The 139111-nt window shown below is 54.3% G+C and overlaps 5 protein-coding genes across 22 annotated transcripts in view; 4 read left to right on the top strand and 1 right to left on the bottom strand.

The window, feature by feature from the left end:
• Positions 1 to 5659: 5659 nt before the first annotated feature.
• On the bottom strand, positions 5660 to 110724 carry Fam110a (family with sequence similarity 110 member A). 8 transcript variants are annotated; one of them, XM_070006960.1, is made up of 4 exons: positions 110609 to 110724; positions 75467 to 75551; positions 29339 to 29432; positions 5660 to 7140 (listed from the first exon to the last, which is right to left on the bottom strand). In XM_070006960.1, the coding sequence occupies exons 1-4, from the start codon at positions 110633 to 110635 to the stop codon at positions 6201 to 6203; spliced, it is 1146 nt and encodes a 381-aa protein (XP_069863061.1). In that variant the 5' UTR covers positions 110636 to 110724; the 3' UTR covers positions 5660 to 6200. The 8 variants fall into 8 exon arrangements, with proteins under 8 accessions (XP_069863061.1, XP_069863068.1, XP_069863062.1 ...); XM_070006967.1 differs by lacking the exons at positions 75467 to 75551; positions 110609 to 110724 and adding an exon at positions 36912 to 36931; XM_070006961.1 differs by lacking the exons at positions 75467 to 75551; positions 110609 to 110724 and adding an exon at positions 32823 to 32890.
• Slc52a3 (solute carrier family 52 member 3) lies at positions 16469 to 43122 on the top strand. Of its 11 annotated transcripts, none has more exons than XM_070006952.1 (7): positions 16469 to 16789; positions 33910 to 34041; positions 37198 to 37270; positions 38215 to 38819; positions 40205 to 40683; positions 41900 to 42023; positions 42323 to 43122. In XM_070006952.1, the coding sequence occupies exons 4-7, from the start codon at positions 38259 to 38261 to the stop codon at positions 42533 to 42535; spliced, it is 1377 nt and encodes a 458-aa protein (XP_069863053.1). In that variant the 5' UTR covers positions 16469 to 16789; positions 33910 to 34041; positions 37198 to 37270; positions 38215 to 38258; the 3' UTR covers positions 42536 to 43122. The 11 variants fall into 11 exon arrangements, with proteins under 11 accessions (XP_069863053.1, XP_069863055.1, XP_069863056.1 ...); XM_070006951.1 differs by lacking the exon at positions 16469 to 16789 and adding an exon at positions 30358 to 30419; XM_070006950.1 differs by lacking the exon at positions 16469 to 16789 and adding an exon at positions 30398 to 30419 and having other exon boundaries at positions 33492 to 34041.
• On the top strand, positions 91319 to 104389 carry Scrt2 (scratch family transcriptional repressor 2). The gene is made up of 2 exons (XM_070007762.1): positions 91319 to 91564; positions 103513 to 104389. Exons 1-2 carry the CDS (start codon positions 91432 to 91434, stop codon positions 104343 to 104345), a joined length of 966 nt encoding a protein of 321 aa, XP_069863863.1. The 5' UTR covers positions 91319 to 91431; the 3' UTR covers positions 104346 to 104389.
• Positions 110725 to 110871: 147 nt separating the features above from the next.
• On the top strand, positions 110872 to 115345 carry Srxn1 (sulfiredoxin 1). Its single transcript, XM_070006969.1, has 2 exons — positions 110872 to 111085; positions 113813 to 115345. The coding sequence occupies exons 1-2, from the start codon at positions 110873 to 110875 to the stop codon at positions 114014 to 114016; spliced, it is 417 nt and encodes a 138-aa protein (XP_069863070.1). The 5' UTR covers position 110872; the 3' UTR covers positions 114017 to 115345.
• A 19741-nt stretch (positions 115346 to 135086) lies between these two features.
• The window catches only part of Tcf15 (transcription factor 15), a 6249-nt gene continuing 2224 nt past the window's right edge, over positions 135087 to 139111 (top strand). Inside the window, exon 1 of the mRNA XM_070007763.1 lies at positions 135087 to 135657. Coding sequence (XP_069863864.1) covers positions 135148 to 135657 — 510 coding nt within the window. The 5' untranslated portion in view covers positions 135087 to 135147. The remainder of the gene's footprint in view (positions 135658 to 139111) is intronic.

Consider the following 139111-nt stretch of genomic DNA (forward strand, 5'->3'; position numbering starts at 1 on the left):
GGATGAACCCCAGGGTGGGGGGGGTGCACACGGAGGGAAAGGGGGGGCGGGAGGGACACCAGGGACATGGCTGGACAGCCCAGCCCAGCTGTCAAGTGACCTTGCTCCCAATGCAGTGCCAGGCTGGAAGGCTCCAGACAGGGCCCCCGGCTTTAGGGGAGAGACCTCCCTGGGCTATTTTCAAACCCCAGAAATCCAGGCCGAAGGTCCTGACTTTCCACTTCCCCCAGCCCAGGGTTAGCCCTTCCCTGCCTAGAGCCATACTAGAGATCACCACGCCTCAAGAGGAAAGCAAAAGCCATAGGGGAACTATCCATCGCTCTGGGTCACCCAGCTCGAGGGCCTGAACTCTGTCCCTCTACTCTCTGGGCCTTCCCACCATGCTCTCTCTCTCTCTCTCTCTCTCTCTCTCTCTCTCTCTCTCTCTCTCTCTCTCTCCTCCTCCTCCTCCCTTCATTCAGCAGATGTTTAGATGTTTGGGGAGTAGCTGTCTCCCCTCAGAGGCTGGGGGCATCACCCAGGGCAAAGCCAAGCCTCTGCCTACTGAAGCTGCATTCTCGTGGGAGACACAGAAAGTGGCCTCTTCACAGTCCAGTCCAGGAGGATGTGTCTTAGGAAGAGGAACCACCAGCAATAGGGAGGGAAACTGTCACATGCTCATGAGTCAGCTGTGGGGGTGGTCAGGGAAGGCCTCTCGGAGGAGGTCCAACCTGGGCAGACACCAGAATGAAGGAAAGAATGAATTGTGTGATATCTGCCACAGAATCAAAGGAAACAGCAAGTGCAAAGGCCCTGAGGTAGTAAGACATGGCTACAGCAGAGGTTGGAGGAATGACAGGGATTGAAGTCATGAGGCTTTGCCAAGCATCATTTGGCCATAGGGTTTTTGTTTGCCTGGCAGGATAGACCCTCACATTGTTCGAAGGCTCCTACCATTCTTCATGAATATCACTTTCTCCCTATTCCTATCATCTGTTCCTCCTGAGGCAGAACATGCTGTCTATCCAGAATCCTTCATCTCTAGTTCATCTTCTCTGGTTAATTCCTATGTATCCTTCACAGCTCAGCTCAAATTTTTGACTTCCAAGATTTGCTGGTCAGGTCAGCAGTTCCTCCTTCCAGCAAAGACACAGAATTTCTCATCCCCCATCCTCCTCCTCTTTTCCCCCTCCCTCGTCCCCTCTATGAACCCCTCAGGGATGGGGAGATCACTGCCATACATACACATACCACACCCAAGCCCAGGACATGTGGCAAGGCGCAATAGCAGAGTGACTAACTGATCTTCATTTTCCATGTCAGTGAATCTGGGCCCCAGGGGGGCCTGAGGTTCCCAGGAAAACGGAGAGGGGTGGGCTCCGCTGCTAGGCTTGCCTGTGAGAGCACCGTGGGCAGGAGCCTTCTGTCTGGCTACCACAGCCCCAGCTCCGGCACCGGCACAATGTTGGTGCTCATGATGCTTGTCTTACGAGGCACTCTCGAGATGCTGTTCATCAAAATGGCTCCACACGAAAGAGGGAAGGAGGCAGGCTCGTTCAGAAGCGCTTGAAGGGCTTCCAGAAGGAAACTGGAGCCTAGAAGCTCGCTGCTGTGTGATATAGCACCCTGGGGAAATCAAAGGTGTCAGAGAATCAAGAGAATTAGGGGCAGCTGAGGAGGCACCTGAGCAAATACGAAAGGAAAGCGAGCAGGAACAGGGGAAAAGCCAAGAGCTGCTGGAGACAGGAAAGGAACCCAAATATAAACACGTGACATGGCTTAGCAGGAAGCAGCATTTCCACAGCCATAAGACGAGCAATGCACATTTCAGGAAAACAATCGATTGCAAGTAGAAGGGGGTGAGTGAAAGCTAAGTCCTCCTCCATAAAAAGTGTCTGTAATCCTAGCTACTGAGACTGATTTCTGAGAATCACAGTTCAAAGCCAGCCCCGGCAGAAAAGTCTGTGAGATTCTTATCTCCAATAAATCACCAGAAAACCAGAAGTGGCTCAAACCGGTAGAGTGCTAGCCTTGAGCATAAGAGCTCAGGAACAGGGGCTGGGAAGGTGGCTTGGTGGTAGAGTGCTTGCTTGCCTTGCATGCATGAGGCCCTGAGTTCGATTCCTTAGCACCACATAACCAGGAAAAAAAGCCAGAAGTGGTGCTGTGGCTCAAGTGCTAGAGCGCTAGCCTTGAGCTGAAGAGCTGAGGGACAGCGCTCAGGCCCAGAGTTCAGGCCCATGACTGGACCCAAAAAAAAAAAAAAAAGAGCTCAGGAACAGCACCCAGGACCTGAGTTCAAGGCCCGGGATGGACCCAAGAAAAAGGCATTTGTCCACATGACAGGCTTGAACCCTACTGACAGCAACCAAAGTCTTCCACTCTTTCCTTCCAAAGAGGCAAAGACCGTCATGTGATGCCCGCCCAGGGGGTCCGGAGGGCAGGACTGCAAACAGATCCCGTCTGTCGCTGCCTACACCTTATGAGCACCAGGGAAGGCAAGCTACTTGGAAATCCGGCGGCAGACAACACTGAAAAAGTTGGAAGTGGTCTCCTTGGAGGAGTGAGGCTGGGAGGGCCAGGATGGGGTGAGAATACCCTTTCTAACTGTGCCATGTAATCTGGCACTAATATCCGAGGGGGTTCGGAACCAGCAGAGAAACACAAAGGGAACAGTCTCTGGGGACAGTGGGTGACGTTTCCTGTCCATACGGCCCACACTTGTCTAAACTCAGCAAACCAGACCTTCAAAGAGCCATCTGTACATTTTATCTCCACCAAGAAAAAAAAAAGAACTGTAAGCAAATACAGGACTCTAGCTAACGGCCCGCATGCTGACATCCCATGAAGGAGAGCAAGCTGATATTTGCAAACTTTCTTTGAGAAGGTTTTTTAAATTAAGCCAGGTCCTGGTGGCTCACTCCTGTAACCATAGCTCCACAGGAAGATAGGTGTTCAACGCCAGATAAGACTTTTTTCCCCCACTGGCCGTGGGGCTTGAACTCAGGACCTCATCACTGCCCCTGAGCCTCTTTGTGCTCAAGGCTAGTGCTCTACCACTTGAGCCATAGCACCACTTCCGGGTTTTGAGTGGTTGATTGGGATTAAAAGTCTCACAAGGACTTTTCTGCCTAGTCTCACTTCAAACCGCAATCCTCAGATCTCAGCTGCCTAAGTAGCTAGGATCATAGGCGAGAGCCACCAACGCCCGGCTGAAAAGTCCATGAGACATTTATCTCTAATTAGTAACCAGCAAAAAGTCAGACGTAATGACATGGCTCAAGTGGTAGGGTACCAGATTTGAATGGAAAAAGCCAAGTGAGAGTTCAAGCCCCAGTACTAGCACATATACACACACCCCGAAAAAAAGTTGCATTGATAAGACAAATAGGTTCCTTATACAATCAAGTATAGCAATATTAACAATTGTACATTGTGGGTAGATATATAATGATTTCCATTTGAAATTTTTCCTCATAAGACGCTGGGGGACCACTAAGTGAATGATTTGAAGGCCAATATTATACTGCTCAAACTCAGATCGGCCTGGATGGCCCACACACCCTCCTTTGTGCCTGGCTGGTTGGCAACTGCCACCATGCCTTTGTGTTCCCACTGCACCCTGGGACCCTAGAGTGTGGGGACCCATGATGCCCTAACTCCTCACCTCTGTCCCCCTCTCCCTCCCCCCCAGGATGTCTGGCAGAATGGGATGTCCTCCCCCGGGCCCCTCCATACCTCAGTAACAGAACTATCTCACCAGGGACATCCCCTGCAGCTGTATTCTGTCCTCTTGCAGGGGGTAAACTGAGGTGAGGCAGAGCCTGGCTCGCCTGGGGACTAGGCAGCCAGGGTGCTTGCTCCCAGCCCATGTATGTATAATTAGCCAGTGGGAAATAGATGGGGGAGCAGATCTCATCTGCCTAATTAGGGGCTCAGCAGCTGGGACCAGGTTGGCCTGAGGAGCCAGCGGGAGAGCAGCAAGCCCCCGAGAAGGGGCAGCAGCTGCCGGCCCTGAGGGGGGCTGCCCATGGAGGCTCACACCCACTCCACATGGAGGGGAACAATGGAGGAGCTGTGTCTGCAGATTGGAGGCTGACAGGGGGAGGGGCTGGCTGGGAGGCTCCAGACTCTGGAAGGGGTGGGGTGGGGGCTCTCAGGGCCCGGCAGCACCTGTTGGAGAAATCAAGGCTCAAGTCTGGCACCATCGCCCCTTCCAATAATCCCTCCTAGGGTCCCCTTCACCCCCACTGGTTGACTCAGCTCTGCTCTGGGGCAGGGCCTTGTATTGCAGGACAGGGGACGTGCTCTCCGCTTCTCTGCCCCAAGTGAAGGCAGGGACGAGGTGTGCTTGCCACGGGCACGCAGCAAGTGCTGCACAGTAGAATAATCAGAAGGAATGGGTCCATGGAGAAGTGGGAAGCCCAGGCCTTCTTGCAGACCTGCTAGACAGCACCCCTGTCTCTCTAAAGGTCCCCTTCAGATTTGGTGAGGGGTGACCCAGCACCAACACCTCTCCCAGGAACTAGAAGTTCCCCTGCCAGCCCTGGGACCTGAACACCAATTTCTCCACATTGTAAAATGCAGCCAGGTCATCCAACTTCCAGGCTGCCTGGGGTTTGCAGGTCACAGTGAGGAAAGAGCCCAGAGAGCTGGCCTTGGACAACACAAAGGCTCCACCACGCGGAGCTGGCCTGGCTGTCCACCCTGACCCTCACTCCTGCAGTACGGAGACCCAGGAGGCCTGGCTCCTGTCCTGTCAGAACTGCTGGACATCTTTGGACATCCGGGCCTCTTGTGCCTCAGTCTCTTCGCTGTACCCAGAGGGAGTAGAGCCCATGCTCATGCAGCAACCACATTTTTCTTTATCCAATCTCCCCGTTTTTGCTCAGACTCAGGCCAGATCCCCGGGACCGGTTGTGAACAGACAACTGGGCTGTTTGTCAACAGCGGAAATCAACTCTTTCTGCCTAAAATAAAACATGAGCCCTGTCACCGGGGCCCCCTATCGCTTCCTGTTTCTGAAAGTTGCAGCTGAAGGAGGCTGCCTGGGTGAGGAAGCACCACCGGCCTCCCCACTCCCATGGGGGGAGGGGAGCCGGCAAGGCCGCCCTGGATGGTCACCCGCGAGTACTAGGTCTGGTTGTCCTGGCAGCCAAGGGCAGTGTACCTACAAGGTACTAACTAACCTGGGAAACAACTAGAAGGGGATAAGCCCTCCAAGCTCAGTACCAGTGCCCTATCCTTATGCCCCTTTCCCCCAGAACATCACCAGGGATCCAGGACCCAAGCCTGTGACACCTGGCTCTCCATGGAGGCCAGGAGGGAGACTGGCTTGTCCACGGCCACCCACCCTACGCTGCTCACCTACAGCCCCACTTCCTTCCCCAACTCCCGCCTCCAGCTCTCACTATGGCCTGGGTGCCTTCTCTGAGCTTCCTGACCACCAAGGCTGGGGAGGGCCTGGGCATCCCTGCCAGCCTCTCTATGCCCCTTTCCCAGCTCTGTCCCCTTCTGCCATGCAGCTGACCCATCTCCTCTGCGATGAGGGAGGGATGGCTGGCCATTCAACCCCTTGCCCATACCTTGGGGTGAATAAGTACCAAGTTCTGAAGACTCTACCCCACGACTTTTAGAGACTTATCCTTTGTGAACACAGAAGAGTCTGAAGGCTCAGCCCTTGAGAAACAAACAATTGTGTTTATTAACAAGGAAGAGAAATCAGAGCAGCACAGTCTCCTAACCAGTCCCTCCTGTAGTCTACCCACCTAGCCCATCTGCCAAAGACTGTAGACAAATGCTCTCCTCCCTGCCCCCATCCAGGATGAGCTCCCAGGAAGTCGGGGCCGTCAGCAGAGGCCAAGGAAGGAAGGAGGAAACGGAGCTCCTTGGCCAGACAGGCTTGGCAAGTTGTTTGGCCCCTTACTCTCAATGGGGAGGGCTCAACACCCCAAATCCGGCCCCAGTAGAGGAACCAAGCAGGTGTATACTCCCTTCAGAAACCTTGCTCGTGGGGAGGGGAGGCCCAGGCCAAGGCCACTGGGGGCAGGGTGGGAACCTCGTCAGAGGTCGCCGGCCAGGGTCTGAGGTTGCGCCTCCACGCGGGGTTCACACCAGGGAGCTGCCTCCGGTCTGCCCAGAGACAGGAAGTGGATGCAGAAGTCCAGGGCCCAAATGCCCGCCACGCTCTGTCCTGCGCGGATCCCGGCCCCCGTGGGGGCCTACCCCTCCGCGGCCGGGGTCTCGCGGGCCTGCCGGAGGCCGTACAGCCACTTGATCACGCGGGCATTCCTCTCGATCACCGACACGCCGTAGGGGACGCGATCCCGGGCGCGCTCCTCCACCGTGGCCGAGCTGCGGCGGGAGCATCCCCCCTCGGAGCTGCCGGGCCCGGCACTGGGCCCCGCCAGGGACACGATGTCCGAGCTGGCCCGCGCCAGGTGCGCCACCCCCAGGCCCCGGGCCTCCTCGGGGTCCAGGCCGCAGTAGTTAAAAAAGCGCTCGAGGTCGGCAGCCGCCCTGGAGAAGCGCTCGCTCAGGTCCGACTTGGAGCGCTGCAGCCCCGGCGGCCGGCCGGGGCTGGAGGCGGCGGTGGTCCCGGGCGACGGGCAGGGCTGGGCAGGTGAGGCGGCGGGCAGGGGGCGCACGTCCACGCGGCGCACGGCAGCCGTGCTGGGCGGGGGGCGCGGAGGCGTGGCTGGGGGCGCCGGGGCGGCTCCCTCCGCCCGCCCGGGGGTCCGGCTGCCCTCCCCCGCGCACACGGGGCTGTCACACAGGTCGATGAGGTTGCTGAGGATGTCCAGGTCCAGCTGCGGCCGGCGGCAGGGGCCGGGCAGCGCTCGGCGGCTCGGCGTGAGCACTGTGCGGCGAGTCCCGGGACTAAAGAGCGGCTGCTTGGACAGCAGGGGCTGCACGGGCTCCTGGCGGGTGTTGGCCACGTGCAGGCTCTTGACGTACTTGGCCTTGTCGGCCTCCAGGCGCTCCACCGCGCTGGGCTTCCGGGCTCCGCCGTCCACCGGCCTCCGTAGCAGGTAGCCCGGAACCTTGGGCCGCAAGCGGAAAGGTAGGGCGGGCGCGGCTGGGGCTCCGGGGCTGAGCGTGTCCACAGGCATGGCTGTCACATACCCCGAGGGCTTCGGTCCGGAGGAAAGCAGGCAACCTCTGCGGGGAAGGGAAGGAACCAGGCTGAGCGCAGACAGACAAAGGCTCAAGCGGAGCCGGTGAGGGGCTGAGAAACCGGCCCTATATAAGGGAGCGGCCACGCCCCCGCACCACAGGGAACCAATCAACAGGTAGACGGCCGCTGCTGACGGGTGTGACCACACCCACTCCCCTTCCCCCCGCCCATCCAGGGATGGGGATCAACCAGGCCCAGCGCCGGCAGAAAAAGTAAAAAGACGCTGGAGAAGAAAGACCAGGCAGCGCTGATTTTAAGGGGAACAGAGCAGCGCCCAGACTCCGTGCCGAGGACGGCCAGCTCCACCTCGGCGTCTCCCCAGAAGCCATTTTGCAGATGGGAAAACTGAGGAAACCAGAGCTGGGGGAAATCACCCAACAAGCTGCAAAGGAAATGGGGGTGCAGGTGGTCAAGAGACCCAGGAGGAGGGGACTCCAGCCCGACACCCCACCTGGACTGCCCACAGAAGCCTGGCACCACCTCCACTCCTCACCCACCCGGGCAGGAAGCCGCTAGGTGCCATCCACCTGCCTGGACATGCCAGGCCCTGGGCATAGAAGAAGAGCATGTACGAGCAGAAAATGCCCATCTCTGCCCCACCGGAGGCCAGACGCCGGTAGCTTCCAACACGGGATGCCAAGGTGAGGCCCACAGTGACCCATCTGAGCCCTGCTGCTCCAAGGAAGGTCGGAAGGGGCCAGGCCCACAGGGCTGGCTCTCAGGCCGGAGCTCTGCCTGCACATGCAAGTCTACAGGGATGCCCAAGCAGCACAGCTCAGGCATCCAGGCAACCCTGGGCATGTTTCCAAGGAAGGCCCAAGGCTGAGGACCCCAGCCCCTTAGCTCCCTGGGAAACAAAGGTCCCAAACCTCATCTGGGCAACAGAGAAAGAGGAGTGCTTAAAGCACCCCAAGAGGACTTACTGTTCAGGACGCCTGGACCTGTACTGCCTGGATTAAATAGCCACTACCTACCTGACTCTTCAGCCTTCCTAAGACTCAAAGAGACAGCACCTCACACCTCTAATCCTCACTGCTCAGAGGCAGGGATCTGAGGATTGTAGTTAAAAGCCAACCTGGGCAGGAAACTCCATGAGACTCTTACTTCTAATTAATCATCAAAAAGCCAGAGTGGAGGTATGGCTCAAGTAGTCGAGCACCAGACTTGAGTTAAAAAAAAAAAAAAAGCTAAGGGACAGCCCTGAGTTCAAATCCCAGTGTCACACATACAGCCAGGTCCTGAATCACACCAGCTCCCACCTCCATGATGACAGGAGGGCCAGTCTGTTTTGTTCACTGTGGCTCTTAGTACCTGCTAGGTATTCCAATATTCACCGAGTTGAAATGGCTAGGGAGCCAGCCCTGAACCAGCAGAGCTATGGAGCAGAGGAGCAGCCTGTGGGTCAAGGCCAAGGCTATGGGAGTAGTGTACCAGGAGGCTGGAGACCCAAAAATGAAAGGCTTCTTAGCTATGCACATAATCAGTAATAATTTGTACAATACTGCATTTACCAGGCAAATAAAACATGTCTGCAAAGGTACCTGTCCTCCTCCATGTTTCCTCCTTCCCCAGCTTGGAGGTGAGCAGCTATGGTGAACTGACCTGGGCCTTGGGGGCTGTTGGTTCACAGCTACTGCTGCTCCCAGGGTAGGGGGTATGGGTAGATAGGGGAGGCAGGCTCACCCAACACAGGTAGACCCCCCAGGAGACCTCAGGCAGGGAGTTCCTGTGAAGTAGCCAGACTGCACCCCACCCCCTCCACCCCCCACCCCCCAAACCAGTCCAACCCGTTGGTAGTGGCAGAGGCGGAGGCGGGTCCTTCCCCAGGCACCACAGGGAAAGAGGAGGAAGGTCACAGAAGCAGGGCCAGGGCAAAAGCCCCTTGAGCACCCTGCTCCAGTAGTCATTCCTGCCAGGGCCCCCTGGCCCCAGAGTCCCCTGGGGCAGGGAGGCTCAGAGACAGAAGCAGCCTGGCTCAGGGTCTCGGGTGCGCCCGCCCCCCCCCCCCCCCGCCTGCTGTGCACCTTGCACAAGCAGCTGCCACCTCTTTAACAGACTTGGTTTCCTTATCTGTGAAATAAAGTTAAAAATAGCCCTCCCTGTGCACGGTCGGTGGGGTCACCAGAAGCCTGGAGAGATCAAACAGGTCACCACACCTGAGGAGCCAGTGGGAGGGCAGCGCTCCACCAGCCTGGCTGATTTCCGAATCGCGCCTGTGACAACCCAGGTACGCAGATGCCATCCCAGGGTCCCTAGGCCCCTGTGACAGGGGCTGAACAGCAAAGTGACCTGCAGGAGCTCCACGCACAGGGGGCAACTGGCAGGCTGGTCTGTTCTCACTGGCCGGCACCCCACCCATGGACTTTCCAACACTGCCACCAACACTCTGAATGCCAACACCTTCTGCTACGCCTCGCCCCTCCCCACCACTGGCGCCCGCTTTAGCCTTAGGGGACCATGGAGGGGGACTCAAAACCTCAGCTTGGCTTCTACCATCTCTCACTCTGAGGCAAGCTGGGGAGTCCTAGGGATGGCAAGGGTACCAGGAGGGCTGTGTGACGGCCAGAGCCCCTGTCCGGCTCAGAGCCAGGGTTGACCTACGTTTCTAATGGTCCGTGTGGCCCAGTCATGGCCAAAGGCTAGAACTTACCAATTCCCTGCCATCCAGGGAGGGCATGGCACCCTGGCTGTCCCCTCATGTCTGGGCCAAGCGCCCCCCCCAGTCCTGGTCCCCACCAACTCCCCCCAGCACGTACCTACCTTGCTCCCCTTGCTCCCTGCTGCTGCGCTCCTCCAGCCCAGCCAACCTGGCTCAGGTAACCAAGTTTGCGCAACTTCCGGCAGCCTCAGGCAGGTGAACCCGCTGGCCTAAATGTCACTCCATAAGAGGGAGGAAGCCAGGAGGAAGCTGGAACGGGACCCTGGGTGCTAACCACTGGTCTGTAAAGGGGGTCCAATCAGCCCCAGGCCACCCCAGGAAGCTCTTCCGGGAGCCAGGCCAGCCCACTGCATGCGTGGCAGAGTCCCAGCACACACTCGGGACTGTGTCTATGTGAGGGACCTCCCAGTTAAGGGGAAATGAAGTCACTCCCCAAACTCCCCTGAGTCAGTGCCAGTGGTCTGTGCCCTGACGAATGGAAAGCCCAGGCTGGGGAAGGCTGAGTCACTTGCTCAAACTCACCAGGGAGACTGCAACCTGGGAACTTTCCCTCCAGACCACGCCTCCATGTCACCTCGCAAACCCTGGAGCAGGTGGCTGGCTTCTGTTGCGAATGAGGAGTGCCACCTTTGGGCCTGGACATGCCCTACCTGCAACAGCTTTGTGCAAACCTGAGACAGGGCGGTGAGGCTCCCTGGAGCTCTGAGGGCCAAGCACAGCACACTGAAACCTCATGGTGCCTTGCAGCCAGCCTGGCAGAAGGACCTGTACTCGCTCCCCACCCTCCACCAGCTGCTAGCCTCTGCCACTCAGGTGGGCGCCATGGACTAAGCCATCTTCCACTAGGATGCTGAGGCCAGGGAGAGATCATCACCCATACTTTAGTAAAATGGGAGGATTCGTCTCTTCTTCTATCTGCACCAGGCTCTGCTGTGCTCTCTCACGGACATATTAACAACTTACACCCTCATACCTGCTCTGTGTATTACCCCATTTTACAGTTCAAATGCTCTGTGCATTACCCCATTTTACAGATTAAAAAAACAACTGAGGGACAGAGGTCAGGTTTCCAACCTGAGGTCACACAGCCTGCAAATGGCAGAGCCAGGATTTGAACCCTGGCTTGGGTCCCGGGAGGGTTTCTAGTGTTAAGGCTTTGGCCATTGACCAGACAAGTCCCTCAGGAAACATCTAAAGTATCTACAGATCCTGCTTGGGCCCCAGAAAGAAGACATGTCTGGAAGCACACCTTGGCTGTGATGCTGAGCCTCTGTTTTCTCAGCTATAAAATAAGAGAGCAATGATCTCATAACCACTCTGCTTAACTCTTAGGATAAAACCCAGTCTTAGCAGGGCACCAGTGGCTCAGGCCTATAATCTAACTACTCAGGAGACTGAGATCTGAAGGTCTCAGCTCAAAGCCAGCCCAAGCAGGAAAGTCTGTGAGGCTCCCATCTCCAATTAAATACCAAAGGAAGTTGGAAGTAGAACTGTGGCTGAAGTGGTAGAGTGCTAGCCTTGGGCCCAAAACTCAGGGACCTGAGTTCAAGCCCAGTACCAACATTAAAAAAAAAAAAAAGCAGACAAACAAAAATCTAGCTGGCCCAGTAGGCCCTCTACCCTCGGGGGCCAGGTCCCTGCCCAAGCCTCCCTTCTCATGCATACACAGCCTCTCCCCGGCTCCAGTCACAAAGCCCTGTCTGCAGATACCCTGATGTGCAAAGGTCTGTCTTGCCCCAGGGTCTTTGCACCAACTGCTCTTTGCCGGTTTTTAGAATCACTTCAAATGCCAGCTCCTGAGTCCCACCAACCCCATCCCTTATCCTTTTGAGTTCTCTCTTCTCCTTCACATCTGTCCTGGAACTTCCTCTGCCCTCCATGTTTCCTTCTTCCAAGACAAACATGACAGGAAACATCACTGACCTGTGGCTAGAACAAGACACAGACCAGCCATGGAGATGCATTTAATAGTGGGGTTTTTGTTTCCTTTTGTCTTGTTTTCTGTGTTGATTCTGGGGCTTGAACTTAGGGCCTCATGTGCTTACCAGCTTTTTCTACTCATTTATGGCTCTACCTCCAGTTCTAGCTTTTTGCTGGTTAACAGGAACCAAGAGGCTCATAGCTTTGTCTGCCAAGGCTGACTTCAAACTTCAATCCCCAGTTCTCAGTTTCTCAGTAGCTAGGATTACAGGCATGAGCCACTGTGCCCAGCTGATTACTGTTCCGTTAATCCTACCTCAATTTAAAAGGGAGAAAAAGAGGGAGGGAGGGAGGGGACTCTTTATTCTGTAACAACAGTCTGTCCTAATCTTGATGATCAGCTGACTCCCTGGCTAGGGCTCTAACTGCCAGATTTCCCCTGTGTATAGTTACTATTTTCCCTTTGTAATTAATCGTTATCTTGGGAGGGGGGAAATAAAGGCCTGAGTCCCAGGGTACCAATTCCCCCAGCTCCCTCTTCCACCTAGCTGCTGGCACCAGGGCCCAATTGACTCCTCCTCTGGCCCCAAGCCCCCCACCCCTCAACCTGGGCTCTGCTGCTTCTAGCCCAGCCCAGTTCTTCCTTCAAAAACACCTATCCATCTCTGCGGGTACAGCTCACCTGCCCTCAATGCCTTTGCTCCACCCCTGCTTCCTCTGCAGGTGCAGCTGGATTCCAGAGTCAGCGTTCTGCACAGCAAACATCTCGAGGCCTCAGTTTCCCCAACTCTAAAACAACAAATCCCTCCCAGCATGAGGCCTGTGCAAGATAATTCCCACCAAAGTGTGACCGATGGAAACTGCTTTGCCAAGCAAGCTCTCCAGGGCCAGCTCCCAAAGAGGCCATCACCAGAAGGCTGGCCACAGTCCCCATGGGCTCCAAATCTAAGACAAGACAGTAAAGAGAGCAAAGTCACTGGAATAGACATTTCCCCATGATTTACAAAGGGAGCCAAGCATGGTGGTGCATGCCTGTAATCCCAGCACTCTGGGGGGTATGGTAGGAAGTGAGACATCGCCACATCCTCAGAAAGAAGATATACAAAGGTGAAATCAAAGCTGAATACCATGGCTCATACTGTAAACTTAGCTACTCAGGAGGCTGAGATCTGAGGATTGAGGTTCAAAGTCAGCTGGGGCAGGAAAGTCTATAACATTCTTTTCTCCAATGAGGCAAAAAAAAAAGTGGAAGTAGAGTTATGGCTCAAGTGGTAAAGTGCTAGCCTTGAGCACAAAAACAGCACCCAGGCCCTGAACTCAAGCTCCAGGCATGGTGTACACACACACACACACACACACACACACACACACACACACACACACACACGCACGCACGCGCGCGCGCGCGCACACACACACACACACACACACACACCTTAAGAGATGGAGCTCCAGCCTAGCAAGCAACACTGAGCACACACACACACACACACACACACACACACACACACACACACACACACACACACACACACACACACACACACACACACCCTCTCTCTCTCTCTCTCTCTCTCTCTCTCTTAAGAGATGGAGCTCCAGCCTAGCAAGTAACACTGAGCTTTTGAGCCAAAGGTCCAGAATTTATGACTATGACTGGAGGGTTTTGATTATGACTATGACTGGAGGGTTTTGAGAATCAATATTATTTGGCACATACATACATGCTCATGCTGAAGAAGCCAGGCTCCCTTAGTTCGTATCACATTTCTGCATGACCTCGTGCAAAGTCTTAGGTCCCTTTTATTTATTTTTGGTCGTCATAGGGCTTGAACTCTAGGCCTGGGCGCTGTCCCTCAGCTCTTCAGCTCAAGGCTAGCTCTCTACCACTTGAGCCACAGCACCACTTCCGGCTTTTTCTGCTTATGTGGTGCTGAGGAATCGAACCCAGGGCCTCATGCATGCAAGGCAAGCACTCTACCATTGAGCCACCTTCCCAGCCCCTTAGGTCCCTCTTGTACTGTTTCCCCTCTGGAAGATGGAAAGGATGTGGACGTAACTACCTTGCAGAATGGAGGGAATTCACGCACACTTATAAAGCACTTAGCCTTAAGTGCTCAAGGTGTGGAGTGATTTTTGCCCTGGTTCAGGGGTCAGAGGTGCAGTTTCTGGTGTTCATCACATCCTCCACCCACCCACCCCACCCCCTTCCTTCCACCTGCTTCTCTCAGTCCCCTCCTGGAAGCCAAGTCCAGACTTGGAGAGACAGAGAGGCCCTGGCCTGTCCCAGAGGAGGATCAGAAAGGCTCCAGCCAGCAGGGCAACCCCAGCTCCATTTCAACCAGCTGTCCAGGTCAGACACCCCGCTGGACAGCCTCCACGGCTGTGCCAGCCCAAGCTATTTCTGGAGTCTTCTCAACACTCATGTCTTGGCCTGCCCAAGAGTCAACCTGGCACAATCCTCAGGAAGGAGGTATGAGAAGGCTGTGGGAGGGGTGTGGGAGTGGATGCCTAGGGTACCAAGCTCCTGCCTGTGCGGCACACCGTATGCCCACCTCCACTAACTCGGTCTTCTAGCCTCGATTTATACCAGAGGTTGCAAAATGGGGACAAAGGGCCTTGCTGTGGAGACTGAATGCCAAGGGGGAGAGAGAGAGAAAGGCAAGGCCTTAGGCACACAGGAAGGGGAAAGGTGGGGCTTGAGAAGAACCCACAGCCATGCCCACTTCCTGACCTCCACTACCCTCTGCCTAGGCCTGAACTTACCAGTCCCGCCTAAAAATGTGAAGAAACACATCCAATGTCACACCACGTCAGCAACAGATCTCACAGACAGGACAGTGACCTCATGGTTGTATGCATATTTAGTCATTATGTATATTTAATCATTTTAAGTATATCTACTTAATGGGATTTTCAGTGAGGTAAACACATAGCTCAAAATTTTACAACTTTGGTCCAGGGCTAGAGGCTTACATCTTGTAATCCTAGCTAATCAAGGAATCTGAAATCTCAGAATCTCAGTCCAAAGCCAGCACAGGCCGAAAAGTCACTGAGACTCTTATCTCCAATTAACTAACAAGATAAGCAAGAAGTGGAGGTATATAGCTCAAGTGGTAGAGTGCCAGTCTTCAGTGAAAAAGCCAAGGGAGATCACAAGGGCCTGAGTTCAAGTCCCAGTACTGCCCTCCTCCCCCAGAAAGTCCGCATTGCACTAGTGGTAAGTCCCTCACTTGCCTCATCCCATTTGCCATGCATCACCTTCCAGCAGGGGAAGATGAAACTGGCTAATAAGTAAGCCATGTAGGACATGGATGGGACCAATGCCACAGAGAAAAACAAAACATGGTCAGTGGAGGCCAGGGTGAGTTCAAGTAATGAATGGAAAGATCTGTTTTTCTTTAAGTTCTTGGAGTCTTATCCCCAAAGGCTGGAGGCAGGGAATCCCCACTAGAGGTCAGAAATTCCCTTCTGAAGAGACTGCTGACAGGATTCTAGATGTCAAGAGGGAAGCCAGACCCCTGCATTGACAAGCCTGAGAATATGGCGATGGGGGCGGGGGGGGGGTGGTTAAATTCTCAGACCTCAATTCCTCCCCCTTCTCCTACATAATGCCAACAACTATAGTACCCTAAGGCAGGAGGGGAATCCCAGGAGGCAGAGGGCCCAGCCCAAATCAAATCTCCATCTGGGAGGGTCCTAACCCTACTCTCAACTCCAGGTCTTGGCTGACTAGCGACCTTGGCCCCTCTGCCCTACCCCAACCTGGGGCAGATTCCCAAGAGGCCAGCAGAGACGCTTAGGGTCAAAGAGTCTGTTCCCCGCCCCAATATAACCCAGCACTGTCGTCCCATCCGATTCCCCCCCCCCCATAAAGACCCTCTGAGAGAGCAGAACTGGAGTTCATGCCCGGTAGGCAAACGGTGTCTCGCGAACCCAGAGTCCAGCTCGGACACGTTCTGGGGGAAGGGAAGGCAGATGGGCATGAGACTCCCCAGGATGGAGACGCGGTGGTGGGGAGCGCAGGTGACCCACCCAGGGGCCCGCAGGCTCTGTCTCCACGACAGGGGGCTCAGGAAGTGCGCACCAGGGGTCCTGGTAGGCCGGGGGGGGGGGGGGAATCCGAGCCGCCAGGCCTAGAGGCTGCCAGGAAGCGCGGAGAGACTAGAGAGCGGATTCTCGGCGGGACCCCTGGAGCCCCCGTCCTCACCTGTGCCACGCGCGCAGGTGTCATGCGTGGACCCGGCAGGGCGGGGCGCTGAGCCCCCGAGCCCCGAGCCCACCCTAGCCCCCGCCCCGCGCGCTCACCTGGAGCCCGCGAAGGCGTGTCCCGACTCCTCCCGCGCAGGTGAGGGGCCGGCCGGCTGACAGCTCGGACCCCGGCCCGCAGGGGTCGCTCCCGCCGCGACCCGGGAGCCCGCCGCTCCGCCCCACCCCACCCCCCCACACACACTGGGGACCCCTCGGGAGTCTCTCCGGAGCCGCCCGTCGCACCGGAGCCGAGCAGGAGGTCCGGAGATCTGGGCCGCCCCCAGCGCGCGGAGGTCCCCGGGGCTCGGAGGAAAGGGAAGTGAGCTTTTCCTCCACCCCTCCACCGGAATGGTTCGCCCCGGACTTCCTGATTGGTTCCTCGTTTCCGTTCGAACGTCGCGCCGCGCGGTTGCCTAGCAACCGCGGAGCGTGAACTCCCCACCCCCCCAGTCCCGCCCCCTTCCGCCCAGCTGGCCCCAGGTTCTTCCGGCAGCTGGTCCCGGTGGCGCCTCCGGCGTCCTCCCGTGGCTCTACCTGGGACTTCCTGCGGGTCCCCCAGATGGCAGAGGTGCCAGGTGGGGGCCCTGCGCAGGTTCCTCGTCCCAACCGTGCCGCTAGGTCGCTTGGTGACCCCGGGCAAGCCCCTTCCTCTCCATTCTCCTAAGTGCGCGACGACTTAAGTTTTGAAACGGACCCGGGAAAACAACCGAAGACTGGAACGCGATTAACCTCTCCCGGTGTTATTCGCGGTAGCAAAATTATGGAAACAACTTCCGCGCTCATCAGACAGGGGCTGATTATCTGTAAGTCCTGGGAGGAGGTCACTTCACGGAGCGTTTTAGTAAGTTAGCTCTGGGCACAGCCCCACTGAGGCAGAATCGTGATTCCCCCCACTTTCTGATGAGGTTTATATCAGGCAGCCATGAACAACGATCCGTCAAATGAGAAAGATGGGAGAAACGCTAAGAAACCATTACGTTTCTTAAGATGTGTCTCTAGGCAACTATGTACAACAAATATATGTGTGTGTATGTATGTATGTGTATATATACACATAGCCACAAGTCTGTGTACATACAGATCATTATAATAACAGCTAATGTCTTTGTGCTTTTAGGAATGTGTGTGTGTGCGCGCGCGTGCGCGTGCACAGCTCGCAGGTGAATGAACACGTATCAGTACTGGGGCTTGAATTCAGGGTCTTGCACTCTCACTTGGCTTTTTCCACTCCAGGCTGATGCTGTACCAATTGAGCCACATCTCCACTTCCAGCTTTTTGGTGACCAACTAAAGGCAAGAGTCTAGGGGATTTGTCTGCCTGGGCTCACTTGGAACCTTGATCCTCAGATCACAGCCTCCACAGTACCTTGGATTATAGGCATGAGCCATCTGCACCTGCTTTTTTTATTTTTTTATTTTTTGCCAGTCCTGGAGCTTGAACTTAGGGCCTGGGCACTGTCCCTGAGCCTCTCTGTACTTAGGGCTAGTACTCTACCACTTGAGCCACAGCGCCACTTCCGACTTTTTCTATTTATGTGGTACTGAGGAATCAATCCCAGGGCTTCACGCACACTAGACAAGCATTCTACCACTAAGCCACATTCCCAGCCCATGCACCTGCTTTTGTGGAATCTAAATGTCCAACAGCTAAACATATTAAGGGGAGAAAAGGCTGTTTCTTTTTTTTCCCCTAGTTTTGGGACTTGAACTAAGGGCCTTCAGCTTGCTAGGCAGGTACTCTACCACTTGAACCACATCCCCAGTACCTCCCTCAATAAAAAATATTTTTTAGGGGAGGTAGAATAAGTTCCAAGGGCTGGGAATGTGGCTTAGTAGTAGAGTGCTTTCCTAGTATATATGAAGCCCTGAGTTCAATATCTCAGTACCACATAACAGAAAAAGCTGGAAGTAGTGCTGTGGCTCAAGTGGTAGAGCACTAGCCTTGAGCATAGAGAGGCTCAGGGACTGAGCCCAAGCCTGAGTTCAAGCCCCAGGACCAGCAAAGAACAAAACAAAACCAGAATAAATTAATCCCAAGGTCTCTGGCCACTTTCCTAGTTGTCCATCCCTGGATGTGCATTGGTCAGTTTGGAGCCAGCCTGTTTTCTGTTCCAGCTGGTGTCTTTCATTCTTTGACCGGCTCACCAATGATTGAACAGTTACTGGGTAGCCTTCCTGGAGCAGGCAAAAAAGGGAGCTAGTAATATATCAGTTACTCTGTATGGCTGTAACAGATTCAGAACAATAGCGTAAGGTCTTGGCTGTGCAGGTAAGAAGCAGCTGAGTGTCCTATCTGTATTAACTACCCAGCACTCTGCACCTACTAGTTCCTTGGAGTTCCTTGCTGAAAAGGGATATGGTACTGATTTTCCATCTGCTGTATGAGAGTCACTCCCATCCTTTCTTGCTGCCCGTGAGGAGCATTTGATCCTCGCAGTGAGAAAGAACCAGGGGATGCTGACCCTATAAGACGTGTAAACACTGAGTGGGTCTGGTCAGGATTTGTACTTGGTGATGTTTGTACAGCTAAGGGGAATTTCTTTTAAGAAATGGGACACAAAATTACACGAATTTGTGATGAAGATTTAGTTAGGGAAAAAACTATTAACACTGGACAAATTCCACAAACATTACAAAACGGGGCGGGGGGGGGGCGGGAAGAACAGCAGCATTAGTCATTTCCTGTGTAATACTTTTTTTTTCTGTCGGTCATGGGGCTTGAACTCAGCCCTGTGCACTGTCCCTGAGCTCTTTTGCTCAAGGCTAGGGCTCTGCTGCTTGCAACCTCTGCACCACTTCCGGTTTTCTGATGGCTAATTGGAGATAAGAGGCTTATGGACTTCCTGCCTGGGCTGGCTTCAAACTGGGATCCTCAAATCTCAACCTCCTGGGTTGCTAGGATTACAGACATGAGCTGATGTAATACTTTCTACAAACTAGTTTCTGGCTTTTGTGTTTATCTCCAACCTCCTGTCTGCTGCCTCCTACTGGTGGCTTGGGCACTAGGACTAGACATGTGCATGAGGTATTTCACCCAACCCAGCTGAAGCAGCTTAGGGTGGTCAGCAGGGATTTTTTTTTTAAAGCTATTTATATGGTGAGTTAGTAGTAATGTAATTATTCACAAAAGCGACTGGAAACAATATAAATATAGTCTACTACACTTTCAAAGTCCTCTTAAGCCAGTCTCCAGTATCACCTGACATAAAAAGTCAAACAGAGAGAGGGAGGGAGTGGTTTTTAACTGAGAGAAGTGAAAATATCTTACTTTAGCAGGTTTTACAGCAGCATGCACGTGACCCGTGATTGCTTGGCCAGACAGTCTTTTAGACCCCAGGGTCCCAGTCTTTAAAAGGGACTGACTACCACTGGGTTCATAGGATTCTTCTCTGAGAGGAGTGGTGTTAGTCAAGGTGTAGGATCTATTTGAGATATCTGATAAAGGTAGCCTGCCAGGTTTTGCTCTGTGGAGCTTAAAACAATCAAGACAAAAGGAAAAACCTGAGGCTCTTCCCTCACATTAAGATAAAACAGATCAAATGCTCGGCGTAGTTGCAGCATCTTGGATTAGGCCACAGGAAGGGAGATCACGTGGATTCTAGAACTCTTGAGTGTCTTGCCTTGCTAGCAGTGTGTTAGGGATGTTCTGTCTCTTCAGGAATTTGTAAGCACCTGCCGTCAGCTTGGAGCCCATCCAAGCATGGCCGGTCTTCCCTTCCTACACCCTGGGGTAGGAGGGGCTGCCCAATTGGAAGCTGTCATTAACTGTGCCTGGATTGGCAGGATGCTGGGCCATCCTGACCCAGCACTGGAGCAACAATAACACCTGGCCCCGACCGCGCCCTGGGACGGGCTGTGGGGTGTGGGTTGTGCCTCCCGAGAACCTGACCTTGGTCTTGTTGTCTCCGCTCAGTTCGAAACCAAGATGCAATCACATCTCCTGTCTCCCTGAACCTTGTGGATCCATAATTGTTTTGCTTCGTTTAATTGAAAGGTGGTTCTCTGTGTGTAAGTGCTTGCATCTGAATTTTTCTGAAACTGGGTCCCACAGTGGATACTGGGTTAACTGAGGGATGGGGTAGTGGGGGACAGCTTTTTAGCATGTGTATTTTATGTATCTGGGGTTTTGTTCCTTGAAAATGTATTATCTGTTTACAAAAACAGGTGTCTCACCCCCCATCATCCTAGCTACTCAGAAGGCTAGATCAAGGAGACCATGGTTCAAAGCCAGCACCAGGACTAAAGTCCACGACTCTATGTCTAAGTAGCATAAAGCTGGGCTGAAGGCACGGCTTGAGAGGTAGAGCACCCGCTAAGGAAGTAAAGCCAAGCATGTACAAGGCCAGTCTGGGTTTATCCCCCTGAACACCAGAGGCAAGAAGCGACCTGAGAGGCCCTGAAGAACAACATAGAATTCTAAATTTAAATGCTTTACAATAGTCTCTGCTCAGATCCAGAATTGTGCTTTAAGAAAGTGATCCTGAGCAGATAATGGAGAATCAGAAAACTTCAGAACAAGAATATTGATTACAAAAGGCTGGGAGATGGGAGCTCAGTGTGCACGGAAGGTAGCAAAAGGACAGAAGCAGAGCTCTGGCTCGAGTGGAAGAACATCAGTAAATAGGGGACAGCACCCAGGGCCTGAGTTCAAGCCCCAGGACAGGAATACACATTCATATATACACGCAGAGAATTTCCCTCTGTGCCTGTCCTGGGGCTTGAACTCAGGGCCTAGGTGCTTGTCCCTGAGTTCTTTTTGCTCAAGGCTAGCACTCTACCACTTTGAGCCACACACAGCACCACATCCAGTTTTCTGATAGTTAATTGGAGATAAGAGTCCCACAGACTCAAGTGGTAGAGCACTAGCCTTGAGCTAAAGAACTGAGGGACAGCGCCCAGGCCCAGAGTTCAGGCCCCATGACTGCAAAAAAAAAAAAAAAAAAAAAAAAGAGTCCCACAGACTTCCTGCCCTGGTTGGGTTTGAACCACAATCCTCAGATCTCAGCCTCTTGAATAGCTAGGATTACAAATGTGAGCCACTAGCACCAGGCAAATCTGTGTCTTTTCAAAATGAATTGTATATGCAGTACAATTTGTTAAGTACTCTTGGTTAGCCACAGCTCCAATGGAAAAAAAGCCATCCTCCCCAGAACTCCCCTCTGCCCTTGCAGGTGAGTCTCCTCTGCTCCTTGGTGGCCTTGGAGTGGCTTCTTTCTCTAGCTGCTGTTTCTGGATGGTGGGATAAATAGATGCACAGCAAACACTCCTCTGTTTGACTGCACCGGAGCAGAGCAAGCATTTAATGACTGTGTTACTCCCGCCCCATTGGCTTTCCAATTGTGACCTCTGTGACTGATTTTCTATTACAGAGCTGTCACGCATTCTTAAAATGAGATCCGTGATGGAGCATAAATTCCCCTTCTCAACCTCGAGTCACTCCCGGGCCTGGTGGATGGTAGACCAGGCAGCGATTGCAAAAGTGGGGTGTGAGCCACTCGCATTTGGGAAAATGATGCCTGACCCTTGGAGACACTGAGGCTCAGAAAGGGGAGGTGGCCTGATGGGAATACGTGGAGCAGGTGGAGCAGGTGGCCAGAGCAGGAGAGAACAGATGGTTCTGGAGGGAAGGGGAAGCTTGCATCTCCCCTAGGAGGAGGGGGAGGTTCGCCCATCCCCATCCTTCTGCCCTGTGCTAAGGAGAGGTCGGAGGTCAGAGGCTGGCCCCGACAGATGGCATTCTGCAAGAGGAAGGGGCATCCGAACCGTCAGGCTTCTTATGAAAGGAAATGACCTCCACTCTGTGGCCCCTCCCCAGCCCCAGATGGCAAGCCAGGCTGAAGGGGTGTGGGAAGGGGGGGTGGAGGCCCCCCTGAGTGGAAGGTCATGGTCTGGGGACAGAGAACAGAGCCTTTGTGGAAAATGAACAGCCGGGACCCACTACCTGAGAAAGAGCGAGAGAGCCGTGCAGGCCTTCCCAGCTTTCAACTTGACCCCTCCGCCTCCTGTGCTAATCAGATGCAAATGAGCCTGCCGGGGCTGAGCGTGCTGCCTCCCTCTCCTGCAGGTCTGCCCTGATACCCCAATCCCCTGGCCCAGTGATTTGGGGAGTACACACTAGCGTAGCCCATCCATCCCGCCTGGACCCTGAGTCAGAGCCTGTGTGCTCCAACGCTCACCCCACAGGCCCCCTGCCCATCCAGAACCTTCCCTCTCCTCCTAACCCCACCCACACCCCTGCAAGGGTTCCCTGCCTGCCCTCCCCCCTCTTCTTCCCTGCCTGCTCTTGCTTGCCACCCTCTTCACACTCTCCCCCCAGCCTCTAGGGTCCTCGCATGGGAGGCACACCTGGACTTGCTCATTCATTCATTCATTCATTCATTCATTTGGAGATCTGCACTCAGAGCATACAGCTTACCCTTCCACTATGCCCCCAGCACTCTTTCGCTTCAGTTCTTTTCCAGATAGTCTTTCCTTTTTTGCCCAGACAACCTCCTGAGTCTACTGCATATACTATACCTCCTGAGTAGCTGTGATCACAGGCATACAACAACCATGCCTGGCTTGTTGGTTGAGATGAGATCTCATGAATGTTTTACCTGGACCAGTCTCAAACTGTGATCCATCAGACGTCTGCCTCCTGAGATGACAGGCACGAGCCAACTTACCTGACCTACAACCCGGAATCATTTCCCATGCGTTTATGCTTGTCTCTTACACCCCTGGGTAAGTTTACAGGCTGGGAGGCCTTGTCTATGTCCCAGACCTAGAAACTGCCTGGCACACAATAGGTGCTCAGTAAAGGAAAGGGGAGAGGAGGATTAAGTGCCCAGGCTGAGACTTCCACACACACACAGACATACTAGAGTGAGAAATGCAGTAACAATCATTTGTTTCTTCACTGCAGTCCTGCTGAGTGCTGGACACTGCAGGGGACAGGGCAGGCTGCCCTCTGCTGTCCCTGTCCCCACGTGAGGGCAGGAGGTGGAGACAGAGAGGCCAGGGCCCAGCCTGCTTTGACCATAAAATCAGAAGCCAGGAAAGCACAGCCCCTATCCAGTGCACACCTTTTAGGAGCTCCCAGAACCTGCGGAAGCCCCAGGCTTCTCCCTGGCAAAGGGAAGGGGCCCCTTCCTGTCCCCCTGCACCCCTCCACCCCTGCAGGCCAATGCTTAAAAACACCAGCCCCGGGCTGGGAAGGTGGCTCAGTAGTAGAGCGCTTGCCTTGCATGCCTGAGGCCCTGGGTTCAATTCCTTAGTACCACGTAAGCAAAAAGAAAAAAGCCGGGAGTAGCACTGTGGCTCAAGTGGTAGAGCGCTAGCCTTGAGCTGAAGAGTTGAGGGACAGCGCCCAGGCCCAGAGTTCAGGCCCCACGACTGGACCAAAAAAAATAAAAATAAAAACACTAGCCCCAAACCAGAGAAGGCGGCTGGGAAGCTCATAGCATCAGTGAGAAAGGCAGATCCCTGCTGCTGCTGTCCGAGTGCCCGTGGTCTCTTCATAAAGATGACCAGCATCCACCGCCGGAAGTGCTTTCTATTAGACTGGAAGACCCTGCTTTTCTTCTCTCTTTTTTTTTTTTTGGGGGGGGCCTTGAACTCAGGGCCTGTGTGCTGTCCTGAGCTCTTCTGTTCAAGGCTAGTGTTCTACCACTTTGAGCCACAGAGCCACTTCCAGTTTTCTGAGGGTTAATTGGAAATAAGGAGTCTCATGGCCTTCCTTGCCCAGGCTGGCTTTGAACGGCGATCCTCGAATCTCAGCCTCCTTAGTAGCCAGGATTACAGGCGTGAGCCACGAGTGCCTGGCTCACCCTGGTTCTCATCCAGCTAGCCTCCTACACCAAAGCCTTGTCAGTTGTTAGATATAATTTGGGGCAATCAGGGAAAGCAGTTGCACATAGATATGACACAGTGCTCATATGGGGAACGTGGGCATATTCAAGGAACTGGACTTACATTTTTAGAGAGGCAGACTCAAGAATTTGGGGATATGTAGATTAAAATGCTTTAGAAGAAACTAGAACAAGCAAATGCAGCAAATGTGGGTGTAGGTTGGGTCGTTTGTTGTATTATCCTGTCTTCCTGTGTCCCACAGTGCCCCCAGTGTAATGGAGTCACTTAAAGAGAATATTACGAGGAAAATCAGCTGGGCACCAGGTCACTCACATCTGTAATCCTAGCTACTCAGGAGGCTGAGATCTGAAGGTTGAGGTTCAAAGCCAGCCTGGGCAGACAAATCCAAAATACTTATCTCTAAATCAGCAAAAACAAAGGCAAAATTGACATGTGGCTGAAGTGGTATAGTGCCAGCCTTGAGGAGAAAAGCTAATAAAGAGCAAGAGTCCGGGGCTGGGAAGGTGGCTCAGTGGTAGAGTGCTTGCCTTGCATGCATGAAGCCCTGGGTTCGATTCCTCAGCACCACATAAGCAGAAAAAGCTGGAAGTTGCGCTGTGGCTCAAGTGGTAGAGCACTAGCCTTGGGCTGAAGAGCTGAGGGACAGTGCCCAGGCCCAGAGTTCAGGCCCCACGACCAACAACAACAACAAAAAAAAACAGAAAGAGCAAGAGTCTTTGCCCAGAGTTCCGGCCCCACGACCAACAAAAAAAACAAAACAAAAAGAGCAAGAGTCCTTGAGTTAAGGCCCAGTTGTTGGGGGGGGGGGGGGGGGGGAGGGGAATGAATAATCTTTATCACATTGGCTATGGTCAACACTGTGAACAAAGAGTGAGGATAGAAGTCAGTGCTGTCCCCAGACGTGAGCGTGCGTGTGTCCCCGTGCATCTGTCCCTGTCTGAGGTCCTTCCCCAGGGACCCTAAGTGTCTAGCCCCTCTGGCCTGGCGCTGGAGGGCCTCTCTGTGGCCAGACCCTCCATCCGGAAGCATCTGCTGTAGCTCCCAGTTGAATGAGTTTGCAAGCCTGGCAGACCATGCCTCCTGGTGGTCAACTTTTATAATTGCAGGCCGTCTGGTTCCAGGCAGTAAAATGCAGAGCGAACTAGCTAGCTACCTTGGGGAGATTGAGCCTGACCTCAGATCTGTACACCACCCCAGCTCACGATCCAGCCTACCTTGCACACAGCCCAGATCTCAGCTCCCCAAATTACCCCAAGCTCAGCAGAAGGGGGTCCCTGCCCCAACAGAGTGAGTGATGGGCTTTCCCAGGCCGGCGTTTCCACTAGCCTTGTCCCCTGTCCCTGCGGGCCTAGAGGTGTCCACAGGAGCCCCTGACCCCCATGTACCCCTTCCAGTTCTTCCAGATCTGTGATCTGTGTCAGTTTCCCACCTTCAACCTTGGCCTGCCTTAGGCAACTTAGTGTCTCCTAGAGAACAAACCCAAGGTCAGGCTTGGGCTGAGTACAGCCCAGGGAGTTGTCACCTCCCCTGACCTGCAAGTTAGACCTTTGTTGATGGCACACAAAAGAGCACTGGCTATTGCTTTCATTTCTTTTTTAAGTACTTTTAATTTTAGGTTAAACAATTAATGGGGTTACAGCCTCCAGGACAATTAAAATAGCTTAGTGAAAGATTAAGTTCCCTTCCCCTCCCCTTTCCAGTCCCCCAGGGCTGTTGGATGTGTAAACACATACACACATCCCTAAGGAATGTATAGGATTTACTAGGACCCACATGCTTATTCTGTAATTGCTTTGCCAATTGCAATTGCTGTTCTAAGCCCCTCCCTTCATCTCCCCTCCCCTTCCCCCCTCCTCTCCTCTCTCCTCTTTGCTAGTACTGGTGTTTGAACTTACAGCATGGGCACTGTCCCTGGGCTTTTTTGATCAAGACTGTTGCTCTGCCATTTGAGCCACAGCTCAATTAATTAGAGAGAAGACTTTCTTGCCCAGACTGGCTTAGAACTGCAATCCTCAGATCTCAGCCTCCTGAGTAGCTAAAGATGTGAACCACTAGCCCCTGGCCTGTTCCGGTCCCTTGAGCTCAGTTCCTGGGTACAAGGATGTGCTGGCTGTGATGGGACTGCCGCATGCTACAAGTCCTTACCGGGAGCAGATGGGTCCTTCCCTGGCCTGGAGATCCCCTCAGGCCCCTCTCTCCTCCCTTCCCTTTCCCCTCCTCCTCTGCCACCTCGTGGAGCTCAGGCCCCTCATAGCTCCCTTGCAGAAGGGATGAGGCTGTCTGGTGCCTTAGAGAGGTTCCTCACAAGCCAGGGGTCAGTGGCTCACACCTGTAATCCTAGCTACTTCAGGAGGCTGAGATCTGAGGATCATGGTTCAAAGCCAGCCCAGACAGGAAAGTCTGTGAGACTATTATCTCCAAGAAACTACTCAAAAAAAGCCAGAGGTGGTGCTGTGGCTCAAGTGGTAGAGCTAGCCTGGAGCAAAAGAAGTTCAAGGACCACACCCTAGCCCTGAGTTCAAACAAGAAAGAAGGAAGGAAGGAAGGAAGGAAAAAGAAAGAAGGAAGGAAGAGGGGGAGAGAGAAGAGAGACGTTCCCTGCAGGCCTTGGGCTCCCCCCGCCTCCTGGTGGCTGCTCTCTGTAACTGCAGCAGTGCCTCCTGTCCCTGGTCCTTGCTTCCCTACTAAGGGGCTGGGGGGGGGGGGGCAGGGGAGGGACCGGACCCAGTTGATGTCTAAGGTGAAGCTTCCAGATGAAATGTGACTGCGGATTTGAGGGTGCCCTCTACGAATGTGCTGTTCTGTCTTGCCTGATTTCCTCCTTCCTTTCTTTCAGTTTTTGGACATACTGAGGTCTGAAATGAGGGCCTTGCTAGGCCAGTGCTCCGTCATTGAGTCACACATCCAGGCCTTTCAATTTTCCTTATTTTTCCAAATGGCGCCCCCCCCCTTTTCCCCAGGTCTTTCTGGACCTTGATCCTCCTTTCACACTTCCCCCACAGCTGGGATGACAGCTGTGAGCCAGCTTGTTATAGGTCAAGATAGGAGTCTCACAAGGGTTTTTGCCTGGGCTGGCTACCAACCATGACCCTCTTGATGCTTGCCTCCTGAATAGCTGGCATTCCAGGCATCTGGCCACTGGACGCGCAGCTAGTTTTCATTGTAAGGCAGATTTATGTTCTGTAGCTCGGGTTGGTCTGGTGCTCCGGAGTCTCCTGCCCCCACTTCCTGAGTGCTGGGACTACAAGTGCACAACACCACACCCCACTTAGCACATTGTTCTTGCTGGCAAACGATAAAAGCCCAGCAAGGAGAGTAGGCTAAGTTCACGCTGGCATCCGCATCATAGAACACCTCCAGCTGTAGGAAAGAGCCCCGCCTGTCCTCTGGGCCCACATCTGACCAGCTATTGTCCTCCCAGAGCTAGCCTGTAGACAGCTCCCTCCCTCCCCTGGGTCTGAAGTCTCCATCTGAACCATCTCCCTGTGTGGCTTGCTGGCTCCGCCCACTGTGCCCAACTCCCCCCCCCCCCCCCCCCATTGCAGGCCCCTCTCTTCTGGAGAGGTCCTATTCTAACACACTGAAAGTTTTCCTTGTTTATCATGTGTGATTTTCCATCTCCTGCTGCTACAGTAGCACTCTGTGGACAAAGACTTTGTCCTCTTCAGTGTGTCTCCAGTACCATCCCAAGGCCTGATGGAGAGCTGACACTGCATCAAAACTTGTTGGGTGAATCAAAATGAACAAATGAAACTGCAGAATGGGACTTTGTGTTGGGGTAGAGAGAGCTCAGAGATAGTAAATGAAAAAGGCAACTTGTGGGGTCCCATGTGCTGCCCCCAGCCCTTTGAGTAACTTAAGGTGAGACAGAATTGCTCCAGGCAGTTTGGCTCCATGGCCAAGCATCTGCCTTGTGTGCTGGAGGCCCTGGGTCCCATCCCCAGCACTGTGACAGAAGAAAAATAAAGCCTCCAAACCCCAAAACTCAAATAACAGAGATAATAAAACTTCCTGCAGATTTTTTTAAAAGCTGGGGGGGAGGAAGGAGGCTGAGCACAGCATTCCATACCTGTAATCCAGCTACTGGGTAAACAGAAGGCTGTCAGTCCAAGGCCAGCTGAGCAAAAGCTTACTTAAAGAACAACCTACGCCCCCCCACCCCGTCCCACACACACAAAATGACAGACTGGGGCCACGGCTCAAGTGGTAGAACACTTGGAGCCCTAAATCCAATCCCCAATACAGCAAATAAATAAGAACTAATTAATCCGTGAAAGAAAGGAAGTAGCACTACAACCCATCAGGACACCGCCTGCCATCTTCCCTGTACAGACATGAGCCTTAGCTTTAAACAGAGGGGCAAACGTACGCAGTCCCAGATGTGTTGGAAGGCAGCCAGGGCCAGCAGCAGAAGGCCTGGCAGTCCAGTGGCTCAGGATCGGTCATCTTAGCTACTCAGGAGGCTGAAGTCTAGAGGAGAGCAGTTCAAAGCCAGCCCAGGGCAGAACACTGTGTGAGTCTCCATTTCCAACAAACCAGCAAGATGCCAGGCTAGAGGCATGACTCAAGTGGTTGAGTGCTAGTGTGCGCAATGAGGGGAGGTAAGTGCAAGCCCCTGAGTACAAGTTCATACCAGCTAGAGAGAGAGAGAGAGAGAGAGAGAGAGGGAGGGAGGGCATCAGGGCTGTGATGCCCAGCTGTTATTGTATTTTTGGCTGATTTGCAGGCTCAGGTAAACAGCACTTTCCAACCACCCAAGAACCTGTCAAGGGATTAATGAAAGGCGTGGCTCCAGCCTAAGGTGCTCCACAGCTGTGAGAGCAACAGAGCTCGGACAGACCCCGCCCCCAGCAAGCCACGCCCTCAGGCCAGGGCCCGGTCAGGACGGCTCCCCGAGCTGCACCTGTGACTCAGGTCCTGGAGACAACTCAGCACTCCAAGTCCCTCAGCCACAGTGAAAACCGGCTGAGCAAAAGCCCAAGCCACTCTCCCCCCCCAGGTGACCGCTTTCAGCACACTGAAAGTGCATTTCTTTTTCTTTTCTTTTCTTTTCTTTTCTTTCTTTTTTTGTGGGTCGTGGGGGCTTGAACTCGGTGCCCAGGCGCTGTCCCTGAGCTCTTTTGCTCAAGGTTAGCACTGTACCACCTTGAACCACAGCACCACTTCCGGTTTTCTGGTGGCTAACTGGAGATAAGAGTTTCATGGACTTTCCAGCTAGGACTAGCTTTGAACCGCTATTGTTAGATCTCAGCCTCCTGAGTAGCTAGGATTACAGGCGTGAGCCACCAGTGTCTGGCCTTGAAAGTGGATTTCTTCCCTTTAAAAAAAAAAACAACCTTTCCTGTCAGTGGAAGTGGAGCTGTGACTCAAAAGTACAACACCAGCCTTGAGCAAAAGAGCTCAGGGACAGCCCCCAGGCCCAGAGTTCAAGCCCCACGACAGGAACAAGAAAAAAACAAACAAAAACTTTCCTGTTACTTTTACTACCTTTCAGGTCTTACCTGAACTCTCTCCCTCCACACCAGGACGCAGGTAGACAGGTGGGCTGACGGTCACACAACAAATACTTAGAGGGCGGGAGGAGTCCAGTTGTGCCTAGGAGAGGTGACAGATAAGAAAGACAGCGATGAAGGCTGAGATAGGACTTAAATATGAGGCGGGGCACCGGTGGTGGCGCATACCTGGAATCCCAGCTACTCAGGAGGCTGAGATCTGAGGACCAAAGTTCAAAGCCAGCCAGGGCAGCAAAGTCTACGAGATTTTTTTTTTTCTCCCATGAATCACCAAAATGCTGGAAGTGGAGCTGGGGGTCAAGTGGTGGGGCACTAGCCTTGAGCACAAAAACTCGGGGACAGCGCCCAGGCCCAGAGTTCAAGCTCCCGGGCTGGAGAAAACGCAAGCACACCCGCAGCCCTGGTTCAGATCTGCCACCGCGGCCGGGACAGCACAAGCCCTGGCCGGGGGAGGCGGGGGGCAAGCTCAGGCCCCAGAACTCGGGGTGACACCCTCATTTCCGTGCCCCCCCACATCGCCGCGGGCACACCCCAGGGCCCCGGGAGCCCTGCGTGAGCACCTTGGGCCAAGTCCTTCGCCTCTCTGGGCCTCAGTTTCCCCCTCAGGACGACTGGAAGATGGGGTGGGGTGCAGGCCGCCTCTGTTGGGGGGCTCAGCTCCGCCACCTCCCTCCTCTTGACCCCCCATCTCTGGGACTCAGTTTCCTCATCTGGAACAGGCGTCTCCGCGATGCCCCTCGTCCCCGCGGGGGTCTGGGGAGCGGGGCCGGGCCGGCGGGGAGCGGGGAGGCCGGGGAGGCCGGGGAGCGGGGAGGCCGGGAGGCCTGGGCGTGGAGAGGCCGGAGAGCGGGGAGGCCGGGGAGCGGGGAGGCCGGGGAGCGGGGAGGCCGGGGAGCGGGAAGGCCGGGCGTGGGGAAGCCGGGGCGCGGGGCCGGGCCGGAGGCCGGGCGTGGGGAGGCCGCGCCCCGCCCTGCCCCTCCCGCCGGCGGGGCGGGGACAGGTGCAGCCCGGGCGGGCGGCCGCGCGCGCCGCCGAGCCGGGGACCCGACGGGACGGCCGGGCCGGGACGGTAAGCGGGGCCGCGGGGCGCGGCCTTTCCCCTCCTTCCAGCGCCGGGTCAGGTCGCTCGCGGGAGGCCGCGGGATGGGCGGGAGGCGGGCCGGGGCCGGGGCGGTGCGGGGCCGCGGCGGTGCGGGGCCTCGGGGCGGCGCGGCCGGGCGGCAGGCGCCCGGGAGACCCCCCTCCCGCGCGGCCCGGCCCCACGGAAGGGAGCGCGGGGTCTGCGGGCCTGGCCGGGGCGGGGGCGCGCGGGGGAGGGAGGGCCGGCCGACCCCGCGGCGCGGGCTCCCGCCACACCCCACTCCCGGCCCCTCCGGGCCTCTCTCTCGGCCTCAGTTTCTCCTGTTTTCCTCTATTCTTCCAGCTTGCTTTCTATGAATTTCTGCTTCTTGCTTTTAGTTCTGTCTGTCTCTGTGTCTGTCTGTCTGTCTCTCACTGTCTCTCTGTGTCTTTCTCGTGTCTGTCTGTCTGTCTCTCACTGTCTCTCTGTGTCTTTCTCGTGTCTGTCTGTCTCTCACTGTCTCTCACGTCTTCCTCTCTCCGCTGTCTTATCTCCCGGCCTCTCCCACTCGGTGTCAGCCGTGGGCCTCCCTGCCTCCCTGCCTCCCTACCCTGCCTACAAAAGCCACCCTGTTCTCTGCTGCTCCCATGCTTGCCCCTCACCCGGCTGCCAGCCGGCTCTGCCGGGCCACCCTGGCCGGCCGACCCCATCACTGCTGCTGGGGCCAGTTCTGGGAGCAGCTGATCTCCCACACATACAGGGTGGGGGAGTGGAGGGAGGGGGACCCCGGTGGGGCCTAGGGGTGCAGGGCCTGTGGGGAGAATCTGGGGGGGGGGGCTCTGGGCGCCAGCCTCAGCACCACAAGAAATAAAAGTCAAATCACACCTGTAATCCCAGCTACTCAGGAGGCTGAGATCTGAGGGGCGGGAACCTCCAAGAGACTAGACCTTAGCTTCAATTATGCATCCAAAACTGAAGTGGCGCTGTGGCTCAAGCGCTAGAGCGCTAGCCTTGAACACAAAGAGGTTCCAGGACAGTGCCCAGGCCCTGGGTTCAAGCCCCACAACTGACAAAAACACAGGGCCGGCCTGACCCTCTGCTTTCTGGCATCTAGGAGGGCCCGGTCCCTCCATTTCTCAAATGCCGGGGAGGCTGTGGCAGGCGGAGGGCAGGGGAGAGCCTCTGACAGCCCCCCCACACGCTGGCACACACGCTGGCACACACTGGCACACACTGGCACACACTGGCACACTGGCACACACTGGCGCACACACTGGCACACACTGGCACACACGCTGGCACACACTGACGCACACACTGGCACACACTGGCACACACACACTGGCACACAGGCCACCTGCACCTAAGCTCAGCTCACAGCAGAGGAGGCTGCGTGACCTCAGGGGACCCCTCTCCTCCTCTGGGCGGTTTCCTCACCTGAGCCACGCTCCCAATGACTGCGAAGGCGACAGACAGCGTGGAGAAGGCAGCCCCGTGCCCAGTCACTGTCCCCCTCATCGTTTTGGCTTTTAGTGTTTTGCTTGTTTGCTGCTGGTCCCAGGACTTGCGCTCTGAGCCTTGGGTTTTGCTTGCTAGGCTTCCTTACTCTGGCTGGAGGCTGGCTTCAACCCCCAACCAATCCTCCAGATCTCAGCCTGGGAGTGGCTAGGGTGACAGGTGTGAGCCCAGCCGCGGCTGAGAGCCCCCCCCCACTCCCTGGCTCCTCCCCACAGCCAGAATGTTAAACATTAAGTGAGAGCCAGTCTCTGGGTGGAGGGGCCTTCGGGCCACAAGAGAGAGCAGCCAAGCTCTGGCCTGCAGGTCAGGGCAACTCTCTCTGCTCTCCAGTCTCTTCTCCCTCCCAAGGCCTAGCCGCTGTGACCTTCTAGCTGTTCTCAGGACATTTAGACCTGTTTCTGGAACACTGCCGCAAGGCCCCGCCCCAGGGCCTTTGCACTTGCTGTCTCCACCCTGGACCCTCTTTCTCCAGACACAGTTTCACACCTCCCCTTCCAGCCTCCCAGCTTTGCTTCTCTCTGAGCCCTTGGCCCTGGCTGATCATTTCCTATTTCTCTTAGTGACCACTCGCCTCACATTCCTGAGAGCAAGCAGGAGTTGTTCCCCAGCTCCTAGCTGGCAGCCAGTGAAAACAGAGGGAGTGGATGAAAGAGAACTCAAGGCCACTGCCCACAAGGCAGAAGATACAGATGCACACCCCATACCACCCGAGGGCCTGTGGTGCTGAGCTGTTCCTTAGCATTCTGAAACATCAGGGCCTTTGCACGTGCCGTCCCTTCCGCCAGGGGCATCCCCACACCCATCCCCTCCTCAGGCATGGCCACTCCCCACGGTGTCCCCAGCCTGGGAGGCCTTCAGAGGTGACTGGGGGCGGGGAAAGGGGCGTGGACTCACCGGGCATGACCCTGACCCCCAGAACAGAGACACTCAGCGACTCCCAGCTGGCCGTGGGGTCAGCACCCAGAGACCTGGCTGGGTTGGAAAGGGGGTTGGCGACGCTGGTCCCAGGACGCACCCTGGAAGTCCAGCGGGGTTCCCTCCAGCTGCAGTTGTCAATGTGTAACGGGACACCTGGCCCAGCTCCTGTTACTCCACAGCTTCCAGGTGGCCAGACAGCCATCTTCCACCGGCCAGTCTCCTTCAATTATTTACTTCCTCCTCCTGAGGAGGTGGGTCATTTATTGCCTCCTGAGCAGCTTGGCTGCTCCCTGCTGAGCTGAGCTGGTGCCTGTATCCTTCCGGCTGTTTAGAATAGAGAAACACCCACAGGACATGGCTCTGCTCCCCTTTCCTACTTCTGCCCCAATCCCACAGGAAGAGCTCCGCCCTCCCTCTCCCCATCCATCCCTCCCCTCCACCCATTTCCCTGGAAGACCTTTGCTCCTAAGTTTCCTCTTAAGATCTAAGGTGTGTCTAAACAGCTACTTTTGCTAGATTTTGGTTTTTGATCAAATCCTGGTTGGGAGAGGACCTGCCTTTCTAGGCCAGGCCATGGTGGATACCCGGACCATCCATTCGCTTTTGGGGTTCCATAGGCCTCCTGGAACATACATCTCTATACAGTTATCCAGGGGATTCACCGCCGCCAGGACGGGCCTAAGAATTGCACACTCAACAAGCCACCAAGAGAGTCTGGTCTCCATGCCTCGTAGGACACATGGGCTGCCCAAGTTCTGGTTGTCACACTTGATTTCCAGGTAGCAAAATGAAGGAAATGCAGAAGAACAGAACAAGGACAGTCCTTCCCTTCAGGAGGCCCACATTAAAGAAAGCCTGGAGATCATCGATGTCACGTGGGCACGTGGGCGTGTGTGGTCACGTTTTGAAAACGTTTTCCTGAGAAACTAGAAACCCTGCATTTTGAATGCCACCGCCTGACTTAGAGATGGCTCGGGTGGTTTCAAGCACTGAGTGAACCAAAATCATGCTCGCTTGCCCACCTGCCCACCTGGGCATTGGCCAACCAGTTTCCAATTTACAGATCCTGAGCTTCATCAAATCTTTGAGGAAGGAACACAAAACAAAACAAAACCTCCCAGCCTACCCAGCGCCAGGCTGCCAGGCCCAGGCCCCGCCTTTCATCCACGCTCTGGAGCAAAACCCCAAGCTTTTGGTGAGGGCTGGGAAGATTTCTTGGGTGGGATCTTGCAGGAAGCTTGGATGAAGGACATTGAGCTCCAGGCTGGGCCACAGCTGGAGCTGGAGCACACGGGGTGCCCAGGGAGTCGGCCTCTCTCCTCCGGTCCTTCGGCCGCCCAGGAGCCAGGCCTGGCAGATGCCCTTGGCAGCCAGCTCTGGGAGGGAGAAAACAGAGCTCAGCCGCCTGCTCTGGGAGGCGGTGGAGCAGGCTGGGAGCAGGTCTGACCACCTCCGTTCTGGGTCCCCAGGAAGATCTGTGTGTGGGACGTAGGAGAGGATGTGGCCAGGGTGTGGGAGGTGCTGTGGTGAGGCGTGGCCACCTGGACTCTCTCCTGAAGGTACCGGAAAAGGAGGGACCATCCGGGCATGGTCGTACACACCTGTAATCCCCAAGAAGCTGAGGCAGGAGGATCTCAAGTTCAAGGTCAGCCTGGGTTACTTAGGGAGATCTGGTCTCCAAAAATAAAAAACAAATTTAAAAAGGAAAAGGCAGGAGAGAGTCAAGCCTGCGGGACGAGCGCACAGGGACCCGTCCAGCATCACCTGGCACGGTCCTGGGCCTGGCTCCCTCTGTGTCAGGAAGAGCTTGGTGCGTGACTTGTCTCTCAGTGCTGGAGCCTGAGCCACACAGGACTCCAGCCAGAACCTCCTGGAGGGGGGAGATGTTTCCTGTTCTGGTTTTATTAATCATTGTGAGAAAAACCATCTTTTCTTTTTGCTGCTGCTGTTGGGTGTGGCACTTGAACTCAGGGCTTGGGCACTGTCCCTGAACTTTTTCACTCAAGGATAGCATGCTACACTTTGAGCCACAGCACCACTTCTGGTTTTCTGGTGGTTACTTGGAGAGAAGAGTCTCATGGACTTTCCTGCCCCAGCTGGCTTCAACCTCTGATCCTCACGTCTCAGCCTCCTGAGTAGCTGGGATTACAGGCGTGAGCCATGAGTGCCTTGGCTGTCTTTTCTTTCAACATGTGTTGCTTAAAAGTTCCTGCTTTGGGGGCTGGGAAGGTGGCTCAGTGGTAAAGTGCTTACCTTGCATGCCTGAGGCCCTGAGTTCGATTCCTCAGCACCACATTAAAAAAAGCCGGAAGTAGTGTTGTGGCTCAAGGGGTAGAACGCTAGCCTTGAGCTGAAGAGCTGAGGGACAGCGCCCAGGCCCAGAGTTCAGGCCCCACGACCAGACCCCCCCCCCAAAAAAAAAAAGTTCCTGCTTTGGGAGCTGGTAAGGTGGCTCAATGGTAGAGTGCTTGCTTTTGCATGCATGGGGCCCTGGGTTCAATTCCTCAGCACCATATAAGCAGAAAAAGCCAGAAGTGGTGCTGTGACTCAAGTGGTAGAGTACTCACCTTGAGCTGAAAAGCTGAGGAACAGAGTTCAGGCCCCAAAACCAGCAAAAAAAAAAAAAAAAGTTCTTGATTTGGCCTGGTGGCTTGGCCTTTGTTAAGGAAAAGAGGAACTGCCTTTATGAGAAAAATTTCTTGTAAAATGTGAAGATTTCTCTTAAAGTGGTTTATTTTCCAAGATGGAATTAGGACACACCTTAGACTGTTCAAGAAATAGCAGAGGGTGTGGGTATATTTGGGATTACTTGTAGACTGTTAATCTTATTTCAAAACACTATGTAAATACATTTTACCCCATTCAAACTAGCCAGTCACGAGCAGAGCTGAGCAGCTGGGCGGGGCCTGCGGCATTAGGAATAAATCCCTGAGCCGACTGCCTGTCCAGTGTGCTTGCTTACCAGATTTTCAGCTGATGGCGAGCCCTTCTGAGCAGAAGTGTATTTTGCCTTACTGGGACAATTATTTTCCTGTTATTGTGACTTTGATGGTTCTTGGAGAGCATATTTATAACAACGTAAACTTAATTTTCCTGTGAATTAGAAACAAACTGCCAAGACACCTGAGACTTGCCAACAATCAGCCAGCCCTCCCGCATGCACTGTGTGAGCCAGGGCTCAGTGCGAGCACCCTAGAGTGTCAGAGGGTGAGAAGAGCAAAGATGGCTGCCCACAACCAGCTGGCTGCCCAGCCAGCAATGGCAGGGCCAGTTCAGCCTGCAGAGCCACGATTCAAGCCCGACTATTTGGGAGAGCTGGTAGGAAGCAGCTCAGGTGGGCTGACACTGGTCCACGGGGCTGGAGTAGGTGGTCTCTGAAGGCCTGGCCCCTAGAGAATTCTGTAGTTTCATGAAGGGGAAAAATAAAAACATACTGAACTGGGCACCGGTGGCTCACACCTGTAATCCTAGCTACTCAGGAGGCTGAGATCTGAGGATCATGGTTCAAAGCCAGCCTAGGGCCAGAAACTCTGAGAGACTCTTATCTCTAATTAACCAACAAAAGACCAGAAGTAGAGCTGTGGCTCAAGTGATAAAGCACTAGTTTTGAGCAATAAAGCTCAGGGATAGGCCCCAGGCCCTGAGTTCAAGCCCCAGGGCCAGCACCAAAAACCAAAACAAACAAAAAAAACACACCAGATTGAAAATGTATTTCAAGTAATGAGGTCCCTGTAGTTAGGCAATATGTTCCTTGCTTCATAAATAAAAAGTGGGTTTTTTAAAGGTAAGACATACACTGAGGCCAGAAGACAAAGTGGCTCATGCCCAGCTATTCAGGAGGATCAGAGCTGAGGATCTTGGTCTGAAGCCAGCCTGGGCAGAAAAATCTGTGAGGCTCAATCTCCAATTACCAAGCAAAAAGCTGTGCTGAAGGCATGGTTCAAGTGGAAGAGCACCAGCTGTGAGCAAGCAATCCTAGCAAGGCCTTGAGTTCAAATTTCAGTACCATTACACACACACACACACACACACACACACACACACACACACACAGAGGTCACCAACCTCCCAGCAGGTCAAGGGTCCAGGTTGCTATAATGGAGAGTAGCTTCTTCCTCTGTCTTTCTCCATTGGCTTCTGTTCCCTTACAGTGGAGCCTGGAGACTGCTCCTTCTCAGCCAGAGATTAGCCGCTTTCCCCAGCCTGAGTCCTGTAATGGGGTACATAGTATTTCACAGTAGCTGAGCCCCTCTGCTCGCTCCTCCACTGTTGATAGCCACTTGGGTTGTTTCTTGTATTTTACTATTGCAATGATAATAAAATAATAATAACTTTATACATCAAATGGCAGGTAACCTTTGTCTTTGGGACAAACTTGTGATGAGAAATGACATCTTGGAGTCACTTTCCCATAGTGAAGAGAGGTATATGTGAAAATTTTATTTGTGCTTTTTCTTCTAAACTGTTTATATGCTGTTCTGCATACCAAACTGTTGGCCCACTTTTTACTGGGGTCTTTTGTTGTTGATTTATAAAATCGTGTGTGTGTGTGTGTGTGTGTGTATGTGTGTGTGTGTGTGTGTGTGTGTGTGTGTGTGCGCTCGTGTGCGTGTATGTGCACACACGTACACGCGCCCATGCGTGCGTGTGTACCAGTGCCAATATTTGAGGCTTGAACTCAGGGCCTGGGTGCTATGTCCCTATGAGTTTTTTCACTTGAAGTGATGTTCTACCATTTGAGCCATACCTCCACTTCCTGCTTTTTGGTGATTATTGGAGATAAGGGTCTTAAGGACTTTTCTACTGGGACTGGCTTCAAACTAAAATCCTCAGATCTCAGCTTCTTGAGTAGCTAGGATTACAAGTGTAATCTGTACCCAGACAAACTCCTTACAAATCAGGGAAATAAGCCTAGGGCTTGAACTCAAGGCAGGAGTATTATTCCTGAGCTTCTCTTGCTCAAGGATAGTGCTCTACTCCTTGAGCCACAGAGCCACTTCCGGCTTGAAAATAAGCCTGTTTGTCAGTGATTTACGCTGCAAATACCTCCCAGGTTGTCATTTCCATTTCTTGACTTTGCTGGTTGGGGGGGGACGGGGTTGGGGGGGGGTTGTTAGGTGCTTCCATGTTGGCTTTTGTGTGTTCTCCCAAGCGTGCGGTTCAGAGCACTGAGCTTTCCCTCTGCAGCCCCTGGATTGATGAGTCACACTTAGAAAGGTTAGTCACAGGCAAAGGAATGTATCCCCATTTTCTGCTAATAAAAAGCCAGTTGGCTCCTGGGAATAAAATCCCCTGGGCCCTATAGTCTCTTGATGGATGATTCACCTGAACTTTCTCCCCGATGTCCTTCCCCGCCATTCTCCTGCAGGCTGATCTGCACGACAGTGGCCCCCGGCCCGAGGCACACGCGCCATGGCCCTGCTGGTCCACCTGCTGGTCTGTGTCTTCGGGATGGGCTCCTGGGTGGCCATCAATGGGCTCTGGGTGGAGCTGCCTCTGCTGGTGACGGAGCTGCCTGAAGGCTGGCACCTGCCCTCCTACCTCACGGTGGTCATCCAGTTGGCCAACGTTGGGCCCCTCCTCGTCACGCTGCTGCACCGCTTCCGGCCCGGCTGCCTGTCCGAGGTACCCATCATCTTCGCGATCCTGGGCGTGGGGACCATCTCCTGCATCCTCTTCGCCTTCCTGTGGAACATGACATCCTGGGTGATGGGCGGCCGCCACAGCATCGCTTTCATCGTCCTCACCTTCTTCCTGGCCCTGGTGGACTGCACCTCCTCCGTCACCTTCTTGCCCTTCATGAGCCGCCTGCCTACCTACTACCTCACCACCTTCTTCGTGGGCGAAGGCTTCAGCGGCCTCCTGCCTGCGCTCGTGGCTCTCATCCAAGGCTCGGGTATCAGCACCTGTGTCAACGTCACCGCTGATGCCACCCTGAGTCCTGGGACCACTGGAGAGACTCGCATCACCCAGGTACCGGCAGGACCGGGGCCACTGTGCCTGATCCCAGACAACCTTTTATTTTGATGAGGCTACAGATCCGTGATGCACATAGATTAAGAACAGAAGGAAGGGGCTGGGAAGGTGGCTCAGTGGTAGAGTGCTTGCCTTGCATGCCTGAGGCCCTGGGTTCGATTCCTCAGCACCACATAAGCAAAAAGAAAAAAGCCAGAAGTGGCGTTGTGGCTCAAGTGGTAGAGCGCTAGCCTTGAGCTGAAGAGCTGAGGGACAGCGCCCAGGCCCAGAGTTCAGGCCCCACAACCGGACCCAAAAAAAAAGAATAGAAAGAAGTCGGGAGCTATGGCTCACCCCTGTAATCCTATTCAGGAGGCTGAGATCTGAGGACCAGGGTTCAAAGCGAGCCCAGGCAGGAAAAGTCCATGAGACTCTTATCTCCATTTAACCCCCAGAAAACCCGAAGTGGAGCTGTGGTTCAAAGGGGTGGAGCGCTAGCCTTGAGTAAAAAAGCTCAGGGATGGTACCCAAGCCTTGAGTTCAAGCCCCATGACCAACCAAAAAAAAAAAAAGTGACACATGCAAATTAAGAACAGAAACCCTGTTTTACTTAGGTAGGGACTCAAAAAGCCAAGAGATTGATTGGAGTTTAGCACCCTGAGCCACAGCAAGCTCCAGGGCCCTGGGCCTTCTCCCTGACGGGAGTGGATGTGTGGGAGATGAGTCGAGGTTGCCTGTTAGAAAGGGAAATAAAGCATCTCTGGTGGCTGGACGCCGGTGGCTCACGCCTGTCATCCTAGCTACTCAGGAGGCTGAGATCTGAGGATCAGGGTTCAAAGCCAGCCCGGGCAGGAAAGTCCTTGAGATTCCTCTCTCCAATAAACCACCAGAAAACTGGAAGTGGTGTTGTGGCTTAAGTGGTAGAGCGCTCCCCTCGAGCTGAAGAGCTGAGGGACAGCGCCCAGGCCCAGAGTTCAAGCCCTACAACCAACCAAAAAAAAAAAAAAAGAAAGAAAAGGAAAAGACTCTCTGGTGGTAAGGGCTGTCATGTTGCTCTCGCTGGTGCGGATGCCCTTCCTTCCTCACCGGCCGCTTCCCACTCACATGGGCATCTTTACAGAGCTGCCCCTCTCCTTATGGTGTCTCAGAATAACCCGTTTGAAATGACTGAGGGAGGCAGGAAGGCGGCCTGTCCTGGCTTCGTGCGGTGGGATTTAGGGCCATGAGCCCCGCGATGCACGGCATGAGGAGCACGGGTGCACGCCTAACGATGTTCCTCCCCCGCATGGCTGAGGGGCAGGCTTTGTTGGGGAATCTGCTACTCACCGATTGTGGCCCTGCGTCCCTGCCTTCCTCCTCCTCCCCAGGGACGGGACTGAGCCCTGCCTTGCTCTCTCCCCCAGGGCCCCGGCGGCCCCTCTCCGTCATTCCGCCTGGAGAGCCGCTACCTGCCGGCCCGCTTCTCGCCCCTGGTCTTCTTCCTGCTGCTGTCCTTCATGATGCTGTGCTGCCTCGTGGCTTTCCTCCTCCTGCAGCGGCAGCCCGGCGGCCGGCACGGCTCCATAGAGGACCTCCTGCAATCCCAGATCACCCTCCACTCCATCCGACCGCGAGAAGAGGTGGACTCGGGGTCTCCAGGCCCTGGAGACAGCAGCAAAGGCGGGGAGCCCCTGGAGCAGAAAGCAGCCCTCCTCCGCCCGGCCCAGCTGGCCTTCATCTACACCGTGGTGGCCTTCGTGAATGCGCTCACCAACGGCGTGTTGCCCTCCGTGCAGACTTACTCCTGCCTGCCCTACGGGCCCGTGGCCTACCACCTGGCTGCCACCCTCAGCTCCGTGGCCAGCCCTCTCGCCTGCTTCCTGTCCATATTCCTGCCGACCAGGTATCCTCGCTTGGCCCTAGGAACCCCAGGGAATGGGGGAACACTTCATTCCAGAACCCCGCACCCCAGGAGTCCCCCCCCCCCCCCCCCCCGCCATCCCCTGGTCTGGCTTCATGGGGGCTGGTTTGGGTATGTTTTCTCTGCCGAATGTGGTAGCACACACCTTCCATTCCAGTCACAAAGGAAGCTGTGGTAGGCAGATCAGGATCCCTTCCCCGCCACACCCCAGCAAACACATGAGGCCTGCTTGAAGAATAAGGCAAAAAAGAATTAGTGTGTGTCTGTGTCTATCTGTGTGTCTGTGTCTATCTGTGTGTGTGCGTGCACGCGTGCAGCTCCTACACCTTAAACTCAGAGCCTTCGCACTGTCCCTGAGCTTTTTTTTTTCTTTTTTCTTTTCAAGGCTGGTGCTCTACCACTTGAGCCACAGCTCCACTTCCAGCTTTTTTTTCCATCAGTCATGGGGCCTGAACTTTGGGTCTGGGTGCTGTCCCTCAGCTCTTCAGCTCAAGCCTGGCGCTCTACTGCTTGAACCACTGCACCACTTCCTTTTTTAAGAATTTTTCTTTAGGGGACTGGGAAGGTGGCTCAGTGGTAGAGCGCTTGCCTTGTATGCATGAGGCCCTGGGTTCAATTCCTCAGCACCACATAAGCAAAAAGAAAAAGGGGCTGGGAAGGTGGCTCAGTGGTAGAGTGCTTGCCTTGCATGCATGAGGCCCTGGGTTCAATTCCTCAGCACCACATAAACAAAAAGAAAAAAGCCGGAAGTGGCGCTGTGGCTTAAGTGGTAGAGCGCTAGCCTTGAGCTGAAGAGCTGAGGGACAGCGCCCAGGCCCAGAGTTCAGGCCCCATGACTGGACCCAAAAAAAAAAAAAAAAAAAAAAGAATTTTTCTTTAGTAGTTTATTAGCAACACGTCTCATGGACGTTCCTGTCCAGGCTGGCTTCAAACTGATCCTCAGATCTCAGCCTCCTGACTAGCTAGGACTGCAGGTGTGAGCCACCGGTGCCTGGCAACTGATTTTCTGGGAGGCTGGCTCCCACCACTGCCACCCTGACCCTCAGGCATCTGTCTGTCTGTCCCACTGTGGGCATGGCAGCCTGGGGTTTCCATAAGGCTGTAACCTTTAACCCCAGAGGGGTAGGCCATTCACAGTGCCCCAGGGGCAGAGGGGCTGCCCTGTCCCTCTGTCACTCCTCCATTCCACTGTTCCTAGGTCCCTGCTGACCTTGGGGGCCCTCACGCTGCTGGGCACCGGTTTTGGAGCCTACAACATGGCCATGGCTGTGCTGAGCCCCTGCCCGCTCCTGCAGGGCCACTGGGGAGGGGAAGTCCTCATCGTAAGTATCTCCTCCTGTGCTTTGCCTCTCCCCCCACCACCAGGGACCCCTCCTCCTACTGACCAAAGCCTTTGGAGACGCAGGCTCAGGGGAGGGAGGTGACAGGTCCCCACACTCCTCCACACGCCACCATCTGACCGTGAGAGAGGCAGCAGCGTCCCCAGCTTAGTGTGGGAGGACAGCCACCCAGCACTCCCGTGCCCGGGGAGGTGGGGGGGATCCCCGCAGCTCTGCGGGGTCTCCCTGATGCCGAGCCTCCCTCCTCTCTCTCTCTCTCTCTCTCTCTCATGGGCCCACAGGTGCTGTCCTGGGTCCTCTTCACCGCCTTTCTCAGCTACATCAAGGTGATGCTGGGCGTGATCCTGCGTGACCGGAGCCACAGCGCCCTCGTGTGGTGCGGGGCGGCGGTGCAGCTGGGCTCTCTGGTCGGGGCGCTGCTCATGTTCCCGCTGGTCAACGTGCTCAGACTCTTTGCCACCGCTGACTACTGCAGCCTGGACTGCACTGCCTAGGCCTGGGGTCAGGGGTGGGGGGAAGGTTGGCACTCCGAGGCACCGGCCTGCCCCCACCCCTGCCACCTGCAAGCTGGGACCCGGGGGTGGGAGGGGGGCACACAGCCCAGGGTCAGCAAGGGCCTCGAATTGCCAGACTCAACCCTCCCCTCTCCCCAGCGTAGCAGTGTCACCAGACCTGGGACTGACATCCCCCCACCCCCCACCCCAGCCCTAGCCTGCCTTGTCCTTGGACTTTTGAGACCTCTGATTTGAAGCCTCCAGTTGGAGGCAGGCTCACCGATGTTAGAGGGTTAAGAGCTGGGACCGTGAGAGCTGCCTCTGGCAAGCTGTGTGACCTCAGAGAAGCCCTTGACTTCTCTGTGCTGCTGCTTCCTTGTCCGTTAGCTGCACAGGGAGCATGTGGCCAGCCCCTCTCGGATGGCTCCCCAGGTGACAGCCGCAGCCAGAGAGGTTGAGGGGCGAAGGTGACCCCGCGCCTCTGCCCACCCAGGACCCTGGCACCCAGTTCCAGCCCCAGACAGACTCGCGGTCATAATGGGGGAGGGTCTTATTTTTTAAATAAAATTCTTTTTGCTTTTCCTCTGCATCGATCTTCAGTTTCCTGTTGAGGCTGAGCTCAGAACGGAACAGAACCAGGGAGTTCCTTCCTCCCTGCCTCCCATCCTCCCTTTCCTTCTTTGCTCCTTTCTTCTTCCCTCCCTCTCTCCCTCCACTTTGGGAGAATATCCACCACAGGCCTCCCGTGCCCTTGAGTTACCCTCCCCCCGAGTTACCCTCCCCCTCCCCCATCTGTCCAGTTTCAGTTTCCAGACCAGCCACAGACTGGGGGTATTCCTATAGCCAACCCAGCACCCAAGCACCCACGTAAGTGCCCGGAGCCATCCCTCAGCCAGTGTGGTTGCCTGTGGGTCCAGAGGCTGAGACCACCTGAGCCCAGGAGTTCAAGGCCAGCATGGGTAATGTCACACAGAGAGAGAAGAAAGGGAAGGAGTGAGCTAAGCTCGGTGGTACAAGCTTGTAATCCTAGCTACCAGGGAGGCAAAGACTGAGGGCCCAAACTGTGAGGCCAGCCCAGGCAAAAAGTTCAGGAGACTTCATCTCAACCCATGGCCTGTCAAGGTAGTGCACACCTGTCACCTCAGCAATGCACTAAAACACAAACAGGAGGATCATAGTCCAAGCAGACACAACATGAAATGAAAACTTGCCTCAAGAAATAACCAACACAAAAAGGCAGGGGCCTAGCAAGCACAAGGCCCTAAATTCAAATCCAAAAAGAAAAGAACCTCAGAGGCCAGGTGGAACAATGGTTCACACTTGTAATCCCAGCTGTTCAGGATCATAGTTTAAGGCAAAAGCCAAGACCTCATCTAAAAATCAAAGCACTGGCCGGGCGCTGATGGCTCACACCTGTAATCCTAGCTACTCAGGAGGCTGAGATCGGAGGATCGCGGTTCAAAACCAGCCTGGACAGGAAAGTCCATGTGGCTCTTATTTCTGATTAACCACCAGAAAACCCGAAGTAGTGCTGTGGCTCAAGTGGTGAGCACTAGCCTTGAGCTGAAAAGCTGAGGGACAGCGCCCAGGCCCAGAGTTCAAGCCCCATGACCAACAACAACAACAAAAAAAAAAAAAAAAAGGAAGAGAGGAGGAGGACAGAGGGGAGGAGGGAATGGAGGGAAGGAGGGAAGGAAGGAAGGAAGGAAGGGAGGGAGGGAGAGAGGGAGGGAGGAGAATCAGAGGCCAGGCTTGGTAGTAGGCATCTGGAATGGCAGCTATTCAGAAGGTGGGAGGGCTTTGTGGGCTTGTGAGTATTTGGGGGTGAACCTGAAGGGGACAGAAGCCCCTGTGCCAGGTGGGGGTGGGGGGAGGAAGGGGAGCGGGTAACACGGGCAGAAATGTGTCCGTGGCTCCTCTCCCCTGCAGGACTTGGGAGCCCCAGGGGACAGACAGGAAAGGGGCCGCAGTCCTGCAGCTGCTCTGGTCTTGTTCCTCAGGGCAGGGTCCCAGGAGCCTCCCTTGCCTTCTGAGACCCCCCCCCCTCCGTTTCCCACGTGGCACTGCTTGAGCAGGCTCTGCTCTGCCAGGAGCCCTGCGTCTGTCTGGGTTCGGCCTTGCCCTGGTCCCCTTTCCCGTGCCAGGCATCTCCCTCGGGCGGCAGATCTCAGGTCCCTGAAGGAGGCTAGGAGCTGAGCTGTTCACCCTGAATCCCTGCCCTTCCCGGGGCTCAGCCCAGCACCCCACCTTGAAGGTTCAATGGGGACACCCACGCCCTGGTTCCTGGAAGGCAGGAACAAGGTGCTTGGCAGACACAAAGGACTTTGTCAAGTGGCTCGAAGGTCGCTGGCCGCAGGGGTGGGCGCAGCCTAACCAGGTGAGGATCCCACAGGACGAGGCAGAGGGGGCAGAGGTCGGGGGTGGGAGGGGAGAGGGGCTCAGTGCCCAGCCTTGGCTGCCCGGGGCTGAAGGAAGCGTCGGGGTCCAAGCACAGGGAGTGAGGAGCCCGCGGGCGTGGAGGGCAGTGGCCGGTGATGGCTGGGGAGGGTCCGGCTTCTGTCACCAGCCTGACCAGCCCAGAGGGGTCCTCCCGGAGCCCGGACCAGCCCTGCACGCGCGGGTGCTGTGGGATGCTGGGCCCAGGAGACCTGCTCTCATTTCTTTTCTTTTTCTCCCTTTTCTTCCTTCCTTCCTTCCTTCCTTCCTTCCTTCCTTCCTTCCTTCCTTCCTTCCTTCCTTCCTTCCTTTTTTCCTTCCTTCCTTTGTTGTGAGGCTTGAACTCAGGGCCTGGGCACTGTTCTGAGCTCCTTCACTCAAGGCTAGTGCTCTACCACTTGAGCCACAGCGCCACTTCCGGTTTTCTGGTGGTTCATTGGCAGTAAGAGTCTCACAGACTTTCCTCCCGGCTGGCTTTGAACTGCGATCCTCAGATCTCAGCTTCCCAAGTAGCTGGGATTACAGGTGTGACTACTGGGCCCAGCCCCACTGTGCTATTTTGAGGCCGCTGCCCAGGAGCAGCACTAGAAAACCAAGGGCGCGGCGCTGTGGGAGGGCCCCTGTGCCTGGGTCGTTCTGTGGACATCGTGACAGCCGCCAGCCGCAAACTCCCACCCTGCGCGGCGGGTATGGAAGCAGAGGGTGGGGGGTGATCCAGCCAGGGTCCCCCAGGGTCCCCAGCTAAGTGGCTCCGGCTCCTGGCGTGCTAATGGGTAAATGCTGAGCTTGCACACGAGGCCCTGGGAAGCTGGAAGCATCAGGCCAGCAGACCGACGGACGGACAGACAGACGGACGGACGGACGGACGGACGGACGGACGGACGGACGGATGGAAGGGCCCTGCGGCTGCCGCGCTGCCGGGGCTTGCGGGCCAGCTTCTGCCCTGCCCACCGCTCTGAGGTCGGCTGTGGCAGCCATCGGCTCTTGGGCTTGAGAAGGCTGGGCAGGCCCCGCTTCCTGGGCCACCCTGGGCCGGGCGCTGCCCTCCCTGCAGGCCCTGGCTGCCACACACAGCTGCCCGATTTAATTCTCATCACTCCCCAGAAAAAGCCCAGCAGGGTCACACACATCTGTAATCCCAGCACTTGAGGCCAGGAAGGTTCCAGGCTAGCCTGGACTCCATAGAGAGACCCTGTCTCCAAGCACAGCCCGTGGCCTGGCTCAAGTAGCAGACAGTGCCAGGCCTGGTTTAAATTCCAGTACAAGGAGGGGGAGGGGAAGGGGGAGGAGGGGAGAGGAGGAGGGGGAGGGGAAGGGGGAGGAGGGGAGAGGAGGAGGGGGAGGGGAAGGGGGAGGAGGGGAGAGGAGGAGGGGGAGGAGAAGGAAACTAAGAAACAGAGGGGTTAGGTATCTTGCCTCGTTACCCAGCCAGTGAGTGGCACAAGACTTGCACCCAGGGCCACTTAAGCTGCGCATTGCCTGGTTTTCTGTGCCACAGATTATGAGTCTAGAAGGGTGTGGACTGCTCAAAGAAACCCTCATCCAAGGCTAGCACCAGATGGGGAAACTGAGTCACCAGATTAAAGCTCTACCGCCTTGAAAAGCTTAAGCCCTTTCTCCCATCATTCTCTCTCTCTCTCTCTCCCCCTCTCCCTCTCCCTCTCCCTCTCTCTCTCACACTCACACACACACACACACACACACACACACACACATCAGGGTGTGACTTAACTCAGAGTCGGACAGCATTGCTGCTTCAAGGGTGAGCAGCAGCGGGACTGGGCGTTGTGTCTTCTGGCTGGCTGGGCTTTGTGGCTCTGGGTGTGCAATGGAGCCTCTCCTGCGTCTCCCATGGATGACCACAAGACTGAAATCCAGGAGGCCGTGCGGCGAGCCCTGAGCGTGTGTGGCTGCCACTCTGGCTGGCCTAGCAATCCCTGGCCAAGCCCTGGGCGCTGGACCTGCCATGGGAGAGAAACCTGCTCGCGGAACCTGCGAGGGTCCCGGGCTGGGTCCGTGCCGGGCCCCAGGGGTCAAGCGGCTTACAGCTTGCTGTGATGCTGTGTCTCTCCTAGGCTTAGAGATTCTCCTGACTGCCACTGGGTCATGGCTGCCCGGAGTCTAACATCGATGTGATTCAGAATAACACCAGCAACTTCTGTGCCGTGTATAAACAGGAAGGAGGAAGTGCTCCTCTTCCCATTTCCCCTTTCCCCGCTGGCAGGAATACAGAGGTAAGGGCAGGATGGGGAGCAGCTGTCTTGGCCCATGAGGAGGACGATGCAGGTTGAGAACAACACAGCCATATTCGCACTCACAGGCTCACAGCCTCCCAGAGCCCACTGGAGAGATCAATCACAGCGCCAGCCTCCTTCATGCGGGGAGAGAAAACTGAGTTCAGGTGATTTTTTTTTCCTTCCTGGATACTTCTGAACTTTGATTTGGGGGGTGGGGAGTATTATTTTTCAAGTCGACAAAAATAAAGTCTAAAGAAAGGAAAGTTCCCATAAATAGAGCCTATTGTTTAACTCACCTGTGCTTGTTCAGGTGAGCCTCCAAAGGCTCTCCCCCCCCCCCCGTCTCTGTCTCTGTCTCTGTCTCTGTCTCTCTCTCTCTCTCTCACACACACACACATACTTAAGTTAGATTGATTGTGTGATTGTGTATGCCAGTATTGGAGCTTGAACTCAGGGCCTGGGCACTGTCTCTGAGCTTTTTCACGCAAGGCTAGCACTCTACCACTTTGAGCCACAGCGCCACTTCCAGTTTTCTGGTGGTTCATTGGAGATAAGAGTCTCACGGACTTTACTGTCCAGGCTGGCTTTGAACCGTGATCTTCAGATCTCAGCCTCCTGAATAGCTAGGATTACAGGCGTGAGCCATGCATGCCCAGCTTTACTTCGCTTTCACTTCTTGTGTTTTGATTTTAGAGTATGTTATCTTCTGCTGAATTAATGCAAGGAAAGGGCTTAGGACAGCGCTGGTCTTAAGAGCTTAATAAACGCTAGCTGTTTTATTAATGAACTGAAAGCAATCCTGTGTGCCCAGGAAGAGAGCAGCACCAGTGTGGACGGCCTGAGTGGGCACGGATGGGAGTGGGGTCAGACCCAGCGCTCAGAGACCCCCACAGCCCCGGGCAGGAACAGACTGAGAATCACGACACAGACCAGCCCTGCACTGACCCCTTTAAGCCCAGCCTGTTAGCTGCTGCGATGGGTCATGCAGAAAACCGCATGTCGCATGCTTCAGGTGACTCAAAGCAGTTTGTCAGAATGGTTCCATACATGATTGGGGATAGCAAGGTGCAAGCAGACCCCAGCCCCAGGACTCCAAGTCCAGTGCTCTGTCTTCTGCAATCTAAGCCTCTTTCCAAGGCCGCTGGGCCTCTCTGGGCAGAGGGGCAGGACAGGCCCCTGGGCTGTGTCTGGAGGTGAAAGGTGAGGTGGGTTCCAATCCCAGCTTTGCAGATGGCTCCGTGAGACCCCCATCCCCTCCTGTGTAAAAACACAGCCGCATGCACAACAGTCATTGGCGGTAATGCCACTTCACGCCAACAGGTGGCACTGTGGCCCAAGGAGCAGGAGAAAGGGGTTAAGGAATGGGGTGTCCCTGAAGGGGGATCTGCTGCGGGTCCTACAGGCTGGGAGGAGCACAGCGGTACACTCCAGAGGACGGGCCATGCCCCTGAGGCTCACACAGACTAATGTGATCCCACAGGACGGATGAGGCAGCCCAGAGAGGCAAAGCCACCTGCACTAGGTCACACAGCAGTGTGCAACACAGCTGGGACATGCTTTGGGCCTCCAATAATGTGACCGTTGTGTAATTCCGGCACGGCCTCCTGCCGCCTCAGCCGGTTCAGCCCTGTGCGGTCGGTCGGCATTCGCAGTTTCATCTCTCAGTACAGGGAAGGAGATGAAGACACAGAGAGAGGTTCATCCATTTGCCCAGGGCCACACAGCCAGAGTGAGAGCTGGGATTTCTCCTTAGAGCTGCTCTGTGCCCCTGTACTGGCCTGGCTCTCCAGACTAGACATAAAGGTGGCCAATGAGGTAAAGATTGGCAGGATTGACGTTCAAGGCCAACCAGGAGCAACAAGTACTCAAGAACCCATCTAAATCAATTAAAGAGAGAGAGAGAGAGAGAATAAAAACCACCCTAGGCATGGCCGCACGGGCCTGTCACCCCAGCCGCACTGGAAGCATACCTAGGAGGATCAAGGTCTAGTCGTGCCGGTTATGTGAGGCCCTACAGAAAAAAATAGCAAAAAGAAAAAGAGTTGGAGGTGTGGTGTAAGTGGCAGAGGAGAGCAAAGCAGAACAAAAGCCTATGCTACCCGTATTCCCCTGGGTCCCTCGGTGGCAAGTGGCAGAACTGGGGAGCAATGCAACAGACAGGCCCCAAGTTCGCTCTCCAAATCATCAAGACACTCGTGCTTCAGAGGAGGGCGGAGGGGTGGGCTGGGGGCTCTGCGAGTCATTCAGCGAAGGAGTTCACAGTGAGGGAGGTGAGGCACTTTTCCACCCAGGTGCCCGCTGGTGGCTCCCGCCTGTCATCCTAGCTAGCTACTCAGGAGGCTGAGATCTGAGGACCGAGGTTCGAAGCCAGCCCAGGCAGGAAAGTCTGTGAGACCTCCAATCAATCCCCAGAAAACCGGAAGTGGCGCTGTGGCTCAAGTGGAAGAGTGCTCACCTTGATTGAAAAAGCCCTGGAACACCGCCCAAGCCCTGAGTTCAAGCCCCAGGACAGATGAACAAAACCCAACAAAAGAACGGCTTTTGGATCTCAGGATTCCAGCTGCAGGATTCCGGAGGCTGGGCTGCAGAGAAGACGCCAGGCGGAGGCAGGGAAGGGACAGACGTGGGGATTCTTGTCTGATTCTTCTGCCCACAGAGCACTCACACCCGGCCCCCAGGGACAGGGCCTCTGTCCCCTTCATCGGTTCACCCCAGCTGATGCCCCCTCTTCCCAGTGGAGCCCCCCCCAGCTCCCCTCATTGTCTGAAGGGCTCAGATGGAAGGCAGCGCCTTAACCCCTTCCTGGCCTCTGTGCTTCCTCCTCTTGCAGCTGTTACTAAGGCCTGGCCCGGCTGGGAGAGGCCCCGGTATTAATCACAATCACAGGTCAGCATGTCAGCTGGGAGGCTGGCCTTCTCTGTCAGCTGCCAGCCGGCCCAGGCCAAGGGTCCCCCCACCCCCGTCAGCCACACAGTGGGCTCAGAGACTCCCCCATACACACCTCCTCCAAGACACACACAAGCGTCCTTCACCCCCAGCGCTGCTGAGACCACCACCTAGCACCTCCACCCCAGAGCCTCTGCCGACCCTTCCCCTGGGACGGGCCGCCTCTTCCCAAAGGCCCTGCTGCCCACCCTCCAATGTGACATGGCTCCCAGACACCACCCTCTCTCACCAACCTTGCTAATGTGTTTGGGCATTTTCTTTGCTTTTGTTTCTGTAGCCGCTTGAACTTGCCAGCCTGGCTTGCTGATCTGGCAGCTCTACCACTTGAGCCACACCTCCGGTCCTGCTTTTGTTGGGTGTTTTTGGAGATGCAATCTCCTGGACTTTTCTACCCAGGCTGGCTTTGAAGCTTAAAATCCTCCAGATCTCGATCTTCTAAGTAACCAGGATGGCACGTGTGAACCATCCGCATGGGGGCAAAGTGCTTTGTTTTGTGTTTCCAAAATACCTGTCGCTGTCTAGAGCCGTCTTGGATGCTAACTGGTTAGTGTGCAGTTTCCTAGGATCTTGGCCCCTCAGTGTCTCCAAGTTAGGTGACTTGCTAAGGTGTCTGGAGATGAGAGAGTACAAGTAAGGTGCTGGCTGGGCCTGGAGACACCTCCCAGCTTCCCCTTCGCCTGTCTGGCATATTCCTTGGCTTGGAGACCCATGGCTAAAGTCCCTGCCTCTGTGGTCACCGGGCCTCCAGGGCGTCGGTACGGTGTCCACATGCCCCCTTTCTCTAAGGATATCCATCATCACCCTGGGGCCCCGCCTTCCCTGGTACGACCTCATCTTCACTTGATTGCATCTGCCTGGAGCCCATTTCCAAATAAGGCTGCAGGCCCAGTGGCAGGGTTAGGAGCCTATCTTTGGGGGGAGATGGGAGCCCTCCCCAGTGCTGGCCTCTGGTCGCATGGTTAGACAGCAGGTGCTGTAGGCTCCCGCCATGGGATGTGTTCTCTCTACAGTCTTTGCTTAATGAAAAAGCAACACATTTAATCATGGCTTCTGCCTCGAGGCTCTGAGGCTCTAGAGGAAGAGAAGGCTGGCATCTGGAAGCCCAGCTCCCCGCTAAAGATGGCCGCTGCACCCCAATCCACAGCAAGCTCCAGGAATCAGAGTGGTCTGACTGACAGATAAGGAGAGGATCCCTGACTCCAACAGACTAGGGGGTGCTAGAGCCCCCCAGGAGCTGAGCTGAGGGGGAGGGCTGGGGGAGCAGCTGCGCACTCCAGCCTGCTCCGCTGGGGACAGCACCTCGGCCTAACTTCGTCCAGATGGCCATGCAGGGCCATTAGAAGAGTTTTGCCTTAATAGTAATTAACAAGCCAGGTGCTAGTGGCTCCTGCTTATAATCCTAGCTACTCGGGAGGTTGAGAACTGAGGATTGTGGTTCCAAGCAGCCTGAGCAGGAAAATCTGTGAGACTCTTATCTCCAATTAAATCACAGGAAAAAGCCAGAAGTAGAGCTCTGGCTCAAGTGGTAGAGTGCTGGCCTTGAGCAAAAGGAGCTCAGATACACTGTCTGGGCCCAGAGTTCAAGCCTCAGGACTGGCAAAAGTTAATTAATTATTTTTTAAAAAAGTAATTAACAAAGTGATGAATTACTTTATTTTGCAGAACTGGGGATGGACCTTGGCCTGGATTTGCTAATGGAGCACTACCACGCCTGGCCATGCCTCCTTTTGCTTTTAGTTTTGCAGATAGGCTCTTACACAGCTCCAGCTCAGACTGGAACTGTGATCCTCCTACCTCTACCTCCTGAGTAGCTGGGATTCCAAGTATGTGCCACCACGCTCAACAGATCTTTTCATCTTTAATTGGTTTGTTGTTATTTTGTCGGTCATAGGGCTTGAACTCAGGACCTGGGTGCTGTCCCTGAGCTTTTTCACTCAAGGCTAGCACTCTACCACTTTGAGTCTCAGTGCCACTTGTGGTTTTCTGATGGTTAATTGGCTGGCTCTGAAGGGAGATCCTCAGATCTCAGCTTCCTTGAGTAGCTAAGATTGCAGGTGTGAGCCACCAGGTACCCAACTTCTTTAATTAGCTTGTAATTGTGGGGTACATTCCCTCAGTTGAATCAACAGGTCTAACAGAATACAGAAGTATCTGTAAGTCCAGGGCCCAGGCGGCCCCAACAGCCACTGTCACCATCTCTTCCAGAGTGCATTTCCTTCCATTTAACACTCCTGCTGTCTGCACCTAACTCATTTAAACTAGGCTGAAGTTTATTTGTCATCAACACACAAATGATCACTCCCAGCACCCCGAAGAGCCAAGAAGTGCTGTCCCCCACTTCCTGAGCCTCTCCCGTGTGTAGGGAGGAGGCCCTGAATGCTTCTCAGCTCATATAGCTGACTCCTGACAGTTTTCCAGGGTCAGGTGCTCGGGGCCAGCTTGTTTTCTCTCCGTTTTGAGGTTGCTGCACGGCTGTACCGTTCACTGGTGGTTACCGCAGGCCAGTTCTGGACTACATGGATGCACAACTGCCTGGTCTTCATTCACTCACAGGTGCACACTGAATTGTTTCCAGTGGTTGGTGACTGCATATTCATCTTATGAACATCTGTATACAAGTTTTGGGGGGAACATATATCCAAAAGAAGTAAAATACACACACATAAATAAAATAGGCATGTGTGTGTGTGTGTGGCTTCTTTGGGTCAAAAACCCAGCAGTGCCCTTGCCAGATCGTGGAGGGATGTATAGATAACCTTGTGAGAAACTGCCAGACTTGCCCAAAGTGCATTATCCCGAATACAGATCACTGTGGGCGCATCAAGACTCCAAGCCAGGCCCCAGCGCCAGTGGACGACGCCCCGCAACCCCTGCTACTCAGGACACTGAGATCTGAGGATGGGGGTTCGAGGCTCGCCCGGGCAGAGAAGTCTGGGCCTCTTCTGTCCAATTAACCACCAATAAATAACTTAATCAAATAGATCCGGAGTGGAACTGTGGCTCCATTGGTGGGGGGCTAGGGCTGGCCCCGGGGGGCGATGGGGGGGGACGGTGGGGGGGCGAGGGCCGAAGGGGGGACGGTGCGTCCGCCAGGGGGCGCTGGCGCCCTGCGGCCCGGGGTGGGGGGGCGGAGGGGGAGGGGCGGAGGGGGCAGGGAGCCTGGGGGCAGGGGAGGGGGAGGGCATTGGGGGAGGGGAGCGGGGAGGGGAGCGGGGAGGGGAGGGGCCGCCCGCCCCCCCGCCCCCAGCCCCCGGGGAGCCGCCGCCCCGCCCGCGCCGCCGCAGATAATTAACTCCAGCCAATAAAACGCTGATTGCGGCGCCTTTGTGCGCGGCGCCCGGCATTGTCATGGAAAGCGGGGTCCCCTCCCTCCCGGGCCCCGGAGCCGGCCCCGAGCGGCCGCCGCGCCACCTGGACGGGACCGGGGGACCCCGAGCCGGCCTGCGCCCCGTCCATCTGCTCCGCCCGCGCCCCGCCGTCAGCTGCGGGCCCGCGGGGGCGGGGCGGCCCTCCCCCCCACGCCCCTCCGCTCACAGGCCTGCCCCCCACCTCCCGCAGCCTCCACCTCCGCCTTCCTCACCCCCTTCCCGCAACCTGTCGCTCCTGGGCCCACCTCCGCCCCACGCCTCCCCGCGCCCTTCCCTGGGAACACCGAGTCCTTAACGGACAGGCCTTGGGGAGATTGGACAGCACAGGTGTAAACTAAGTAGCCCCCCCCCCTTTTTGTCGGTCGTGGGGCCTGAACTCTGGGCCTGGGCGCTGTCCCTCAGCTCTTCAGCTCAAGGCTAGTGCTCTACCACCTGAGCCACAGTGCCACTTCTGGCTTTTTCTGCTTATGTGATGCTGAGGAATCGAACCCAGGGCTTCATGCATGCCAGGCAAGTACTCCACCACTGAGCCACCTTCCCAGCCCCCTTGCTTCACCCCTCCCTTGACCTTGGCCCTGGCTCTCCTGTGTCTGCAGACCATCCATGCTCTTGGCCTTCTGAAAGTAATGCTCACCCCTGCACCAGCAGTTAGACCTGGAGAGACGTCACTGAGTGCATCCTGCAACTCCCACGAGATGGAGAGCACTGCCCCCAGCTCTGCCCACCGGTGCCCACAGCAAGGGCCCTCGGCGGCCAGCATGCCCCCTCTCGGGGCTCTATTGTCCTCATCTCAAAAATAGGCCCAGGGCTGGGAAGGTGGCTCCGTAGTAGAGTGCTTGCCTTGCATTCTTGAGGCCCTGGGTTCAATTCCTCAGCACCACATAGCAGAAAAAGCAGAAAATGGCGGTGTGGCTCAAGTGGTAAAGCATTAGGCTTGAGCTGAAGAGCTGATGAGCTGAGGGGCAGCACCCAGGCTCAGAGTTCAGGCCCCACAACCGATTAAAAAAAAGGGGGGGCTGGGAAGGTGGCTCAGTGGTAGAGCGCTTGCCTTGCATGCATGAGGCCCTGGGTTCGATTCCTCAGCACTACATAAGGAAAAAGATAAAAAGCCGGAAGTGGCGCTGTGGCTCAAGCGGTATAGCACTAGCCTTGAGCTGAAGAGCTGAGGGACAGCGCCCAGGCCCAGAGTTCAGGCCCCACGACCGGACTCAAAAAATAAAATAAATTAAAAAACGCCCAGTAGCCAGGTGTGGGTGGCTCACACCTGTGATCCTCATTGCTCAGGAAGCTGAGATCTGAAGATCATGGTTTGAAGCCAGCCCAGGCAAAAACGTCCATGAGACTCTTAACTACTCAGAAAAAGCCAGAAGTACACTGTGGCTCATTAAATGATAGAGTGCTAGCTCTGAACACAAAGAGGCTCAGGGACAGTGCTCAGGCCCTGAGTTCAAGCCCCAAGATCGGCCAAAAAAAAAAGTCCCAGTAAGTATCCCTGCACTGAATTTCAAGAACAAGCAGCATTTATAGTGATGAGAATGAGAATAATGTTTGCAGGGCAGATGGGGGCGGTGTCAGTCTGCTGCTAAGCTGGAAAGGCTCCGTGGTTGGTTTGGTGGAGGGGGGGGGGACACGGGATGCATTTCAGAAGCCCCACTGGAGGGCTCCTCAGGGGTGCTGCTGTGCGCACTTGTGGGCGGGGATCCCTTGTTGAGGGGGCAGAGGAGGGCCAAGCCTGGATTCCAGGACAAGGTGAAGCCGCTGGAACCAGGTCTCTACAATGGTGAATACCTGGTTTAGCCTTGGCAGCAGCCCAAGAGAAAGGCTGGTGTGTGTGTGGGGGGCACCCGTTTTCTTTGCTCTCTCGCTTGTCTCTGGGCTTCAGGTCCCTCACCTGGAACTGGGAATGAAACGCAGCTCAGAGAACTCAGAGGTCCTAGATTATCACCTCATTCCTGCATGGGATGGGGGGGGGCAGCCGCCCCTGGCTTTCCTTCCCTTGGCCTGCTCTGCTCATCTCTGCAATGGGGCCAGCACCACTCTGACCACACTGGTGGCCCAGGGTGGCCCTGCCTGTGCCTGACCCTTGAGGGAACTTCTACTGTGTGCTGGGCCTGTGCCAGGCCCCAAAGAGCCCCAGCCAGGGTAGAAGAAATCATCTTCACACAGGAAGCCTAGACTAGACTATCCTGCCTCCCACAGCCATGCTGTGCTCCAGCCAGGGGCGAAGCAAGAACTGTGAATCAGAAGCACACACCCAGCACCCACAGGACCAGGTCTACCAGGTCAAGAAAGAGGCAGTCAGCCTCCCAAAGCACAGAGACATGAAGCAGCTGGCCCGGGTCACACAGCCAAGCAAAGCCAGAACTGGGGTTGGAACCCAGGCAGGCAGACAGCAGAAAAACTGAGCTACTAATCATGATACCTATGTGGATAATGTAAGGTCCGCTCCTGGATGGCTAGCACACTCCACCCTCCTCGCAGCAAAGTCTCCACCCAGTACCTGCGTTACCTAGGCAACTGGGACACCTGGAAGAGGTCACATCTGCATCCGCTGAGGTCACATCTGAATTTGATGTGGCCACACCTTTCTCCACCCATACCCTAGATAAGGCCTAGCCCAGGCCCAGACGCCCTCTCTCTGCTCTTTTCTAGCTCTTTCTCAGCTCTTTCCCAGCTCTCTTCTCTTTCCTAGCTTACTCTTTCCCACCTCTTTCCCAGATGCTCTTTTCTAGCTCTTTTTTCTTTCCCAGCTCTTTCTCTTTCCCAGATCTCCCAGTTCTCTTTCCCTAGGCCTTTCCCCACCGCATGGAGGACCAACATGGCCTGATGCCAGCCGGAACGATGAATAAACCTACCCCTTACCTGAATACCACGTGCTGTTCTTACTCACTACCTCTTTTTAAAAACCTAACAGATAACAACTACGAAGATACAGAGGTGGGAAAGGAGAGGCAAGAGAGAGGAAAGGCAGGGAGGAGACTGGGAGGCAGGGGAAGGGAAAAAGGAAGAAATGACAAAGGAAGGAGAGAGGAAACTCAGCTAAGATAGAAAAAAAATAGAGATTCTAACTACTCAGAAAATGCCAGAAGTGGAGGAGAGAGAAGGCACTGGCAGGCAGAAAGGAGGATGAAGCGGTCTTGAAGGAGGCAGGGAGACCCATTCTCGGGGCTGGGGAAGGGCAGCTGGCCTCTGCCCTGTCCTCTGCTTCCCCCCGGACTGCACACCAGGCTCGGGCCAGCTATAGGAATTTCCAAGGAAAGGGGCCTGAGGCCCAGCCACGCTCAGAGCCAGGGAGAGGAGGCTGTGGTGAAGAACGAGGGCTATGGGGCTCCTGCTGTCACCCTTGCAGGGGTGGGGGGTGGGGAGGGCTGTCATCTCTACTTGAAAGGAAGAAGCCCAAGTCAGAAAAGAGGTGTCCTGCTGGGCACCAGTAGTTCAGGTCTATAATCCTACCTACTCGGGAGACTGCGATCTGAGGATCATGGTTCAAAGCCAGCCCAGGCAGCAAAGTCCAAGAGACTCATCTCCAATTAACCACCAAGAAGCCAGAAGTAGAGCTGGGGTTTAAGTGGTAGAGTGCCAGCCTTGAGTGAAAAGAAAAAAATGCAGAGCACCTAGGCCCTGTGTTTGAACCCCAGGACTGGCACCAAGAAAAAAAAGGGAAGAGTTATTCTCCAACCTCAGAGCTCATGAGTCAGTCCCTGATGTAAAGCTGAGGACCGCAGCTCCAGAGCCTGGCTGGAGAAATCTCCCTACACGTGCAGACTCTTTCATTTACCCTTGTTCCCCACCTCCAGCCACAGCCTGGACACCAACAGCGGCCTCCTCGGTAGCAGCAGCTATCAGAGGCAGAGGCGAGGAAGAGACCAGGTCAAGGCCATGAACTCCCCGGCTTGACCCCGCCAGAGCACCACAGCAGTCAGTACGACCCACCACCTGCACCACAGGTAACACCTCTCTGTCAGACTTGGGGAGTGGGGGTGGGGGGTGGGAATCACTGAGATTTGGGGCTTCAAGGCTTGACTTGGGGAGGCCTGGAATCCCTTTGGGCTTACACCCAACTTATTCCTGCGTGCATCTGAGCTCTGCTGGAGGAGAGCCTTTGGTCTCAGCAGACTTTCAGTGGATGACTTGCGATGCTACAGAGCAGGCTAAGAGTTGGGAGAAGCCACTGCGACCACACAGGGCCTAACGGCCATATACAGCAGACAATTTATACGTGGCTGCACCGTTCCGGGCTGCATTCATCCCAAGGCTGGACTGAGGCTGCAGGCTGCAAATGGGTGGTCTCATCCCTCCACCCCCACCCCAGGGCCATTGCACAGCTTCCTGAGTGACGTCACAGCACCGCAGCTAGCCTCCCACGGCCACCAAACCCAGAGGCCAACGCCACCGAGTCCCACAGTTCATCTTATGACCTAGCCTTGGAAGTCACGCTCTGTTGTCCCAATTTAAAAAAAAAAAATACTCCCGATTACAAAGGTTGGTGTCATTAGAATTCAGCAAGGGTGTCAACATGAAGAAGAGACAGATCCAGGGCCACCGAGGTCACTGGGGTCACAGGAGGGACAGGGAGTGAGAGGAAAACCCACGGCATCCAAAGCTCTGCAAGTCACAGGTCTCCTGCAGAGCAGCCCTGCCCCACGCATGGGCACATGTGTCAGGTTTAAAACCTCACCCTGCCAGGCACCAGAGACTAACACCTGTCATCCTAGCTACTCAGGAGGCTGAGATCTGAAGATCACGGTTCAAAGCCAGCCTGGACAGGAATGTCCATGAGAGGTCTATCTCCAGTTAACCACCAAACACCAGAAGTGGAGCTGTAGTTCATAGTGGTCGAGTGCTAGCCTTGAGCGAAAGAGCTCAGGGACAGCACCTAGGCCCCAAGTTCAAGCCCATGATTGACACAATAAATAAATAAATGATTTTTTAAAATTAAACCTTCCCAGGCCAACCCTGCACATTCTGCCCAGGCTCTCTCCACACCTCCACGGTGTCTCACTGTTCCACACTCCCACTTTCTACCAGTTCCCTCCAGGTGATGTGCCTGCTCCGGCCTCCTCCAGTCCTTCATCTCTACCCTTCCGTGGTTCTCAAAGGCCCTTCTTCCTTGATCTCCCAAGCTGCCTCCTCCAGGAAGCCTCCCTGAGGCAGCCCACAGGTACTAGTCACTCCTCCGGTCCCCAGGGTCCCCTCCACAGCTGTACTGTGCCTGCCTCCCCCTACCCCACTGTGACCTGGGTTAGGGGACCCATACAGTCCCTCCTCCTGCAGCACCTACTGGGGTGCTGAGCACACAATGAGGGCTCATTACCCACCCAAACAATGAGCCCTTCAGGATGCAGACAGACACTGGGGTATGGCCAGTTCCCTCCCTGGGCCTCAGTGTCCCCACCTGTCACGTGCCAAGGATGCCTCTTCTAGTCCCAGATCTCTCTGCCTTTACTCCCCCTCCCCCACCCCCTGGAAGCATCAGGGGTCAGCGGCTTGAACTTGGCTTCCTTTCTGGAGTCTGAAGCAGGTAGGCAGTGGCCAAGGTCACATAGCGTCACACCTTCAGTGTAGGGGTGGCTGGTAAATGGTCACGATGGCTCACCAGGACAGGCAGGGACAGACGGGCCCTTCTGAGCCTGCTCTAGCAGCAGGCTATTCACCTACCTGCCCCTGGGCCAGCTCTCCATTTCACAGATGGGGAAGTTGAGGCCCAGAGAGGTGATATGACTCCCCCAAGGACGCAGTCACCAGGAACAGAATCAGCCTTTCCCCTGCAGCTTGCTTAGGGAGAGTCTCCCCAGAGTGAGCACAGGGTTTACTTCCCCCACCCCCAGATCCAGACCCAAAACGCTGACTGCACCTGGAACCCGCCCTCATCCCCACCCCCAGCCCCACCCCAGCCACCATGGCTCCACTGGTTCAGTGCTCTGGCTCCTGGTGGGTCTCCTCTGTTCCTCCTCCTTCCTACTTGAGACTGAGTCACTGGGCATAGCAAGGGAGGATGGTGACTGCTGAGAGACAGGACAGCAGGCAAGTCCTTAGAGGGTCCCAGTGTGCTGTGTGGGGACAGCTTTCAGATCCGCGTGCAGGGGGTGGACCTAAAAGGTTCCCTAACTTAGGGGAATGAAGAGGAGAGTCCAGGAGAAACAAGAAAGCAGAGTTTGTGGGACAAAACATTGAGAGAAGCGACATGTACAGAAAGAAAAGGTCCAGAGATTTTTGAGGTTGGTCCTCAGCCCTGATGGAGGCCTTGTATGACAAAACCACCCCCGGCTGAGGAACACAGGAAGAGACTGGAGAACAGTGCCCAGAACTCACGTCGGACTGAAACGGTGCCCAGCCGAGTCCTCATCCCTGAACACTGGGTAGAGCTCTCAATAGCAGGGAGTAAATTAGCCCTTCACAGAGCATGCTCTGCTCCCAATGTGCCAATCATAAAAGCAAGGCTGGAAAAGATCAAACTGTTTCTAAGTAATTTACTTGTATCTCAGAGAAAAGCTTGAGAAGATGTATAGCAACATAAAAATATACAACGTCCAAGAATTGGTCAAATTCACCATGCCTGGCGTCCAAAGAAGCATCCCAGAAGCAGGGAGACATGGCTCAACCAATTGAAACTAACACATAAGCAATGGACAAGAACATTAAATCAATTATTATCACTGCATTCTAGGACTATAGGCATAGCTCAAATGGTAGAATCCCTGCCTAGCAAAATAAGGCTCTGAGTTCAAAGCCCGGTACCACCAAAAGCCTTGTATTCTAGTTGTCTCTATGTTCTAAAGTTAGGGAGAAACATGCAAGATATAGAAAGATCCAGACCAACTTCTAAAAATGAAACTAAAACACTAAAACAGCAGGAAAAAATTATCCAAAACTAAGCACACAGAGGGAAAAAAGGTATATGACAATAACATTAATAAAAAAAAGTAGTGTGACTAATTTAATATCACAAAATTGATTTCAAAGCAAAAAAAAAAAACCAGAGACAGATAAGATCATCTTATAATGACAGAAGCCAATTAATCAAAGTGCATATAAAAAGTCTAAATGTTTATACCCCATAGCAGATTCAAAAATGCATGAAGAAAGTGTCAGATCTGCAAAAGGAAATAAATCCATAATTCTCTATCAAAATTTCACTTTAGTAGTTGAAAGAACAAGTAGGGGCCAGGTACAGTAGCTTAATACCTGTGCTGCAGGCAGGGAAGGAAGGAAGAAAAGAAGGAAGGAAGGGAGGGAGAAAGGGAGGGAGGGAGAGGAGGGAGGGAAGGGAAGGGAAGGGAAGGGGGAAAAGTATCACCTTAGTCCTGTGTTGAACATCAATTTTATTTTTATCTCCTTTGCTTCCTAGATCTTTCCTGCACACATTGTTTAAGCATAATATTTATTTTACTTTATGTGTAAAATGCCTGGAACAGTCTTTAGCACTTAGAAACTTTCAAAAAATACTTGTTAAGTAAAAATATGATTGATTTGTTGCAATTATTATGTAGGTCTGCCAAGTCATCTTTCTCCATTGTTTCTTTTTTTGTTTGTTTGGTGGGATTTTGTTTTGTCGGTCGTGGGGCTTGAACTCTGGGCTTGGGTGCTCTTCAGCTCAAGGCATGTGCTCTACCGTTTGAGCCACAGCACCACTTCCCATTTTCTGGTGGTTTATGGGAGATAGAAGTCTCCAGGATGTTCTTGCCCAGGCTGGCTTTGAACCCTGATCCTCAGATCTCAGCCTCCTGAGTGGCTAGGATTACAGGTGTGGAGCCACTGGCCCCAGCTCTCCATTGTTTCTTTTTTTTTCTTTTTTTTTTGGGGGGGGGGTCTGGTCGTGGGGCCTGAACTCTGGGCCTGGGTGCTGTCCCTCAGCTCTTCAGCTCAAGGCTAGGGCTCTACCACTTGAGCCACAGCACACTTCCGGCTTTTTTCTTTTTGCTTATGTGGTGCTGAGGAATTGAAACCAGTGCCTCGAGCATGCAAGGCAAGCGCTCTACCACTGAGCCACCTTCCCAGCCCCTCTCCATTGTTTCTTGAATGGGTTAAATCCAATACAAGCAGAGCCTTAGAATTCTAGCACCCCTATCATGGAAGGACCCCTATCATGGAAATCCAGAATGTTTGAGGAAGCAGCACTGGATGTTAAGCTTCTAGAAAGTCGGAAGGCTACAATGTTGGAATGACAGGATGTTTGGAGACAGAATGTAAGATTCAGGAGCCAGAGTTGGCTAGGAAGTGACCCCAGGTATGCATGGAGTGGGGTGTGGGGAGCAGACCAAATGGCACTGGTTTGTATTCCATCTCCTGGTTCTAGGCCTCCCTTAAATTTAGTATTCACAAGGAGGTGTACCCCCATAAACCCTAGACCCAGGGAAGACAGAGAGAGAGAGTTCTCCCTGACTTCCATAGCAGCAGAAATGAGAGTGGGGAAGGGGCGAAGGACAGAGGAGGGGGAGGGGAGGAAGCTCCATTTCTCCATTTTAATTCAGCTCTTGCTCTCCGGGCCCCTTCTGGACAGGACGGGCTCATGAGGCATTGTGGTCATGCAAGACTGGAGCTTGTCATTATCAACAGGGAACCACTCCAGGCCCCTCCTCCTCACAGCTGCAGGGTGCGAAGGGGGCCATCATTCCAAGGGCTGGGCTGGAAAGGCTAGGCTACACTACTGAGACCCCATGTCCCTGCACCCAGGACGGTGGCCTTCACTGCCCTGACAAAGGAACACTGCAGGTGGGGAGGGGAGGGGTCCTGCAAGGGGACCACCCACCTCACCAGTCATATTGTCTGTATCTACAGCTCTCAGCACCCACCCAGCTGCCTGCCACGCATCTCTTGTCTTGATTTCACTTGTCATCTTCCTTCCAAACTAAGAGCATGAGCCTGCCAGGTACCAAGGCTTCTGCATTGCCCACCATGTCCCCAGCACCTAAGAGGTCCTTCTGCGGTTTCCACACACAATAGACTTGGCAACCCTTGTGCTCTGGGACTGGATGGGTGACAGGTTGCCAGCCCTGTCGGCAAGACCCCCTCCCCACCACACACACACCCCAGCAGGAATGAAGGAACAGACACTCCCATCCCTCACCCACTGGAGCAGACACTCAAGGCCAAGTTAGACACAGGCTGCCACACCGCTGGAGTTAAGTGGAGACCAGACTCTAGGCCTCCACCTAGCACCATGGGTTTTCAGTCGCAAGGTGCCTGTGCAGGGAACAGGGCAGATAATTCCAGGAAACAGCACTGGTGAGCAGTAGCTAGCTTCCCAGCGCCAACATGTCCCAGCTCATCAGCACACACACACACACACACACACACACACACACACACACACACACACACACGCACGCACGCACACCACCCTAGGCACTGCGTGATTCCTGGCACCCCTCCCCGTGGGAACCCTCTCTGAGACACAGGCTCTCAGCATTACCTGGATCACAGGCTGCCTTTGGAGGGGGGGTTGGCAGCTGCTGGCAAAACCCCGGGAAATTCACAAAGAGGCGGGCGCTGAGTGTGTCAGGCGAATTCCCCGGGACCCTGCCCCCCCCACTCCAGCCAATAACCAGGCGTCGCACACCTGGAGTGCAGGGTGGGTGGCAGGGACCCCCTCCTTTTCTGGACCCTGCTGGGACATGTCCCCGCTCCCCTCCCCTCTCCTTCCCTCCCGTCCCGACGGCTCAAATTGCTGCTAGGCCTCGCGCTCTCCTCTTCTTAATTAGTGCGCGCTGCTGCTTAATTGGGCGGCCCCGCGCGCGTGTGTGCGCGTGTGTGCGCGCGCGCGCGCGCGTGTCTCTCGGGCGACGCGGAGGGGGTCACTTCTGACACATGGGGCGCCGGATGGAGGGGGGTTTTGCTGGCTTCCTGCCCGAGAGCAGGACCCCCTCCCCCAGCCCGGCCGCCGGGGATCGCGCAGCCCAGACAGATGGACGGAGCCCGAGGGGCGGGGGCGCGCCGACGGGGTGCGAGACGGCGCGGCCGGGCTCCCGGGCCTGACAAAGGCGGGGCGGCGCGGGCGCCTTATCAGCGCTCGCAGACCGGGCGGCCGGCCGGGCCCGCGGCCCGCGCTCGGCGCACAAAGGCCCCGGGCCGGCGGGGCGGCGGGGCGGCGGGGCGCGGGGCGCGGGGCGCGAAGATTAATTGCCCAATCAAGTTGTCGGCGCGGGCGGGGGCGGGGCCGCGGCCCCGGGGGACGCGGGGCGGCGCATAATGAAGTGTGCAAAAAGTTAATTTGCTCCGCGACTCGCTGCTCCTCACAATCAAAGGCGGGCGGCGGGGAGCGGGGAACGAGCAGGGCGCCCCCGCCCCGCCCAGCTTGCGATCCCGGGGCGAGGGGCGCGGGGGGGGGCGGGGAGGGGACCCCGCGGCGCCCGCAGGGTTGGGGGCCGCGGGCCGCGGGCGGGCGTGGCGTCCTGACCCCGCTTCCGCCCGCGGTGCGGCTCCCCGCGGCGGGCGCCCCTCTCCTCTCTGCTCCTCCCCAGGCGGGCGCCCCTGCCAGGTGCGGCTTCCCTCTCTAAAGGCCCCTCCCCTCCCCTCTCTTCCCTGGGCGCCCCTCCCTCCCTCGGCATCCCTCTCATCCTGTGGGTGCCCCTCTCCACCTCGGGGGGTCCCTCTCCCTGGGCGCCCCGCTGGGACACACAATGGCTGACAATGTGGGGCATGCGCTCTGCGTGGGGTGTTGTTCTGAGCGGCTGGGCTCCCTTGGGCCTGAGAGTGTCCGCTTTGCCCAGATCTCAGGGTTTTCAGAATGGGCTCCAAAGGTCACCTGGCTCTTTCTTAACTGACCCAAGGCTTTTAGATACAAAGCGGTAAAGTCGAAATACACAGGACCGGTGGGAAGGTGATATAGCATTTCATGGACTACAGTAATGAGGTACAGCACCATATCTGAGCTATTCCACAGGGAGAGCACTCCAGATCCCTGGATGGGAGTGTCTGGGCAGAGTGGATTTTGGGCAGAGTGGATTTGCCTTTGGCTCTTCTAGGAAGGAGAAGCCAGGATGCAGGTTGAGGAGCTTAAGAGTTGGGATTTCCCTGCAATCCAAAGGAGTGTCTACAAAAGCTGGGGAGGAAACCTGGATAGTTTCAAGGGATCCCTTTGAGCTAATCAACTATGAGACAAAGAATGGACAATTGGAGGGTCATGGACAGCGCCCCATACTCGAGCAAGCTCAGGCAAAAGCAGAAAGGTACAGAGGAAAAACTCACAGTCAGCTCTGGTCTTAGGGAATTGATAAAGTGAACACAAAAGTGTTAGCTAAGTCATAGGGGAAAAGAGCTTGGCAAGCTGTTTTTCGGAATAGAAAAAGATAGAAACAACTCATGTCTGTAATCCTAGCTACTCAGGAGGCTGAGATCCAGAGGACCATGACTCATAGCCAACCTAAGCTGGAAAGCCTAAGGAAGACTCCATCTCCAAAACAGCACAAAAAAAGCTGAGGCATGGTTCAAATGGTAGAGCACCATCCCATCAATTCCAAGATCCCCAGAGTGACCAAAATTAAAAGGGGTTACAGGGATTGGGGAAATAAACCTTGGGAGATTTACTTATTATAGCTGCTTTCCAGGAGCACGAGGCTCCCAGTAAAGTTGAGCCTGTCACTGGGCTGACGGAGAGCCCAGGGAGAGGCCCAAGGTGGCCTGCAACAGCAGCTGTGAGTGTCTTAAAGTCACTGCCCAGACTGTCATCTGCCATCCAGCTCTTCTTCATCAACAACACTCACCTCACAGGGTACTAGCAGTAAGAGCACAAACAAGCACAAAGCAGGTCACCTGGGACACAAGAAGCGTTTGCCTGCCCTAGGCAGACAATGGTGCCAGAGCAGCAGTGGCCACAGGAGCTCCAAGGAGATGCCAAGGCCTTCCCCAAAGTAGCTTCCAGACCAGACCAGTCACTCATCTCTAGCTCTGCCTGGTGACTCCTGAGTCCTGACTCCCTGCCCAGCCCTATTCCTGGGCCTGGGCTGGACCAGGGGACGGGCATGGGAGCCCTTGAGAATGACAGGAGCCAGGCTTTCAGGCAAAAAGGGATAGGGTTGCAGCCAAACTAAGATTTATGGGCCTGCTCATAATAATGAAAGAGAAAAAGAAAAAAAAAGGGAGGGGGGGGGAAACGCATGTTCGGCAATGCCCAGGGACCAGGACTGCTGCCCTATTACCAAAAATATCGTTGCTCTTGACTCTGCAAATTAGCATAAAACATGCTGTTTTGCATCAATTTGCATCTCATTTGCATGCTAATGACTTGACGCCACAATGCACCCAGTCCCCTAAGAGGCTTCTGGTCTTAGGTTTTCTCCTAGCCCCTGCCCTTGTCTTATACTGAGAAAACAGGGAAATCTGGGTTCTAAGCAAGGCTGAGAGGCTCACTCTTGGCTGCTCCCTCTCTGAGTCCTGATTTCCCTGTCTGTGAGCCGGAGGGAAGAACTGAGCAGGGATGTTTCAAATTATGCTCCAGTAGCCCCCTTGGGGGACGCAGGCACAGAGACAGGAGAGCAGGTGGGTCAGGAGCCCCCCTCTTCCATCCCCTCTGAACAGCTGGGACTCCAAGTAAAATTTCTCTTGAGCAATGCAGAGCATCTCTGCTAAAAACAAAGAGGAAAAAGTTTGCAAACAAACAGAATCGGGTTTCTCCATTGTAATGTTTTGTAAAGACCTGAATAATGCCAATCAGAGCTGGAACACATAAGCATTTACCATCAAGGACCAGCATGGCACTACACACAGGCAGAGCCCTCAGTTCTCACACAGCCCTGGAAATGAATGCTGTCATCATGCCCTCATTTTATAGACGAGGTAAACTAGGGCCTGCATGGTCAATAACTTCACTGAATTCTAACAACCACTGCATAATAGGGATTCAAATGCTGAGTATAGTAGCTTCAAGCTCTAGTCCTAGGTACTGGAGATTGTGCAAGCCAGCCCAGGCATAAAAATTTGACCTCATCTCTGGTGCCTGTACCAATGCTGTGTGCACATTATCCCATCCACCATGGGGGAAAGCACAATGGCCAGAAGCAGCAGCATTTTCCTGTCATCCCTGGAGACATGGGGAAGAACAAGGAGGGTTGCATCTCAGGCTGGCTTAGGCATAAAACTGAGATCTTACCTCAAAAACAACGAAGTGTAATGGAGGGACAAAGGGTGAACAAATGCTGCTATGGTACTCAGAAGACGATATGTTGAAAATCAACTATATTAGTTGTGGGTGGGAATGGGAGGGAAAAACAGAGAATGAAGGAGGAAGTGACATTGTCCAGAAAGAAGTGTACTCGTTACTTGACTTATGTAACTATGGTTCCTCTGTATATCACATTTATAATAACAATTAAAAAAATAAAAATAGTAAGAATAAGCTGGAAGCTAGTGGCCCATGACTGTAATCCTAGCTTCTCAAGAGCTGAGATCTGAGGATCACCATTAAAAGCCAGCCTGGCCTGGGCAGGAAAGTCAGAGAGATTCTTATCTCCAATTAACCATCAGAAAACTGTGGCTCAAAGTGGGAGAGCGCTAGCCTTGAGCAAAAGTTAGGGGACAGTACAAGCCTCGTGACTGATAAAAATATAAATAAATAAATAAATAAGAAAAGAAAAAATAAAGTAAGTCAGGCTCCAGTGGCTTATACTCGTAATCCTAGCTACTTAGGTGGCCGAGATCTGAGTATGTCTGTTACAAGTCAGAACTGGCAGGAAAATCCTTGGTATTCTTTTTTTTTTATTTTCAGTTGTAGGGCTTGAACTCTGGGCTTGGGTGCTGTCCCTCAGCTCTTCAGCTCAAGGCCAGTGCTCTACCTCTTGAGCCATAACGCCACTTCCAGTTTCCTGAGTGGTTTACTGGAGATAAGCGTTTCTTGGACTTTCCTTCCCAGGTTGGCTAGCTTTGAATCTTGATCCTTAGATCTCAGCCTCCTGAGTAGCTAGGATTACAGGTGTGAGCCACTGAAGCTCAGCAAATCCTTGGTATTCTTATCTCCAATTAACTAGCAAAAAGCCAGAAGTGGAAGTGTGGCTCAAGTGGTAGAGCTCTAACCTTGAGTAAAAAAGCCAAGCAAGAGCAAGAAGCAGTGAGTCCCGAGTTCTAGCCCCAGTAGCGCCCCCCACACACACACGAGTGAAGAAGGGCTGGAGGCATGGTTCAACTGCTAGAGTACCTGCCTAACATGCATGACACCTTGAGTTCAAACTCCAGTACTACCAAGAAAGAGCAAGAACAAGGAAGGAAGGGAGGAAGGGAGGGAGGGAGGGAGGGAAGAAGGGAGGGAAGGAGGTAAAGAGGTTAGATTCAAATCCAGACTGCCTGGGTTGCTACTTCTGTAAATCCAGGCAGTCTGACTCCAGAGTCCACACCACAAGTTTATCCAGTTCAGGAAACTGAGGCCCAGTGAAGGAAAGAGAATTTCTGAGCCTGGCAGCTGAACTGGCACCTGACCATCATGTTCTGCGCGGCTGTGTGCACCCCTCAGAGGCCTGGAGTTTCAGAGCTGGGGCCAGGAGCCTCGATGGGGGAGGGGCCTTTCTTGATGGCCCCTACCAGAGGGGGGGGTTGCCCTCCTCACCCACAGCCAGCCTCATCCCAGCTGGCGGACCTGAGGGAGCAGGCTGATGAGCCCTAAATCAGGGCAGCCGGCAGGCTGATGAGAGCACCAGGTGTACCCACCAGAGCCCACACACAATGTACCCGGCTGTGCAGGTGGACAGCCGAGGGGGGTCTCAGGGAGAGGGGGGCAGGGATGGGCCATGCCAGGCCAGCAGGTGCTTGCCCCCCATCCCTTGGGGGTCTGGCTGGGAAACCCCAGGTGCTTCCATTCAGTACTCTTCCTGCCCTCCCCCGGACTTCCCCCAGCCCTCCTCTCCTTCAACCTTCTCCCCCCTCACCCTGCTCCAGCCACCTGGGCTTTCCTCCTAACACCCCACGCTCAGTCCACCTCTCTGCCTTGGGACTTGCAGTGTACACACACATACACGTACACACACACATAACCCCCTTCCCACCCCCCACTCACAGTGTGACCCCTCAGTACCTAGGGTCTCTGAGCAGTAGACACCTCCCTGACCACGCAAGTTATATGAGCGCTACCCTTGGGCCATGACTTGCTGGACCTGCAGCTTCATTTTCACCCAGCTGTCATGGCCACCTGAACTTTGGCTCCTCATTTCATGCCTTGTCCAATGTCCCCTGCCTTAAACTCTCACTACAGCAGAGACAGACCTGCTCTGTGTCAACAAGACAGTGAGTAGGTCCTCTTTTTTTGTGTGGGTCAGTTGTGGGGCTTAGTCCCTGAGCTCTTTTTGCTCAAGGCTAGTGCTCTACCCCTTTGAACCACAGCTCCACTTCTGGTTTTGGAGTGGTAAATTGATGATAAAGAGTTTTGCAGGGACTTTTCTGCCTGGGCTGGCTTCAAACTGTGATCCTTATAGTTCAGCCTCTTGAGTAGCTTGGCATGAGCCACCAGTGCCTGGCTGTGAATATGTCTTAATACGGCAAGCACTAAGCTCAGCTCGTTCTGCAGATGAACTCATACCACCCATATCATGCTATCAATGTTTACTGATGAGGCCTCAGAGGCTCAGAGAGGCAGAGGTCTTGCTCAAGGCCACACAGCCAGGCAGAAGCCTAGCCGAGGTTTGAACCCAGGCTATGTGTGGTCAGAGCTGGTCTTTACTCTCTGAGACCAAGCTGGGCAATAGTCCAGCCTGCCAGGTGGAACAGGCTGTCCTGACTGTTTGGTGACAGACAGGGACGGCTTGTTCTGCTGGACAGGGAGCCAGGACCAGGAGGCTCGTCAGCTGCAGGCCCACAGCCACGAGCTGGGGGGGAGCTAGCCAAGACCTCCGTCTGGAGGGGTGAGGGAGGAGCCAGTGCCAGAGCCCAGAGAGCAGGACAGAGTCCTCTCCAGAGGCAGCAGAGTGCCCCCCTGATGGCTGTAGAGCCCTGGACACTGGAGCTAAGCCTGGGGATCATGACAGACCCCGACCGCTGCGCCCCAAGCGCCCAGCCAGCTTCTGAGGTCAGGAAGCCTCAGCCAGGAAGGGAGTGGAAGGGCGAGGGGTGGATTCTATACAGGGCCAGAAGAGGTTGGAGCGGGGACTGCACCCTGGGCTTCAGTTAACTCTGCCTGGTAACCCCTGTTTTTGGCTTTTCTCTGATTCTCTTCTACTCCCTTCCCTGACTTTCCTTTTTCCTTCTCTCCATCCCTCTTTCCTTCCCTCGCTCCCTCCTTCCCTCCCTCCCGCCTTCTTCCATTCTTTCTTCTGTACTCCCCTCCTCATTCCTCCCGCCTCCCCCTCTCTCTGTTCTTTCTTGTCTCCTCTTTGCACCCCTTCCCCACACACAGTCTCACAGCCAGGAGTTCCTGTGCCCCCCCAAAGGCAAGACCCTCAGCTCTGCCACGGATTTTACACAGAGGTGAACCTCCACTCCTCCACGGTCACCAAGCCAGTACTAACAGTGTCACCGGCCAGCCTCAACCTTCAGAAACTGGACGGAAAAGGCCTGTCTGTCCCCCAGACGCAGAAGGTGGCCCCCAACACTAGGGCTCCTGGGAGAGTCCCCATGGGTTCTCTGGGGATGGTGATGGGCACCGGTCTGGACTAATCACCGGCCCCTCTGAGCCGGGTTTTATATCTGGGGCAAGCTGCGGGGCTGAGAGGTGTGAGTGAACAGCACATGGCCATTGTCAGTGCTTCTGCCTCGCTCGGCCACTTGCTGGCACGAGGCCTCTGACCTTTCTCCCAGGTCTGTGGGACGGGGCCAACTCCCAGCTGATACTGGCGAGTGTGAGGGAGGGTGGACGGGCAGGCTGTCAGGGCCGGCCATGTGCCCAGAGAGAACCGTCTGTGCCACAGTTCCCTCCGCCATCCAGGTCCAGCCCACCGGCCGCATCCGGTGCCCCTGGCAGGCCAGGGCTGCGGGCAGGTCCTCACCTGCAGCTCCCTGCTGCCACGGAGTGGGCTGAGGTGGCCGCCCCTCCCCCCTCCTGGAAACAGAAGTCTCCAATATAAATGCAAATGCGCTGCGATTCTAGTCTGGGCTGGCAGCTCTGCCGGGCTGGGGACCCAAGCTGACACTGGCCCGGAGGAGATAAGGCACTTTGGGGCCTCCCATTCCACCCCCCTCCCATCCCGCCCTCTCTGCCTGGTCAATTTCACCAGGACACCAGGGAATCCAAGCCGCACTGCTTCCTGTCTTCTACCCTGTCCCCCAAAGCCTGCCTCACTGCAGTTAAGGAGAGGGGCAGACCCCTCGTGAAGGGTGAAGGCCGGGGGTACCCACAGGAGCAAAACTGGAAGCTTTGTTCAGATATGAGGAAGAAAGGACAACATGACCTAGTGAGTCTCATCTCTGAACTCCACCCCTCCATGCCCCCCCACCCCCACCCCCTCCACTAGGCTCTGATCACCACCAGCCCAGGAGTCCTTTGTGTGAGGTAGAAATAGGGGCTCAGCAGCAGCCAGTTCAGCCCAATTCTCACCCATCTTGTCTTTGGGACTTGGTTTCCTCTTGGAGAGGAGAATCACCTGGAGACCCCTGAGGTAGCAAGGCTCCCCTAAAGGCCAGGGACACAGCCTGGAGGGGTCAGGGCAGCACCACGGGTCATCTTGTTCTGCTCAAGTCTCTTAGCATCCCTCTGTTCCCGTGACCCGGATGCTTCACCTGCCACAGCCCAGGTTCAAATCCAGTATATCCCTGGCTCCATCCCTAACGTCACCTCCTAAAAGAAGCCCCCTCCCTGCCACGATTTCATCTGGAACAGCCCTGTTCCCTGCCTCCTGAGACCACAGCACATCCCCGCTGGCTTTTTCTCAGTGGTATTGACTGCTATGTGAATTTAGCTCATTCAGTTCTGCCTTCCTGTGGTTACTTTCTGGCTCCCTTTTCTCTTCCTGGAATTCAAGCTTCTGTAAGAACAGACGTCATGAATCACTAACTCCTGCCCTTGACCCTTTTCTGGGGATCATGACATATCTCTTCCCATCAGGCTGCTGTAAAAGTATACAAAGGAAGCCAGGCGCCCGCAACCTACTGGTAATCCTAACTACTTGGGAGGCTGAGATCTGAGGATTGTGGCTTGACGCCAGCTCAGGCAGGAAAGCCGATGAGATTCATATCTTCAATGAGGCACCAAAAAAGCCAGAAGTGGAGTGATAGCTCAAGTGGTAGAGTGCCAGCCTTGAGCAAAAAAAGCTCAGGGGCAGCTCCCAATCCCTGAATCCAAAGACAAAAAAAAAAAAAAAAAAAAAGGTATATAAATGATTCAGTGAAGTCTGGGAAGGTGGCTCAGTGGTAGGGTGCTTGCCTCACATGCATGAAGCCCTGGGTTCAATTCCTCAGCACCACATAAACAACAACAACAACAAAAAGCTGGAAGTGGCGCTGTGGCTCAAGTGGCAGAGCACTAGCCTTGAGCTGAAGAGCTGAGGGACAGCGCCCAGGCCCAGGGTTCAAGCCCCATGGCAGACCAAAAAAAAAAAGGATTCAGTGAAGTAGTCCACGTCCCTTAGCACAGGACCAGCCGAAGTAAGTGCTCAAGTAAAAAAATACTCATTGTTGCTACTGTCATTCTACAGGGGCTGTGAGCACCGAGACCAAGCCGCCAATGCCATCAGGTTTTGGGCTGAGCGAATACTTGCTCCATTCCATGAATAATGTTCCTTCCCTTTCTCTTTCATAGAAGAAGGATTTGGTGTTTGTCCTGTGAAGTTCTGATTGAAATCTGCCCTGAGTCCCGCCAGTCCTGGGCTTTCCTTGGTTGGGAGACTCCTTATTTCTGCTTCAGTCTCATTGTACCTTATAGACCAGTTCACATGGTTTATGTCCTCTAGGTTCAGTTTGGGTGGGTCAACTATATCTAGAAATTTACCCATTTCTAGTAGATTTTCCAGCTTGAGTACAGGTTTTTGAGGGGTTTTCCTTATGGTCCTTTAGATGTCTTTTGCATTTGTTGAATTTCTTTCCATCTTTAATTTCATTCATTGGAGTCTCTTCCTTCCTCCTCCTTTGAGTCACATTAGCTAAAGCCTAGAAGTCCCAACCAACCTCTACCGTGCCACTATGCCATGTTCTGCCACCCTGGACCTTCTGCCCCTTCCCACTCTCCAACTCCAGGGCAGCTGGAACTTTCTTGTTTGTTTTTTGTATGATTGTTTGCTTTGGGTTTGTTTTTCTCTAGTACTGGGCTTAGACTCAAGGCTTGGAAGTTGTCCCTTACTTAGCCTTTTCTGTTCAAGGCTAGTACTCTACCACTTCAGCTACACCACACTTCTGACTTTTTATTTTCAGTGGATAATTGGAGATAAGAGTCTCAGAGACTTCCTTGCCTGGGCTAGTTAGCTTCAAACCTTCATCCTCAGATCTCAACCTCTTGAGTAGCTGGGATTACAGGTCTGAGCACTGGTGCCTGGCTTGATGCCTGTCTCATGCTTCCATTTCCCCCTGGAAACTGATGAAGTGGTCTCCTAGCCCGGCATGCCTCTGAGTTGCTATGAGCATCCAAGGGCATGGTGAAGGAGGCCTCTGTGGAGTTGAAGCCTGTCAGCCCCACACTGTGGTTTCTGTGGCAGGAAGAGCTCTGCTGGCCCCTCCTTCAGAGGGAGTCGTGTGGAGAGGGATGCAGGTGAGGCAGCCTCCAGGAGCTGAAAGCCAATGAGGAAATTAGGACCTCAGTCTGACAACCTCAGAAAACAGATCTGTGGCCAACGAGAGTGAACCTGGAAGTGGGTTTTCCCACAGAGGCTTCTGATTCCAATCATGCCCAGTCAGCACCTTCATTCCCATCCTGAGTTCCCTGAGCGGGGACCCAGACCTGAGGCTTACACCACTGCCAGATAGATGGGTGCTGGATTAAATCACAAAGTTGCGGTAACTTGTTACATAACAGAAATTTACTAGTCCTGCCAAGCACGGCTCCACCCTGGGCCTTTTTCTGAATAGCTGATCCCTTCCTTTTACCCCAGGCTCTGCTCAAGTGTCCCCTTCTAGAAAGCCCTGCTCAGGCCACAGTGGTCAGACCAGCACTGCCCTGAGTATCCTATTCCCAGACATGGATTGGTCTATCTACCATTAGCCCATACCTGAGGTTACATAGTTAAAGCTTCCTCTTTAAAACACTCTTATTCTGAGATAAAGTTCACCTTAAAGAAGAGGTGCAAACACACACTGTACAACGAATTCTGCAAAAACCTTATCTTTCACCTTGACTCTCCAGCTGCTGACACCTAAATGCACCTGCATCATTTGTCTTTGTATGTAGACAGGTTCTTCCTGACACTTGAGAGGAAACTGCCAATCTGATTCCCTGTCACCCTAGAATGCCTCACTGTGTATTTTCTCCAAATAAGAACGTCCTCATTGCCAAATCAGAAAATCAATGGGGAATGTGACCACCAAGTAATCCTGGGACCCAAGCTTGGCAATGATTTCATGGTGCTGGGGACGTACTTCAGGACTCTGTAAATGTCCTGTCATCTGTGCCACGGTTTAGTTTCAGTATCCCATGGTGATGACTCTGAGACAGGGTCTGGCTATGTTTCTGCATGCTGGCCTCCAACATCTAGGCTCAATTGATGTTCCTGCCTCAGCCTCCTGAGTAGCTAGGACCACAGGTGTGCTCTACCATGTCCATTCATCCAATGATTCTTGCTAAAATCTTTACTGTCATACGTACAACCCTTCCTTCTACATTTACTAGAGAGCATTCTATTCTTCCATAAAGAAGGGCTTTCACTTCTTTCTTGCATGTGGATGAACAAAGACAGCCACGTATGCCAGTGTGGAACTTCCAGGCCTGAGTTGATTCAGTGAGTTATAATCTGTTTGTATCATCATTTTGATGATCCAATTGGGGTCCTGGGAGGCCTCCAGATGGACTCTTCTGCTCTTTTCTTACCCCCATCAGTACTAAGGTTTGAACTTAGGTCCTTGTGCATGCTTGGCTTACTCATACCTGGTACTGCTGTACCACTTGAGCCATGTCTCTAGTCTGGACTTTCTGGTAGTTATTATGAAGATGGAGTCTTCTGGGCTTTTTTTTTTGCTGGGGCTAGCTTCCAACTGCAATCTTCAGATCTCTGCCTCCTACGCAGCTAAGATTACAGGCATGAGCCAGCGGCATCAACTCCTCTGCTCGTTTGCATTTCTCAAGCATGTCACCAAGTCCTCTGCTCTTTTGCATTCTCAAGCATGTCATCACTTTACCACTGGACACGTGGGTGCCTCCTCCCTCCTGCAGCCCTCAAATCAGCCACTGACTACCCCAGGCCCTGCTGCCTCTCAGTGGAAGCGTTTAGTACAAAGGCGAGATGAAGGTGGTAGAGCAATCGGCTCACTCCTTCTTTCATGTGCAGAGCTGGGAGGGTGTGTATGTGCAGCACACACGGGCCCACATCTTGCTAAGACTGGAAGTCGCCCCAGTGACCCCCAAGGCTCCATTCTGATAGGAGGCTTGGTCCCTGGGAGGCTTTAGGAGGAGGTCCTGAGGTCAAGGGGGCATGGTCTGGTGAAGTATTCTCCTGAGGCCCCTTGAAGCAGGGGATGGAGGGGGGGAAGGGGTGTTCCTCTCTTCCTCCTCCCACCCTTCCATCCTCTCTTGCTCCCTGGTCAGGATGGACACTTGCTCTGTACTGGCCCCCACCTCCAAGCCAGTTGGGGCGACCAGATCTTGGACTTGGAAAATCCAAAACTGTGTACCAAGTAAACGTTCTTTTCTTCCTAAGCAGCCTGTACCAGGTATTTTGCCGCCGGGAGGGAAATCTGACCAGCACAGCTGGTGAGCATGTGAGGCTCGGAGGAGGGAGGTGACGAGGCTGAGGGCACACGGCTGTTCCAGTCCAACCCCAACTTCTCATCTACACGGGTCCAAGGCCCAAGTCCAACCTCACACTCCAGGGGTCACTCCCGCCGCTCCAGTTTTATGTATAACTCCCACTGCAGCCAGTGAATAACCTGGCTCTCATCCTCAATTTGTGTACCTGCTTGGTCAGCCTCAGCCTGCTGGAGCTCTGCTTCACTCAGCTGCCTCTGGTACTTGGTCCTCACCCACGTCTCCAGCAAACACTGGGAAGGAAAGGAGGAGAGGGGAAGCTGAGTATCTCCTGCTAGTTACTAATACTTTCACTTGGCACCGAAAACAAAATCTATAGAAACATACGGTGTTTCCAAGTCTGGCTCATTCCAGCCTACTCCTCTCTAATGGTGACATCTATTATTTGTTTTTTACACAGACCAGCTAACAAATCCTTTAAAGAATTTATCAGCATGTATTAGTTGTACAAGGGAGGTTTCATGGTGGTGTTTACATACATGTATACAATGTACCCCAATTTTTTTTATTCCTTTTCTTTTTGTATGGTCATAGGGTTTGAACTCTGGGCTTGGGCACTATCCCTGAGCTCTTTCGCTCAAGGCGAGCACTCTACCACTTGCAGCCACAGCTCTACTTCCAGTTTTCTGGTGTTTAATTGGAGATAAGAGACTCTCGGACTTTCTTGCCTAGTCTGGCTTTGAAGTGTGATCCTCAGAGCTCAATTTCCTGACTAGGATTACAGGTGTGAGCCACCAGTGAGCAGCTGCTGCTGCTTCTTTTAACAAACTCTTCCTACATTCCTTTCTCATTACATCTTGAAAACCCTTCCACAGTAGTTCATGGACTCACCTTTTTTTTTTTTTGGCTGATCCTGAGGCTGAACTCAGCGCCTGGACACTGTCCCTGAGCCTTTTTGTGCTTAAGGCTAATGTTGTACTACTTGAGCCAGAGTGCCACTTCCAGCTTTTACTATTTTTTTGGGGGGGGGGGTCCAGTCATGGGGCCTGAACTCTGGGCCTGAGCACTGTCCCTTAGTTCTTCAGCTCAAGGCTAGCACTCTACCACTTGAGCGACAGTGCCACTTCCGGCTTTTTTCTTTTTGCTTATGTGATGCTGAGGAATTGAACCCAGGGCCTCATACATGCGAGGCAAGTGCTCAACCACTGAACCACCTTCCCAGCCCGAGCTTTTACTTTTATTGGAGATAAGAGTTTCAGATTTTTTTGGTGCTCATGATGACAGGAAATTAGCACATTTGCAGATTATCCCACGGGGCTTCCATGCTGTGTTTTGTAAGAGAAATGTTTGAATTATGACTTGCCATGTTCTTAACAATAGTCTTGATTTTCTTTTAACAAATGCTATCATGAGCGAGAAAATTTCTAGCACTCTAATGGCAAATTAATTGAGAATGTAAGAAAAATCCATGCTGTATGAGGCAAATAAAACTTGTTTATTAACCCTGAAGAAAAAAAAAAGAGTCAGATTTTTCTGGCCTTGAACCACAATCCTCAGTTCTCAGCCTACTGAGTAGCTAGGAACTACAGGTGTGAGCCACTTGCACCTGGCTTGGATTCACCTTTTTGATGACAATATACTATCCCTTTCCTATATACTCCACAACTTTACTTTGTCCATTTATGTATAAGTCATTTAAATTGTTTCTAAGATTTTGCTAGGCAAAGAAGACTGCAGTTATACGCTTTGCAAGTATTCATGTGTGTGCAAACCTACCTCTGGAATAAATGGTCAGAGTGGGATAGTCGATGTGATTTTTTTGGGGGGGAGTGTCAGACATGGGGCTTGAACTCTGGGCCTGAGCACTATCAGTGAGTTCTTTTTTTTTTTTTTTGGTCAGTGGTGGGGCTTGAACTCTGGGCCTGGGTGCTTTGAGCTTTGCAGCTCAAGGCAAGCACTCTACCACTTGAGCCACAGCGCCACTTCCAGTTTTCTGGTGTTTAATTGGAGATAAGAGTCTCACGGGGGCTGGGAAAGTGGCTCAGTGGTAGAGTGCTTGCCTTGCATGCATGAGACCCTGGGTCCAATTCCTCAGCACCATATAAGCAGAAAAAAAAAAGCCGGAAGTGGCGCTGTGGCTCAAGTGGTAGAGCGCTAGCCTTGAGCTGAAGAGCTGAGGGACAGTGCCCAGGCCCAGAGTTCAAGCCCCACAACCAGACCCAAAAATAAATAAATAAATAAATAATAAAAAATAATAAATACAAAGAGTCTCACGGACTTTCCTGCCTGGGCTGGCTTTGAACCATGATCCTCAGATCTCAGCCTCCTGAGTAGGTAGGATTACAGATGTGAGCCACCAGCACCCAGCTGGTGTGATTCTTTACGTTTGATGGTTAAGTTTGTCCCCACGTCTTAGAATGCCAGCTTTGAGAAGAGAGGGACTCTCTTCACTAATATTTTCCCAGGAACCAGTACAATCTGGCAGGCACTCGAACATTTGTCCACTGAGTGAATGGCTAGTGCTCTCGGACTGTAGGCTTGACTCTCTGGAACTTTTTTTTTTTTGGGGGGGGGGTTGGCCGTGGGGCTTGAATTCTGGGCCTGCACACTGTCCCTCAGCTCTTTAGCTCAAGGCAAGTGCTCTACCACAGTACCACTTCCAGTTTTCTGAGTGGTTTATTGGAGATTAGAGTCTCACAGACTTTCCTACCTGGGCTGGCTTTGAACCGTGATCCTCAGATCGCCTCCTCCTGAGTAGCTAGGATTATAGGCGTGACCCACCAGCACCCAGCTTTCTGGAGCACATTTATAAGGCACCACTGTGTGCCTGGAACTATGCACCATCTTGCTAATTCTGCCAATACTCCTGAGAGGTAGAGGTTAATGGACAGCTCATTTTACAGGTGCGAATCTGAGCTCAGAGTAGGTGGTGATACAGCTGTCCCAGTCCAACTGTGATTTCCACAGACACCAGACTCCGGCCCCTGCCTCCACTGACCACCTCACACAGCTCAGTCTTCCCCCCATGGGGACCCCTCCCATGGTCCCACCCACTCCCCCCCCCCCCAGCCAAAGGCGCCTGTCCTCCAACCCTCAGCCAACGTAGGGCAGGATGAAGGAGAGGAACTGTCATTTCCATACAGCTGTCCCTGGGAGACAGGCCCTGCCTGAGCTCCCCCATTTTCTGTGAAAAGGCTGAATTGTCTTGGCCATTTGGGGGGCACCTCTCAGCCCAGGCTGGGCTGCTGGGCAGGGCCTGGCAAGGCTATTATCCAACATTATCTCACTCCTCTGCTCCTGAAAAGAACCAGTGACTGCTCTCCCCCCCCCCCTCGGCCTCCCCTGCATGTCCCGTCTTTTCCACTTAATTACCTCACTCATTACCCCGCAGCCTGCAGAGGCCGGACCACAACTGGGGCGTGAGTAATCCCGCATCGCACACCCAGCCAGCCGGCCTGCAAGGAGCAAATTGCCCACACCGCCCCAAAATAAAGAAGCAGGGTCTGCTCAGGCCTTCTGGGCATGAGCATCAGAGCACAAGGACCCTGTGGAGGCTGCCATGAGGGGCAGGCATTGGCCCCAGCTTCCCCTGAGAGCTTTTGCCAGGCCTGGTGATGTGGCCTCCCCCTCCCCCACCCCAGATGGTGAGCTTGAACTTCCCCAGGTCACTGAAGTCCCAGCCCAGAGCCCCTGAGACAGACAGGAGCAGGAGGATCCTGAAACCCATCTTCACCACAGCTGGCCACCACCCAAGCATGACTTCCAGGGGCCGCCTGACCTCTGGCCGTCCCCACCCCTCCTTCCTCTGAGTGGGATGCACGGCAAGTCCTTTGTCCTCCTTCTTCCCAACCCTTCCCATATGCTGTTCCTGCTTCCAGGACACTGTTCCGGAGGGCTCTTTGGCTGCTCAGCTCCTATAATTAGAGAGGTCCCCTCCTCTGGGCTGGGTTCAGGGCTATATGTATCTCCAAGAACATCAGGCCTGTCCACTGGCACTGACATCTGCTTGTCCCTATTATTATTTTTTTTAATGTGTGTGCCTGTAAATGAGGCTTGAACTCAAGACCTGGATATTGTCCCTTAGCTTTTGCACTCAATGCTGGCGCTCTACCACTTGAGCCACAGCTATACTTCTGGCATTTCACCTATTAGTTGTTGATAAGACTTTCGTGTCCAGGTTGGATTCAAATCTGCACCCTCAGATCTCAGCCTCCTAAGTAGCCAGGATTACAGGTGTGAGCTACTGGTGAGAGAAGGCTATCTGCTTGTCTCTTGAAGGAAGGACAGACCCAGACTCCTCCCTCATCTCTCCAGGAGGGCCCAGGTTTCTTCCCACATCACTATGGGAATGCCAATCCCCCACCCCAACCCCCTTCCCTACCCCCGGCCCCTGCATGAGATGGTCCAGCCCTGGCCTGGAAGTATCTAGACAGCTTCTTCTCTAGCTACAAGAACTCTGCCACCCTGCCACCTCCCAGCATCTCAGCAGGTGGGTGTCAGGGAAGGAGCCCTTTACCCCAAGTGAGAGGCCTGAGTCTTGAACCTTCTTGGAAGTGAGATGTCACAGATCCTTTGACACCCAGTGAAACCTACTGGTATACTTCTTCAGAATAATGGTTTTAAACTAATAAAATATAATAATGTTACAAAGGAAGCCAATTCTATCTGAAAGTCATTAGAATATTTAAACACATATTTGCATTAGAGTAATATATGTGCTTCTTTATTATATTGTATAACACCAGATTTAGCAAATAGCCATGGTCATTTCCATGTTGCAATGGGTGTGATAGTCCAGTCTCTATAATGGAACTAGAACATGTCTCTAATTATTGTTATTATTTTTTTTGTCAGTCATGGGGCTTGAACTCTGGGTCTGGGCACTGTCCCTGTACTCTTCAGCTCAAGGTGAACATTCTACCACTTGAGCCACAGCACCACATCCGGTTTTCTGGTGGCCTGGTGCCGGGGGCTCACGCCTGTAATACTAGCTACTCAGGAGGTTGAGATCTGAGGATCAGGATTCAAAGCCAGCCCTGGCAGGAAACTCCGTGAGACTCTTTTTTTGGGGGGGGCGGGTCCGGTTGTGGGGCCTGAACTCTAGGCCTGGGCACTGTCCCTCAGCTCTTCAGCTCAAGGCTAGCGCTCTACCTCTTGAGCCACAGCACCACTTCCAGCTTTTTTCTTTTTGCTTATGTGGTGCTGAGGAATTGAACCCAGGGCCTCAGGCATGCAAGGCAAGCACTCTACCACTGAGCCAACTTCCCAGCCCTCCGTGAGACTCTTGTCTCCAATAAACCACTAGAAAACCGGAAGTGGCACTGTGGCTCAAGCGGTAAAGTGCTCACCTTGAGCTGAAGAGCGCATGGATAGCACCCAAGTCCAGAGTTCAAGCCCCATGACCAGCCCCCCCCCCAAAAAAAAAAAAGTCTCACAGACTTTCTTGCCCAGACTGTCTTTGGGCTGCAGTCCCCATATCTCAGCTACCTGAGTAGCTAGGATTACAGCCACTAGCACCCAGCCATGTCTCTAATTTCTACTGGTGACAAAGTCACAGGTCCTGCTACCATCACCATGCTCTCTTGCCTGCATTTTTAAGTAAAGGAGTGATTCTTTTCATATAGCAGTAGTAAAATTAAAGATTGAATAGTTCTATCCAAGTTAATGATGGAGTCCTTGGAGTCTTTCCATGGACTCCAGTTTTGGAGGACCTGTCATAGAAATAATAAATGCAACTAGGTGTGGTGACATGTACCTGTAATCCCAGCATTTGGGAGGGTTAAGGCAGGAGGACTGAAAGTTGGAGGCCACCCTGAATAAATAGTGAGATCTTGTCTCAAAAAAGAGAGAAAAAAAGCTGGGCCCTGGTGGCTCACACCTGTAATTCTAGCTACTCAGGAGACTGAGATCTGAGGATCATGGTTCAGAGCCAGCCTGGGCACGGAAGTCCCTGAGACTCTTATCTCCAATTAACCACCAGAAAACCAGAAGTGGCGCTGTGGCTCAAGTGATAGAGTGCTTGGCTTGAGCAGGTCCAGAGTTCAAGTCCAATGACCAACCAAAAAAAAAAAGAGGGGGGAAGGAAGGAGGGGAATGAGGGAGGAAGGAAGGAATTAAGGAAGGAAGGAAGGAACTAAGGAAGGAAGGAAGATAGCAAGATAGGAAGGAAGGACAAAGAACATGCCACAAATATAAGCACTTCACTGCTGGTATCTTGGCAGACATCATTAATCAATTACAGCACTCTTAACAGTGTACCCAAGACATGGAGTTTCAGACAATGGACATAAGCTGCCAAGTTGTCCAGGGCCCATTGGCACAAACATGCATGAGGGACCTCCAAGAGGAGCTGGTTGGGAACTTCCCATCCAGGAAATGAGGCACAAATCAGGCTAGAGCCCTGGTCTAAGGCACAGTCCTGCTGACATCATGGGTTGGGGATCAGTGCCTCCTGATGCCCATTCTAGACACCAACACTATGATCTTGGAGCCTGCTGGACGCTGGATGCAGTAGGCACCACATCCAGTCAGATGGTGCAAGCTGGCCTGGTCATGTGACTGCTCCCTGGTGCAGAGAGGGTTGAGAGGTGTTGGTTCCATTTGTGGAAGTCAGGGGCTCACAAGGCAAGGATAAATAGGGTCACTTGCCCATTCCAGACAGCCAGCATGGGTGCAGTACTCAGCACCTTGGCCAGTGCCCTACGTATTTCATCTCTATGAATCATCTAGACTCTTCTGTGTGCTGTGCCTCACAACCCCATTTTACAGATGGGGAAACTAAGGCTCATGGAAACTAAGCCATCTTGCCTTGTTCTTTCAACTGGTCTCAGGCAAGCCAGCTGGGACAGGGGAGGCATCAGATAAATCTGACTCCTGGGCTCAGGTACCATCCCTGGGGGGTCTCTGGGATGCCAGATGACACCCAGTGAGGCTACAAGCCAAGCACTTGCCGCATGCTGGACCTGACAGTAAAGTCACCTCCTCCAAGGGGTCCTCCTCAACCACTATGTCTAAGACACCCATTCCCATCCATCTTGGCTCCACTGTCACCTGGGTACCCAGTGCTCTTTATGCCAGGACACTAGTACATCTGCCCATAGTTGACTCAGCAGGATACAAATTGCATGAGAGCAAACCTTTGTTTTCTCTTTCTCTCTCACTTGTTTGTTTGTTGGGGGGGGAGGGCTGTATTTCATACTATCACACAGAGCACCCTATCACTTGAGCCATGCCTCTAGTTCCTTTTGCTATGGTTATTTTCGAGTTAGGGTCTGGACAAGGCTGGGCTGTGATCCTCCTACCTGTGCTTCTCTAGTAACTGTGATAACAGGCATGTGCCACCATGCCCAGCTATTGCTCAAGATGAAGTCTTGAAAATTTATTTTTTTGTCTGGCTGGCTTCAAACTACAATCTGCCATTCCTCTGCCCCACCCCCACTCCCCCAGTGCCTGCCATCTCTACCTCCTGAGTAGCTAACAGGCTGGAGCCACTGTGTGCAGCTCAGAACTTTGTTTTCTTTTTGTGTAACCCCAGGCATCACCACAGGTCTGGCACATAATAGATACTCAGTAAATACCTGCAGTCATTGGTTGTGTGTCCCACCAGGTAATTTCTTACCCTCTCTGTTCCAAGCATCCCCCCTGGTAAAAACTGATGATAATCACACAATTGACTTGTGAAAGTGGCTGTGAGAGTTCTGTGGAGTGACAGACAAGCAGACGTTATAACAAGAGCCTCCTGTGTACAGGGCCTGCACGGGGCACCTGCGTTCTCACTGGTGGCTGCTTTTAGAGTTTGCTGTCTAGGTAGAGTTTCAGCAGAATGTCACTGCAGGGTCAAGAGGCAGAGGGAGGAGGGGATCCTTGGAGCTGTGAGACCCCAAGAGTTCATCTGGGAAAGGGGAGACTGGAATTAACAATGGCTGACAGAATTGAGGGCCAATATGTGTAACATCCCTCCTCTCCACCTGCCCGGCAGGTACCATTAGTCTAAACATCTCAGCCTGAGAGCCAAATGTAGTGAGGCTCCCCCCACCCCCAAAAAAGGACACAATTTGCAACTCATTACTAGGTGGCAAGGTGGGATTTGAACCCAGAACAACCATGCAGGGAGCCTTTGCATTCTGCTGGCCCTCTCCAGCTGGGGTGTGGTGGAGGCTGGAAGGTCTTGGGGGGTATATGAAGGTGCTCTGATGTTTGGGGAGTCTATTCCATACAAAGCCTGTGAAGCATGAGTCAGTACTGTAGTCCCACCCCATCCCACCCTCTGCCTGTATCCAAGCATGAGGGCCAGGATCTGTCTCCCTCCAGAGGCTGATGGGTCCTAGCTGGTGAGTGAGCAGAGGCAGAGAGCAGGAGGCAGAGCCCAGTGCTGAGAGGGGCTGATTCTGCTTGTGTCAGGCATCCTGGGAGCTGTGAACACAGTGTCGCTCTGATTGCCATCTCCACATCTGGCAGGGACAGTTCTGAGTGGGAGGCACGAGGTAAGAGACCATCAGGTCATGACCTGATAGGGAGCCCAGGTGGTCCAAGGAAGGCCTACCCCTGTCCTGTGCCTCCATTTCCCCAAACATCACAGGGAGGGGGGGGGGTTGGGGAGGATACTGACATCTCTGAGTCTGCTCAGGTGGATCTCCCACTTGCCCAAGCTGGCTCTTCTCCAAGCGACATGGAACCTACAGTGCAGAAGCCATCACTGGTCTCAGGCTACAGATGTGCAACAGAGGCTTGGAAAGGCAAAGCCGTGTACACAGCTGCACCGCTGGAAGAGGCAGCTCAGGGCTAAATTTGGCTTGGGGTGGCCCAGGCCCAGCCTCAAATCATCTCACTGCAATATGGTGTTTCTGTGTATGAGGCTTTCAATCACTCTATCCCCAACCCACGTGGGAGCTGACTGCCCCAAATGCCCTGATCCCGCAAAGGATCTAGTGAACCCCCAGAAGACGCAGGGAGACTGGAAAGTCTCCAGCTTTGAAGGAAGACCCTGCTGTGGGGGACAATGACATCTGTGACAGTCGGGATATGCTTATTAGCCCAGAAAGCAGAGGGCTACCTTGAGGCCGATGGTCAACCTGGCCCTGGGCAGAGGAGACACAGGTAAGTAATTGTGTTTTCAATCCATTTTCACTGCTCACGTCATATTTGTCCAGGAGCCATCAGCCCTGATGGGAGAGACACTCCTGTGGAGGGCCTCTTAGAGAGAGGGTGATTCGTGGTTTAAGGTCAGAGCTTTGCAGCCATAGGCAGCCTGATTTGAGTCCTGACACCCTGGGCCCTGGCTGAGTCTCCTTAGACATGTCTCTTGGCCAGTCTGGGCATCAATCCCTTCATCTGTAAGGCAGACGGAGCAGTAGGCTCTATTTGGAGTCCAGAGGGCTCACCTGGCTCCCGGCACAGGATATGTGCTCCATGATGTCCATATCAATCATCTTCTTTGCTAGCAGGGTTTGAATTCAAGGGCTTATACTTGCTTGGCTGGCTGACTCGCTTGCTTGGCTGGCGTTCTACCACTTGAGCTAGGCATCCAGCCCAGCTCTTTGCTGGTTAATTGGAAATAAAGTCTCGTGAACCATGCACCTAGGGCCTGGCCACTCTGTCCTGCGTGGGACCTGAGGCTTCTGTGAGGGCCGCCCATCGTCCCTCCCTCCTCCCTGGCCCTCACGCCCAGGAGGGCCCTCCTCCTTTGTTCACAGGTGGCATCCTAGCTGCCATCACAGCGCTCACAGCTGCCACCCAGGGGACCAGAATGACGCAAGCAAGAACACAGCCCCTGTCAAATTTCAGAGGCCCCCATGACACCTTCGGGCAAGCTGTCTCACTGAGCCTGGGTGTCTGAGGCCACGAAGCACCCCCGGCTTTGTCTCCTCCCCTCTTTCCTTGGCCTGGTGAGGAGCCTCTACATAAAATGCACTGGAGACACAGGCAGAGTGAGTGGAACTTCCCGGAGAAGCCCCATCAGTGTGGGGCGGAGGCATTTGTGGCTACTCTCGCCCTTGGAATTCATACAGAATTCCATTATCGGCTCTGGACAGCCTCTCGGGACCATCTTGTCCCTTCCCCATTCGACAGACAAGAGAGCTGGGGCCCAGAAGGGAGATCATCAGGAGCAGAGCTGGAGCAGGGAGGGGCAGTGAGCCTGACCCCCAGGACAGGGCTCCTTCCTGAGTGCCGTGTGCAAATCCCAATTCCTACCTCTCATGACAGATGTGTAAGATGAAGCCCGTTGCAGCTTTGCCAGCCACCTAGGGGCCTACAGCCCTGAGACTCACACCCAGACCCTGGTGGCTGAAAGGCAGGGCAGGATTGAAGTGGGGATAGCACTAGAGCTAACTAGGTCGGGTGGGCTACAACCCTCAGTAGCTAGAAGCATTATGCAACCCCAGGCTACGTAGACAAGGACCCTCCACGGCTCCTCTGCATAGGGATCACCAGGCCTGAGGCCAACTACACACCCTGATCTGCAGAACAGGCCCGTAACTGAGCCTTCTCCCTTGGTGGTGTGTCGAGTCAGCACTTATCAAGCCCTCTTAGCAGGTACTGGGTGCTGATCTAAGCTTCAGGCTCTCAGTCCTGGAACCAACCCTGCAGCCCTGTGAGGCAGGCCAGATTCACAGATGAGAAGACAGAGGCACACTCGCAGGGAAAGATCTCTGGAATAGTAAATTGACTGAAACCAGCCACCTGTGGCTCACACCTGGCATTCTAGCTATTTAGGAGTTGAGATCTGAGGATCTCATTGCCAACCCACGCAAGGAAAAAAGTCAGAAATGGAGCTTTGGTTCAAGTGATAGAGTACTAACCTTGAGAACAAAAAGTTCAGGAACAGTGCCCAGGCTGAGTTCAAGTCCCCAGTATTGGTACAATACAAAGCAAACAGACTCTGAATCCTGGGCTTCTCCTAAGGAGAGGTGCTGAACACAAGTGGTAGGTTTGCTGCTGAAGTCACAAGAAACGTCCTCAGGGAAATTTGCCACTGGCAATGCTAACGGTGCTGTCTTCTCCTAATCAGGAAGAGCAATAATGAATCTCCTGAAATGCCTTACTTCATTTCATCATTTCTCCTGTGTGGAAGTCTATAGATAGTTAGCAAATGTTCAAGACGAGTGTTTGTGGTCTTTTGGAAAATACAAAAAGCAGGGAAAACTCCCTCACACTCCCACCAGCCTGCTTTTGCTTTTCTGCATGTTTATTTTGGTTGGAGTTCCTAGTTGCAAACACGCCATGAGAGATTTTTGGATTCTGCATCTTTCAATTAACATAATGCCTTAAGTTAGTCTTCCACACTGGGGATTGAACCCAGGGAGGGGCCTGGTGCACACAAAACAAGGGCTCTTTCCACTGAGCCAAGCTGCCAGTCCTTTGGCTTCTTTAAAATTTTGTTTTCCCAAAATGTGATCTTGCTTTTACCCAGGCTTGCTTGCTATGGACTCCCAATCCCCCTGCCTCTGCCTTCTGAGTCGTTGGGATTAGGTGTGCACTACCATCATGCCCAGACCTCCATAGGATCATTTTTTATGTGTGCCTATTCCAGTTCTGGGGCTTGAACACAGGGTCTGGGTGCCATCCCTGAGTTATTTTTTTGTTGTTGTTGTTTTTGTCGTGGGGCCTGAACTCTAGGCCTGGATGCTGTCCCTCAGCTCTTCAGCTCAAGGAAAGCACTCTACCACTTGAGCCACAGCGCCACTTTTTTTTTTCTGCTGAGGAATCGAACCCAGGGCCTCAGGCATGCAAGGCAAGCGCTCTACCACTGAGCCACTTTCCCCATGAGCTTTTTTGCTCAATACTAGTGCTCTACCACTTGATCTACAGCTTCACTTCCATCTTGCTCTCCTGTTTGCTTGCTTTTTCTTTTCCTCTTCCCCCTTCTGTCTGTTTGCGTGCTCTCGCTCTCTCTCTCTCTCTCTCTCTCTCTCTCTCTCTCTCTCTCTCTCACACACACACACACACACACACACACACTCTCTCTCTCTCTCTCTCTCTCTCTCTCTCTCTCTCTCTCTCTCTCTCAAGTGGCTAACTGGAGATAAGAATGTCATGGACTTTACTTCTCTGGCTGGCTTTGAACCATGATCCTCAGATCTCAGCCTCCTGGGTGGCTAGGATTACAGGAATGAGCCACTAGCACCTGGCTAGGATCATTTTTAATGGTTGCAGAATATGCCATCTTCACAACTCTCTCCCCACTCTGCCTAGTTTGGAGCTTCTGTGGTTCCAATCTGTGATGCTATAGCAAATGTTCTTGATGTGACTTGGAGGCATAAATTCCTACTTGGAGACATAAATTCCTAACAGTGACTTTCTGAGCCAGTGTGAGGAGATGGCCAGTGGTCATGGGGCAAAAGGATCTTCTGGGTTCCAGCAATGAAACTGTCAGCCACTGTGTACCCATCCTCTTCCAATAGCTTCTCTGACCTCAGCTCCTAGGCTATAGGTTCTTTCCTGTCCACTCAGATGTCCACACCTCCTTCCAAGCAAGGTCAGAAGATAATAACTCAACTTGCCCTAATGGGCTGCGGGACCTTAGCTACGTCTCTTCTGTGGGGACTTCAGTTCAGGGGTGGAACACCTCTGTAGCCTGCCCAGTGAGTGTCCCTAAGTCACTGTGGACCCTCAGTGCCTTGTTAAGCTCTCTGGGCTCCACTCTGCTGCTCTTATGCAAGAAGCTAGAGTGATGGGAACATCTGGCAGGCAGAGGAGGACTCACTGGCAACCACTTGCTTATTTACTCCAGGGTAATAGACACTGCTAAGCGACAGAGATTCCCAGAACCCAGCACAGACCTAAAATATGGCTGTTCCATGAAAAATGCTCCATGACCCAGCAGACAGATCACTCTATTCCAGCAACAAGAAGTTATCTCCAGCAAATAAGGCCACCTAGTTATAAATGCAGTCTACAGTGATAGATGGACTCAAACTCATCCATTCACTCACTCATTCATCTATCCATCCAGGGTTTAGTGAGCACACTGAGCACCTCTGGGTTCCAGCCCTGCCAACATCCTGTCCTCATCTCCTCTCCATGTTCAGCCCTGACTTGGGGCCTTTGAACATGTACAGGTTTTGTCCAGAATACTCTTTTCATTGTTCCTCCATGGCTGGCTCAAGTCTTGGTTCAAATATTCTTCTCCCAAGAGACTTTTTCCTAGTCACCCCATCTAAAGACCACATTTCCCTCATTGATCAGCATGTGCTGTTTCCCATCTAGCACCAAGCAATGAAACTGGCCTTAAAAGGCCAGTACTAACGTAAGCGTTTCCTGTTGAGCGTGCATCCATTGTCCCTTGGATGTCATCTCCAGGACTGCAGGGACCAGCGGTACCAGTTCACTCTGTCCTCCGCAGCTTCCCATAATCACAGGAAATAAATGCTGGATGCTACAGGTACCATTGTAGGGAGTGAACCCAGGTACCCTGAGCAACTACTCTATGTCAGCTACCATTCCAAAGCCTCTAATGGTAAGGAGCAACTCTGGTAATGCTCCCAATATGCCTGAGGCAGCAACACATATTATTCCCATCCTACAAGCAGGGACCCCTTCCCCAGGCAGAAAGGCTGGGAGATGCTCCTGCACACCAAGCCACACGTGGGACAGAGTCTATGTGGGGACGGAAGGGGAAGCTGGCTTGGTCTACAAAGAAGGAAGCTGGAGACAGCTTCTGGAGGGATAAAAGTCTCAGATGAGCCCTGAGATAAGCAGGGGTCTCTGGGGTGCAGAAGGGGTACAGTGGAAGGAGGAATGTTCTGCACAGAGGCCAAGAGGACAGCAGGCCTAAAGATCTAGCCACAGGCTCATGTGGCTGTCCTAGGGGATGCAGACATTCACTATGGCTCTGTGTACCCTAGCCCCCTCTCAGCAACTGAAGTGAAAAAAAGTCCCAGGTCCTAGGAAGGTGGGCAGGGACTTCCAGGTCATACAGAGCCTTGGCAAGATCCTGGCACCAAATGGCTGACTCTGTATGTGTGTGTGTGTGTGTATGTACTGGGGCTTGAACCAGTAACTGGGTGCTATCTCTTAACTTTCATGCTTAAGGCTGTCTCTATCACTTAAGCCACAGGTCCACTTCGGGCTTTTTTTTTTGGTCGGTCATGAGGCTTGAACTCTGGGCCTGAACACTGTCCTTGAGCTCTTCAGCGAGTGCTCTACCACTTGAGCCACAGTGCCACTTCCAGTTTTCTAGTGGTTAATTGGAGATGAGTCTCACAGATTTTCCTGGCAGGGCTGGTTTTGAACTATGATCCTCAGATCTCAGCCTCCTAAGTAGCTAGGATTACAGGCATGAGCTACCCATGCCTAGTTTGTCTTAACTTTTTTGCTTAAGGCTTTTTGGTGGTTAACTGGAGTTAGGAATCTCACACAGTGTCTGAGTACCAAGAATTTCAGGGGTGAGCCACTAGTGCCCAGTGGGACTCAAATTTTATTCTAAGCGTTCGAAGCCACACTTCCAAGGCCACCATAACTGCTAACTTCACAGAATCGAAGCACATTGAGGTCTCTGGAAATTGCTGTTGACTTTGTGACCTCCATTACCATCATGCCCTCTCTGGGTCTTAACTACCACCTGGTTTGGGAGGATCCAGCCCTAAGGGCCATCCCTCCTCGCCCCATCCGCTTAGTACCAATCAACAGACTGCCATTGGCAGGGAGCCTGGCACCGAGAGGTTCCAATGCTGGACTCTGTACACTGGCCAGCCCACTCTTACTGTGGCTGGCTCCCTGCCCCAGAGCTTTGCCCAGCAGCTTCTGGGCAGAGAGCTGAGTTCTGCTCCTTAGTACTGCCAAGACATGGGGGCTCCCTCGGGCTTGGACCAGAATTGGGGGGTGGGGGGGTAGAAGGTCTGCTGAGATCCTTCCAGAGACAAAGGAGCTGACCTGCAGAGTTCCAGCAGGAGCCCCGCTCCCCCTCCCTCCCCCCTCTCCCTTCCCAGTCCACGTGTCTCTATTGTCTGCTCCCCGCTTCAGGGAAAGACACAGCCTCAGATGTGTCAAAACCACCACCCCCCCGGCCGCAGGGAAATTAATTACTGGACGATTTTCTCTTCCTCTTGCAGCCGCTGCTCGCCTGGGCTAGGCACCGGAACAGGACGGGGCCGGCGTTGGCATGGGCGACTTGCTCCCCCCACCTGTCCGGGAAATAGAAAGTTGAACCCCAAACCCAATAGGGGGCTCCAGCGAGAATCCGAGCTGGGGGCGGGGGTGGGGGTAACTTCCTCTAGTTAAGGCTGGGCATCCACACTGGCCACTTCAGAACTGGGGCAGCGGGAGAGGACTGCAGGCAGGGTGGCTGCTGATGGGCTCCCCTTCCCTGGGTCCCCATGTGCCTGGACCCCACGCTTGGGACTGCTTGCCCTCGGCTCCCCTCGGCTTCTCCCTGCATTCTGCACTTTTCTTTGCACCCTCTCCCCGGGCGGGGGTCTTTCTTTTTGTGTGTCTTGATCTCTCTCTTCCTCCCGCGGGTGCCGGAGTGCGTTGCTACTTTCTCCATCGCTGTCTTTCTTCTCTCCGTGCTGCTCTCTTGCGTCTTTTTTGTCCTTCTCTTGGTCTCTCTGTTTCTATTTCTACCTTTTTCAGCCTCTCTCTCTCTCTCTCTCTCTCTCTTTCACGCACACACACACACACACACACACACACACACACACACACACACACACACTCCCCTTTCTCCGTCTCTGTGCCTTTCTCGCCCTCACTTTCTCCCCTCCTGCCTGCCTGCTCGCCGCTCCCTGCGCCCGGCCTGCCCCCACCGCCGCCGGTTCAGGGGAACGAGTGCGGAGCGATTGTCCTGGGGGACATTTGATGGATTAGAGCGCTGAACAGTTCCATTGCTGGAGGACCACCTGATCTCCTCCAGCCCGCGTCCCATATAAAGCCGGCAGCCGGAGTGCTGAGCACAGCTCCAGCGGTCGTCTGTCTGTGCGCCGCCGCCGCCGCCAAGCCGGAGCCGGAGCGAGAGCCGAGCCGAAGCCGAAGCCGGAGCCGGAGCCGGAGCCGGAGCCAGATCCGGGGCCGAAGCCGAAGCCGGAGCCGGAGCCGCGGCCGAAGCCGGGGCCGGGGCCGCCGTCCCCGCTGCCGGCCCCGCGCGCCCGCTGGGAGCTGTCCAGTGCTGAAACCCCGCGCGCACAGCCAATCGCGCCGGCGGCCGGCGCCCCCGCCGAGCCCCCCGCCGGCCGCGCCATGCCGCGCTCCTTCCTGGTGAAGAAGATCAAAGCGGACGGCTTCCAGTGCAGCGGGGTGCCGGCCCCCACCTACCACCCCTTGGAGACCGCCTACGTGCTGCCCGGCGCCCGGGGGCCGCCCGGGGACAACGGTGAGTGCGGCGGGGCTCGGGCCCTCCCCAACTTGGGCCGCAAGGAGGGGCGCGCGCGGCGGGGAGCCCGCGGGGGAGGCCTCTCGGGCCTGGCCCGGTGCGCCCCGCGGACTTTCCGGGGCCCCGGAGGGCGGGGCGGGGGCCGAGTGGTACAAAGGGAAAAGTCGCTGGTCGGCGTATCCCGCATCCACGCGCCAGCACCCCCCATCCCACGCCCCCCCCCGACTTGGAAAGTTGTGGCCCTAGCCCTGGGCTGGAAGGACGGGGTGGGTGAGAGCAGACAGACAGGGAGCCCGGGAAGGGCCGTCTGGGGGACAGTTTGGGGGATACCCTCGGCGTGGCTGAGGGAGGCTGGCTGCCGGGTGCACCCTCCTGTAGAAGTCCCGGGAGAGGCGAGCGCCTGGGGGGAGGGGGCGCAGGGGGACCCGCCCTCCCTTCAAACCTGCCCCCCCACCCCGCAATACCAAGCAAGTGCTCCAAGAACCCCTCGCAAGAACTCTTTTGTTACCCTCAGCCACATGCCTGTCAAAGGCTGGGGTTGTCCTGGGGACTGCAAAGAGAAGGGGGTTCTGGGAGGGGTACCCCTAAAGTGGTTCTTGTTCCCTTGGACTGCACTCCCTCTCCTTCCCCAGCTTCTCCCCCTCCTCTCCCCCCCCCCCCCGCCCCCAGCAGTCAACCCTGCTGCTCCTTGTAAGTCATCCCCTACCCTCCCTCCCCCCAACACATACTCCATCTCTTCTCAGAGCAAGTTCCTGCAGGCCCAAGGGCTTGGGGAACAAGAGGTCGTCCAAAGGGGCTGACCTCTGGGGAGGAGGAAGGGGAGACTGCTTCCATGGGGCACCATCCTCCACCAAGGGATCACAAAGAGGCTCCCCTCTGATAGCCCCTACTAGGGCAGAAGCATGGAGAGGAGGAGTCGCTTTGATACTGAAAGATCTGACATCACGTGTAGCATCAGCTAGAGAGAGAGAGAGAGAGAGAGAGAGAGAGAGAGAGAGAGAGAGAGAGAGAGAGAGAGAGAGAGAGAGAGAGAGCTAAGGATGTGGGGTGTGAGGATGCTGAGATGGCAAAGACTGGTGTCCCAGAAGGTGGTAGCTTCCACCTAGGGTTTTCCAACACTACTCCCACATTCCATCACTCTGCCAAGTCAGGTAGAGCGATGGTGCTGGGCCCAAGGCTCTGTGACCTCATCAAGGTCAAAGAAGTTAAGGAGTGATCTGGGACACATGGCCCCTCAGCCCTAGTCTCCCTCAGCTACCCAACAGAACTCCCTTCTGTTCTGCCCCCGGGTCCCTTCTTCTCCTGTCCTCTTTTCTTGACCCCAGGGCTTATGGAAGACAGCCCAGAGGTTTGGCTAGGTGAGGGCTGGCAGGACTGAGGGTAGACCTGGAGTCACGACAAGGCTGGGACCAGCTGGCAGGCATGAGGAAGTCTCTGCAAGTGTGGGTACAATCCCCTAAGGCTGGACACAAAGCTTCCTGCCAGGCCCTCTAGATCCCATCCCCAGGCCAGCAGAGGAAACCTGAGAAACCCTTCCCTCCCCACACAGCCCAAACTGCTGCTCCTGGGGAGGAAGTCTTGCCTTGAGTTCAGTGCAAAAAGGCTCTGGGAATGAATGGTGGAGAGTGTAGAGGGAGCAGTAGGGCCTCTGTGGGGGTTCCCCTGGTTTGACACCCTGGAATCACCCTTTTCCCAAAAGGCTCAAAGCCAACTTTCTGGGCCTCTGGGGAACCCTGGGGCTGTTCTGATGGCCACACGCCTGCTCTGGGATGCAGGAGCCCTGGCTTCTCACCCTGGCTTGCTGTGTGACCTTGGGCAGGTGCCTTCCTCTCTCTGGCCCTCAGACTACCCGCAAGTGAAAGAGTTGGGATGTCACGAACTAAGCATCCTTCCAAGTTTGACAAGCTCAGCTTCTGTGAAGGTCGAGTGTGGCGGGGGCACCGCAGAGCCAGGCTTTCACAGAAGGCAAGGCCGCTGGCAGGGTTCCCTGGGACTCAGCTCAACATGCACCCTGGCAGAGGGTGGCAAGGTTTCTGGGATCGAGCACTTTTGTTTCCTTCATGCGCTGCAGGCTGCCCCACAGATAAGACAGGACCCCTGACCTGGCCCCCACTGCAGTGACTGCTGTGCACAGTGCCAGAGACCTGGAGGTGGCACAAGCCTTGGCACACTAGAAGATGCAGGGCATGCCTGGCTTTCCTACTTGCAGGAACCTCTCCCCTACCCCGGCTGTGGTCCAGACGGGGCAGTGCAGGCTCCAAGGGGTGGGTGGGCAGGGCCCTGAGGGTCCTCCCAGAGCCCACTGGCTCTAGTGCCCCCGTTGTCTCTGCTCTGCCGGAAATAACCTTGCTGAGCGGTTGAGGGAAGTGTGAAAAATTGCTGAGCCGACGTTTTTCTCTCCCAGCATGTGTAAGTGTGCTGGGTAAACAAGGAGAAAGAGCAGAGGGGGGAAATGAGGAGAGGGAGGGAGGAGGAGGAGGGGAAGGAGGGAGGGCCGAGGGAGGGCCTGAGGCTGGAGATAGTTCTAGTTATTAGAAAGATCCTTTTACAAGCCATTCCTGCAGCTTGGGCTGCTGGGTCAGGATGAGCTGGTGGGAAGGAGACTTGGCGGTGGGGGGAGGGGGGCTGTGAAGGTGGAAGTCAGAGAACATCAGGGTCCCAACTGATAAAGATGCAGGGCCCCAAATGAAAGAGGTGAGCACGCCCAGCTCTGGGAATGGGAATGGCAGACTTCCTGGATTCCTCTTCCTCCTCCTCCACCTTCTCTCCCCCCCATCTCTCCCTCTCCGCCCCCTCTCTGCTTCCCACTCCCTCCCTTTTCAGCTTCTGTCACCTGGCAGGGAAAAAGTACAGCAGGTGTGTCTGGGTTCCATGTTGACCTCAAGCCCACAGAATCTCAGAAATAGGGAAGGGATACCCCCAATTGAGAAAAGCTCTTAGAAGAAGGGGGTGAACTCCAACCTACCATCTTCTCCAATATCTCTCACGCCCCTGGCATTCCACTACTGATTGCTGACTCCCTGGAGCCTTCCCTTCCTCTTTTGAGTGGCTCTGGGCACAGATGCCTCTCTATGAGGTGCCAATTCACATTCCCCTATCCCTCCCTCCCCATAGAACCTCGCCCTCTGACCCCACCAAGGCCACCCCAGCCAATCCTAGGCCTCCATCTGGGGTGGTACTGGGACTCTCAGCCATTCCCGAGGAGGTGTTGCTTGTCCACCTGCATACTGACGGTTTCCACAGATCCCCACCAAGGGCATCCTCCAGAGTGACCCTCCCCCTTCTCACACTTAACGCAAAACTCCAGCTGGGAGCAGGGCAGGCCTCCCTCTGCACTGAGTCCTGGCCTGCCCCCATGTCCTCTCAAAGTGCATCCAACCCTGGCCAATGAGGAATCAATGGCAATCCAATAAGGCAGTTGTCTGCCCTCTGCAGCTGCATTAGGCCTCCCCCGGCGGCTGGCCGAGGAAGCTCTCCTGTCCTACCCATGGGCTTATCTAGTTGACATTAGACCAGCTCCTGCTTCCTCTCCTTGCCTGATGGCGCCAGGGAGACGATCCAGGCCAGGCCTGACAGCCTAGCCTAGCAGCCCCAGCTACTGCACATCTACGATGCACCTTGGGAAGTCCCTGAGGGAGAAGGGATATAAATGGGCTTCCCCAATCCCTCAGCAAAGAAAAGGCTGGGAGGGGATGCCCAAGAACACACAGTAGGCCCATCTGCGTCTTCTATGATCAAGCTGCTTCTAGGGGAAGTATACTCAAGGTTCATACTCAAGGTCCGGGTTAAAGACATGTCGAAAGTCCAGGTCCAATGTCCAACTTCAGTTCTAGGACCAGGCCCAAACTCTAGGTCCAAGGCCAGTATCTGGGGTTATAGGACCAGGTCTGAAATCCAGGACAAATCCAGGTTTACGTTTCAATGGCTAGGAACTAGTCCAGGTCAAGATTCTGGGTCTAGGATTAAAATTCATGTCTAGCATCCTGGTAGCATCCTGTAATCCTAACTAATTAAGAAGCTGAGTTGGGAAGGTTTGTGGATCTAGGTCAGACCAGGTAGAGAAGTCCAGGAGACTCCTTGTCCACCAAAAGCTAGACCCAGTGGCTCATGCCTATTATCCTAACCACAACAGGAAGCCTATAAAAAGCAGGTGGCTGGGAAGGTGGCTCAGTGGTAGAGCACTTGCCTTGCATGCTCGAGGCCCTGGGTTCGATTCCTCAGGACCACATAAGAAAAAAGCCGGAAGTGGCGCTGTGGCTCAAGTGGTAGAGCGCTAGCCTTGAGCTAAAGAGCTGAGGGACAGCGCCCAGGCCCAGAGTTCAGTCCCACGACCGGAACCAAAAAAAATAAAATAAAAAATAAAAAGCAGGTGACCGCACAGGCATTCAATTCAGGCAGGAAGTGAGACCCTATCTCAAAAATTATCAGCACAAAAAAGGGCTGGACGTGTGGCTCAGTGGCAGAGTGCCTGCCTAGCAAGCACAAGTCCTTGAGTTCAAACTCCAATACTTGAGTATGTGTGTGTGTGTGTGTGTGTGTGTGTGTGTCCAATTTCCAGCCCAAGATCATGTGTGGATCCACTCTCAAATCTGGCTGGGCTCAATTCAGCCCCACCATGAGCCCCCTGGGTGTCCCTGGCCTTAGTTTCTCAGAAAACAGAGCAGCTGAACATGACCCTGATGTCTTTCCAGCTCTGACTTTCTGAGAATTCAGAAGTCTGATTTTCCTATGAATTAGCAGGGCTTCATAGGAATGTGGAATAGCAGGGCCCATGACGGGTGTGGAACCTGAGGGGCCTATGGTTCCCAAGCAGAGAGCCTGGAGGATGGGACCCAACGCCAAGTCCTATGCTGGCCACAACATACATGGCCTAGAGGCTCTCAGGCCACACACACGCGCGCACACACACACGTGCACACGCACACACAGAGACAGGGTAGTCAGGAGGCTGCACTGTCATCTGCAGAGACAAAATAGGGCGCCAGAAATCACAAAAGCCTCACTAGTGGAGCCAGCCACTCCTTCTGGTCCATGCTCTGCTCACACCTTCTAGACTCCCCCCTTCCAGCCTGGGGGCTCCCTAGGGGGCAGGGTGAAATACTACTGAGAGAGATGGGGCTCCCCAGATCTCTTGGCCTCCTTCCCAGACGTGGTCTCACCGTAGTGAAGTGTCTACTGCCAGCCTTCTTATCTTTTTTTTGGGGGGGGACAGGCCCCCTGACCACAGCCTTTGAGGGCAGGGAGGGGCTGAGAGGAGTAGAGCACTGGCAGCAGGACACCTGCTTCTAGAAGGAGCCCCAGAAGAGGCTGTTTCAGAACTCCTGTCCCCAACCAGGGAGGAAGGGAGTGAGGGGGGACAGGAAGCTCCTCCAGCATCCATGGCCCAGTGACTTGTGACTTCAAGCCCCTCACACCTCTGTCCACGTGCCCCCTTGAAAAGTCCTCCCTACTGCTTCCCGCAGAGCCATGGACCTCCCTGTGAGGCCTGCAGGAATTGGGTCACAGTCACAAAAGGACTAGAATAAGGGGGATTCCAGGAAGCAGTGGAAGTGGCAAGGAGCTTTGGAATTCTCTAGAAGCCCCCCAAGCCTGGGTCAGTGTGCATCAGCCCCAGTCATGCCAAGCCAGCTATCAACTCTGTCCTCTCCTTGTGTGGACTCAGGGCTCCTCCCCCGTGGGCAGAAGTACCAGCTGCTAGGCCTTCAGAGGAGGTGGGTGTCATTTCTGGTCCAGTGCCCAGGGAGCCTCTAACAAAGATGCTATATAATAGGGGGAGGGGGAGGTACCCAGCCCCTTTGCCCAGCTCTGTGCGCAGACAGGAGAAACTATTTTTATCCTGCTTTGCTGCTGACAGACCTGGCTTTCTGCTCAGCTGGCTGGAGCTGATTCTTGAGGCCCGAGGCCCTGGCACAGCAAGCAGCAGCTGTAAATAGACGCGTGCAGGCAGCCCCTGCATCCCTGCCCGGCAGGGGAGACCTCCTCGGGAGCACTGCTTCCTGGGAATCTGGCTCCCCAAACCCCTCTCTTCCTGCACATCTCAGGGACAGGGAAATGGGATTGGGATGAGAAATTCCCTGGAGGAAACTTGGCACCAGAGGAGTCTGGGAGACACTGGGAAAGAGAGTTCTCTCTCCATTAAGAAGAAGAGGCCGCCTGCAAGGGCTGTGGTGAGTGCTCTATAACCCGAGGTGGGCCAAGGCCCCTCTCCAGGCTCTGTCTCTCCACAGGAAGGGCACAGAGGGATGCGACCTTAGACTTGAACTAATGTGTATAAATCACTTACCAGGAAGCTTGCATTCAGTAAGTGCTCCATAAGTATTTGTCCTGTTAGGTATTATTTACGAAATTTTACTAAGTGCCCAGCATTTTCCAGAACAGCTTATCCCTGTCCCAACAACTCTATCTGAATGGTGCGAGTGAAAAAAACAAAAAGAAAAATACAGCTCAACCCCCAGGTGACACTCTCTTTCCCCAGCAGGCCCCACACCCTCTCAGGTTGTTCAGAGAAAACACAGGCTTTGGAAGTTAAGCCTACTGTCCCCTCCAGGGAGCTGGGATCCATCCTCCACCCTTGCCAGCCTCCAGCACAGTATAGCGCCAGTTCCTCAGATGGCTGAGCCAGCTGCCAGGACAGGGATCCCTGAAGGACTTGTTGCGGGTCCCCATGCCATCTAGAATAATACAGAAGCAGGTCACAGTGTCTGTAGCCTGTGAATTCTCCTAAATCTCACGCCCACAACCCCTTTAGCACCAAAATTATGTTGTTGAATGGTTTCCAGCCCTTTCATCTAAACCATCAAGTCTGGGCAGGGAAAAGCAGTCACCTGCAGGTGACATGGATCCATCTCCAGCATGTCTCTGGGCCCTTCCCAAAGGCTCCATGTTAAGGACGACTCTGCTTTCTGCTCCTTAAATGGAAGATTTCAGCCCAGAGAGGCAGTACAACCTGCCCAAGGTCACCTTGCCAGGGTCCCAGTTCCTTCCTGTCTTTGTGGGACTCAGGACAAAAGAGACCTGTCTCCACTTGTCAGCTGGAGGACAAGTAGTTCAGCCATCATCCTGGAGGCAAAGGAACACTTCAAACCTGTCCGAGTTCCATGCATAGGGTGTCCTATAGGATTCTCCAGGGTTGAGTCCCAGAGAGGGGAGGTGGCTTGCCCAAGAGACCTGTGTATATTTCTGAATCACCAAAAAATGTAAAGATAATAATGACAACAATGATAGTAACAGCTCAAGAAGCTACCAATTGTGTGCCTGGTATCAGGTAAACATTTACACGCATCAATTCATCCAGTGTTTTTAGGGACTCCCTTCTTCAGATGTGGCAATCAGAGGTTGAATCACTTGCCTGAGGACACACAGGGCAGAACTGGATAAGCAAGGAATGGAGGCAACAAAGAGCAGTAGAGAGAAACACCAATTTATCCATGATGCACAGGGTCAACCTTCTTCTGGTACATACTGAGCCCAGAGGGGTTAAGCAACCTGGCCACCATCACAAAGGAAGGTACCTAATCCTAGCATGACCATAAAAACTGTCATGCAGCCAGGCGCCAGTGGCTCCCCCTGTAATCCTAGCTATTCCAGAGGCTGAGATCTGAAGATTGCGGTTCAAAGCCAGCCTGGGCAGGAAAATCCGTGAGACTCTTAACTCCAATAAACCACTAGAAAACCAGAAGTGGCGCTGTGGCTCAAGCGGTAGAGTACTCGCCTTGAGCTGAAGAGCCCAGGGTTAGCACCAAACCCAGAGTTCAAGCCCCACAACCAACAAAAAGAAAAAGTCATTTGTGGCTCTCAATAATGTCCAACTTACATCCACTAGGCATCAGGTCTGCACCAGCAATGCCTGTTCTGGAAGAAATTCCACATGCATCTCTAAAGCAAATGAATAGTCCTTGTTTAAGGCACACCAATTTGTATAGAAAGCTTCCAGCATCCAGTTTGAGGTGATGCAGTGCTGCCGGCTACCAGCAGATGGCACCAACAGCAGAATGCACACTCCAGCAAGGGCTGCCTGCTGTGCACCAGTTTTCTCCCAGAACAGGATGAGGAAATCACACATCCTGATGAGGAAACAGGCCCAGAAAGGAAAGAGAAAGATATGCCAGGGCAGACGCCAAGAGAACTGCTGCACAGAACCTGTTGGTCAGAACAGCCAACATGTTTTACCACAGTGTGGCTTTTAAAAATCCTGGCTCAGGGGCTGGGAAGTTGGCTCAGTGGTAGAGTGCTTGCCTTGCATGCATGAGGCCCTGGGTTCGGTTCCTCAGCACCACATAAGCAGAAAAAGCTGGAAGTGGAACTGTGGCTCAAGTGGTAGAATGCTAGCCTTGAGCTGAAGAGCTCAGCGCCCAGGCCCAGAGTTCAGACCCCACGACCAGACCCCCCCCCAAAAAAAATCCTGGCTTAGGCTTACCTTCTGCAGGACCCAGGCTCTGGTGTCCTCATCTGAAAAATGGGGTAGTGGCACAGAAGTTAAATCTTTTATCTGAAGTCACATAGTTATGGGCCAAGGATATAGTTCAGTGGTTGAGCCCTTGTCTCATACACATGAAGCCCTGGCTTCCATCCCCAGCACTGGGGATAAAAATAAGGAAGGAAGGGATGGAGGGAGGGAAGGAGAGAAGGAGGAAGAGAGGATTAAGCCAGGTATCAGGGCTCACATCCATAATCTTAGCTAGTCAAGAGGCTGAGATCTGAGAATCACAGTTTTAGGCCAGCCCAGAAAGGAAAGTTTGTGAGACTCTTATCTCTAATTAACCACCAAAAAGCCAGAAGTGGAGCCATAGTTCAAGTAGTCTAGCCATAAGCACAAAGAGGCTCAGGGACAGTGCCCAGCCAAGACCTGAGTTCAAGCTCCAGGATCAGAAAGGGAAGGAAGGAAGGAAAGAGAAGGAGGGAGGGAAGGAAAGGAAAGACCAATGGCCAAGGCCATGTAGCTAGGACTGGTAGGGGGCAATCTGGCACCAAAGTTATGCTTTTAACCAATATGTCACTGTTCCTTAGTAACAGTACAAAGCACAGGTCATGTGGCAGTGACCTGTCCCATGATTGCATACTCTCATTTCCAGGAAAACAAAATAGGACCCAAGGTACAGAATGATAGATGACTTTCCCAAAGTCATTGAGCTAGAATCTGTGTTGGGGTATCAAATCCTTTTCCCTTCCATGGCCTGGACCACGTGCCCACCTGTCTGTCCCACAGAGCAGGCAGACAGGAGCTCCTACAGTGGAGCCTGGTCAGCTGGCAGATGAGGATGGCTGGTGAATCTCCATCGCTGACTCAACAATCACTTTAGTGAATGGGGCCCTGGAGACAGGAGGAGGCAGCCCCACAGGGCCCCCTTCCCTGTCCCCAGGGACCCCTGGGAGTTCACAATCCCTGCTCTACCTCTGAGCATCACCACTGGACCTCAGTCATCTTCTCTGAAATAAGTGACTCTTGTGATGATTCAGTGAGAAGATGGGGGGTGGGGGGAGGAGTACAGCTGGTGGGGGCACCAAGCAGTGAACTCAGTCCAAAGGAATGCTCCCTGGACATTCACAGTTTAGCACCAGGCTGGTTGGTTTCTGGTCTGGGAAGGGTGGGGTCTTCCAGAATCAAGGGGTATGGGAGGTGAGATAGGGTGTTGAGAGGCCAGGCATCCCTCCCCAGACTTAAAAAAAAAATGCCACCGCCACTGTTCCCTAGGCCTCTGACCACAGAGCCCTCTGCTACCAAACTGGTCATCAGATTGCCCAGCCCTCTGTGTGCAGAGGGTGCTGAGCCAGCTGCAGCTGCAACAGAGGGAAAAGCAAGGGCACACTGTGGCCTTGGGTGTCAGGGGACAGACTTCACCCCGTGACTGTCCCGAAAGCCAGAGGAGAGGCAAGGGCCTGGAGGCTGGGTTGGCCAGGTTTGAGGGAATGCAGGGTGACCAGTATGTCCTGCCTACTGCCTGGCTCCCCAAGCTTCCCCCTGCTCACCTCACAGCAGGGGGAGGGGATAACACGGCTCAGGGGTCAGATGGAGAAGGGCAATGGCACTTTGCTATTCCCCAGCTGCAAAACCTCGGTAAAGGGCCTAACCTCCATTGTTCTCCAGAATCAAAGGACAATGGAAACACTTGGTAATTAAGTGCCAGGATGATAAGTTTGTTCAATGTCTGCCAGGAACTCTCTCCCAGGAGCCTAGCCCCCAGGGTCCCCAGGGAAGGTGCTGGGACCAGAAGAGGCTACGGGAGGCAAAGACAGATGAGGTGGCCCCTGCCCTCTAGAAGCCCTTATGGAATCCCCTGGGACAGCCTGCCTGCCCACGTACCAATCATTCAAAGCATGACAGAAGGGATTTCTGGCCCAACGGCAGCTAAGTGGGAGGGGGAGGGGGAGGGGGAGGCCCATTCTTACTGGGGACTGGAAAAGGCTTGCACAAGAGCCGGGCTTGGGAGAAAGTAGGCGGAAGCTGCCTTTCAGAAGCAGCTATTACATGCCAAGCTCTTGACCTTTGAACTTCTCCAGCAACCCTTGGAGGCAGAGAGCTGGGCAAGGTGGACTGTGGTTCATCTTTGCAATATCTATTTATCCCACATCTGCTGTGACCCAGGCCAGCTAGGCACACAGACCCAGCCCCAGAACTCAAAAGTGTAGCTAGGGAAAGCAGACAATTAAGTACGCTTCACCAAAATCACTTGCAAGCAATAATTATAACAGCTAACATGTTCATCACAATTATAGTGCGCTCCCCCCTTGCTTTTTCTGTTTCCTCACAGATTAAACAGACTGGCAATAGTAGCTACTTCTCATGACTAGTATATGTGTTCACCTGGGCATAGCACCCAGGCAGAGCCTGGATACAGTAACAGCATAGTACAGTACTACTTTAACACCATGTCTTTATATGCTTCACCCAATGACCCTGAGAGGGAATATTCAAACTCCTTTTTTTTTTTTCAGTTCTGAGGCTTGAACTCTGGGTCTGGGCACTGTCCCTCAGCTCTTCAGCTCAAGGCAAGCGCTCTACTACTTGAGCCACAGTGACACTTCCAGCCTTTTCTGTTTATGTGGTGCTGAGGAATCGAACCCAGGGCCTCATGCATGTGAAGCAAGCACTCTACCATTGAGCCACCTTCCCAGCCCTCAAACTCCTTTAAAAAAAAATGTTTGAATTATTTACTTTTGTTGGCTTATCTACTTAGTTGGTTTTATTTTGAGATCATCTCCATATTTAGGGTCTTGCTATGTAGCCCAGGTTAGCCTGGAATGCACCATCTGCCTGCCTCATCTTCCCTAGTGCTGAGATGGTAGGCATGCACCTCCAAAAAAAAAAAAGTTATTTTTAAGACAGGATTTTGCTGTGTTACCCAGGCTGGCCTTGATCTCTTGGATTCATGTGATAACTCCTGTTTCAACCTCTCCAGTAAACTGGGAAGACAGACATAGTGGGGCTGGCTCACACCTGTAATCCTAGCTACTCAGGAGGAAAGTGGTAAAGTGCTAGTCTTGAGTGAAAAAGCGCAGGGACAGTGCCCACGTCTTGAGTTCAAGCCCCACGACAAAAAAAAACAACAAAAAAAAACAAGCAGAATATGCTTGGAACGAAAGATGGGCCAAGATTTTAATCTCAGTTCCATTACTCAACTGCTGTAAGCTTAGACAGATTGGGTGGCCGTCTGTGCCTCGGCTTCCCCATCCACAAAGAGTATCATAACAATACCTTCACTGCACGGCTTGTACGTACCTAAGAGTAGGTAAAGCCAGGGCTGCAAGGACTGACATGGCAGTTTGTCGTAGCTGGGGAGGATGCGGACCCGGCCAGCTGGCCATAAGGGTCCTGAGGCCTGTGGGTGGCAGGCCCAAGGAGCCGCCACCATTGCCAAACTGGGGAGGTGGTGGGGAGGTGGGCAGCGCGCGCCCCAGGAAGCCTCCCCCCGGGCCTGCTCCTCACCAGCGTGCCCTTGTTGCCCTCCCAGGCTATGTTCCGCACTGCCTGCCGCCCAGCAGCTACGATGCCGCCGACCAGAAGCCAGGCCTGGAGCTGGCGCCCTCCGAGCCCGCCTACCCGCCGGTGGCGCCCGAGGAATACAGCGACCCCGAGAGCCCGCAGTCGAGCCTGTCGGCGCGCTACTTCCGCGGGGAGGCGGCCGTGACCGACAGCTACTCCATGGACGCCTTCTTCATCTCCGACGGGCGCTCGCGCCGGCGCCGAGGCGGGGGCGGTGGGGACGCGGCGGCGGGGGCGGGGGACTCGGGCGGCGGCGGCGGCGGGGGCGGCGGCGGCAGCGGCAGCGCGGGGGAGCGTGCGGGGCGCCCAGGGGCGCCCGCGGGGGGCGGGCACCGGCACGCATGCGCCGAGTGCGGCAAGACGTACGCCACGTCGTCGAACCTGAGCCGCCACAAGCAGACGCACCGCAGCCTGGACAGCCAGCTGGCGCGCAAATGCCCGACGTGCGGCAAGGCGTACGTGTCCATGCCCGCGCTCGCCATGCACGTGCTCACGCACAACCTGCGCCACAAGTGCGGCGTGTGCGGCAAGGCCTTCTCGCGGCCCTGGCTGCTGCAGGGCCACATGCGCTCGCACACCGGCGAGAAGCCGTTCGGCTGCGCGCACTGCGGCAAGGCCTTCGCCGACCGCTCCAACCTGCGCGCGCACATGCAGACGCACTCGGCCTTCAAGCACTACCGCTGTCGCCAGTGCGACAAGAGCTTCGCGCTCAAGTCCTACCTCCACAAGCACTGCGAGGCCGCCTGCGTCAAGGGCGCCGAGCCGCCGCCGCAGCCGGCCCCCGCCGGCCCCGCCAGCTGAGCCCTGGGCCCGCAGAGCCCGCTCCCCACCCCGCCCGCCGCGTCCCCTCGTCCACGCCCCTCCCGGCCCACCACTCGCTGCCCGCCTTGTCTCCTTTCCTCCCCACACCACTGGGATCTTGATACACACTCCTCCCTCTCCCCCGCCGTCCGCGCCTTCGAGGCTCCCAACTCAGGCACCAAGTCCGCATCGCTATCCTTTTCCTCCCCCCAGCCCGAGATCTCGTCTTCTAACTTTCAGTCCTGCCTTCTCGCCTCTGACCGCCCCCCCCTCTAGTGGAGGCCCCAATCAAAGGCCCATTGCTACCCTTGACGCCCATGCCTGCCTCAGTTTCCCCTATCCATACTAGGATGATACAGGTTCCGCACCCCCCCACACCCCCACCTCCCATCCAACCTCAGACCGACACCCTCAGGCCTCTGCTGAGTTTCCTTGTGTGTCCACCTGGGGCTCGAATCCTCACCCTGATTAGTGTCCCCCAGTCTTCCCCCCTCCTCTATGCCAGGGCCTTAGGACCAGCTGTTCATGCCCTTACCCGCATTTCTGACCCTCTTCCCACAGTGCCCTCCTCTCTCCTCCCATCCCCTCCTCTCTCATGCCTCCCAGGAGTTTGCCTATAGTGCAACTTGAGGGTCAGTTCGGGGTCCTGGTCCCTCTCGCCCCAGGACAGCCCCCCCCTTGGCTCCCTGCCCAGACCCGTCGTCTCCCCAGTCTCTGAGCACTTTCCCCACCCCCATGACTGCAGGCTCCCCTCCTTATTTGCTAGGGGAGGCCCGGAGCACCTCACCGATGCCCCCCGTCCCTTTTGTCTGCCTGCCTGGGCCCCTCCACTTATTTATTTGTGTATTTATTTATTTATCTATTTATTATTCTATTTAATCTCTTGGCTTCACCCAGGGACAGTCTGGCTTCCCCGGCTGGACTGGGAGGTCAGGAAGCCAGCCGGGGAAGCCAGAGGCAAAGGCCATACTGGGCAGCCCTTCTCCCCAAATCCGGGAGGAGCCCCGCCCTCGTCGGGCCTGACCTTGATCGGAAGGGGGAGGGCCCACGTCGACCCTCGGCTGGAGGGGAGGGAGAGGAGGGGGCTTCAGGAGGTCCGGTCACGGGGCAGGTCCCCGCCCTGCTGAGCCCTCCCACTCCCGCTCCAGGGAGCCCGGAGTGATTCTTTCTTATTTATTCCTCTTCTCGAGGGACCCCAGGTTCCAGGGACCGACTGAGCCCCGGACCCCGCTGGGGCCTCTGGCCCGCTCCCGGGGAGGAGCGCTCTCCCTCCCGGCCACGTCTATGCAACTCTCCCGGGCAGAGGGGCTCGGGCTGCCAGACACCCGCCCGTGGCTGCCACTACCTCCTCCGCCGCGCTTTTGCATGCCCGGGCGAGGACCGAAGCACACACCTCCGCGCACGGGCCCGGCCCCCTCTGCTTTAAGCACACGCCCCTGCCTCCCGCCGCCCCGCCCCGCCCCGCCCCGGCAGGCTGACTCCAGTCCGGTCTCCCGCACTCTAGCCACAAAGGAGGGTGGAGACTGGAGGGGTCCCCCGGTGCGGGACGCCTTCTCGAGGGCTTCTGTGGGGTTGGAGGGAGCTGGGGGCCCACGGGAAGGGAGGCAGCCGGGATGGTGGGAGAGTGGGGTTGCAGAAGCAATTATGGAGGGTGTTGATCCTGTAAATAGGAACTTCTGACAGCAATAATTTTCCATGCATGCTAAGCCTTTTGGCCATATTTTGTATGAGCGCTTGGCGCTCCCCCTCCCTCCTTCACCCCTACCCCCATCCCCAAACCCTTCCCTACCTTCAGCAGTATTACTTGTAACGCAATTCAGGGATATTAAAGGGACTTTGGCCACTCACCAGCGCTTCTAGACACCTTGTGAGGGGGGAAAGGGTAGGGCCCCTCTTTACAGCTAGATTCTCTCTCTCTCTCTCCCCCCCCCCCCCCCTGTCTTCTAGACTGCTTGTAGCGGCCACCAAGGTGTTCCTTGCATCCACATGGTCTTAGGGCATCCTCAATAAGAAATATTCTTCAAATAAAATAAGATCCAGATTATAACACAAGGGAATGTCCCTTGTGTTATAAATCCCCTTGAGACATTAGTGAAGGGTGGAGCCTGTGACTAATCTGACACTAATTGTGTCTCTCCTTAAACAGTTCCATTCAACTTGACTACACCAGCCAAAGAAATACAACGGTTGGGCTCATTTGTTCATTGACAAGTTTCTAAGCCCTGTATTATTCCCCAGTCATTCCCCTACTGCTCAACCACTTTCTAGCCAGACCCTTAGAGGTTTGCATGCAGACTAGCCAAGAGAGCAAAAACTCTGGCTTTCCAAAGCCATGAGCTGTCCTTAGCAATCCTGAGATGCCACCTAGAATGTTCAGAAATGGATGACGGGACCACCAGGCCATCCTCCTTGGCTAATAACTGCCTTTTTTTTATTTTTATTTTTATTTTTTGGTCATGGGGCCTGAACTCTGGGCTTGGGCACTCTCCCTCAGCTCTTCAGCTCAAGGCTAGCACTCTACCGCTTGAGCTACAACGCCACTTCCGGTTTTCTAGTGGTTTACTGGAGATAAGAGTCTCACAGACTTTCCTGCCTGGGCTGGCTTTGAACCATGATCCTCAGATCTCAGCTTCTAGAGTATCGAGCATTACAGGCATGAGCCACTGGCACCCGTTTTTTTGGGGGGTTTTTTGCTTTTTTTTGTTTGTTTGTTTTTTTGACAGCTATGGGGGCTTGAACTCAGGACCTGAGTGCTGTCCTTGAGTATTTTTGATCAAAGCTAGCACTTTGAGCCACAGCGCCACTTCCGGTTTTCTGGTAGTTCATTGGAGATAAGAGTCTCACTGACTTATCTGCCTGAGATGGCTTTGAAACATGATCCTCAGATATCAGCCATGAGATCTCAGCATGTGCCATCCACACCCAGCTGGAGGGTGTGATTCGCCCCTTTCCTGTTACTTCTCTCTGCTTCCTGTCCATCATGAGGTAAGCAGATTTGCCACTCTGTGATGGTTCTGCTTCCCCGTTCACAGGCCCGGAAGCAATGGGAGCCAGCTAACCACAGCCTGAACCATCTGAAGCCATGAGTCCAAATTAAATCCTCCTCCCTCCCCCCATGATGGTCCTAGGGCTTGAACTCAGGGCTTGGGCACTGTCCCTGAGCTTTCTGGCTCAAGGTTAGTGCTCTACCACTTAAGCCACAGGTCCATTTCTGGCTTTTTTGGTGGTTAATTGGAGATAAGAGTGTTGCAGACTTTCCTGCCTGGGCTGGCTTTGAATTGTGATCCTCAGATTTCAGCCTCCACAGTAGTTAGGATTACAGGCGTGAGCCACCGGCACCTAGCTACTCTGTGCCATTTTAACTCTGGCAAGGTAAAGGACTTCAGAAGATGACCAGTATCACATGGCTCCTTTAGTCTGAATTCTTGGTTCCCTGACAGCAAAGGCTGAGGTGTGGGTGCAGGCTGTTGTGTGAGAGGAAGCAGAGTGAGGGGCAGGAAGTAGGGGACAGAGGTTGATAGTAAGGCCACTGCTGTAGCCAGTCAACTGCTGGTCTCTGAGGAGGGTCCAGAAAGAAGATCTAGATGGCCTAACACATCTCTACAGATTTTCCACCTGTGACAATAGAAGACTGATGTATGGAGCAGCCTCTGCCCCCAACACTGGTACAAGCCACAAATACACAGGCTCCTGTGGAGATTTAAGACTTGGGAGCCACGGGGAGCTCAGGCTGAGAGCTGGAAGTGCCAGGTGAGTCTAAGCTTGCAAAGAACTTTCTACGACAGCTGTAGAAGGGGTAGAATGCTGACACCTAGCCCTCTGCCAAATCCTTCGCTAGTCAACACCCATCTCTCATCAACAAATCTCACATTGGTTCTGGCATATGCCCATCATTTCACCCTCCTCCAGGTAGCTTGGAGGAGCCCCAGGAGCATGGCTCATTGTCCCTTCAAAGCCTATCCTAGCCATCCCCACTAAGGACAGGTTCCAGCCCTCATGCTGAAGCAGCTCAGCACATGGACTGGCCCTGGAGAACATCAATCACCCTGGGGTCACATAGCTCAGGCTAGATGAGTCACACTGAACAGAGAGGACTGGCTGTTATCACGGATTCATAGAGAGGCACTCACTGTTCTCCAACGTGAACTCAGCAGAGTAGCCCTGTCAGTCATCTTGTGACCATGAAGAAGAGCAATAGCCGGGTGCCAGTGGCTTACACCTATAATCCTAGCTACTCAGGAGGTTAAGATCTGAGGATCATGGTTCAAAACCAGCCTGGGCAGGGAAGTCCATGAGACTCTTATTTCCAATAAAACCACCAGAAAACCGGAAATGGTGCTGTGGGTCAAGTGGTAGAGTACTAGCCTTGAGCTGAAAAACTGAGGGACAGGGCCCAGGCCCAGAGTTCAAGGCCCATGACGGATGGGGGGGGGGGGGAGAGAGAGAGAGGAGCAGCAACAGGTAAACCTGAGCCCCTGAGGAGATGCTCAGAAGGCAAAGATGCTCAGCAGGCAAAGCATGCAAAGGAAAGCATCGAACTTTCTGTATAAAATAAAAGCAGGCACTTAGGGGTGGATAGAGGGGATTAAGAGATGGAGAGGAAAATGGGGAAGAAAGAGATCCCAAAATGGGGACAGAAGCCTGTCATCCACACACTAGAAATGAACAAGCATAGTTTAGGAGAGGGAGATTTCTAGTTCTGTTCTGTTACTTTTTTTTTTTTTTGGTCGGTCGTGAGGCTTGAACTCTGGGCCTGGGTGCTGTCCCTCAGCTCTTCAGTTCAAGGCAAGCACTCTACCACTTGAGCTACAGCGCCACTTCCGGTTTTCTGGTGGTTTATTGGAGATAGGAGTCTCACGGCCTCTCCTGCCTGGGCTGGCTTTGAACTGCGATCCTCAGATCTCAGCCTCCTGAGTAGCTAGGATTACCGGCTTAGTTCTGTTACTTTTGTGAAACCTTTCCATCTTCCCAAACATTCAAGAAGGGCATCTGTGTGTCTTGTGTAGAAGATTCTTTGTGAACAAGGAATGGATAAAGGTGAGCACCACCTCTAGGCCAGCCACTGAAGGGAAGCCGGGGTCCAACACCTTTGAGTACAAACCACAGACATAGAGGCCAGACACTCTGGACAGAAAAGGAACTTGGTGTTCTGACCTTGGTCCCTTTGGCTACTCAGGTCACCATAAACAGTTTCATACCTTCAGATCCACAGACAGTTGCTCTGCAGGGTAGCCTCAGTCTACCCTCAGCCAGTGAGAGTCTGAGCCAGTGAATAAACACCCTGGCCCCTGGCCCTTAGAAAGAGTACTTGGTGGTTCTTTTTCTTTTTTTTTTTTTCTTGTGGTACTTAGATTTGAACTCAAGGCTTTGTCCTTGCTATAAAGATGTTATACCGCACCTCCAGTCCATTTTGCTCCAGTTAAGTTAGAGTTTCATTTTCCCATACCTCACCCCCAGCCAGTACCATGATCCTCCTATTTACATCTGGGATGGCAAGTGTGCACCGCTACGCCTGGTTTGCATGGTGGTTCTTCCAAGTCCCAAGAAGGAATGAGCCCCAGGTTTCCACCAAGATAGCCTTCTCACCAACACACCCTTGACTGGCCTCTCCTCTTCTCCAGCACTTCCAGGGTCACCTCCTACAGCGGCTGTTCTTCCAAAGATACCTCACTACATCCCATAAGCCCTTTTGAACCTTGCAGCCCCTCCCCTCAGAGATGTCCACAATGTTCCCTGCCCTTGAGCGCTGAAGGGACTCTCGGAGTCCCCAACCATCTGTGGTTTTCTCCAGCTGAGCCAGTAAGCGGGGGCTAACCAGGTGAGCAGGAAATCCGCCATACCTGTCTTTAACCCGGGTCTGGAGTGTCCATCTCCCATGAACCTGTGGGGCCCTGCCCTCAGATGACCTCTCCTTCTCAGCTGACCTACTTTGCTCAGACCACACCTACTTCCTGGTGGCACTGGGATACCAGGACCCCGTGGGATGGCCGGAAGGGCCCCCACGGTTTCTGTTGCTGAACCGAGGGGAGGTCCGTGGAGGGGTGGAGTGGGAGCCATCGATTCCGGGTCTATGGATTTGAACCGGGGGTTCAGCAGCCGGCCCGCACTGCACCCGGGTGGCGGCGGGTGTTGGCAGCGGCACGGCCGGTTCTGCCGACTCATCCTGGCTCGGCAGGTCCCGGGGCCCGCGTCCCCGCCCCCGCGGGCCTGAGTCACCGCGCCGCGCGTCACGCGCTCCTCCGCCCCGCGACCTGCCGACTCACCCCGAGTCCGGGTCCGGGCGCGTCCATTCCGCGCGCCGAGGTCGGGGGCGGCGGGGCGCCCCCCAGCGGAGGGCCCGGGCCTTGCAGGCCCACGGTGCCCCGCCGGGGGAGCGGTGCCCAAGGTCGCGCTGGGGACGGGCCGGACCACTCGGGCTGGCGGGAGGAGCGCGCTGCTCGTCCCCCCCCCCCGCCGGCCTCGCGCATGGTACGGCCCGGCGGTATTTGAAGCCGGGAGGCGTCGAGGCCAGAAACGGCGGCGGCGCGATGGGGCTGCGCGCGGGCGGAGCGTTGGGCAGGGCGGGCGCGGGCCGGGGGGCGCCCGAGGGGCCCGGGCCGAGCGGCGGCGGCGCGCAGGGAGGCAGCATCCACTCGGGCTGCATCGCCGCTGTGCACAACGTACCCCTGAGCGTGCTCATCCGGCCGCTGCCCTCCGTGCTGGACCCGGCCAAGGTGCAGAGCCTCGTGGACACGATCCGGGTGAGCCAGGGAGGCCGGCCTGCAGGCAGGAGGGAGGACGCGGGCGCAGGCGGAGCCGAATGTCGACTGTGTGACCTTGACCAAGTGGCACGGCCTCTCTGGGCCTCCGCTTCCTCCTCACTTGCCAGGAGAGAATGGGGCTAGACAGTGAAAAGAGAGCTCTATGTATGGGGAACTCTTACCCTGGTAGCCTTGTGCTAGCTACCAGTTAGGTTTGTATTGTTAGGTTTATATTGCCTCTCCTTTACGGGAAACTGAGCCACGGGGAGTGCCTCACTTCTGCTGCTGGGAATGGGAGAGGACTAGGGTCAGACTCACCGGAAGGGCAGGTGTTCCAGAAGGCTGGAGCTATTCTGGCAGGAAATGGGGCCAGGAGAGGGGACACTAGAATGTATGTGTCAGGCTAGGCCTACATGGCTTCCTGTCCCTTCTAGACCCGTGAGCAGTGAGCACCTGAGACCCCTGAACTTCACCTGTACAGGCCACAGTGTTTTTCAGATCTACAGCTCTGCCTGGAGCCACCTCCACAGCTTTCCACCAGCCTGCTCCTGCCTGCCTGCCTGCCCTGCCATCTCTTGCCTTCGTGCCTAGAAGTCCTGGCTCCTGGTCCCCACTGCCTTACATGCTTTTCTGTGTAGTGCTTATGCACCCTCTCTCCACCACTGGGCCTTTGAATGGGCCTTTCTCCCTGTCAGGAAACTCCTACTGTGTCTTTACTATTTCTTCTTTCTCCAGTGTCTGCGTCTCCCCTCCCTTCCCCTCTTGGGCTAGGGTCACTTTTCCTGTGTCTTTACCTGAACATCTCACTCCCTTTCTAAGGCCTCTTTGGATGTCTGTCACCCTGGCTGCGCTCTCAGGCTCCTTGAGAGCTGACAGGGACCGGCTCTGCCTCTGCAACTGACCACCCAGGTAGTTTTCCATGGCCACTGTATCACCTTACCACAAACTTAGTGACTTCAGTGATGTACCTCTCACTTTACAGTCCAGAGTCCAGAATGCCCATGCTTCTGGGCACACAGGCCTCTTCCTCATTCCAAAGCAGCAGAACCAGGTAGAGCTCTTCTTACCATCCCCCCCTCTTCCTGCTGCCCTCCTCTCCTACCTCTCCTACTTTCTCTCCTTTTTTTGTGGGTGTTTTTGAGACAGGAACTTGAGATGTAATCCCAGCTGGACTTGAACTCATAATCCTCCTGCGTCAGCTTCCATGTGCTGGGATTACAAGTGTGTGCCATGCCCAGTCCTCTTCCACTTTTTATTTTATTTTATTCCAGTACTGAAGACTGAGCCAGGACTCTGTGCTGGCTGAGCAAGCACTCTACCACAAAACTACACTGTGGATGCCCTTTTCCACTATTAAGGTCTCTGGTGACCACATTATACCCAGAATTGAATGAGTAAACTGTTCTGACCTCCTGAACCTAAAATCCTGAATTCCCTTCAAAGTCCCTTCTGCCAAAATCCCTTCTACTCAGCAGCTGGGGAAGGAGCCAGGCTCCTGGATGTGCTAGGCAAGCCCTCTACCATTGAGCCACACCCCCAGTCCAGGACACAGGAATCTTTAGGGACTGGTCTTCTGCTCACCCACCATGATGCCCCAGCACAAGACAGGAGGATTTGGGATTCCAAGCCAGCCTGGAACAATGACATCGATTTTTCCTGTCTCAGAAACCAAAGTTCTGGGCTGAGAATGTGGCTTAGTGGTAGAGTGCTTGCCTAGCATGCATGAAGCCCTGGGTTTGATTCCTCAATACCACATACACAGAAAAAGCCAGAAGTGGCGCTATGTCTCAAGTGGTAGAGTGCTAACCATGAACACAGAGAGGCTCAGGGACAGTGCCCAGGCCCTGAGTTCAAGCTCCAAGACTGGCAAAAACAAACAAAAACACAAAGTTCTAGAGCTAACCCACTGCCTTAGAATCTGCCACCTCCAGCTCCTGCTGACCCTTCTGACCTCTTTTACTCTTCACCCTTCCACGTCCACTCTAGTCTGCTGGCCTCTTCCTTTACCTCCAGCACTGGGAGCTTGTTCTTGCCTCAGGGCTTTTGCATTTGCTGTTCCACTGTCTGGGATGCTCTTCCTTCCCTCAAGTAATATGCAACATGCATTACTTCCTGTGAGCCAGGCACTGCTGGAGCACTTGGTGTGTGTTCGCTCATGAAGCTCATCTGCTCTGTGGGGCCGATCAGTTGTCTTCACACACCACACACACGCACTTTGATAGATGGGGGTAACTGAGGCACAGAGGAGTCGCACAGCTGGTAAAGAGCAGAGCAGAGATTCGAGTGATCTCAACTAGTCCAAGTGAGTCTGCGTCAGCATCCTCAGAGGCCTCTGAGCCCCATCCATCCCTGTCACCCCTTGCTCTCCTACACTGAGACCCCTGAAAGTCAGGGCCTGGTCTCCTCCCCACTGGGCCTTATCCTGGGTGTGGATATGCGGGTGCAATATAGACAGTATAGACAGCATCTGCCCCTTCCCCCGGTGTCAATCCCCCCACGGCTGGTGTTGGAGCTGCCAGGGCGGCGGCGGCCCGGCAGTGCGCAGGGTTCGGGGCGCCTGGCTGGTATGTCCGCCACGCCGGTGCGCATGCGCCGTAGGAGTTCCACGCGGGTTGCCACGCATGCGCCGTAGGAGTTCCACGCGGGTTGCCCCCCCCCCCCCCGGCCGGCTTTGCACACTGTCCAGGGCGGTCCGTGCTCACTCGCCCTGTGCCTCCTCCCTGCCAGGAGGACCCCGACAGCGTGCCTCCCATCGACGTCCTCTGGATCAAAGGGGCCCGAGGCGGCGACTACTTCTACTCCTTCGGAGGCTGCCACCGCTACGCCGCCTACCAGCAGCTGCAGCGCGAGACCATCCCCGCCAAGCTGGTGCGCTCCACGCTCTCGGACCTGAGGGTGTACCTGGGCGCCTCCACCCCGGACTTGCAGTAGCAGCACCTGCCCCCGCCTTCCTCAGGCCCGGAGACGCCGCTGGGCCCCGGCAGGCCCCGGCCGGGCAGCGGGCCGGGCAGAGTGGCGGGGGGCGCCCCGACGGAGCGCACACGAGGGACCGCGGCCTTGTCCCCGGAGGATTCCCGAGGAGGGCGCGAGAAAGGAGATGCGCAACAAAGCCCGTGTCCCGGGGCAGGCTCCAGCCCCCAAGAACAAGGACCTTCCAGATTTTTGGCGTTATAATGTCTGTTATGTGGACAGTGCAAAAGAAAAGAAGGGAAAACCTGAGCGACAGGGGTTTGTTCCACACGGCCTGGAATCCGGAGACCAATGAGGAGCATGGCATTCCCTCACTAACTCGGTGAGGCTCAGGCCCACTTCCCTGAGATCCTTCTGAGTGCCTGCAGCGCTGCTTACCTCGTGGTCACAAGACGGCTGCCATATCTCCAGAGATCATGTCAGTGTTTAATGAAGAAAGGAGTAGGGGAAGGGGAAGGGCCAGACCAGCTCATCTATCAACTTTTTATCAGAAAGGAAATCTTTCAGAGACTGGAGGGGTGGGGGATTCCCCTCTTTCTGTGTCTCTCTGTCTCTGTCTCATAACCACACATACTCATCCACTCTGTGTCACTGGCCTGCCCTTGAGCCTTGGGCATCCAGGGGAAAGGCTGGATATCTCCTCGGGGAGGGGCTGGGGAAAGGCCTCCCTCAATGTCAGCACTGGCAGATGGGGTGCACGAGTGGACAGGTAGGACATTCCAGAGGGGCTTCTGCAAACCTGGTTGGCCAAGTGAGGTGCAGAGTGAGGGGGGCCTTGCTTCCACTGACCTCAGAGACCCGTCACTGGACACTTCCAAGCCTCCATGTCCCCAGCTGGGGAGCTAGGACAGCAGTTTTGTCACCCTCTGATTGTTCAGGGAGCAAGGCTGAGAAGGAAGAAGTGCAGTGTAGGTGGTAGTAGACTGGGTCTGGACACAAAAAAGTGACATTGGAGCTGAGCGCTGGTGGCTCACGCCTGTAATCCTAGCTACTCAGGAGGCTGAGATCTGAGGATTATAGTTCAAAGCCAGCCCCGGCAGGAAAGTCTGTGAGACTTATCTCCAATAAACCACCAGATCACCGGAAGTGGCGCTGTGGCTCTACACTGGCAGGAGATCTGGCATGGTTTAACTATGCCGGCCCCTTGGTGTGGACCACCTGTGCTGTGAAGGTTGTGACTTCCTGTGACCTTGGGCTGGGCTGGATGATGAGAGCGTGGGACTCTGTACCAACTGCACCTTCTCTGTACATCTAAAGTCACTCCATAATAAACGTTTATTTAATCCCAAAGGGTCGCAAAATCTTTGGGCCAGTGGCTAGGTTCTCAGGCTGCTGTGCTGGGCTCTACCTGGGGGCCACAGCCAGGGCCACTATTTATTTTATTTGGCAGTACTGGGGTTTAAACTCATGGTCTCCACTCAGTGCTCTACCTTTTGAATTACACCCCCAGTCCCCTTTGCTTAAGCTTTCAGTTAGGCTCTCATGCTTTTTGCCTAGGACCAGCCTCTAAGCACAATCCTCCCTTATCAGTCTCCCAAGTAGTCCCAACTATGATACCCAGCTTGGTTATTAAGACTAGGGTGTTCTCTCTCTCTCTCTCTCTCTCTCTCTCTCTCTCTCTCTCTCTCTCTCTCTCTCTCTCTCTCTCAAGGGAGTTGTACAAAAAGGTTTCAGTTCAACATGTTGAGACAAGATCTTGTCTGGAAACGCAGTCCTCTCCTCTTTACCTCTTATGTAGCTGGGATTACAGGAATATACTATCATACCCCATTTCAGAAACTCTTATTTGTTTTTCAGTTATGGTTTTCTGGTGGTTAAGTGAAGATATGAGTCTCACAGGCTTCCCTGCCCAGGCTGGCTTTGAATTAGGATCCTCAGATCTCAGCCTCCTGAGTAGCTAGGATTACAGGCGTGAACTACCAGCCCCAGCCCAAGAACCTCTTATTTAGATTGTATCAATTGTATTCAAATACTGTCACACACAGACACACACACACACAGACACACACACACACTCGGGCACTGGCATCCCTAGGCCTCATACTGTGCCCAGAAAATCTGTGTTCTGGGGCTAGTGTGGGTAAGACATTCTCTTTTCTGGAGGAGTTTTCCAAGACCAACTACCCTTTGAGATTGCGGCAAATGTCAGGAAGGCATTGTCATGCTTGTGAATTGCTGTGTCAGTCTTAAATAGAACCTTCTGAGCTGGGCCCTGGTGGCTCACGCCTGTAATCCTAGCCACTCAGGAGGCTGAGATCTGAGGATCACAGTTCAAAGCCAGCCCAGGCAGGAAAGTCCATAAAACTCTTATCTCCAATTAACCACCAGAAAACTGCAAGTGGCTGTGGCTTTGGCTCAGGTGGTAAAGTGCTAGCCTTGAGCTAAAGAGCTGAGGGACAGCGCCCAGTCCTAGAGTACAAGCCCCACAACGCCCCACCTCCACACACACACAAAGAACCCTCTGCATACACCAGGCTGGACAAGTGAATGTGCTCATCTCCTCCTAAAAGAAGTTTTTCCTTCTTGCAGGGAAGGCCCCATTAGGCAGAAGGGAAGGAAGGTATGTGAATGGGAACTGACAGCAGGTGGCGCTGCTTTCCTGTCCCAGGAGCAGGGTTGGGCCTCTGGGTTGCAGAACTGATGCTGTGCCAAAGGATGCTGCCCAGAGAGGCCAGATTCAGACCTGGGAAGGAGGCCTGGCTTGGAGGCAGGAGGTAAGGTTCAGGTTCTGCTTACCTTGTCTACTCTTGCCTTGTACTTTGGACACACCCTGGCCTGTCTGGACCCCTACCTGTCTATGCTAGTGGTGCTGAGCTCCTTGGGGGTCAAGTTCCTATTTGGAGCTCCCATGACCCCATGTATCTGGTCCCCTCTTGCCTGGAACCTGGATCTAGCGAAAAACAGTGTTTAGGGACCCCTGAAGCCCTCACGACTTGAGCCACAGTGCCACTTTTGGCTTTTTGCTGGTTAATTGGAGATGAGATTCTCATGGATTTTCCTACCTGGGCTGGCTTTGAACCATAATCCTCAGATCTCAGGAGCTAGGATTTCAGGTGTGAGCCACCACTCCCCAGCTAACAGCAGATTTTCATAATTTAATTTTATCATTATCCTTGAGATATTGACCCACACCACACTATGAAGCCAGGTGGGGTTGTGCAGCACTTGGGAGGCTGGACTGACCTACATCGGGAGACTGTCTCGAAGAGAGGCTGAACTAGCAAATAATTAAATGAGGTGAAACAGAAGGCCACCATGAATCCTAATCCTGGCCATTTGGGGACAAGGCTTTTCAAGAGTTTGTGCCCTCCAGAATTCGATGTACCTGGGTGAGTAAAGGACATTTCTCCTTTCATCTTATTTGCAGGGGGCTTACAGCAGCCCCCCACTGGCAGCTGAGCTCTTCTCCCATGCTGGCCTCTGCTCAAGACCTTTTCTTCGGAGAGACCCCCTTGCTGCGTCGCCCTGCCCAGTTTTATTTTCTTCCTGGCACTTGTCATGCTGCAGTTAGCCTGGATGTTTGTCTGCCCCACCCACTAGAATGTGAGACTGGATCTGTGGGCCCAGTGCTGAGAACAGTCAGCACCCTTTATACGGGGTCAATTAAACAGATGCTGCATGAATAAACCCTGTGTGGTTTAGGCCCTTCTTTTTCATTGCTGCACAGTGCTCCAGAGACCAATAGCCATCGATGAGACTGTCCTGTCAGTGGACACCTGGGGGTTTTAATTTATTCCCTGCTACTCCTGGATGCCACCCTGTACTTTCTCAGTTGTGCATGTCAGAGCAGGCTGCCTGGCCCTCACGCAGGCTCCCTTCCCCACATCTCACATATTGCTCTCTAGGGTGGCTTATCAGATGCTTCCTCCCCGGTGCCTCAGCTAGGGCTTCCTTTTCCTTTGTGTGTGTGTTTGGGGCTTGAACACAGGGCCTTATGCTCTTGTATGGCTTTTTTCTTTTCTTTCTTTCTCAAGGCTAGCTCTCTATCACTGGAGCCACACCTAGCTCCACTTCTGGCTGTTTGGTGGTCACTTGGAGATGAGTCTCATCGATTTGGCTTTCCCAGGCTGGCTTTGAACTGTGATCCTCAGATCTCAGCCTCCTGAGTAGCTAAGATTACAGGCGTGAGCCACCAGCACCCATTCTTTTTTTTTAAACCTTTTTTAGGTCATGATGGTTGAGAACCAAAAAAAGCCATGAAGCTGAATACGGTGGTGCATGCCTGTAATCCCAGCACTCTGTAGGCCGAGGGGCTGAGGCAGGGCAAGGGAGAGTTCAAAAGCCAACCTGGACTACCTGAGGAGGCCCAGTCAAAAGTTACCAAAGCTCTCTACCTGACATATAATATAACCTCTTTGTCCATCACCTTTATAATGACAATAAACAATGAAATTAAAAAATGAACTATAGGGGCTGGGAAGGTGGCTCAGTGGTAGAGCGCTTGCCTTGCATGCCTGAGGCCCTGGGTTCGATTCCTCAGCACCACATAAGCAAAAAGAAAAAAGCCAGAAGTGGCACTGTGGCTCAAGTGGTAGAGCGCTAGTCTTGAGCTGAAGAGCTGAGGGACAGCGCCTAGGCTCAGAGTTCAGGCCCCATGACCGGACCCCCCCCCAAAAAAAAAAAAAGAGAATAAAAAATGAGCTATACAAAACAAAATGAACAGTACAACTCGGGGGGTGAGGGATGGGAGGACAAAACCAGGAGAGAGTGAGGGAATGGGTGACGTTGTCCAAAAAGAAATATACTCATAGCCAGGCGCAGGTGGCTCACTCCTGTTCAGGAGGCTGAGATCTGAGGATCGCGGTTCAAAGCCAGCCCAGCAGGAAAGTCCATGAGACTCTTACCTCCAATTAACCACCAGAAAAAGCCGGAAGTGGCGCTGTGGTTCAAGCAGTAGAGCGCTAGCCTGGGGCAAAAGGCGCCCAAGGGCAGGGTCCGGTTTAAGCCCCAGTTTGAGGCGCGGGACACACACGCACGTGCACACACATGCACGCGCTCACACACTCATGCGTGGGCGCGCACACCATGCTCCCTTATTGCTGACCTGCTCCTCCCTGGGGGGCGCGGACCCCACCGCCGGAGAGCCCCTGTCTGTGGGGGACCGGCGGGGTCCGTGTGATGCCCGTGGCTCAAGCTGGGGGAATCCCAGGACCCGGGCGCGGACAGCCCCGGACAGAAGGGTAAACTGAGGCCCGCCGCAGCCCGCCGCCCGGCCGCGGAGCCCCGGCTTGCCTGGGGGCCCCAGGCCCACGCCGCGCCCCCCTGGCGGCCCCTCCCGGCCTGACCCCGCCGCCCGCCTGGCGGGTGACCCCGGCGCCCGCCAATCCATTGGTTCCAGCTCCGGGGAGGCGCAGAACAAAGCGCGCTTTGTGGCGGCCGCGGGCCCCTCCGGAACTGCGGGCGACGCCCCCGCCGACAGCCGTGTAATGTCTTCCAGAGCCCGGCCCGCGCCCCGCGGGGACCCCCGCACCGGCCCGGGGCGCCCCCCTCCCGCGCCGGGCTCCGCCCCGCACCTCTCACTCTCAGCGGCTGGCAGCGGGGAACCCCGCGCTCTCCCGCGGGCCGCCGCCGGCCCGGAGGCCCAGTGGTCGCTCCCTCCCGCGGGGGGGGGGGAGGAGACGGTCACACCCCACCGGCCCGCAGTGCTGGGGTTTGAACTCAGGGCCTTGAGCTAGCTGCTAGACAGGCACCCTAGCGTTCAAGCCATGCCCCTGCCCCCTTTTATGCCTTTGTCATTTTCCTTAACGAAATCTCACTTTTTTGGCCTGGAAAGCGATCCTCCCATTGACACTAAGTGCTTAGCTGGGAAGACTAGGATCTGCCCGCCCCTGCCCGCCCCCCTGCAGTAATGGAGTTCTTGATAACTTTTTTGTTGGTCGTGGGGCCTGAACTCTGGGCCTGGGCGCTGTCCCTCAGCTCTTCAGCTCAAGGCTAGCGCTCTACCACTTGAGCCACAGCGCCACTTCTGGCTTTTTCTGCTTATGTGGTGCTGAGGAATTGAACCCAGGGCCTCATGCATGCAAGACAAGCACTCTACCACCTTTCCAGCCCCTCTTGTTAACTTTTTTTTTTTTTTTCTGCCCAGGCTGAGCTGAAACCGAGAATCTCTGGGTCTCAGCCTCCTAAGTAGCTGGGTTAAGAATAAGCCACCTTGCCAGATGCCAGTGGCTCATGCCTGTAATCCTAGCTACTCAGGAGGCTGAGGTCTGAGGATCATGGTTCAAACCCAGTCGGGGCAGGAAAGGTCATGAGACTTTTATCTCCAAAAAAGAATCAGAAAACCGGAAGTGGCATTGTGGCTCAAGTGGTAGAGTGCTAGCCTTGAGCTGAAGAGCTGAGGGACAGCACCCAGGCCTACCTAGTTCAAGCCCCACAACCAACACCAACACCAACAACTATATATAATAAGCCACCGTCCCAGGTTGAAGTAGTCACTATTACACGAACAAATCTGATGTGAATTGCGCCATTTGCCAACTGTAAGATCTTGGTCACTCTCTCCCCACCCCCCAGAACAGCAATGAGGACCAGCTTTATTAAGTTCCTACTATGTGCTGAATGAGCTAGCACATGGTAGGTGCTCAATAAATGTTCACAGAGGAGAAACAGCTCCAAATGCTGGAGGCAAATGGATGTCTCAGCCTTGATTTCCTTGTCTGTTAAGTAAGGAGACCCACAGAAAATCCCTAGGAACATCTTACCTCTTTCCAGATGAGGACACGGGTCTGTTCTAAAGGCCCTGAGCCTTCAGAAGGGTGGGCTTCCCCCCCGCCTTGCGAATGCATGCACACACACGCACGTGCACACACACACACACACACACACACACACACACGCCTTCCCTGTCTCATCCTTTACATCTGGAGGGATAGGATAGCCAGACAGAGGCCTGAGGGGCCACAGAGGGGTATGGGCAGGGCTGGAAGCATCCACCTGCTTTCCTTCCCATGCCTTTTGCACAAGCCAGCGCTGTCCAAGCAAGGGGGCCATTGGCACACAAAGTAGGCACTGCCTGTTCTCCTCAAGCCGGTGATGTGAGCCCAGTGTGGATATAAAGAGCCAAGGAGCAGAAGTGTTCGGGCCACAATGGGCAGAAACATGAACTGGGCCAGACAGGCTCTTTCACACATTCCTTGTGTTCCAACATGAGCAAGACTGTGGCACCAGGCCGTGAGCACCCAGCAGGAGCTATGGGTCCGGGACCAGGAGCACCCATGTGCCAGGTCGGCATAGAGCGGCATCACCTGGAGGGGGGGTGAATATTCTCACATCACCTCATTTGCTGGCTATTTGCTGTCTACTGGGCCACTTAATCAGGGACTCCAGACTTTATTGCCCTTTCAAGACTTGGGCCACGCCCACATGGCACCTGTGCTTTTATTTAATGGAATATTCAATGGAATTTGAAATATGGGATGGTGGTGGTGGTGGTGTTTTGCAGTGCTGGGGACAGGACTCAGGACCTTGCACGTGACAGCCAAGTGTTCTACCACTGAGCTACACCCCCTTATCCCTTGTTTGATTGTTTTTGTTTCTTGTTTTTTTTTTTGTTTGTTTTTGTTTCTTTTAGATAAGATCTCATGATATAAACCAGGTAAGCCTCAAACTTGCACTCATCTGCCCCCGTCTTTGCAGTGCTGGGATTACAGGCATGCACCACTCTATCTGGTTACAACCCAGCATTTTAAAGTCAACTTTTTTGGGGGGGTGGGGGGTTGAAGCTTGATCTCAGGGCCTGAGCACTGTCCCTGAGCTCTTTTGCTCAAGACTAGTGCTCCACCACTTTAAGCCACAGCTCCACTTCTGGCGGTTAATTGGAGATAAGAGTCTCATGGGCATTCCTGCCCAGGCTGGCTTCAAACCACAGTTCTCAGATCTGAACCTCCTGCGTAGCTAGGATTACAGGCATGAACCACTAGAACCTGGCTAATGTCAACTTGTGTGTGTGTGTGTGTGTGTGTGTGTGTGTGTGTGTGTGTGTGTGTGTGTGTGTGTGTGTGTGTGTGTGTGTGCGCGCCAGTCCTAGGGCTTGAACTCAGGGCCTGGGTACTGTCCGCGAGCTTCTTTTGCTCAAAGCTAATGCTCTATCATTTGAGCCACAGCGCCACTTCTGGCTTTTCTGTTTATGTGGTATTGAGGAATTGAACTCAGGGCTTCATTTTTGCTAGGCAAGCACTCTACCACTAAGCCACCTTCCCACCCCTAAAGTCAACTTTTTTTCAGGTATAATTTACATGCAGAGAAAAATGCACGTATTTAAAGCATTACCATTGCAGTGCATGTGGACAGATTCACAGCCTGTTACTGCAGCTAACAGGTAAAATCCAGAACACGTCCATCTCCCTGAACTCCCCTGTGCTTCTTTGTCATCAAGACCCCACTGCCACCCGGTCCCAGGAAGCTCCTTCATCAGGAAATGCCAAACAAACCTTGCCTTCTGCCAGATGGGCTGGGGCTGCTGCAAACTGCACCCACAATAGTCCCTATCACAGTGAAAAGCAATTGTCTCAGCGGGGCACTGGTGGCTCACACCTGTCATCCTAGTTACTCAGGAGGCTGAGAGCTGAGGACTATGGCTGGAAGCCAGCTGCGGCAGAAACTCTTGAGACTTATCTCTCATTAAGCAGTAAAAAGCCGGAAGTGGAGGCATGGCTCAAGTGAAGTGTGCCAAGCTTGAGCAAAAAAAAAAAAAAAGCTAAAGGATAGCACTCATGCCCAGGATTCAAGCTGTAGTACACACACACACACACACACACACACACACACACACACACACACACACACACACACACACACACACACACACACACACACACAGAGTAATTTTCTGGGAGGAATATAGTGTGAAATAAATGAGATGGATCCAGTCTCACGAAGCCGGAGCCCAGCACCTGCTCTCTCCAGAGAGGTGGTGGGAGAGTCGGCGTTCCTGATGTCCGTGGTGACTTCCTCAGCCTGTAAGGACGGGGAGACACTGGCAAGGGAACAAATCTCCCACAGTGGATGTACCGATCATCAATCACTTGTTGCTCATTTCTCACTGTCCTCCTCACTCTGGCTGGGCGATACGGGTTGCATGCCGAGGAAGCTTGGCTGTCCCTCATCCCTACGTCATTCACGCGCTCCTGTGCGAGTGTTTAGTATCAGCTACCGTGCAGTGGCACAGAGATAAGCCATGAACTAGGTCAGACTTGAGCTTGGAGCTGATCTGGTCACACAGCAGACCCTGAGCAAATAAATAAATACACAGAAACCCATGTCCTCCTTGAGAAGCTAAGCTATTGCTCTAATAGTCGGCCTGGTGCCGTCAGGGAAGGCTTCCCAGAGGAGGAGGCCTTTGAACAGACCGTGGTTGTCAGAGGTAATTCTTCCTCCCACTCATTTCACAGGTAGGGAACCAGAAGCATCTAAGAAGTCCCAGGACTTGTTCAAGGCCGCACAGGAAGAGGAGATACACGGACGGACAGAGCCTTAGTTCCCCATTTCTCTCAAGGGCTCGGCTGGGTAGCAGAGGAGCAGGCAGGACAACAACCTGGAAAAGGCGGCTCCCAGGCCAGGATCTGGAATCCATTTGCTTTGGCCCAGTTGTGTTTTCCCAGGGCCGTGGAGGAGGCCCGACCTGCCTCTCCCCACCCACCATCTGCTCCCTGTTTATTTATTTATACTTAAGTCTCACCTCCCAACCCTGCCGGGGGCACCAAACACAGCAGCAAGCCTGTAGAGAGGGGAAGAGGGGAGAGACAGGCTGGGGAAAGCTAGGGCTGAGTCCTCCATGAACAGAGGGCACAGCTGCCACTGTGCTGCAGCCAGCCTTTGCCCATTTCCACCCCCTTGAGACAAAAGGTTGGTGCTGGAGGCCACCGCTGAGGAGCCAGCAAACGAGCCGGCCAGCGTGCAGTTCAGCATTACGGCCTGCGTGGTTCAGCATCACGGCCCTTGTGTGGCTGAAGCACCCCACTAGCCCTGTGATCTGTCTGCTCTGTGGCCACCATAGTCCCTGTCCCCCCCCCCCGGGGACCCCTCCCTCCCCACTCCAGGAAATGATACCTGTGACCCACCCGCTGTCATGATCATGCTTGCGGCTGGTCATGGTGGCACACACCTGTCATTCCAGTTACTCAAGAGGGGGAGGCAGGAAGGAAGGGTAAGTGTTTGAGGGCAGCCTTTGCAAAATCAGTGAGATTGTAGCTTGAAAACAAAGCACACAAACCCAACGTCTAGGAGGTGTGACTTGTCCGGGGTCCCAGGTTCCATCCCCAGGGTGTGGGGTGCGGGGAGGGGTACCTCCACTCAGGAGCTCCTCACCAAGTCCCTGCTTGCTTGGCTGAAGCCTGGGTCTCCTCTACCTGTGGCATCTCCTCTGAGCTCTCCCGCCTCACTGCACCCCTGTTCCAGGCTGCCTTAGCTTCTGAGTCCCTGGCTTCCCCTGGATGACTCCCCCCGCCCCCCACACCACACAACACAGCACTGGAGCTGGAGTGTGGCGGGACATGGGGCCGAGGCCTAGGCTCTGGCGTCCACGTGGTCCTGGGGAAGCCACTCAGCTGATGTCTGCACTGGAGAGGGAGAACTTCCGGCAGGGCTTGGGGGGGGGGGGGGTAGGCACCTGGCTAGGGAGCGTCACAACCAAACAGGAAGCTACAGGGGGAAGTTATAAGAGGCCAGTGGAGAGACACAGAAACACTGGTGGGCCACGCCTCACTGTGCACGGGCTGCTGGGTAAGCTGCTCTCCTCCCGGTCACCCTAGGAAACGGAGGCCCAAGAGCAGCCACCACTGGTCTGAGGGCCACAGAAGCCTCCACACTGGAGGCAATCACACAGGGCTGCCTCTTTTTTTTTTTTTTTTTTGGTCCTGGGGCTTGAACTCTGAGCCTGGCACTGTCCCTGAGCTCTTGTGCTCAAGGCTAATACTCTGCCACTTCAAGCCACAGTACCACTTGCAGTTTTCTGGTGGTTAATTGGAGATAAGAGTCTCACAGACTTTCCTGCCCTGCTGGCTTTGAACTGCGATCCTCAGATCTCAGCCTCCTGAGTAGCCAGGATTACAGGCATGAGCCACTGGCAACCGACCAGCCAAAGTTTGCTCTTTATGTCAGTTTCTGGCTATGCCAGGTCTCGTGGGGCTGGGAGAGAAGTCCTTCTGCAGAGCCCATGCCTGTTAAGGAGAGACAAAAGGCGGGAATCAGTGGGGGAAGGAGAGGAGGCAGGTATCTGGGGTGCTCAGTCCTCATCCTCCTCAGTGTTCAACTCCGCCCCCCATGATAGAGGCCTCTCCTCCCCCCCCCCCCCCAGCCATCCTCATCTGGCCTCCATGTGCTTGGGCTGCACCTGAGTACACAGGCCCGCCCATCTGTCTTGGGCTGTCAGAGGATCAATGGGTTCCTGAGGCCGACCCAGCAGGGCGCTGAAGGGGAGCCCTAGCAAAGCCAAGATGGGAACTTGGGTGGAAAGGGGGCAGCGCAGAGAGGCCAGGCTGAGCCTGGACCTGGCATTTTGTTAGGAAAGCCTCCTACCCCCCACCCCAAGACTGGCTCCCCAGAGCAACCATACCTGCCAACTCTCTGCTATGGGAAATGGGGGAACCCAAGCAGGTTTCCAGATCTGATTTACCTCTGACCTTGAGGTCCTGCCCCTTTCCCTTCCCAGGGCCTTGGTTTCCTTAATTTTGAATGTGAAGAGATTGCCTGACCCAGGGATGAACCTAAGTTTCCAAAATCAGCAAGAAGGTCACCCTTCAGGGGCAGATAGAAAACAATCCAAAAAGTGAGATGGAAAGCGAGGGACACAGAAAAATCTGATACGATCTGTGTGTGCTTTACCTGTCTGTACACAGTGTGCTTGGAGTCACACAACAGAGTGAGAATAGAAAAGGGGAGGAGGAGAAGGGGTCAGGGGAGGAGGGGAGAGGGGAGAGAACTTGGATGGGCAGGAATGATTGTGGCTTGCCTGGCGCAGGAACATCCCCCGCCCCTCCTGACACTCATGCTACTATTGCAATATTGCTCCCTCGTAGGGTCTTTCTTGATCAAATAATAATTATATTTAATATAAAACAGATCAACCTGCTCAGAGATCCAAGGGCAGAGAGCATGAAAAGAAATAAGTGTTTACACAAGGTCAATGTTGAAGATGTTCATGGGTTATAAAGAGAAATCACAGCTTCGTGGCAGAGAAAGTGGCAGGCACTGCCTTAACCACGTGATCAGAGGCAACTCCCAAGTTGGCAGCTTGTCCCCACAAACAGGATGGGAAGCACCCAGTAGCACCCTTCTGTGGTGGTCTTGGCCCTCATCATAAAGAAAGAATAGAAGCCAGGCACTGGCTGCTCACACCTGTAATCCCAGCTACTCAGGAGGCTGAGATCAAAGGATGGTGGTTCAAAGTCAGCCCAGGCAGGAAAGCCCATAGACTTTTACTGCCAATTAACCACCAGAAAACAGGAAGTAGCACTGTGGCTCAAAGTGATAGAGTGCTAGCCTTGTGCAAAAGAGCTCAGGGACAGTGGCCAGGCCCTAAAAGAAAGATGAAAGAAAGAAAGAAAGAAAGAAAGAAAGAAAGAAAGAAAGAAAGAAAGAAAGAAAGAAAGAAAGAAAGAGAGAGAGAGAGAGAGAGAGAAAGAAAGAAAGAAAGAAAGAAAGAAAGAAAGAAAGAAGGAAGGAAGGAAGGGAGGGAGAGGGAGGGAGGGAGGGAGGGAGGGAGGGAAAAGAGAGAGGGAGGGAAAAGCAGAGAGACAATCTTAAATGATTGGCCAGCAGGGTGTCAGTGGCTCATGCCTGTAATCCTAGCTACTCAGGAGGTTGAGATCTGAGAGTCACAGTTCAAAGCCAGCCCAGGAAAGAAAGTCTGGGAGACTCTTATGTCCAATAAACTACCAGAAAAACAAAAGTGGTGCTATGGCTCAAGTGGTAGAGCACTAGCCTTGAGCTGAAGAGCTCAGGGACAGCGCCCAGGCCCAGAGTTCAAGCTCCATGACTGACAAAAAAAAAAAAAAAAAAAAAGAAGAAAGAAAGAAAAAGGTTGGCCATTCTCTCCATCTTCCAAACTGTTGAGGTTGTAAAAGTCCAAGAAAAAAACTAAGCAATTACCCTAGAAGAAAACTAAAGAGAGAGAGGTCAGATCCATTTGAGCTGAAGCTCTGCTTCAGGCTTTTTTTTTTTTTTTGTGGTTAACTGGAGATAAGATACTCATGGAATTTCCTGCCTGGGCTGGCTTCAAACCATGATCCTGAAATCACAGCCTTCCGAGTAGTTATGATTACAGGCATGAGCCACTGGTGTCTGGCTAAATAAGTAAAGTTTTTGTATTCTTGTAATTTGAGGCCAGGCTAAGGCTAAGTCCTGAGCCATACTCCATCCTGTTTATTGCTTTTTTTTGGGGGGGGGGGCAGTCATGGGGCCTGAACCCTGGGCCTGGGCGCTGTCCCTCAGCAATTCAGCTCAAGGCTAGCACTCTACCACTTGAGCTACAGCGCCATTTCCGGCTTTTTCTGATTATGTGGTGCTGAGGAATCGAATCGAGGGCCTCATGCATGCAAGGCAAGCACTCTACCACAGAGCCACCATCCCAGCCCTGTTTATTGCTTTTCTATAAGGAATGTCTATGGCCGAGCGCCAGTGGCTCACGCCTGTAACCCTAGCTACTCGGGAGGCTGAGATCTGAGGATCACGGTTCAAAGCCAGCCCGGGCAGGAAAGTCTGTGAGACTCTTATCTCCAGTAAACCACTCGAAAACTGGAAGTGGTACTGTGGCTCAAGCAGTAGAGTGCTCATCTTGAGTTGAAGAGCACAGGGACAGCACCCAAGCCCAGAGTTCAAGCCCCAAGACCAACCAAAAAAAAAAAAAAAAGAATGTCTATGGAATAATTGGGAACGTGTCTGTAGATCTTTGGGAGAGATGGTAGCACTGTACCAAATTGTCCTGGTTTTGGTGTCTACACTGTGACTTTATTAGATAACAGCCAGTATCTGTGGCTCACGCTGATACTCCTAGCTACTCAGGAGGTTAAGAGCTGAGGACTGGGTTGAAAAGTCCATTAAAAATCCAGAAGTAGAGCTGAGGCTCAAGTAGTAGAGTGCTAGCCTTGAGCAAAATAGCCAAGCAATGCTGGGTACTGGTGGCTCATGCCTTTAATCTTAGCTATTCAGAGGCTGAAATCTGAGAATCCAGGTTTGAAGTTAGCTGGGCCAGAAAAGTCCATGAGACTCTTTTTAAAATTTTATTTATTTATTTTATTTTATTTGTGAACATACTGTACCGAGGGATTACAATTACATGGGCAGGATAATGCGTACATTTCTTTTTTTTTTTTTTTTTTTTGGGTCCGGGCGTGGGGCCTGAACTTTGGGCCTGGGCGCTGTCCCTCAGCTCTTCAGCTCAAGGCTAGTGCTCTACCACTTGAGCTACAGCTCCACTTCCAGCTTTTTTCTTATGTGGTGCTGAGGAATCGAACCCAGGGCCTCAGGCATGCAAGGCATGCACTCTACCACTGAGCCAACTTCCCAGCCCTAATACGTACATTTCTTACCAAGCATTGTAGCCTCCTCCTTTGTTTACCCTTCACTTCCTCCAAGTCCATGAGACTCTTTGTCTCCAATAAACTAAGAAAAAAAGTGAAGTGTTGGCACCAGTGGCTCATGGATCCTAGGTACTCAGGAAGCTGAAATCTAAGGATTACAGTTCAAAGCCAGCCCTGGCAGGAAAGTTTATGAGACTCCAAGTAACCATCAGAAAACTGGAAGTGGAGCTGTAGCTCAAAGTGGTAGAGCACTAGGGGCTGGGAAGGTGGCTCAGTGGTACAGTGCTTGCCTTGCATACAAGAGGCCCTGGGTTCGATTCCTCAGCACCACATAAGCAGAAAAAGCCGGAGGTGGTTCTGTGGCTTAAGCACTACAGCACTAGCCTTAAGCTGAAGAGCTGAGGGGCAGTGTCCAGACCCAGAGTTCAGACCCCCACGACCCACAAAAATAAAAAACTCAGGGACATCCCAGGCACTGAGTTCAAGGCCCATAACCACCTCCCTCCCCCCCCCCCCCCCAAAAAGTGAAGGTGTGGCTCTGGTAGTGGAATGCCAACCTTGAGCAAAAAATGGTAATAGTGCTCAGACCCTGAGTTCAAGCCCTAGTACTGGCACAAATGAGAGAGAGCAAGAGAGAAGGGGGGGGCTTAGGACTCACAGTTCTTGACATGAGCTCTGTGATTGGATTGGACTTGTTTCCTCAGTGCTGGGAATTGTGCTGCTATTAGCAAAGTAACTTTGTTTCCTTCTTCTATCACAGCAAGACCTCACACAGGCTAGACAAGTGCTCTACCTCTTGAGCTCCGCCCCCCAGCTGGCCTGATGTCATGAATCACTCTCCTATCACACATGCATCCATTGTCAATCACATGTGTGGAGCACCCAGTGCCAGTAGCACTGCCACTAAAGTGGGCATGGTCTCTGCCTCACTCACTAAGAGCTAAACCACAGGCCAAGCTCCAGGTTCATTTGGAGCACTGAACCACACCCAATTCCAGCCCTCTGGGAGCTCACTAGCCACCAAGGGAGACCAATTAGCAAAGGGCTGTGAGAACCTAATGAGGCAGACAAGGAAGGAATCTTTGGGCTAGTGGTTGTTTGTGGCTCAAGACTAGCACTCTACTGCTTAAGCCACAGTCCACTTCTGGCTTTTTAGTGGTTCATTGGAAATAAGAGTCTCCTGAGCTTTTCTGCCCCAGGCTGGTTTCAGCCTCCTAAGTAGCTAGGATTACCAGACTGAGCCACTGGAGGAGCCTGGCTGTTCTGCCTTTGGAGTTCTCTAGCCCCTAGGAAGCGGGTGATGTTCAGTGACGCGTGGGAGCTCAGTGGCAGAGCAGAGCTTGGTCCCCCAGGCCTCCTCAAGAGGTTCTTGGAGCATTTTGGTTTATAGAGATCTCCCTGAATCATGACCTGAGGCTTCCAGGTCTACACTGCCACTTGGTCCTGTTTTGCAAACTTGCATTGCCTGCTCCATGCCTCTTTGCAGCAGATCAATCTGTTTCACCTTCTCCAACAAGCCCAGGATGTCACAGCTGGAAAGGACCTGATTTACAGTGCAGGAAGGAGCAAGTCAGTCCTCTGGGGCCCTGGGCAGGACTGTCAGGCAGTTGCCCATGGATCCCGTTTAAAGGCAAGGCTGCACATAGAGCAGGAAGAAGGGGCCAGGAGATTCCCTGGATTTGCATCTTCAAAAGATTGCCAGCTTCTCCCATCCTCGGGGTTCCCAGCAGCTGCCAACACACTGTCACTTTCATGGACTGTCCTCAGCCCTGTCATCTGGGGATGAAGACCTCATTGCTTTCCAGGTGGGAAATGCAAGCGGGTACCTGCTAGATAGAAAGAGCCTGGCTGTCTGCTCTGCCTGGGAAATACCGTATGGTTGTGCTCCAAGCTCACACAGAGGCAGAGCCTCACCTAGCCTAGAAGACCTGAGCCACACCTGAGCCAGTGACCAGCTGCACCTGTACCTCTCCCCGTCTCCTCCCCAGCTCACTTCCATACAGGTGGAGAGGGGCTATTCTTTCTTGTACCTGTCCCCACCCTGCCTCTCTCTGTCCCCCCCCCCAAGAGTCTCAAGTGACTTGTAAAGTGAACCTCTAGCCTGGAGATGAGGCCTTGGAGATGGGGTAGTCTCCATTCCAACTCCTCCCCTCCACCCCCCGCCATCCTTCCACCTCCAACGCCACCCCCAGCCTGTACTGTCAGCATCCTAGTTCAGGGGAAGCTGTACTCCAGCACAGAGTTCCGGTGGATTTTATGGGCCAGCCCCAAGCAGACAAAAGGAGAAGGAAAACATCCCTGCGGAGTCCTGCTCAGCTCTCAAAACCTGATTTCCGCTCAGCCAGAAGAAGGCTTAGCTGTTTTAACCCTCTGTGGGAGGGGACCTCCAGAGCTGACTCAAGACCTTCTCACCATCCAGACATGGCCCCTGCCCCATGCAGGACTCTGTTTTCCCACAAGCCTTTTCCAACATGGCCTCAGAAGCCTCAGATCTGGTTTTTGATCACCATCAGCAGCACATTGATTCACTGGGTTCCACTAAGGCACCGGGTTTCAAGCCAAGCAGGCATCCTGTGGACTTGAGCCCTACCGCCAGGAAGAGAGCAATGTGGCTGAGCACTGGCATGGAGAACATCTGGGACAGCTGTCTGTCCAGATGGGCAGGGCAGAGTTTTCCTGGCTGAAAACTGGACTTAGTAACAGCATCTATGTTGTCAGATTGGTGTAAGAACCCAAGGGGAACAGGCAGGTGAACTGCTAAATGAAATCCTCAAGAAAGACTAACCTTCCCCTCCCCAAACCCATTAGGGCAGGCATGGCCCCCAACATTCAGCAAGTTCCAGAAGTGAGGCTGTGGGGACACATCCTACCTTCTCCATTTGCCATTTATTAACCACATCTCCACTTCTGGCTTTTTGGTGATAGATTGGAGATAAAGAGTCTTATGTATTTGCCTGTCTGGGTTGGCTTTGAACTGATATTCTCAGATCTCAGCCTCCAGAATAGCCAGGCTTACAAACACGAGTCACCTGACCTGCCTCGAAAGAGGCAGGAAGTGAGATGGGCAAGTTACCAAAATCCTTGGGCTGGGAAGGTGGCTCAGTGGTAGAGCACTTGCCTTGCGTGCATGAGGCCCTGGGTTCGATTCCTCAGTACCACATAAGCAAAAAGAAAAAAGCCAGAAGTGGCGCTGTGGCTCAAGTGATAGAGCGCTAGCCTTGAGCTGAAGAGCTGAGGGACAGCGCCCAGGCCCAGAGTTCAGGCCCCCACGACCGGACCCCCCCAAAAAAAATTAAAAAAAAATCCTTGTCCTATAAAGCTTGTATTCTAATGAAGGAGACAGATGGTGGGCAGGAAAGTATGTAATGTGTTCACTGCTGTATACCAGGTACACAGATATGAGTACAGAACATGGTAAAGGATGGTAAAGGTTCACTTGATATTGTAAAATGCAAGAGTAGTTATACGAATAGCAGTGATTGACACTATAGAAGAAAACCAAGCAAGGGAAGGAGGGGGGGGTGGCTAGCAGGTGGATGGGGCCCTCACAGCTCTAGCCCTGGCCTCTGAGATGAGATCTGAGGGAGGATTTGAAGGAAGAGAGGCTGTCAGCTCTGGGGACACGAGGGTACAGTGGTGCTCTTCAGGGATAGGGAAGAAGGAAGTCCATGAAGCTAAAACAGAATGGGGCAGAGACCAGGAGGAACCATAGCTCCAGTTGAAGTGGACTGAGCATTTTCAGAAGACTGGGCTCATGCTCAGTGACAGTGGATACTGCCTAGCCCTTTACTGGGCATAAAGACAGTGGTACAAATTCTTTTTTTTTTTTTTTGGGTCCAGTCATGGGGCCTGAACCCTGGGCCTGGGCGCTGTCCCTCAGTTCTTCAGCTCAAGGCTAGCGCTCTACCACTTGAGCCACAACGCCACTTCCGGCTTTTTTTTTTTTTTTTTTTTTTGCTTATGTGGTGCTGAGGAATTGAACCCAGGGCCTCATGCATGCAAGGCAAGCACTCTACCACTGAGCCACCTTCCCAGCCCCTAGTGGCACATAAACTCCCAGCACCATCACCAGCTCAGGGAATGGCAGTGTTTGCGCGCGCACACACACACACACACACACACACACAAGCACACACACGCTCCCCCCCCCATTTTCAGAGCAGGAAAGTGAAATTAAGAGACACAAAAATGTTAAGGGGAAAACAAGGCTAAATTAAATTTTGAAAAATTTTAGTTTCCTTTTTAATGTGCACAAATGCATAAAGTATGGGATGAATATAACAATCACAACTAATATTTCCTTGATACGCATTACATTTCTTTCAACTGTTTCAATGCCGACGTGTATTCTACGAGAGAATGGGTTCATAAATTAACTGATTCAAAAGTATATGAGAAGCCTGGTGCCAGTGGCTCACGCCTGTAATCCTAGCTACTCAGGAGGCTGAGGATCATGGTTCACAACCAGCGGGGGTAGGAAAGTCTGTGAGACCCTTATCTCCAATAAACTACTCAGAAAAAGGCTGGAAGTGGCGCTGTGGCTCAAGTGGTAGAAGCTCTCCATGGACTGCACCTAGCCCTGAGATCAAGCCCCAGGACTGGCAATAATAATAATAATAATAAAGTATGTGAAGGTGTTAGTACATTTTATATTAAAAATTTTTTATGTAGTGAAATCTTAAAAAAAAAAAAAAGAGGCAGGAAATAACTTTGCAAAAAAGGGGTGGGGGGCGTGGAGGCCGGATCTTCCTTGTCCAGACCTTGACTGGTACCTGCCACATTGTCCTGAGATTCTTTGTGTACAGCATGTACCATGTCTGCTCTCATTCGTGGTTTTAGGTTACCCCTAGGTTCCCATGTATCCAACCCCCCTCCCCAGGGCCCAAGCTGAATTAACAAGGCTGCTGTGCCCCTGGGGTCCCCTCTCCCCGCCTTCCTACCCAGCATCACCGCTTCCGAACTGGAACTGGGAGGGGGCTGGACAGAGGAATTTCTAGCCGCCGGAGGGTCAGTCCGGAGCAGCCGGGAGGAGGGAGAAGGGGAGACAGCGAAAGTGAAGGGAACTGGGAGCCCCCGTGAGGAGGCGCAGACAGGGAAGGAAATCTCCCGGTAATAATTCATCAGCTCAGGAAGCAGCGCAGGCCTGGGACTGCGTGTGGGGCTGGCCCTGCCGGGAGGGGGGCCCTGCACACTCCTCCTCCTCCCCCTGCCCCGCCGGGGTCACGGTCAAGCAGTGTGGGGGTGGGGGAGCCAGGTGTGGGAACAGACCCTCCCGCAGGCCTTGGCTTCCGAAGGGGAAACCCCTGAGACCCCCACCCCCTCCCCATCCACTTTCCAGGCTGGGACAGGCAAGCCGAGGAGTCAGAGCGGGGAGGCTTCTCCAAGAAAACGGTGGCCTAGAGAAGCCAAATGTACCTCCAAGCCTTTTGACGGTACTCCTGAGACCCTCCCTGCCACGGTGGCAGACGCCACGAAGCCATCAGCGCCCAAGAGAGGGCTGTTTTCCACCCCAGCGGAGACACTGATTTGGTCAGTCCTGGTTTGGAGCCGGGGAAACCCGGGGATGCCAGTGGCCTTTGTCAGCTCCCTCATTCCTCCCAGAAGCCTCTGCAAAGAACCATCCCTGGACAGCCTGAAGTTTCTAGAAGGAAGACAGGCCTGGAGGCCTCCCCCCACCCCCCACCCCCGTCTCACCTTGTAAGGCAAAAGACCAGGGCTTTTATCTGTAAACAAGGGGTCCTATTTTGCAACCTCGAATCGGTCAGCGAGGACAGAGTTAATTTTGTTCAGGTCTGCATCCTCGGATAAAATCTAAAACCAAGTCTGTTGGTGGAGTGAGGAAATGGGTGAACACGAGTGATGTTTGTTTGGGTTTGGGTTCTGGATTGCTTTTTTTTTTTTTTTTTTTAAAGATTGCCATCGGGGAGGTGACATCGTTTAATCTTTTTCTGGAAAGCTTATGGCACGTCTCCAAGGGTTCCCCACGGAACCCCGTGACCATCACCGTGGACTTAGACAAAATGAGGACCCCTAGGCCACGCCCCAGAGCTGCCGGGATGCTGTGAGCCCCGCAAGGCTTTCCCTCGACTGCTTTACACTCCGGGAAGTTACAGCGCCACGGGATTAGAATTTGAGGGCCGGAAGACATCAACCACCCTTTCGGAAGGAGAAGACAGACCAAGCTAGTAGAAGAGACCCGCCAGTAAGTAGATCTGGAAGTCGGGATCCGGACTCCACTTTACAAACCCGACGCAACTGCCCCGCTCTCCAGAGCCCACCTCGAACCTGCGGGGCGGGGGCGGGGGCGGGGGCGGGCTCCCCCAGCTCCCGGGCCGCTTTCAACCTGGGGGCCTGGAACGACCAGTGCGTTGCCATTGGCTGGGGCGGGGCGGGCGGCTCCCCATTGGCCCAGCGGAGCCCCTTGCCCCCGCCCCGGGCCCGGAGCCGCCCCGTGATTGGCCCCTCCCTCAGTTATAAGGCGGCGGCCGGCGGGGCCGTGGGAGCGCGCGGGAGCGCACCGCGGAGCGCGGTCTACGCAGGGTGGCCCGGCGCCCGGAGGGACGCAGCCCGGTACACATGGCGTTCGCGCTGCTGCGCCCCGTGGGCGCTCACGTGCTGTACCCCGACGTGCGGCTGCTGAGCGAGGACGAGGAGAACCGCAGCGAGAGCGACGCTTCAGACCAGTCGTTCGGCTGTTGCGAAGGCCTGGAGGCGACGCGGCGCGGGCCGGGGCCTGGGGGCGGGCGGCGAGCGGGCGGCGGCGCAGGTCCCGTGGTGGTGGTGCGGCAGCGGCAAGCGGCCAACGCGCGGGAGCGGGACCGCACGCAGAGCGTGAACACGGCCTTCACCGCGCTGCGCACGCTCATCCCCACCGAGCCGGTGGACCGCAAGCTCTCCAAGATCGAGACGCTGCGCCTGGCGTCCAGCTACATCGCGCACCTGGCCAACGTGCTGCTCCTGGGCGACGCGGCCGACGACGGGCAGCCGTGCTTCCGCGCGGCGGGCAGCGCCAAGAGCGCCGTCCCCGCCGACGGCCGCCAGCCGCGCTCCATCTGCACCTTCTGCCTCAGCAACCAGCGCAAGGGGGTGAGTGCGCGGGGCGGCCGATGCGGGTGCGCGCAGGGCGTGGGACGGGGCTTCTAGGGAGCCCTGGAGGGGCAGAGCCCCCTCCCCTTGTGTCAAGGAGGGGACGTGGGGTTAGTGATGGGCGCCTGAGGTAGGGTTTTATTAGAGCTAGTCACTAAGTTCCTCCAAACCGAAGGGGCGCAGGGAGACCCAGAACCTGGGGCCCATTTAATCGAGGGGCGCCCCCTCTAGCTAGAGGTTCCCCGGGATGCCTTTACATCTGGAAAGAAGACAGGAGCAGAGTAATGAAAACCGCCCTTGATGGAGCTCTTGCTTCCTCTGTGCTTGGTGCCTGGCCTCCTCTTGACCTCCAGGAGAGAGTCTAGCAGGTGGTAGGTTAACCCTTCCGTTCATGGCGATGAACTGATCAGCCTTATCTGAGGCTCAGGGAGATGAAGTCGCATGCCTGCGTTTACGGTGGGTAGGCGCTGCGATTGCTGGTATGCCTTGCCGAGCAGTATATCCCCATCTCAAATGAAGTGACCCTCATCTTAAGACCTGACTCACAAGCCGCAGACGGCAAAGAAATAGAGACTCGCCTCCAACTCAGAGCTGAGGCACCCAGCTGATCAGCCGCCGGAGGAAGCCGGGGGTGTCCCTGCCAGCCCCCAGCCCCCAAAGGAACAGTGGGTTGGACAGAGCTGTTCTGAGGTTCTGAGATGGGTCCTAAGTCTGGATTCAGGCCAAGCTGGTCCTGCTGATCTGGTTGGTAGGGCTGGGTGGCCCTCAGCGCTTGCCAGGCCCCAACCGGCATGCTTTGTCCCCAGCCTCTCCTTCCTTCTGGTCTGGGCTTTTCCTAAACTGAGGAAGCCAGTCTATGTGCCATATGGGGAAACTGAGGCTCAGAGAGCTCTGACTGGCTTTCAGTGGCCAGTCAGGCCATGGGACCTGTAGTCAGGACAGTGATCCTAGGGCAGGCTCTGGCTGCCACGTCTGCCCTAGATCACTTGTTTACCTTGTGCCCTGGCCCCAGACCTCCAGACCCCCGGACTGGCTTCTCACCCCTTGGCTGCCTTAGTTTCCCTGGTCAGTCTTCTTAGCCTCTGGTTTAAATCTTCTCCAGGGTCCCTGCAATTCCCAGCTGTGGACGCTCATTGCCCCAGGCTGAGGTGGGAAGTCCAGGACTGGGCCTGCAGGCTGAAGTTGGGGACATGAGGGCAGAGTGGGCCTTCCTGGTATTCCCTGACTACCTTCCATCTCTTCATCCAGTTCAGCAGCCCTAAACTACCCATTAGATGCTTTCTGAAAATTATTACTATTACTTTTATTATTATTTCATGGTGCTAGCGATGGAACCCTGGGTTTTGTACATGCTGAGCAAGAACCCTACTATGGAACTCCAGAAGCTGCCTTGTGTTGGCTTTGAGAATGTACCCTAGAAGCAGGTGTGCGTCCCCCACATCAGTCAGGTGCTCCTAGTGCTGCGTCAGAACCAGGGCTGAGAAAAGAAGACAAGGATGCTGTGGTATGATGAGAAAGAGAGCAGCAGGGCCTGGCAGAGCCCAGAGCCCAGAGGCAGGCAGCTCCCTCTGGGGTCTGGCTAAATTCCTGAAGGATGGGTGGGAACCAAGGTGAAGTGGTAAAGAGGGGTATTTGAGAACCTGGAGCAGGAAGTGGGAAGAAGTTACAGGTGGTAGAGCACAGAGGGGAGGCAGAGATTGGCCGGCAAAAGTGACAGCTGTCCTCCTGAAGGCTGACTGGTGCTGGACAGTCTGCATGAGGTACCCTTTTAGATCCCTCCGCAGGCAAGAAGAACTCTGTGGCTCTTTCCACCTGCAGGCACACGCTGCCACTGGTCAGGGTCCAGTTGAACTCAGGCCTGTCTGTTGGGGAATAAGGGAGCTGCAGGCCTGGGAAGAAGGTGTGTGTCCACTCAGCAGACAGGATGGGGGCAGTTAGCTTCTGTAGGTCTCAGGCCTGTCCCACAGCTCACAGGGCCTCATCTGGGCCTGGCCACTTCCCTGGGATCCATCTGTGGGACCAAGAACCCGGCCAAATTTGGCTACAGAAGCCACGATGCTCAACTCCACAGACTCCTCTGGGAATTGGCCAGGGGAGATCCTGGCCAGCACTGGTCCCTCCAAGGACTCAACTGGAAGGAAACTGGCTTGTCTTGGGAAGCCCTGCTCCCTTCTGAGCTCTGAGACTAAGAAGCTCCAAGGTCCCAGACCCTGTCCATTCACCCTGAGCCTCTACTTCCCTCTCATCCTGGTGTGGCCTTAGGTCTCCATGAAAGCAGTCCCTGAGGCTCCTTCCTGCTTGAGGACAGCTCAGGGCTGGGCCTCTGTCGTACAAGAGCGTGTGGAAGATGGAAAGGACATTCTCATCTCTGCCTTGGATTTTTTCTTTTGTCATCTGGGGGTGGGCATATCAGGATCCTCCTTCCTGTGAGACTGTTTCCATTGGTGCGGCTGGCTCAGGAGCCGAGGTAGTGTGCAGAGCATGGCAGGGACTAATAGGTACTTCTTGTAAACACTTCTTGTCTACTTCATTGTGCTAAGACCTTGATATAAATCTGTGAGCTCATGAAGCTTATAAATAACTGCCTGGCACAGATGGGGAAACTGAGGCTCTGTGAGGCACAGTCACTTGTCTGGGGTCCAGCTAGCAGTCTGTATTCAAGGACTGTAGGCCAGGACTGTACCCCCTGAGCCTGACTCTTAACCACACTGCTTCACCGAGACCCTTACTCTGAGTTCCTAAGGGACACACAGACCAGGGTCTGCCAGGATATCTTCTTTGCTCTCTTGGCAGTTGACATTCAGGTGCTCCCAGGATTCGAGGGATCATTTTGGGTCCATGTCCTAGGTGAAGAGACTGAGGTTCAGGGAAGGGAGCTGTCCCAACATTCTCATGGGACCCAGAGTCCAGACAGTCCCTACTTGAGGTGGAAGGTAATGCTTGCCATCCCTGAGTATTTGAGTGAAAGGAGGGGAGGCCAGTTTTCTACCCCAACCTCAGCACTCCACTCCGCTCTCCTCAGCCTCTCCTGCCAAAGTTTGTCTGAGAAGCCCAGGCCCCAGGCTCTGGGACCATGGCCTCAGCCCTCAAAATAGCCCTGCCTGTTAGTGAACATGCTGTCCCTGGGCCCAGCGAGCCTCCAGGGAGGCTGGGCTCACATCTGGATGGATCTGCCCCAACCTGGGCCAGGGCTAAGGGTGGGGGTGGAGGGCGGGCAGGGACAAAGCTCACATCTGGTCAGCCAGTCCTCTGCTGTGAGCATTTACTGTGTTGTGTTCCTGACATAGGACAGCTTGCTGGACAGTGTGCGTTCTAGCCTGGCTCTTTTACCAGGGGGCCAGGTGCTTCTGGACTAGTCGCTCAACACTGGAGCCCCCATCAGGAGCACTCTGGCAGCTGTGGCCCCTCTGGTGTCCAGTAGGGATGAAAGCTGTGTGGCCACCACCCAATCCAA

Source organism: Dipodomys merriami, unplaced genomic scaffold (assembly GCF_024711535.1).
Source record: "Dipodomys merriami isolate MVZ:Mamm:240054 unplaced genomic scaffold, mDipMer1.0.p SCAF_7, whole genome shotgun sequence".
Taxonomy (NCBI): domain Eukaryota; kingdom Metazoa; phylum Chordata; class Mammalia; order Rodentia; family Heteromyidae; genus Dipodomys; species Dipodomys merriami.

Bases quoted from the DNA above. Each gene is read 5' to 3' on its own strand.
- Slc52a3 (XM_070006952.1), top strand. From the start codon at position 38,259: ATGGCCCTGCTGGTCCACCTGCTGGTCTGTGTCTTCGGGATGGGCTCC. The intron at 38,820-40,204 runs GTACCGGCAGGA...TCTCTCCCCCAG, and splicing joins GAGAGACTCGCATCACCCAG to GGCCCCGGCGGCCCCTCTCC. The intron at 42,024-42,322 runs GTAAGTATCTCC...ATGGGCCCACAG, and splicing joins GGGGAGGGGAAGTCCTCATC to GTGCTGTCCTGGGTCCTCTT.
- Scrt2 (XM_070007762.1), top strand. From the start codon at position 91,432: ATGCCGCGCTCCTTCCTGGTGAAGAAGATCAAAGCGGACGGCTTCCAG. The intron at 91,565-103,512 runs GTGAGTGCGGCG...TTGCCCTCCCAG, and splicing joins GGGGCCGCCCGGGGACAACG to GCTATGTTCCGCACTGCCTG.
- Fam110a (XM_070006960.1), bottom strand. From the start codon at position 110,635: ATGGACGCGCCCGGACCCGGACTCGGG. The intron at 75,552-110,608 runs GTGAGTCGGCAG...TTTCCTTCCCAG, and splicing joins CGCCCGGACCCGGACTCGGG to TGTTTGCTGGAGACGTGGGT. The intron at 7,141-29,338 runs GTAAGACCTGAA...CCTTCCCCGCAG, and splicing joins TGTGGAGGGAGAGAGTTCAG to AGGTTGCCTGCTTTCCTCCG.
- Srxn1 (XM_070006969.1), top strand. From the start codon at position 110,873: ATGGGGCTGCGCGCGGGCGGAGCGTTGGGCAGGGCGGGCGCGGGCCGG. The intron at 111,086-113,812 runs GTGAGCCAGGGA...CCTCCCTGCCAG, and splicing joins GCCTCGTGGACACGATCCGG to GAGGACCCCGACAGCGTGCC.